The sequence below is a fragment of the Hemicordylus capensis genome, chromosome 7 (genome assembly GCF_027244095.1).
Source record: "Hemicordylus capensis ecotype Gifberg chromosome 7, rHemCap1.1.pri, whole genome shotgun sequence".
Taxonomy (NCBI): domain Eukaryota; kingdom Metazoa; phylum Chordata; class Lepidosauria; order Squamata; family Cordylidae; genus Hemicordylus; species Hemicordylus capensis.
This window is the reverse complement of record NC_069663.1, coordinates 22,730,435-22,831,383: the sequence shown is the minus strand read 5'-3', so window position 1 is coordinate 22,831,383 and position 100,949 is coordinate 22,730,435. Positions and strand designations below refer to the sequence as shown.

Below are 100,949 nucleotides of genomic sequence, written 5' to 3'. Positions count from 1 at the left end.
GGGTAAATCTGGCCGATATGTGAACGCCCCTCTGTTTTGGAGGAGACACGAGTTAAAGGGCTTTAAAAGATGCGTGTGTAAAACTTCCCAGGGCAGAGCAACTGTCTCTCTCCAGCAATAGCACAGCATCCCTCCAGTGGCTGTTGCTGGTGTCTTCAGATCATGAGCCTCTGTGGGTCGGGGCACAGGAAGCTGCCTTATACCGAGTCAGACCCTTGGTCCATCTAGTTCATTATTGTCCACACTGACTGGCAGCAGCTCTCTAAGGTTCCAGGCAGGAGTCTCTCCCAGCTGTATCTGCAGATGCTGCCATGCCGGGGTTGAACCTGGGACCTTCAGCATGTAAGCAGATGCTCTACCACTGAGCGATGGCCCCATCCTTACAATTAGCGTAGTAGTAGAAATAGTGCAGGGTGCCTTTCAGATCTCTTTCCTCCTCCCCAAATCCCGACAGCGGCTAAGGCTTGACCAGTATAATCTCAGCAAGAGAACAGCACTGTGAATCTGACTGTAGTCGGTCCTCTGTCTAAACAGCTCACTGGTAAAAGGGACGAGCAGAACGAATTTTATTCTCTGATCTGAAAGACCCTGTGGCTTGCCACAAGTGTGTGGGGATTGGCTGCACCCTCTTGCTTTGTTATCCCCCTGCTCCTTAAATGGGCGAGGATTCTTGGTGTCAAACCAATAGCACTCTGCACATGCCCAGAAACACTTTTGACTTTGCTGTGGATGTTTCAGGGCTCACTCCTGGCCCTGAAGAGAGCCTCTGGGACACCTGCCGATGGAAGAGCAGGTTTGGCTTCCTGCGTGATGGAGGTGGGCAGGGCGGGAGACCGACCATGCCAGATTCCTCAGTGCTGCATCATTTTGTTAGCAGCTGGAAGCTGACGGGGAGGCCAGCCCAACCGGCCTGTAGAAACTATTTGGATTCTCAGGCAAGTTTCGAGGATTCTAAATGACAAGGTGCCTGGAGTTCTTTTTCTTGGAATGAAAATGTCTCTGAGTTGCTGAGTCAAAAAAGGAGGACATCCTAGCATGAATGGAGGAGAGTTTTGCTGTTGGCTATGAATTGTGATGGTCATTTGGAACCTCCATGTCCAGAGGCAGTTCACCTCTGAATCCCAGCTGCAGAAAGAACATAAGAGTCCTGCTGAATCAGGCCCAAGGAAGCCCATCTAGTCCAGCATGCTGTTTCACACAGTAGCCCACCAGATGCCACTGGAAGCCAAAGGCAGAGGTGTATCTAGGGAAAATAGCGCCTAGGGCAAGCACTGAAATTGCACCCCCTGTCCAAACATCTGACACCCATCTTTCAGATAACTTCACCACAATATCAGCTGAAAAATACAAGTCTGAAGGTCACATGCAAGTCACATATCTGAATATGTGTACAGTGACTTATATTATTTTTTTAAAAAAAGATTTACCTGTAGCCCCTTGGGGGGGGGCTTCCTAAAGGCTGTGGGTGTGTGTGTGTCTGCAAAGGTTCCCCCTCCCCTCGCTGGCCTCTAGGGCCTTGCAGGGACCATTTGAGCATGTGCGGTGGCCATTTTTAAAAATATATATTTTTAAAAAATGGCTGCTGAAAACAAGATGGCTGCAGTGCATGCTCAAATGGCCTCTGTGAGGCCTGGCATGGCCTAGGGTCTCACAGAGGCCATTTGAGCATGTGTGGTGGCCATTTTTTGGTAGCCATTTAAAAATAATAATTTAAAAAAATGGCATCCCCCTTCAAGTGGCGCCCGGGGCATGTGCCCTGCCTGCCCTACCCTAGATACACCCTTGGCCACAGGCAGGAGTTGAGGGTACGCCCTCCCTCCTGTTGTTACTCCCCTGCAACTGGTACTCAGAGGCATCCTGCCTTTGAGGCTGGAGGTGGCCTGTAGCCCTCCAACGAGTAGCCGATGATAGACCTCTCCTCCATGAAGTTATCCAAACCCCTTTTAAAGTCATCCAGGTTGTTGGCTGTCACCACATCTTGTGGCAGAGGAATGGAGTACATTTCCAAATGGTCATTGCGGGGGTGGCCAAGCTGATGGTCTCCAGCTATGCTTGGACTACAACTCCCATCACCCCCTGCCACAATAAAAGGTGGCGGGGGGTGATGGGAGTTGTCGTCTAACCCCAGCGTGGGAGCCTTAGCTCCAGGAGCCCTGAGCTATTAGAATGCATTAGCCCAAGATTGATTAACTGCTTATTCATGACTGCTGCATTCAGAAACACGAAGGGAACCAGACAGCTGAGACTGCAGGCAGTTTAGCAGGTGCCCAAGTACTGCAATGCATCCCTTGGGTGAACTGGAAATGCTCCAGATTTTTATGCAAATGAAGATGTAAGTGACAGAAGTATTGGCATGTGGGGCAAAACCTGAAAAGGGAGGGATGCAAGAGGGGGAATCGTTGCAGCCTTCCGCAGCTCAGGGCCAAACCTGTGTGTCTGGGATTCATTGTGTGTGTGAGTAGAAGACACACAACAATATGTTCAAAGCCACATCTGGGTTGGTCCTCAGAGACTGCATTTGGGAGCAAGAGGCTGCATGTATTGGAAGCTGCCTCCTACTGAGTCAGGCCATTGCTCCATCTAGCTCAGAATTGTCTACACTGACTGGCAGTGGCTCTCCCAGGTTTCAGACAGGAGTCTCTCCCAGCCCTACCCAGAGATGCTGTCGGGGAGTGAATCTGAGGCCTTCTGTGTGCTTTTTCCCTGAGGGGAATATCTTACAGAGCCTACAGACAGCCTCCCAAAATTAAGGCTCGCTACCACCAGCCGCAGACTAGCACTTGCAATGAAGGCCTTGCAAAGGATATTTAGATGCCGTGACATGTCTACACCTTCAGAGATAAGAATCGTTCGGACTATGGTTTTTCCCGTGACACTCTATGAATGTGAAATCTGGACTTTGAAGACGCAAGATAGGAAAAGCATTGATGCTTTTGAACTTTGGTGCTGGAGAAGACTTTTGAGGATACCGTGGACAGCCAAGAAAACAAACAAATGGATCCTAGAACAAATCAATCCAGGATTGTCACCCGAGGCACAAATTACCAGGCTCAAACTATCAGACTTTGGACACATGATGCAAAGACCCAGCTCCCTTGAGAAGTCCATAACGCTGGGAAAAGTTGAAGGAAAGAAAAGAAGAGGATGACCAGCAGCAAAGTGGATGGACTCAGTTATGCCAGAAATGAATGCACCACTGATACAGACCATCCTGGAAGACAATCTATCTATGTGGTCGCTCGAATTTGACACCGACTTGACAGCACTTAATCAATCAATGAATCAACCACCTAATGGCACAATGGGGAAATGACTTGACTAGCAAGCCAGAGGTTGCCGGTTCGAATCCCTGCAGGTATGTTTCCCATATATTGGGCAGCAGCGATCTAGGAAGATGCTGAAAGGCATCATCTCATACTGAGCGGGAGATGACAATGGTCAACCCCTCCTGTATTCTACCAAAGACAACCACAGGGCTGTGTGGTCGCCAGGAGTTGACACCAACTTGACGGCACACTTTACCCAAGACCAGCTCTTCCTCCACAACCCTTTTGAAACTGTCCAGTGCAAGTTTGCACGTGGGACAGGTGGTGAGGAGAAGGGGAGGCCACCTCCCCTCCTGGTGTGCCTTGCAATGCTTAAACCCAAAGATCAGCTTTGAAGGCACCTACAGGGGATATTTTTTGCAGACCTGCTGTGCTGCTGTCCCAACAAGCTGCTACCTGAGGAGGTGACTGCCTCCCCTCGCCTCATGGAAGGGCTGTCCCTAAATATTGGAAAGCACTACAGCAGGGATTCCCAACCTGGGGGCTTCCAGATCTTGCTGAACTACAACTCTCATCCTCCCCAGCAACATTAAATTGCAATGGGGATGCTGGGAGTTGTAGTTTATTTATTTTTATTTACATTTATATGCCACTCGTTCTCCAAGGTGCCCAGAGTGATGTACATGGTTATTTTTATCCTCACAACAACCCTGTGAGGTAGGTTAGGCTGAGAGATACATGACTGGCCCAGAGTCACCCAGTGAGTTTCATGGCTGATTAGGGATTTGAACTCAGGTCTTCCCGGTCATAGTCCAACACTCTGACCACTACACTACACCAGGGACGTTGACTTCTCAGTTTCCCAAGGAGGGGTACGGGGCACACAGGAGAAGAATTGGTCTTGTGGTCGCAAGCATGAATTCTCCCCTTTGCTAAGCAGGGTCCACCCTGATTTGCATTTTGAATGGGAGACTGACTACATGTGAGCAATGCAAGATATTCCCTTTAGGGGATGGGTTCACTCTGGGAAGAGCACCTGCAGGCATAGAGCACCACTAGTTTTTCCTCCTTGTTATATTACTTCTAATCAGAGAACCATAGAGTGAAAGGGCCCCGAGAGGCAGCTGTACCTCCTAAGAACTTGCTGAGTTGCTATAAAGACAACCCAGGGCTGAGTGTGCTGTTCAACTCAGGGGTAGAGCCAAGATTGGGCAAAGGGGTTCAAAGAACCCGGGCCGCCACCAATCAGGGGCCGCGAGCGCAGCCCCAGACATGTCCCCCACTTCTCACGTGAGATGTGGAGGGGTGTGTGTGTTATTTTGGTCCCAAATGGGGTCGCGCAGCCCCGTTTGGAGCCGAAATGGGCCCGTGCCGCATTGGCAGCACGGCTGGAGTGACTTGAGAGATGCTGCTGGTCTTGCTGCCAAGCAGCGGGGCCGACCAATCTCCCTCCCGAATGGGGCTGTGCGGCCCCATTGAGGAGGGAGATCGGCCCGTGTGTGGCCCCATTTGGGAGGGATACCACGCCCCCACCCCTGATGTCAGATGTGAGGTTGTGGCTAGCCGGGCCCCTGCATCTGATGTCAGATCCAGGGGGCAGGGCCATGGGGCTGCACACGGTCTGCCCCCAACCTCCCTACGCTCCTGGTTCAACTGACTGATGAACTTGAGCCTGAGAGCTTGCTGTTTTCCCCCCGAGGGGGAGCATTGCCTACCCCAGGAAATCTAGAGGGGGGCTTGAGCCCCACTGCCCCCATGGAGTTTACACCCCTTGATTACACTGGCTCCTGTGTTAATCAACATTTCACTGACATCTGGAGGCCCCCGACTCGGGAACCACTGCATTACGGCACCACTCAACGAAGGTTTGTGCTTCTCGTGACGGGGATTTGTTTGTTGTCGGTATACCGAAAGGGAAACCCGACCCACCCTAGGCTAGTCTCCTGTTACACTCCTGCTTTTTTAGAAGCATGTGTGTGGACTGAATTTAGTGTGTAGAGACGCTTCTCCCCCTCCCCTCAACTGCACAACTTTCCCAGAAAGATCTGCCCCTGCCAGAGATTTCCCAAGGGAAACCAAAAGGCAGGTAAACAAGAGCAAAACCAGACGGGATTCGGCATGTTTCGATTCGTCGCCCTACGCAGGCAAGCTTGAGGCAAAACTGGTTTTTCTCGCAGACCAGAGTGTGAGATTATGCAATCCTTGTGAAATCCTCTTGGGGGTCTTATCCCAGAGCTGGGACCAGAACAGGGGTGGGCAAACCTGACCCTTCGGCTGTTGTTGAATTGCAACTCTCATCATTCCCAGGCACAATGATTGCAGCTAGGAATGCTGGGAGTTGTAGTCCAACGACACCCCTGGACTAGAACCTGAGAGGAGGGTGGGCCCCGTTGAAGTTTTAGAAGTTGCCCCAGGAAGTGGTCTGTGGGTATATGAAGGATGAAGCTTTGCTGAAGTGAAGCAGGTACTGACCTGATTTGCCCCCTGAATGGGAGGCCACTGGCAGCCCTGCGTTCAAGCAGAATTAAGTAACATTAATAAATACTTAATTCTGTATTCTGGGCTGGGTGCAAAGCATCTGCCCCTCTAGTTCGCTGCCACTGCTCTCCACCCCCGCCACCGCTTTTTTGCCTGCCCGCCGGCCACCTTCTTTGCCCGTCCGCCCGCCCGCCTGCCGGCCGGCCGTCTTCTCCCCCCCCCCACCAGCTGGCTGCCTTCTTCCATTCGTTGTTTTCTTTGCCCGCTGACCGGCTACCGCCACCATTTTCTCCCCTGTCGCTACCCGGGCAGTTGTTTGCGAAATCTCGCGAGAGCTGCCACGCATGGGCTTAGTGACGGGTACACCTAATATATATATATATATATATATATATATATATATATATATATATATATATATATATGAGAGAGAGAGAGAATTTGATTTTAAAAACCCTTAAAACATGGCTTCTCAACCTTGGGTCCCCAGATGTTGTTGGACTACAATTCCCATCATCCCTCAACACAATGACCCTGCCTTAGAAGCTGCAAAGAATCCAGTCATATCCCATCTCAACCCACCTGGTGCCATGCCAGTTCTGTAGGGAGATAGGGAACATAGGTAGCTGCCTTCAACCGAGTCTGACCATTGGTCCATCTTGTTCAGTATTGCCTTCCCAGACTGGCAGCTGAGGGGAAGCTTTTATCCAGGCGCTGAGAAGAACAAGCAGGACTGCATTCCAGATACCTCCAGAGATCATCCTGCTTGGGCACCAGGGCACCTAGCAAGTTGGCATTGTAGCTAGGTAAGTCTCAGATTTGGTCAAAGGATAAGCAATGGAGGCTTTGGAAGAAAGTGGCACGCAATGGGTAGGGCTCTGGATGGCATGGTCAGGGCAAGGGTGAAAAAGGGAGAGACCTGTAGCTCAGTGGTTGGGCACCTGCTTTGCAGGCAGAAACGCCCAGATTCAATCCCTGGCAGTATCTCCAGATAGGGCTGAAACCTGCCTGAAAAATTGGAGTGCTGCTGCCAGTCAGAGTAGGCAATACTGAGCTAGATGGACCGGTGGCCTGACTCAGTATATAGCAGCTTCCTATGTCCCTAAGCCAGCTGTGCTTAAATATGCTGTGGGGGTTGGGGAAATTAAGAGATGTGTTTTAATTTCTTTGTTGTCGTTTATTTGTTTTGACTAATTTGTTTTAACTTTTTTGTTGTCATTTTTTTGGTTGAAAACCGCCCAGAGAGGTAAGGTTTGGGTGGTATAAAAATGTGTTAAAAACAAACAAATTCAGAACTGCACAAATAATATCCGGGTGTAATTGCATGTGCTGCTAAATGCTGGAGGAGGTGAGGAAAGCTGGTCTTGTGGTAGCGAGCATGAATGTCCATCTTTGCTGAGCAGGGTCCACCTTGGTTTGTATTTGGATGGGTGACTACATGTGAGTGCTGCAAGATATTGCCCTTAGGGGATGGGGCCATAGCTGGAGGAGAGATGGTCTTGTGGTAGCAAGCATGATTTGTCCTCTTTGCTAAGCAGGATCTGCCCTGGTTGTAACTGAATGGGAGACTACATATGAGCACTGTAAGATATCCCCCTTATGGGATGGAGCCACTCTGGGAAGAACGTTTGCATGCTTGCATGCAGAAGGTTCCAAGTTCCCTCCCTGGCATCTCCAAGAGAGGGCTGAGAGAGACTCCTGCCTGCAACCTTGGAGAAGCCACTGCCAGTCTGGGTAGACAATACTGAGCTAGCTGGACCAAGGGTCTTACTCAGTATATGGCAGCTTCCTATGTTCCTCAATAGAAGAACATCTTCATACTTGCATGGAGAAGGTCCCAGATTCAATTCCTGCCATCTCCAGGTAAGGTTGGGAGAGACTCTTGCCTATAACCTTGGAGAGCTGCTGTCAGTCTGTGTAGACAATACTGAGCTAGATGGACCAGTGGTCTGACCCAGTATATGGCAGCTTCCGATGTTCCTAACACACCTTAATGCATTTTCCTTGTCTGTGGACACATCGTCTTTCGTTGCCTGGGATCCCTTTCCATGTCATTTAGAAGTCTACACAGAATGGGAGAAAATCCCCAGAACTGGGAACTGGACAGCATGATTGCCCAGGAGTATTATATTTTGGGTGAAGTATCTTTGGGGAGCAGCAGTGGAATCTTCAGGATCCGTCTTTGGCCTGGGAAGGAGAAACGGGTGTGCGTGATCCAAAAGGGTTCTAGAGCAACCAGGACTGCTCACCCCAATTTCCTCATTGTCATCAGCCATTGTTTACATCAGGGGTTCTCAATCTTGACTCTCCAGAGTGGCCTGTGTGGCTGGGGATGATGGGAGTTGTAGTCCAACAACATCTGGGGATTGTGGACCCCTGGTTTCCAAAACCTAACATAAAATGATTTTTGCGTGACTGGGATGTTAGCACTGCAGAAATGTTCTTTTAGAGCTGCATATATGAAAGAGATATTTCTGGAATTGCATGTTTTGTGTCTGGCTACATTTCTTTTTTTTAAAGGAGTTCCGCCCTTGATTCCCCAATGAATGGACAATCATTTGGCAGAGAAAGATGGAGAACGTTTGCTTTCATGCCATCAGCTGTTGATGGGCTGGGACCAGGAAAATAGAAAAGGCAGGAAATAGGGAAGCCAAGATTTAAAAAAACAACCAGCACCACCCAGGGCTTTGGGGTGGATTGGAGGAGGCAGGAAGGAAGTTTCTTCACGTGGTTACCTGCTCGGCCTTTTTCATGCCAGTTTCTGGACCTCTGGGTGATTCACTTCAAATGCTGGACTTTCCGGCCCAATACAGCACAGCTTTGATGGTCTTATCTATTGATTTGATTTAGATACTGCCCTTCCCAAAATGGCTCAGGGCTGTCTATGCGTGCTGCAAAACATGAAGGACTCTGTGACTATTTGAATCCCTGGTGGGCATGTGTCACCTGACAATTCCATCTTTGTAGAGCCCTTCTGGGACTGCCGACACAGCACGATTCATGGGTGGCGATACGACGCATCGTTGTGACAGAGAGAGGTGTGGTGGTTGCTGCCTTTTTGAAGCAGGGCGGGTATTATTTCGGAGTCGGAGTCAGACAGGGTGGGGTGCTCTCTTGAGCTCTCGTCAGCCACGTCCCACAGGCCGTCCGCCTGCTGCGACACCGGAATAGCTGCCTGTGTGGCAATGTGGTCGTGTCCGGTGAAAGTGGAGGGACGTCCAGGGCTTGTCTGGGCATAGAGCCACCGGATCAGTGTCCAATCAGGGAACTTTATGGTTTCGCTGGAGGCCATAATGATGGTACAAAGAGAATTCAATGTGAAATATAACAGGTGAAAACTCTGATATTGTGGGGTCATAGCACAGTGGTGGAACATCTGCTTGGCATGCAGGAGGTCCCAGGTTCAATCCCTGGCAGCATCTCCAGGGAAGGCTGCGAAAGACTATATTGCCTGCTCTGACCGGCAGCCGTTCTCCAAGGTTTCATGTTGGAATGACTCTGGTCACGCCGCTGCTGCCAGACAGTGCAGACAATACTGAGCTGGCGGGACGAAGGGTCTGACTCGGTATAAGGCAGCTTCCTGTGTTTCTATGGCCCTATGCCTCAAAATTTGCATAGCTATCCAACAACATGAGTTTGGAAAAGGACTGAAAGCTTTGAGCGAGAGACCCACAAGGGACACCCACATGCAGTTCCTTGAAAGGTTTTGTACTATTTGGCCCTCGCAGACACTTGATGTAGAAAACATGCTTGCGGCTATGGGGATGCTCAGCTGCTCACATTAGATTTGTGAGAATAGCAATACTCTTCAGATCTCCTCTAATCACTCAGCGATCTATTACTAAGAACTCACTGGAAAAGCCCAGTCTATAAAACTGAGGTTGCACTAGTAAACTCAGCCCAACTTATATGAGCACGGTCTTGAGTTTCTAGTCTGTGTGAGCTAAGGACTACTCAGGCCCAATCACTCACCCAGGCCTTTGCTGCAAAACGCGGAACCAGTTTCTCCAGTTCTCCCACATGGCCTTTCTCATCTTGAGGCCTTCTGGGCTTCGCTCATAAAAAGACATACACAACAGCAGCTCATACCCTCCAACATTTTACAGATGAAAACAGGGACATGCTTAGTAACCCCCCACTTCACATAATTGCCCACCAACCCAGCCTCACTATATGCGGTTTCAGGCTCTTCTGTGTTCACTCTTTGCTATAATTCATTTACTCTGCAGTTGACCTGTCCTCCATTGATTTCAAAGCCAAGCAGGAGTTTGGTCTTTGGGTTAAAAATATGCAAGGCAAAAACCAAAAAGTTTCTGCAGTCTTTTATCAGCAGCTTAAAATGAGACTCCTCTGTTTGTGCCATGCAGACTGCTCTGCTTCTTAATGCAGATTACGATCTGGAGGTTATATGCATAATCTTATGCAGATCATGTTCTCAGTGTTCATGCATGTATATTAACATGCATGTGCAATTAGAAACAAGATGCATTTGTCATAACACTTGGAGATTTGGCTTCCAAGGTGTGTGTGTGTGTATCTGTGTGTCTGTGGTCAAACACTTTAAGAATAAAAATGCTAGCAAATCATGTTAAAAGAATTTAACCACATGCAGAAAAGAAAGAGAAAAAGGAGACTGCAGCTGATCAGGGGCAAAGAGAAAATATGGACCATTCCTCACAACTCTGTAGCAACTGGAGTGTGTCAGATGCTGTCTTTCTCTCCTTCTCTGGCAGGAGTGGATGGTAGTGATTCCACTTCTGGGGCTGAAGTGGAATCACCAAGTGGAATCACTGGCAAAATGTTCCTCCAGGGTGCTTTCTAGATTACCCGCTACCACCACGATAAAATGCTTTGGCCTGGCAGCATCGTATTCACAACAATCCCCAGAATCAAAATATCCTACAACGGGAAAACACAGCAATCTTTTTGCGATGCACATACAAAGTTATAGCACTAAATCGCAGCGATGACATCCGAAACAAGGCATCTGAAATGTGAACGGCACCCTGCTGACAGTGTAGGGACGTGTCACAACAGGAAATACGGAAGCACTCTTAGCAGAAACGTCGTAGGGTCTAAGTTGGAAAGCGCCCAGGCCTTGAATCAGCTTCCTGGTCCCATTTATAAAATGGGGGAAACTGAGGCACACTGAGATAGAATGGGACAGAATCTAAAAATGAATGGGACGGCATCTAGAAAGGGACAGAATCTTCAACAGTGGGATGACAGGTTGTGTGCCCTCTAAGGTGTGTGCACATGCCTGCACTCACAATTTTTTAAAAAGATCCGCTCAGTTGATTTTAGATCCTGCTCAGCTTGAATCAGGAAGGCCCCATTCTGAATGCATGTGTGCACACACTGCCTTAATACTCCTGCCCAGAACAAAACTCATTCAGCACACAGATGAATTTTTTTTTTAGAGAGAACACTAATCACACAAAGTGCGTTCCTCTTTTTATGCACAGGCATGGGATCTTGCACTGAAGTGATTGGAGAAAGTGTCCTAGGTGGGGGGAAATCTACAATGTGGGTTGGAGCTCCCTGTTCCTGGAAAAGACTGTTGGGTCAGGGCCATGATGCCAATCACAGCTTTCCATGGTGCCATTGCAGATGCGTTGCAGCCTGGTTCTCTTTGCATTGCAGGCGGAGAGCTGGCCTTGTGGTAGCAAGCACGGATTGCCCTCTTTGCTAAGCAGAGTTCACCTTGGTTTGCATTTGGATGGGTGACAACATATGAGCGCTGTCTGCTGTAAGATATTCCCCTTGAGGGGTGGGGCTTTAACTCAGTGGTAGAGCATCTGCTTGGCATGCAGAAGGTCCCAGGTTCAATCCCAGGAAGCATCTCTCGGTAGGGCTGGGAGAGGCTCCTACTTGGGAGAGCCACTGCCAGTCAGTGTAGACAATACTAAGCTAGAAGGACCAATGGACAGACTTGGTATATGGCAGCTTCCTATGTTCCGAAGAGTTTGGGGAACCAGCCAAGGAAGAGAGTTGGTTTTGTGGTAGCAAGCACGACTTGTCCCCTTAGCTAAGCAGGGTCTGCCCTGGCTTGCATTTGAATGGGAGACCACATGTGAGTAAGATATTCCCTTTAGGGGATGGTGCCACTCTGGGAAGAGCATCTAGATTCCAAGTTCCCTCCCTGGTGGCATCTCCAAGATCCGGCTGAGAGAGATTCCTGCCTGCAACCTGAGAAGCCGCTGCCAGTCTGTGTAGACAATACTGAGCCAGATGGACCAATGGTCTGACTCAGTATATGGCAGCTTCCTATGTTCCAGCCAGCAGCAGCCTGTTCTAACCACTAGTCCTCTCTCCCTCTTGCAGCCGGGGCCATAATCCAGGAATCCAAGCAGCTTCCCCTTCTCTCCCTCACGCCCCTGATCTCCCCCACCACCGAGACCCTTTCCTGGTGCCAAGCCTCGGAACAAATATTATTGCAGTCTATTTCGCTTCTGGCAGAAAAAAGTTACATAACAAACGGACGAAAAGAAAAACAAAATCCCCTTTCAGGAAACCGACAGACATTTATAGCTTTTGAGGTTTAACAGTTCCATTTCCCCTGCTCCCAGGCATCGGCCGGGAGATAACAAACCCCCTCTCTTTGGGCTAATTCATATTATCAGTAGGATCTAATGATTGAAGCTGCGTTTCCTGTGCTGCACCATTATCAGGGGGCAGCTGCAGTGGGTTGCAGACCCCCTGCCCAATTTAAAAAGAAAAGAAACACCCTTCTCTGTACACAGAAAACGAACATGTCAGAGATCAGGCGACATCTTTGTTTCCCATATAGAATGACATTTTCTGCCCAGTCCAGGGGCTGATGATTCAGACCAAGTGCAGAGTGAGGGGAGGGTGGGCTCATGTGCTCCCCGCAGTGGCCGCTCACGTGTGCCAGCCACGCCCCTGAATGTGATGTCACATACAAGGGGCGTGGCCAGAACCTGGAAGGGCCCCATGTGGCCCTCTGGAGCCCGTTTCCCAGCTGGCTTCATTGTCAGCCGCAAGTTTTCTTCAGTCTCTTTCTCATTCCGAACGAGCAAGAGAACACACAGTGAACCACGAAGCCGGCTGGGAATGAGGCCGGCGTTCCTGGGATGTGGGTGGCTTGTGTTCTTTGAACACATCTTCCCAATTATAGCTCCCTCCCAACCCTGATTCAGACATGATATCCTCCCTCACCACCTGCAGTTCGAACTGCCGTAGTCATTTTATCCCTTTGGAAATTAAATTAATTTTAGTAGAGGAGTAGGTGGAGGAGGAAAGGCTGCTCCCTGAGTTTTGATTACCTCTATCTCTATCTCTACCTCTACCTCTACCTCTACCTCATCTATTGTCAGTGCTGCATACTGATTAGAGTGTTGATCTAAGATCGGCGAGACCCGGGTTCAAATCCCTGTTCAGCCATGAAACTCACTGGCTGACTCTGGGCCAGACACTTCTCTCTTCCCGCCCAGCCCTACCTGGTTAGAGTGCTGGACTAGGACCGGGGAGACCCGAGTTCCAATCCCCATTCAGCCATAAAACTAGCTGGGTGACTCTGGGCCAGTCACTTCTCTCTCAGCCTAACCTACTTCACAGGGTTGTTGTGAAAGAGAAACTCAAGTATGTAGTACACTGCTCTGGGCTCCTTGGAGGAAGAGCGGGATATAAATGTAATAATAATAATAATAATAATAATAATAATAATTATAATTAATAATAACTATAGCCACGTGCACCGCTCTCTGAGCTCCTTGGAGGAAGGGTGAGATCTACCTGTAGCAAATAAATAAATCCAATCTGAAGTGGTCTTATACCAAGTCAGACTCTTTGTTCATCGAATCCACCCTGCCTGTTGAGACAGGGTTCCAGGGTTCTGGGCAAAGTTCTTCCTCGGGTCTGATAAAGAACTGGAGAGGCCACGGAACTGAACTTGGACCCTGCTCTGCCACGGACGTCAGCCCCCTCCCGGCAGTAAACATGACCTGCTGGATTTCTGCCTGTGTTGCCAGGAAGTTCTGAAAGGAGCCCAGCCATTCAAAACAGTCCTAGAACGGGAGGGGGGCAGCTTCAACCTCCATGTGTAGGGCACACCGACCCTCTCCTTGGGGAGGCTCCCCACCCCCCGCTCTGCTTTCTCTGCCTTCCTAGTTTCACTCTTCCAGTGGCTGTGTCTGCCCTCATTCCCTTTGGTGCTGGTTTCCCCCCTTCGGCTCTGATGTCACAGGGTTGGTGTGTGTGTGTGTGTGTGTGTGTGTGTGTGTGTGTTTTTTTTTCCAAAGCGGCAGCAGCAGCAGGCTTGTAAAACTTGTTTGAACACCAGGAAAGCAGGAGAGAACCGCTGCGGGAGGACATTGTGAACCAAGGCAGTGGGAGAAGAAAAGCTAGCAGGATCAGAGGTGGTGGGAGATCCGATTGGGGAGCTTCAGGAAAGGCCGTGCAGGCAGGTGAGTGGCAGAAGCTGCCAGGCACAGATTATGAGATCCAAAAGGGCAAGTGGGGAGGCGGTGATGGAGAACAGCAGCTAGTGGCGAGCACAGCCTCTAACCCTACCCAGGGGCGGCGGGGAGGAGTGAAGGGCGGACACCCAGAAACTAGGAAGGACATCCTGAGAAGGCATCCCCTAGCTGGCATCTCAAAGGAGAAGAGGTCCACCTGCCTGGAGTAGGGGATCCTAATCCTGATCTCCTATTTTTCTCCAAATCTTGGACTGGCTACAACCCTTCCCCAGAGCGCCACACACACACACACACACACACACACCCCACGAAACTGGGAGACTGCTTTTCGACAGCCACCTGTGAGAAGGGAGACAGGCCCGGAGTCCACCAGAGAGTGAGTGTCAGAGGGGGTGACCTTGGGGTGGGAAGGTCATGGGTTCTTGGGTTTTTATCCCCAGAGCGGGGAGGAGGAAGGGGGTAGTGTGTTAATAGCTCTTTTGAGCAGGGTTCACCCCACCCCCAAGTGTGGGGCGCCTTGTCTGCCCTCCTCCAGAGCCACCTTGGGGTGGAGTGGCACAGGAAAGATGCCGATTTTGCCTAGAATCTTGAAACGGTTGTTAGGATGGCTCTCAGTGAGGATCCAAACCCCTGGCCGTGGATGACAGGGAGACGCAAAGATGTTCCCAGAGGAGCCGAACTTTTCCATCCGCAAAAGGATCAAGTGCTCGCTTATGGCTTTGGCATGAGGTCTGGAAACAGCGTGGGGTGATTCCAGAGGCATTTCTGGAGCTCGGTCCGGTGCGCCTCGAGGGATAGCTGTATGGATTGCAGAAAGGGAATTTTCGACAGCGTTTTGATAACAGCAGTGCATTTCCTGGAAATGTTTGGCTGTGGTGTGTGGTGTGTGTGTGTGTCTATGTGTTGTGTGTGTGTATACCTGTGAGAGGTAAAAGGCAATGATGGTGCCAGAAGGGGGTGGGGTCAGCTCCCCCCCCCGCCCTGGACAAATAGCTCCCCTCTTTGCTGGATCACTGCTGAATCACAGGGGTAAAGATTCCCCCTAACCCTTTGAGCAACCCCCCATTTTACTTAAACCCTCCCCACTAAACCTTAACCCATACCTCAATCCAGACCCATAGCCAGAGGAAGGGGTTTGTGAGAGTGCACCCACCCACCCCTCAATTTTCCCCTGTCCCAAGTTTTTACAAACAATTTTTAAACCTGTAATGTAATGGAGAGCAACTAAAGTGATAAAATCTGCCCCCCTCATTTTCTAGCACTCCCCCTCCAACTGGCTATGGGTCTGCTTCAACCCCCAAGCCATATTTCTCTCCCCTTCCCCAAATGCCTTTCCTCTCCCTCCAAAAAATGTGAGGCATTCCTCCTCAGACTTCATTTCTATCTGCAGGGATGGCTGGATCACAATCTTGACATTAAACTCTAAGGCTGCGGCCCTAAACAGGTTAACCTGCAAGCTAGCTCCGTCAGAGCCGACATTCCAGCAAAAGTGTGTAAGATGGGGGGCGTTTGTGTCTTTCCTTCCCCCAAACAGACTGCTTGGACAAAGCTCGTCTGCTTGCAGAAATGCATGGGGGGGGGCGCCTTCGGTGGCTCCCGCTCCAAAGTTGTGTTCATGGGTTTCTGGTGCTGCCAGCGGGAAAGGAAGTTGCTTGGAAGGGTGAAAGGGCATAGACAGGTGGCAGGTAGTGGAGAGGAGAATGCAGGAGTGGCACCAGGAGGAAGTGAGACTGGATCCATGCCAGTGCAAAGCCTGTCCTGCCTGCCTGTGCCAGGTCACAGTGGCCACCGCCTCCCTCCCTCCCTCCCTCTCTCTCTCTCAACCGGGTTGGATCAATGTTTGGAAAACAGCCGAGCACAATAGCTTCCTCTGTTGGTTTGGTTATTGCCCCTGGTTATCGCCCCTGTCATGTCACTTGTGTCATTACTGGTTTGGCAGAGACCCAGCATAAGAGATTCACAGGGCCTTTTGAGTCCTGCAAGCATGAATCGTCCCCTTTGCTAAGCAGGGTCTGCCCTGGTTTGCATTTGAATGGGAGACTACCTGTGTGAGCACTGTAAGATTTCCCCCTTAGGGGATGGGGCCGCTCTAGGAAGAGCATCTGCATGCTTGCGTGCAGAAGGTTCCCAGTTCCCTGCCTAGCATCTCCAAGAGAGGGCTGAGAGAGACTCCGGCCTGCAACCTGGGAGAAGCCGCTGCCAGTCTGGGTGGACAATACTGAGCTTGATGGACCATTGGCCTGACTCAGTATATGGCAGCTTCCTATGTTCCTGTGGCTGAGGGGTGGATTGAAGTACACTCTTATCTCAGCTTCTCTCAACAGCCTTGCCATGTTAACTAAGACAGGACGGAGTGATTTGCCGAAGCTCCCTAGCCCAGTGAGCTGGTGTGTGTGTGCTGTTGTTGATGTGTGTGTGTGTGTCTCTCATCAGGGGATTTGAAATCGTGTCTCCTGCAGGCAAACCAGATACTTAATCCGTGTTCATGGGGAAAAAAAGAAGCTGGGGGATGGGGGACGAGGTCCATAATACCGGGTCAATTAATTGCTTTGATACATGGTTTAAAATATTTGAATGTGTTCAAAAGGCATTCTCAGTCAGACCGCAGATGTTACACAGTTGTCCCTTGTCAACCGCAGGGTGTTGTGGTGAGAGTGCTCGACTAGGACCAGGGAGATCCGAGTTCAAATCCTCCTTCAGCCATGAGACTTGCTGGGTGACTCTGGGCCAGTCACTTCTCTCTCTGCCTAACCTACTTCACAGGGTGGTGGGAGGAGAAACTTAAGTGTGTGCAGTACACCGCTCTGGGCTCCTTGGAGGAAGAGCGGGATATAAATGTAACTAGAAGTGGGGCTTCCAAAGGCCTTTGGGTCCAGGCTCCAAAATTACCTTGGTGCACCTCTGTTCTGGAGAGCTTTGTTTTTGTTGTTTGTTGTTGTTATTTATTGGTTTGGAAGGTGTAGAATGAATCCTTTCCCATGTTGGTTGCCTACAGCTGTTAGCTAGGAACCCAGGGCATACTTTGCGGGCACTTGATACACCCCCCCCCCCTGCAGTGGCTAAGCAGGTCTGGTCAGTGCCTGCACGGATAACTCCTGGAAATCCCCATGTATGTCTCTGAATTATGTGATGGAAGAAAGACAGAAATAAACAAACATTTTCACTTCCCTTGTCCCCACTTGATCTACGGCTCTCAACCATTGGTCCCTAGTTGTTGTTGGACTACAACTCCTGTCATCCTGTGTCAGAGGCCACTGTGGCAATGGATGATGGGAGCTGTAGTCCAGAAACATCTGGGGAGCCACAGTTGATAACCGCTGATCTAAGACATTAACAGGAGCACACTTCTCTTCATTCTGTGAAATCTTGCCTACGGATTTCTCCAATTCGTGCTGCTATGAAAGGGTATAGAAGTAGGCCACGCTGGGTTTTGGGGGTTCAGTTGGCAACCCTAGCCATGTTGCTGAATGGGCTGCTTTCGTTATTATTTTATTACATAGTTTGGTTGTTCTGTATGATGCTTTTATTGTTGTAATTGCCCTGAGAGCTCTCTGTCCAGTTAGATGGGGCATGTATGGAAACAAATCAGAAAGAATAATAAATATCTCACCAGTGTGCCAAAGTTATGAACACAAGTTAGTCATGCCTAACGTCACACACACCTGTTTTCTTAAGCAAAGGTATTTATTCCTGTGTCATATGTACACAGGGCAAAGACCCATCTACTAGTTTGTTTACAGAGAAAGATTCTCAGTGTGTAGAACTGGTGAGGTGACCACTTATAGAGATGCTCTTGAGGTCATGTGGTCTGACCTACTGAAAATTGACATATAGGCAGTGCCCTCCCCATATGGTACCCTGCAGAACTATTTTATTTTATTTTATTTTATTTTTACACTTATATCCCGCTTTTCCTCCGAGGAACTCAGAACAGTGTACATGGTTATGTTTTTATCCTCACAACAACCCTGTGAGGTAGGTTAGGCTGAGAGATACATGACTGGTCTAGTGTCACCCAGAGAGTTCCATGGTTGAATGGGGATTCGAACTCAGGTCTTCCTGGTCCTAGTCACTAGCCACTACACTATGCTGGCTTATGTGAGACCTGGGTAACTAAAGAAGTAATATCCCTCCCCAAAAGAGTACCCCCCACCAAAAGTGAGGTTTTTCAGTTAATTTTCAATGGGAAAGTTTTCTAGAAGCTCTTCTGAATCAAGTTTATGAATCTGATGAACCCATCTCAATAAACAGAGTGATGCTATAGCTTATCTAGACATTCTCCCGATGCATTTAGCATGTATTTAATATAACTTTAAAAGTGCACCTGTTAATTTATGCTACAAAGTCAAATTCCTCAAAAGTAGCGAGCTGAAATCTGATTCAATGAAAAACAATCCATCAGATGCCCTTCATGTGGCTTAAAGGTTGTTTTCAGACACAACCCAAACTTCCTTTGGGAATTATTTTTACTGGAATAACTGAAAGTAGAGTGGAAAAGAGGGAGAAATTCAAAACTGTTAGCATACTAATTAGGGGTGTGCACAGAACTGGCCGGTCTGGTTCGGTTCAAGTCTGAACTGGACCCAGACTGGACCAGTTCAGTCTGGCATTCCCTCGAAAACAACCACCCCCTGGTCGGTCTGGTTGGGTTTTTCCCCCCTGAGTTTTATTTATTTAGTTTTATTTATTTATTTATTTATTTATTCTCAAAGTGCATTTTCACATTTTTTGAAGTACATTTTCACCCAGTGCACAATTAATCTATGGAATTCTGTGCCATGGGATGTGGTGATGGCCACTATTCTGGATGGCTTTAAAAGGGGTTTAGACAAATTCACAAGGACAGGCCCATCAATGGCTACTAGTCTGGTGGCTGTTGGCCGCCTCCCGGCTCAGAGGCAGGATGCCTCTCAGTCCCAGTTGCAGGGGAGCAACAGCGAGAGAGAGGGCATGCCTTCATCTCCTGCCTGTGGGCTTCTCAGAGGCATCTGGTGGGCCATTGTGTGAAACAGGATGCTGGACTAGATAGGCCTTGGGCCTGATCCAGCAGGGCTGCTCTTATGTTCTTATCACTCCTACTTCATTGATTGTCTTCACACAATTGAAAATCAGGTGAACACAGCTCTTGAAACCGGTTGGGATGTTTGCCCCATTAACGGTCATGTGAACTGCCCTTGTAGTTCCTATTTAATTTGTTTTACGAAACAGCGTATTTTTAGATGCAGGACATTTCCCACAGACAACTATAGCAGCAGAACAGTTTTCCACCATGGAAAACTTTGTTGGCCCAAACATCTGGGGACCTCTGCCTTAAAACTGGTGATGGACTTTCTTTTCCACCCTGTCACGCAGAGAAACTTTTGTGGGCAGAGAGATTTTGAGGTAAGCATCTTCAAAGGGTACCCTAATAGTTCCCGAATTGCGTTGACATGGCAGGATTAAGCGCGGTGGATGACTGGTCCTGTCTGTAGCAAAACACGGCATCAGGGGCCCCTGGATGAAGGAAGGGAGTAGAGTCTCGTGGCTTAGCCAGGGATCCTCAACGTTGGGCCCCCAGATGTTCTTGGACTTCAACTCCCAGCATCCTCAGCTGCAGTGGCCTTTGGCTGAGGATTCTGGGAGTTGAAGTCCAAGAACATCTGGGGGACCAATGTTGAGGATCCCTGGTTAGACTGTGGGAACCACGACTCCCACCTTCCAACTTTTCACACGGTATCTGTGGAGTCCCATCTTCCTTCTTTCTGTTTGCGCTGATTAACTCCCTCTGGGGAAACAAGACTTAATAATGTGGGTCCCACCTACTTCTGGGCGAGGTGCTGAGTGAAAGAGCTGACAGGAAAGCTTACACAAAACCATTTACCTGTTTGAAGAGTGTAAAAACAGGGATGTAGACGTGTATGGGAAGGCGGGGTAAATCAAAGGATTGGTTCGCAACTTTGGGTATTCGTACAATAGTGGGAGGGAGCACAAAATATCTTTTGAGTGGAGAAAGCTATTTTCATAGGAACATAGGAAGCTGCCTTCTACTGAGTCAGGCCATCGGTCCATCTAACTCAGTGTTGTCTACCCAGACTGGCAGTGGCTTCTCCAGGTTGCACTTGCTGGCAGGAATCTCTCGCAGCCCTATCTTGGAGATGCTGCCAGGGAGGGAACTTGAAACCTAGATGCTTTTCCCAGAGTGGCTCCATCTCCTAAGGAGAATATCTTACAGTGCTCACACATCAAGTCTCCCCATTCATATGCGACCAGGGTGGACCCTGCTTAACAAAGGAAATAATTCATGCTTGCTACCACAAGACTAGCTCCCTTCTCTTTCAAGTGTCCTGGATGAATATTAAAAGTGGGGAGGAGAGCTGGTCTTGTGGTAGCAAGCATGACTTGTCCCGTTAGTTAAGTAGGGTACACACTGGTTGCATTTGAATAGGAGACTACATGTGTGAGTACTGTCATATATTCTCCTTAGGGGATGGAGCCGCTCTGGGAAGAGCATCTGAGGTTCCAAGTTCCCTCCCTGGCAGCATCTCCAAGATAGGGCTGAGAGAGATTCCTGCCTGCAACCTTGGAGAAGCTGCTGCCAGTCTGTGAAGACAGTACTGAGCTAGATGGACCAATGGTCTGACTCAGTATATGGCAGCTTCCTATGTTCCCATGTAACCTCACAACATAGGGATGTGGAGACATTTCTCCAAACAGGAAATCCCATCTGAATTTCAGGATTTCTCCCAAGAAGAATGGAAATTCTCGCAGAATGTAAAGTCGGGCTGTCCAACTTCAGCCTTCCTGCAGATGTTGGCCAACAACTCCCACAATCCCTGGCTACTGGCTACTGTGCCTGGAGATTATGGGAGTTGTAGTCCAAAAACTGCAGTGGGGCCTAAGTTGAGCAGGCCTGAGTAAGGTTTTCCCCCAAGGAGAAATGCCGGAGAATTTTCTCAGATGGCTTGTCCACATCTGGAGTCTGAAGGCATGATGTTTTGAACTCCTCTACATGTACGTTCTGCCTCTTTCCAAGCTTATGTGCTGCCTCAGCAGATCCCCGGCTCTTCAGAGTTTTTTGGCTGGCATTTTCCTGAGTTGTGTGGAAAAATTTGACCTTGTGGTTATTTCTGTCCAATGTGAAAGCATCTCAAGTGGAGAGAGACAAGCCCGGAGAGATAACAAGGGACTAGCACATGGTCTGCTGAGGTGAAAGATTGCCGTTCCCATTTAAAGAGACACTGATGACATCGACAAGTTTTCAGTTTAAAATTTCCATGCTCTCCAATCATCACCCCAGGGAGCCGTGTTCCCTGTAAGAGGGATTCCCAGATGTTGGTGACCACAACTCCCAGCATCCCCAGCTGCAATGGCCTTTTTCTGGGGATTATGGGAGTTGTAGTCAACAGCATCTGGGAATCCCTCTTACTGCCAGGGAGGGGAGCTGGTCTTGTGGTAGCAAGCATGAATTGTCCCCTTTGCAAAGCAGGATTTGCCCTGGTTTGCATTTGAATGGGAGACTACATCTGGGAGCACTGTAATATATTCCAGATCTTTTGGAATGAGGCTGCTCTGGGAAGAGCACCTGCCGGATTTAAGTTCTCTCTGGCAGCATCTCCAAGGTAGGGCTGAGAGAGACTCCTGCCTGCCACCTTGGAGAAGCTGCTGCCAGTCTGTGAAGACAATACTGAGCTAGATGGACCCATGGTCTGACTCGGTAGAAGTCAGTTTCCTATGTCCCTATGTTGACTGTGCAGTATTGTCTAGATGGTAATTTCTCTTTTGGCTAAAGATGTGCCCAAAATCAAGCCTCCTGACAGAATCAGGTCACCTTAAGTGGCGCAGTGGGGAAATGCTTGAAGGTTGCCGGTTTGAATCCCTGCTGCTACTATATCGGGCAGCAGCGATATAGGAAGATGCTGAAAGGCAAAATCTCATGCTGCGCGGGAGGAGGCAAATAAATATACCCATTTTATATTCTGACATTCTTGTGAGTTCAGTTGCTGTTTGTGCCCTCAGGAACCCATGTGTTAAAAAATACTGTGTGTGTGTGTGTGTGTAAGGGGATGATGCTTGACTTGCAGTGGGGGCAGGGCGGGGCGGGGGGCTCCAAAGGCCCTAAGGTCCAGGCTTCAAAATTACCGAAGTGCACCTCTGTAGCCACTGTTTGAAAGCTGCAAGAGAACAAGAGCATCAAGCAGACTGTTCCATTGTTAATCAGCTTTTCAAGGTGCTGTCAACAATTGAAAATATACCTGTGTGGGAATCAGCAGGCTGTGCATTGCCTTGGTGCGCTAGGGTTTGTGCACATGCATTTGTCTGCATTTATTTATTTATCTGAGATACTCTGATCCTGCTTGTCAACTGGGGGGAAAGAAAATGCCCTCGGCCATTTGATATGCCGGAGTCAGCATCCCTCATGTTAATCTGTGGCACTACCTGCTGCTGTTAATCTTTTAAAGCTGATGTACACGTGAGGAACTGGTTCTATCATTCTTGGAGTCGGGTCTCCTGGATCAAAATGCTCTTTGAACACCGAGACATCTTGGGTGGGTGGCGTGGGAGGGGGGAATCCCTCTAAGCCTCAAATTAGGCTAATAAATGCAGGATGAATCCCTCTGGCTTTGGGCGTAAGCTCAAGCCGGCAGCTACAAAGGGCTGGGTGGCGGTATGGAGGAGCCGCCCTGATGTGGGCGAGACCTGCCTATGTCGGCTTCCTAGCTTGGTTAAGCCGACCCACACTCCTGGCGTGCCTGTTTTCTTTGCTGCGCCCACAGAAAGTGGTGAGCAGGATGGAACACCCAGTGGAATTCCAGGGGCCTGAAACTCAGTCAGGACCATCCTCGGGCTTTTTGGTGCCCCGGGCGAAGTTTGACTTTGGTCCCCCCAACATGCCGCCCTGCCCCGCTCAGGCTGGGAAATGCAGAGCCCCCGGCTTTCACTCGAGTGGCACAGGCTGCTCATACGCGAGGTCAAACGGCCAGCTTGCATGGAAGGCCAGCAAATCACGAGCCTGAATTCGCTGAGGACATCGTGGGAGAGAGTTCCCAGTCTCTTATGGGGGCAAACCTCTAACACTTCGGAGAGGAAAAGAGGCTGCCATCAATGTGGAAATCCAGTCAGAGCCCATTTCTGTTCCGAAAGGGAGGCTGAGCAGGTTTCACTCTAAAAGGGATTCCCAGATGTTGTGGACTACAACTCCCAGAATCCCCAGGCAAAAGCCATTGCAGCTGGGGATTCTGGGAGCTGTTTCAACAACATCTGAGAATCCCTGTTAGAGGGGACACGGATGCTGAGGCAGGCCTTTCAATTTCAGGACAGGGAGTGCCGCTTATGAGACTAGCTGTTTCTTTTGGGGTGCAATCAGAGAGAGAGAATAATTGGAAATGCTATATTCCAGGGGTGGGGAACCTTGGCACTCCAGCTGTTGTTGAACTACAACTCCCATCATCCCCAGCCACAATAATTGTGGCTGGGGATGATGGGAGTTGTAGTTCAACAACAGCTGGAGTGCCAAGGTTCCCCACCCCTGCAATTCCATCACTGTTTATGCCCCACCCGCAGTGTTCCCTCTAACGGAATTCCCAGACGTTGTTGACTACTTTTCCCAGAATCCCCAGCCAAAGGCCATTGCAGCTGGGGATGCTGGGAGTTGTAGTGAACGACATCTGGGAACTCCTGTTAGAGGGAACACTGCCCCCCACCCCAACAATTGGTGTCCTAGGCAACTGCGCTTTAGTTCACCTAGTGAACAGGCTGGCCCTGAACTTAATGTAAGTTTCAAGCCAAGGAGTGGAGTCTAAGGCCTTTCATGGAAATCTAAGGACACCCATTGCCTCAGGGCCAGCCATTACCTTTACAGCAGGGCTTTCTAAAAGGAAAATTTAGACCGGTAGAAGGATATGTTGAGAATGGAATTCATGCATGTAATGGGCCTGTTTTGATGGCCAAACGCTGGGTAAGAGGAGCATTCAGCCAGGATTTCAGACCCTGCCCTGTGTGCTCCCAAGAACCTGGGAAGAGAGCTGGTCTTGTGGTAGCAAGCGTGCATTTTCCCCTTTGCTAAGCAGGGTCCACCCTGGTTTGCATTTGAATGGGAGCCTACATGTGTGAGCACTGTAAGACATTCCCTTTAGGGGATGGGGGCTGCTCTGGGAGGAGCAGAAGGTTCCAAGTTCCCTCCCTGGCATCGCCAGAAAGGGCGGAGAGAAAGTCCTGTCTGTAACCTTGGTGAAGCTGCTGCCAGTCTGTGCAGACAATACTGAGTTAGATGGACCAGTGGTCTGACTCAGTAGAAGGCAGGTTCCTCGGGGCCAGAAGCAACTAGTCTCCTTACTCTTCTCTAAGCCGGTAGTTGCCACCCACTCTGTAGTCGCTCCCACACTGTCTGTCTATCTATCTATCTATCTATCTATCTATCTATCTATCTATCTATCTATCTATCTATCACATTGATATACTTCTTTTCAGGTGAACCTCTCAAAGCGGTTTGCATAAGCGTATCAGTGAAGAACCATGCCACACCTTTACATCCTTATATGTTGTGCTCTTTGGGCGTTACCACCTCTCTGCTCCCTTCAGAGCGAGATGGTCCTTGGTCGCTCTGTGGCGTTCTCTTGCACAAGCCCCATTTAAATGAGCAAGAGCTCTTCTAAATCAGGACTGCTCAACTTTGCCACACCGCCCCCCAGCTGTTTTGGACTATAACTCCCATAATCCCCTAATCTTAGCCATAGCCATGAGAGTGTAACGAAACCTCAGTATGCCTCTGAATAATCGTTGCCAGAAGTCAAATAATAAAGCGGTGGCTTATGGCCGCCTTCTCCCGCTTGTGTGATGGTGTACAGTTTTGTTCGCTGTATCTGAGGATACAAGAGGATACTGTAGAGCTAGAAAAGACGCAGAAGAAGGCAACCAAGATGGCCAGGGCGCTAAAGCACCTTCCATAGAAGATTTTTTTTTTTTGGGTGGGATACCAATGACTCTTTGCTACCACTAGGAGTCACCCCAGATGAGATGGATCTTTGGTTTGATCTAGCAAGACTATATCCTTATATAACAATAATAACAACGTTCTTACAATATTCACAGTATGAACATAGCAATATGAATATTCATATATTTTATGAATATTCATATATAAATAATAATAAACAATATTATTTTCATAATATATATGAAAATAAAAATATATTTTCATAATATATATTAATATTCTAATATTCTATTGTGAAAATAATAGAATATTTTTATATTCTCTTCATATATTGGGTCTCCCAACACTTTCTTTTTTCTAGGTCTCCCCTTGCTATATTCTATATATTCTATATTCTATAATGAAAATATATATTTGCACAATATATATGAATATTCTTATATGAATATTCATATATCTTATGAATAGTCATATATTTCAACATTCATAACAATAATAACAATATTCTTACGTAATAATAAATCCACGTTTAATTTTTGCAGCTACCATGTGCCCCTGAGGCACGATACTCCAAAACGCAGAGGCCATGGGGGTGCTGAGCCAGTCGGAGTTGTGCCCTTGTCCTCCCTTGGAGAAGGACCGCCTGGAAGATGTGGCCAAGTGCCATCCATCGCCAGAGAAAGAGAGATCCCAAAGCCTGCATTGCACGGAAGGCGATTCCCTCTTGTCCGAGGGTGGCTCGAGTCCAGGAAGCAACTCTAGTGATGGCACGGAGGAGGATGAAGCCAGCAGCACAGAGAGCACCCAGAATGGGGTGAGTCCAGCAGAAGCTCTTAACAGGGCCTTGGCACCTTTGAAGCATAAATAGTTGTTGGGTTTTGTTGTGCTTTTTAAAAGCATGCAAATTAGGAAGGCATTTGTAATGCAGATGAGCATTCTGGTGCTGAATCGGGTTTCAGCACACCCCTAGTCCCAGGAGCAATCCCTGGAAGCATCTCCAAGTAGGGCTGGGAGAGACTCCTGCCTGAAACCGAAGATCACGGCTGCCAGTCAGTGTAGACGAGTCTGAGCTAGATGGACAGGGGTGGAGCCACCGTTGAGAGGATGGGTTCAAAGAACCCGGGCCGCTGCCCCTCAGGGGCCACGCCTGGCAACCCAGACATGGCCCTATATCTGACGTCAGACGCGGGGGCATGATTTAGCTCAAAAATGGGGCCATGAGGCCCCGTTTTTGAGCTAAAAACCGGCCACACTGTGAACGCTATGCTGGCCGATCTAACTTCCAAATGGGGTCACGGGGCCCCATTTGGGAGTTAAACCACACCCTTGCGTCTGACGTCCGACGCAGGGTCAGACGTAGGGGGTGGGGCTAAGGGGGCTGTGGTGGCGGTGGAATATTTTTACAGGGACACAGGGGAGGTGGGTTAATTCTCCTCCCTGGGTCCTCCTAAGGCCCTCACCTCTGTGGCTGCTTCTTGAACGGAAAGAGGCATGGCATGTCCTAAGCACCCTATGCAAAGAGGCGATTGCAGTTTGGTGAATCCAGCCTGTCTGTAAGGTGCCGCTCCTAATTGTTTGACGCTCCGTCCCCAGCATGAGAGTCCTTGTACGGGGAGGAGCAGGCGCCCCGTGCGAGTGGAGGAGCCACAAAAGCATCAGGTGCTGAACAAAATTTCGGCTCTCGAAAACCGGATCAAAGAGCTGCATCACCGGAAGAAGGAGCTGAATATAGAGGTATGCCTAGGCCTGTTCAGTCCCCTCCCTGCATGGCGGGGAAAGGGGTGCCCACTGGACAACAATCGGCACCTGTCGAACCGGTATTGTGGCAGCACCACACCCAGGCAGGCGGGGAAGGATTGGGTCTCCACACAGATACACCGAAAGCTGGATCTGCCGGCTTTCCAGAACAGAGGAATCCCTCCTTGCAGCAGCACGTCCCTGGGGTGCTCTCCACAGCACAGGGAGTGTGTCCTAGTAGTCAGAGCAAGGGAAACTGGCAACGCAGATTTCTGTCCTTTCCCCCCACGCTTTTGATCGGCGCCTCCGCCCCCTAGTGGCCGTGTTGAGGCTTGTTGGATGTCACTTCCATCCGGATGGGCTTTGGGCACGGTGGTTCTTCTGACATGGCTCTCCTCCCGGCTAGATGGACCTGGAAGGGGCCTTGCTGGAGGGAGAACTGAAGGAAGAGAGGCAGGCCTTGAGATGGGAAGAGGAGCGGCTGCTGGAGCTGCAGAGGAGGCTTGGTGAGACGGAGCGCAGGTGCCACGCCGAAAAGGAGAAGGTGAGGAGGCCCTCTCTCGCACACTTCTCCCGTGTGGACCTGTTGGCCGCACCTTCTGCTGGTTGCCTCCAGATGCAGCTGATTCATGCCGTGCACACCTATCCCTTCTTTTTCTTTCGGCTTTTGCCATTGTGCAATGAACAGGTGCATTTCATAAACCGAGCTCAGATGAAACCGGGGGGGGGGGGGGTGCAGAATGGCGCCAGATTTGCTGGGCTCCCCCAAATAACGACAGAATGAGATCAGCAGCAGGGGGCAGAGAGGGGTTGGAACTGGCAGCCGTCGCTGGAGATGGGGCTGTAGCTCAGGGCATCTGCTTTGCATGCAGAAGGTCCTGGGTTCAGTCCCTGGCAGCATCTCCAGAGAGGGCCGGGAAAGACTCCTGCCTGCAACCTTGGAGAAGCCGCTGCCAGTCAGTGTGGACAACACTGAGCTAGATGGACCAATGGTCTGACTCGGTATATGGCAGCTTCCTATGTTCCAGAAACTTAAGGCCCCAGAGACACCCAAACTTTGGGCAGATGGAGGCTGTAACCTACCTGCTATTCACCCCTCTGTTCTGATGGCTGTGGTTAGTCCACTGATTCTCAAAGGAGGTGCTTTATGCAGAAACCAGGGACCTGCAGCCAAAGACATGATGGGTTATTTCAAATAACATTGCAGACTCCAGTTTTCCTTACTTTGGGTGCTGCTAGCCATGTGCAACTCCGTTCACTCTGTTTTCTTCCCCTCTCTGACTCCTCCCTCCGGCCTTCCCCTCATACATAGCCAGCTGTCCCTATTTGTCCAAAGCAGCCCATAGTCTGGTTCACACAATTATTTGAATCTAGGTTTAATGTGGGTTACCGATATAAGCGTGATTGTGTGAACCCACGCCAAGGTGGTTTATCACCCAAGGTGAATTTGAGATTCCTGCCTTGGTGTGGGTTCCTACAGTCACGCTAATGTCAGTAAGCCACATTAAACCTAGATTCAGATGATTCCATGGACAAGCCTTATCTCTTCTAGTCCCTGAGTGGTTTGGAAACCGTCCTATCAGGAATGGTCGAAGGAGTTGGGGATGTTTAGCCTGGGCGTGTTCCAGATTACCCGCTACAATTGTGGTAAAATGCTTCGGCTTGGCAGGATCGAATTGAAAACAATCCCCAGAATCTACAACGGAAAATACAGCTGCTTTTTTGCAACGGACATACGACGTTGTAGCACTAAGTTGCAGTGATAAAATCCGAAACGAGGCAGCCAAAATGTGAACGGCACCCAGCTGACAGTGTAGGGACTGCAGTGTCACAACACAGGAAGTGTGGAAGCACACTTTGCAGATCTGTAGTGACACTGTGGTAAGGGTTAATCTGGAAAGCGCCCTGGAGAAAGGAAAACTAAGAAGAGATTTGATAGCCAAATATCTGAGGGGCTCCCATACAGAAGAAGGGAGAGACTCCGCTGCTCCTGAGGGCAAGTTGAAACAGAACAGGTTGAAATTTCAAGGAAGCAGACTTAGGGTGGAAATTAGGAACAGCCTGCCTCATGTTAGGACTTGAAGGCATGATGTCCTAACTGTAAGAGCTGCTTGACAGTGGGAGGCTCTCTTTTGCTGGAGGTTTTCATACGGAGACTGAATGGCCATCTGTCAGATGCGGTAGCAGTTTCCAGCACTGAGCCGGAGTTTGGATCTGAACAGGGGTACCCCCTCCTTTAATCAATTATTCGAATAATAAAGTACAGGATCATGCAAGGCACATTTGTTTTGCTTGGAACAATTTAAGATGAATTAGATACAGCATGATATGTCTCACATGCAAGTATATGTGGATGTATCTGAATATAGTACATAGCTGAGTACTTGGGACAGGTATATGTGTAAATATCTCTCTGTGTGTATCATATATGCATATACATATACATATATACACACACCTCGGGAGGAAAAAACAAAGCCAGAACTGCATGTTTGCTCTTAAGTTGTATGTTTTTTTCTTCTTTGGGAAGTTATTGCTTTTTGTAATTTTCAGTTGGCATTGCTTCTCTGCCGATATTTACTTAATTTGTGTCGTTTTGCTTTTTGGTAATGTAATTTTGATAATGAAAACGTTTATTTAATTTCTAAAAGATTTTTTTTAAAAAAAGAACAGGGATTCACAACCTGTGGTATTCCAGAGACGTTGCTGAACTACAACTCCCATAACCCCCAGCTACAATGTGGCTGGGGATGATGGGAGTTGTAGTTCAGCAACGTCTCTGGAATACCACAGGTTGGGGAACCACTGGGGTAGAGGAGACTTACTACTACTACTGTTACAAATATTTATATTCCACTTGGTAACAACAGTTCCCTAAGCGGTTTACATAGGAAAATAAAACAAACAAACAAGAACAAATATTTATATACCGCTTTACAACAAGTTTCCAAAGCAGTTTACAGTTTCAAAGCAGTTTACAGAGAGAAATAATGAATGAATAAATAAATAAGATGGCTCCCTGTCCCGAAAGGACTCACAATCTAAAAAGAAACGTAAGATAGGCACCAGCAACAGTCACTGGAGGGACGCTGTGCTTGGGTTGGATAGGGCCAGTTCCTCTCACCCTGCAAACAACAAACAAACAAACAAACAAACAAACAAACAAACAAAGATGGCTCTCTGTACCCAAAGGGCTCACAATTAGTGTTTTCTCTATTTTTTTTCCATCTGTGTGTGGGATGAATTTTGTTCCGAGCGGCAGTATCAAGACAGTGTGGGCTCACGTGCGTTCAGCATGGGGCCTTCCTGACTGAACCTGAGCGGGATCTAAAATTAACTGAGTGGACATCAAAAAGCTTGTGAGCGCGTGCACATATGCATGCTTTAGAGGGAACACTGCTCACAATCGAAGCAGAAACCACAGCCCCTGGAGGGATGCTGTGCTGGGGTCGGATCGGGCCAGTTGCTCTCCCTTTGCTCCATCCAGAAAACCACCACTTTAAAAAAGTACCTCTTGGCACAGTTCGCAGGGACTTCCAGGATCCCTCCCAACTCTAGCATTCTGTGAGCTCACCCGCGATGGGATCACTTCTCAAGAAAAAGAGTTGTTGCAGGCCAGCCTCCTCGTGCCCACGCCAAGTTCTCCTGAGTCAGAGCATTCCATCGCGTGTGTGTTCTCAGTCTGGTCTGGAGTGGTACAGCCCAGATGAAGAATTACCACCCGAGAGTGAGAACTTGACCCTGAGGGCATTTGCTATCAAGGCGGCTGATCATCCCTTCGTGGGAAAGGAGGGCCGGGTTGTTCAGCCAGGCTGCTGAAGAGAAAGAGGCTTGATCTTTGTTTCCCATGACAGTGGAGTGATGCCCTGGTTTGGTGTGTGTTTTTTTTTTTGACAGGAGAAGGTGCGGCTGCAGAAGGAGCGTCGCAGGGTAGAGGAGCTACAGCGGCAGCATGCCGAGTCCCAGATCCACCTGGACAACCAGCCGGAGTCCTTGCGGGAGCGGATGCAAAGCCAGTTGCAAGAGGTGAGTGTGGAGCAGGGGCCTGCCAGCCGTTAGGACATCGGGACAGGACCTGGGAAGCGGCCTCCTACTGAGTCAGACCTTTGGTCTCTCTAGCTCAGTATCGTCTGCACAGACTGGCAGCAGCTTCTCCAAGGTTTCAGGCAGGAGTCTTTCCCAGATGCTCCCAGGGAGGGAACTTGGGGCCTTCTGCTGCTGCATGCAAGCGGGCAGATGCTCTTCCCAGAGCGGAAACTGCAGATGGGACCCAGAAGCCTGCACTGACTCCAAGTCTCTTCCCAGACCTCTGAGATGCTGGATGGAGCCCTGAGGAGTTACGAGGATCTGGAGTTTCAGCATCTGGAGCGGGAGAGTCGTTTGGAGGAGGAGAAGGAGGCTGCCTGCCAGGCCCTGACCCAGGAGATCACGCAGCTGCAGAACAATATCAATAAGAGGAAGGTGAGAAGCAGCCCTGCTGCCCAGAGATCCAGTTCCAGGCTTTATCCGGCTGTGTGCCCACTCTAGTACTTTCATTTTGCCCTGATCCTCCGGGATCCAGTTCCAGGCTTTATTCGGCTGTGTGCCCACTCTAGTACTTTCATTTTGCCCTGATCCCCCAGGATCCAGTTCCAGGTTTTATCCGGCTGTGTGCCCACTCTAGTACTTTCATTTTGCCCTGATCCCCCAGGATCCAGTTCCAGGTTTTATTAGGCTGTGTGCCCACTCTAGTACTTTCGGTTTGCCCTGATCCCCCAGAGATCCAGTTCCAGGCTTTATTCGGCTGTGTGCCCACTCTAGTACTTTCATTTTGCCCTGATCCTCCGGGATCCAGTTCCAGGTTTTATTAGGCTGTGTGCCCACTCTAGTACTTTCGGTTTGCCCTGATCCCCCAGAGATCCAGTTCCAGGTTTTATTAGGCTGTGTTCCACTCTTATACTTTTAGTTCCAGGATCAGCTATTTGCCCATTGCCTTCCTGTGCTACCCTTTAGAGATGTGCAGTGTAAACATGTAAAAAGCAGCACTGCATTACTGGCACATAGCACTGGCACACAGCAGGTGCCTCCGCCTGCTATGCCAGGAGGATGACCTATAGATCTGGTTCCTTCCCTTCCTCCTTCCCTGCAAGAAGTGGCTCATTGATTAATCAGCTGAAAAGCAGGTCGGCGAAATATGGTTTTATTGGCTGAGACCTTTGGTGTGCGTTTGCTAACTACACCTGACTGTCATTTGAGAGGGTCCCACAGTATGTCTGGAATGCAAATGCACGGTGGAAGAGCTCTGTCTTGCCCTGTGGCCTGGAGATTTCTCACCGCATTCTCTCTCCATGCATCCAGAGGACGGTGCAGAAGCTGGAAGGGCAGGCCCGTCTGACGCAGGAGCAGATGGTGGGCGAGTGCCAGCGATTTGCACAGGAGAAGGGCGAGGCTGTCAGGAATCTCAACGTGGTAAGGAATTCCCATCCTCCTGCCAAGAGCCAGGAAAGGCACTGGAGAACCACCTACTTTCCCAGGCTTTCTCTTCCAACCCACTTTCCCACACTCTCCAACAATACATTTTATTATGTATGTATGTATGTATTTGATTTCTATACCTCCCTTCCAAAAGTGGCTCGGGGTGGGGGGTGGGGCTACATTATATAAATTAAATATATTTAAGGCAGTGATTCTCAATCTTGGCTCCCAGTTGGCATGTGTGTGTGTTTATTTATCTATTTATTTTTACCTTTATATTCCGCTCTTCCTCCAAGGAGCCCAGAGCAGAGTACATAGTTATGTTTCTCCTCACAACAACCCTGTGAGGTAGGTTATAGTTGTGTTGGGCTACAACTGCCATCATCCTCAGCCACAATGGTCCTTGGCCTGGGGATGATGGGAGTTGTAGTCCTATGCCAGCTGGGGATCCACCTTTGAGAACGCCTGTTTTACGGTATTGATGGAATGGCCGTCAAAGGTGGTTTACAAACAATGAACTCACACATAGATGTGTGCCCAGCTGAACGCTCCTGGCCCTCTGGCTGATGGGGTGGAAAGCTGGTCTTGCAGTAGTGAGCATGAATTGTCTTCTTTGCTAAGCAGGCTCTGCCCTGGTTTGCATTTAGATGGGTGACCACCAGTGTTCCTTCAAACAGAAAACCCCTTGACTACGATTCCCAGCATCCTCAGCCAAAGCCCATTGCTGCTAGGGGTTCTGGGAGTTGTAGTCAACAACTTCTGGGATGCCCTCTTACAGGGAATACTGGTGACTATGTGTGAGCACTGTCTGCTGTAAGATATTCCCCTCAGGGGATGGGGCTGTAGGTTGAGCTCTGCCTTGCATGCAGAAGGTCCTAGGTTCACTCTCCGGCAGCATCTCCTGGTAGGGCTGGGAATGACTCTTGCCTGAAGCCTGGAGAGCTGCTGCCAATCAGTGTAGATAAGTCTAAGCTAGATGGACCAAGGGTCTGTCTCAGTGTACAGCAGCTTCCTATGTTCCTATGATAGGAGAGGCAGGAGGCTTCTTCCCTTGGCTTCTGCTGGTACAAAGGTGACCAGGTCTGTCTGAAAGCATTTTTTCCTGGACTGGTAGCCCTCACCTCTAGGGAACGGTAGATGTGGCAGCGGGAGGGGGTCAGGTCTGCCAGGTAGCTACACATGGGGGTGAGCCAATCAGATTCTAGGCTGTTTGCCTTTCCTCGAGGACATTCCTGGTTTTCATGGAATTTAGGACATATCCAGGGGGAAATGAGAACATATGGTTTTATATTTTTAATGTTGGTTTTAAATGATTTTAATTGTTTAATTGATTTTAATTGTTTAATTGATTTAGTTTGGATTTTAATTGTTTTGTTTTTTATTTTGATGTAAACTGCCTTGAGCCATTTTTTGGAAGGGCGGTATATCAATCAATCAATCAATCAATCAATCAAATAAATAACTATAGTCATCCAGGAGGATCAGTCATAGTCCAAACAGGCCAGGGGAGTGATCCTTGCTGTCTCACTTTTTAACTCTGATCCAGCCAGGTAGAATTTTTATTTATTTATTTATCTATCTATCCCATTTTTTATACCGCCCAAAACGCAAGTTCTCTGGGCGGCAATACAAGACAATAAAAACCAATAAAAAGATTAACACATTAAAATTTAAAATGTTAAAACTATTTTAACATCTCAATTGAACTCATCTGAAATTTAGGAAAGGGGTTGTCTGTTTGGGAAGGTGACTTATTATCTGCCTGTGTGTCTAGGAGAAAAATCGCCTAATGGACATGGGCCAGGAATATCTGGAGGAGAATGGGGTGGGCTCCTCAGGAGATAAGCAGGGCGTCACTCAGGTAAGCAACCCCTCTGCCTTGCTACTGTGCCCCCCCCCAAACTGGTCTTTCTGTCCATCCAGGTATCTCAGTAAGCACGACAATATTGTGCCTGCCAAGAACTTCCCTCCAGAAAAACGTTCCCTTTCCTCATAGGGGAAAGTGACAACGTAAGTGGCCTCATGCGGCCACAAAGTGGCAGCATAAGGCTGCAGTTGGGTTGGGATGTGGTGGGGAGTCCCAGGGAGCCAGATGCAACCTCCAGGTCTTAAAGTATCTGCTCTTGTTTTAGCCGCATTTCCCAATAAAAGCTCTTCTCCTTCACCTATTCCCTGCTGCTCCTTTTTGTGGAACCAACACCTCTAACAACACCCTACATGAAAAACCCAACCCTTTCAAGCTCCCATGAAGACAGACAGAACATTGTTTGAGCTGGGTAGGGACAGTCTGAGAAAACAGTTCTGGAACTTTGCAGCCTGGTCACTTTGAATGAAAGAAAAACAGCCTGTGGAGTATACCTATTGGCTAGCATCTGTTACGTCACCAACCTGTTATATCACCAACCAGTTATTCCCTCCCCCTCAAATCCTCAGAGCAATTTTATAAATATTTCATATACCCTTTTGATTTTGATTTTTTTTTGGCAAGATGAAGGAGGGCTGTATACATGAATAAAAACACAAGTATGCCAGCCTGATCATTGATCTGGCATTTAACTTGCTGGAATGTCTCTCTAGTATGCAAGTTGTGAGGCTGGGCTCCTAAATTCTTCTCTCGGTCCTTACCCTTGGCTAGTTCTAGCGGTTAAGTTGATTGAGTATTTCAGGTTTGGATGACCTGGTCCTCCTTTCAGACGTCCCTGTGTCTCCCCACAGCTCACTTTTACCCAAAAGACGGATCGGAAGGTCATTATGTTGGGTGCCGACCAGTCCGACTCGTCCTCCTGTGTCTTCTCCGTCCGCAGCTCTGTCAAGGTCTGCCTTGTCCTGTTGGTCTGTCTGGTTTTTAAATGTTTCTTCCTTTTACATGTGCAGGTGTGATTCTGCTCTTTCACATCTGTATTACCCTCTTTGACTCTGCAAACAGGTGGTGGTGATGGGAAAAGGTCAGCCGGGGAGCAATTCCGGGGTGCCTCTCACTACCCCCCTCGAACCCCCAGTTTCAAAGAACGTGTGGCCCGATCCTGCTGGGCTCTTCTTATGCTCTTTACATAATATGGTAACTAGATTATCTCTGCCAAGGTGCATCAGGCAGAAATTCATCAGGGGCATCTCTACAAAGCACGGGGAGGCTGCACCTGTTGAAGTTCTGCCTGGATGCATCCTTTCCTAGCTCAGTGTCCAGCTGAAAGACCAAGGCAAAGTTTGGGTGCATGGAGCCTCATTTCTAAAGCCAGCATCATATACCAGACTGTACAGTACAAAGTCTTTACAGCTTATATGGCGCAGAGGTTAAGATGAGCATCTTAACTTGGCATTTCCATGCTTTTTAGAGCACAGGTAAAAATGTAAAGCATCATAATTATCATCTTAAACCAAAGGTTTTGGGATGACTGAATAATATACTGGCATGTGACCTGTGCTGAAATTCTCTCTCTCTCTCTCTCTCTCTCTCTCTCTCTCTCTCTCTCTCTCTCTCTCTCTCATATTCATCCTTGCGGTTCTCAACCTTGGGTCCCCAGATGTTGTTGGACTACAACTCCCATCATCCCCTTCAGCCATTGTGGCCAGGGATGATAGGAGTTGTTGTCCAACAGCATCTGGGGACCCAGGATTGAGAACCCCTGTTTCACTGGATGTAATTCTCATAAAGTTGTACAAAAGCAACGAAAGGGCTTAAGAGTTCTCTTTTCAGAGATGGCTTGAGCACACGACCTGACTCACCTCTTGCTTTCTCTGTTCCAGGGCTCCATTGGGCTGCAGAGAACGGCAAGTCTACCCCGTCGGCGCGGGGATCGACTCCCATCCAGGACTGCCCAGCGCCCCATCTCGCTGCATGGTACGGAGGAGCTGGGCCGGGGACAGGAAGAGAGTGGATAAAGGAGGAATTCAAGATCCTAGGGGCTGAGTCGGGGGGGGAGTGGGGGGCATGTCTCGGTCTCTTGCCTCTGGGCTTCGTGGAGGCATCTGGTGGGACACTGCGGGCAACAGGATGCTGGGCTAGATGGGCCTTCGGCCTGATCCAGCAGGGCTCTTCTTATATTATGTACTTGGATGGCATTTGGGTTATGGAAGCCACATCTCTGGAGGTTTCCAGCAGTTAGAGGGCTGTGGGTTCTCTGTGCTGAATGTCGCATCTGGGCCGTAAGGGAGTTGCTTTCGGGTGGCAGCCCTTGACGGTACTGACCCAACCTCTTGCCGTGGCTCTCCTTCAGGAGCTCTGGACCCCAGTGTGCTGGCAGCGCAGCTCTCTGGCGGGAATAATGGGCACTACCTGGGCAGTCCAAACCTGCACTTCTCCCGTCTCAACAACCCTCTTTACCAGCTGCTGGGCGGCCAGGGAGCAGTGGGGCAGCTAGGGGGGTCTGCCCAAGGAGCCTACAGGTGAGTATTTGCACACCCCTTCCTCACAGCCTGCCTCGCCAAATCCCATGGGGATGGGGCTGCAGCTCAGACAGCATCTCCAGGTAGGGCTGGGAAAGATGCCTGCCTGAATCAGTGTAGACAGTGCTGAGCTAGGTGGATCATAGTGCCAAGCTAGGTGGATCACGGTGCTGAGCTAGATGGATCACAGGTCTGACTCAGTGTAAGGCAGCTTCCTATGTTCCTGTGTTAACATCCTGCTCATCACATGCTGGGCAAATACACTCCTACGGCTCCAGCCTTCCTCTGTTATATTTTGATGTGCACCAACCCTGCAGCCATGTTTCCATCCTTGAACATTCAGGGGACCCCAGGGAAGGGGCTGGTTCTGGATCATCCCCCTTACTCCCATCTCCTGTTGTATCTCTGACCTGCTGAAGTCCTGGCATGGCTCCAAAGTCTGGGAATGAACCTGGGAATGTCTGCAGGCCCATCAGATGCCTTTCCATTGCATTATGGCCCTTCCCCAGTGGAACTCCCACATGACATCTTCATTGGCCCACAGGTGCCCTTCTTCTTATACCATAAGCCTTCTTCCACCAGCCCTGGCACTAGCCCAGTGATCTTCACTGTTTTTCATGTGGGGCCACTTTGCCGAAAATGAAAACAAAATAAAATAACCCTTTCAGTGTGGGAGCCATTTCCCCCTGTGCTGACCTCTGTGAGTGGTGCATCTCCCCCAGCATCAGGCAGCGGGTGGACTTTAAGAAAAACAGAGCCCTGTCAAGCCCCAGTGTGCATGGACTGCTGGGAAGTGTAGTCTTTCCCAGGGGGCTTTCCCCATAGAGCTCTATTGGGAAAGTCCTAGGCAGGACTACATTTCCCAGGCATTCCTTCCAAGATGGTACTGGGGCTCCAGAGAGCTCTGTTTTCCTTGAAGGAGCCCCACCAGTGGAGCGAATATGTGGTGGGTATAGTTGTCTCTCTGCACGGTGGCAGGGGAGCTGTGGGGAGGAGGGTTTGGCTTTGACTGAAGTTTTGCACTGGCCTAACAAACAACGAGTCAGGGAGCCACTTTCAGGGTTGGTGGGAGCCTTTTCTGGCTCCCACACTGGGCTAACTGGATATGTCTTCCAACAGCCTGGGGAACTGCGTCACCCAGCTGGCAGAGATGGAGAAAAGGGTGCGGGAGGCCATGGCGGAACGAGAGCGGCTGCTTCAAGAACGGGTGAGAAGGCATGTTTACCACCTCCAGTCCCGGATTGTAGTCCGGACTGTGAACACAAACGGAGGGGTCACTTTTGCAGAGGTAATTTTGGAGCCTGGACCGAAAGGCCTTTCAGGGGGCCCCGTCACCAATTAAGCTACAATGTGCTATTTTTAACACCAGAATGTGCTCAGGGAAAGCTGGGAACTCTTCTTAGTTCTATTTTTAGAAGAGTTTCTGAAGAAGATACTCCTCACTGACTTGCAGAGAGATACCACATTTTGCATGCTCTGCATGTGGAGGCCCCCCAGGTCTACGGGGGACTGGACCTCGATCCAGAAGTCCAGTCCAAAGAGTGCCACTGCACTTTTGTGTGGGGAAGCGGGGTACACGTGCTTAACCCTTGTGCCACCCATTTTTCCATCCCCCCCTCCACTCTCTCCGCCAAGCTGCTCTTCCCCTGTGAGGTGCCAAAAACATGGAACTCTGCAAGGGGGAAACCAGTAGATACATGGCAGGTGGTTGAAAGGTGGAACAACCTCTCTGTCATTGCTTTTCCATGTAGAAATGCCACCTTCCAATGCAGCTCCTGTCTCCAAAATGCCTCCCAGAGCTCAGCAACTCTCCTCTCCTCTCCTCTCCTCTCTCCTCTCCACTCTCTCCTCTCTCTTCTCCCCTCCCCTCCCCTCTCCTCTCCTCCAATTCCTGTGCCTCAGAAGTGACTTCCCCCCATGTCTATATTCATAGTATGCCCATTCACATATTATGTTGAGGTAGGATTTAGTGATTGTGATCTTACAATTGTCATGCCTCCATCAATTTTTTTAATCTCCTCTGTACTAAAATTATCCCAGGCTAATGGGGGTTGTTTACATTTTCATTTCTGGTGAAACAGTTTTCAATGCATGTCTTTTTAAATGAATGCTATGTATCCAGAACAACTATCGGGATTGGGCAGGCTAATTCCTTTCATATGGAGGATGGTTCTATCTGTCTATTCATTTTAGTTGTCTCTGTAAGCAATAGGCCCTTCTCCTTACAACCAAAAGACAATAATGGAACCCAGGAAAATCCAAGTCCCTCCCAACTCCAGCCACCCCCGGATAAAAATAGTACCCAGATATCCAACACTGCTATTATTATTAGACATCTGCTTCCCTGAGACAGAACATCATGGCATCATGTGGCAATGAGTTCCGGAGGCCTGCATGAAGAAGTATACCCAATGGCTTCCAGCCCCCACTTCTTTAACCCAGAGTAACCCTCTTCCTCAGCTGCCTCTCACATGGCTTCTAGAAGAAGGAAGTTGCAGATTTCACATTGTCAGCTTTTTGCCTCTCTTGCATTCATGTGAAGGACTCTTAAATTGGTCACAGAGAGTAGGAGGGAGGGTGGGAATTTTATTTTATTTTTTTAAGTATGTCTGCGGCTGCTGGGATTTTGCTGTTTACCACCCCCCTCTTTGGGGTATGTCTGGAGTTGCTGGCTCTTGGCATTCGGTCGTCCCCCTTTGCCACAGCAGATTTTGCTCAGCCCTCTTTCCCTGCAGGAAGCCAAGAGAGCAGCTGAAGAGGCAAGACGTATGGAGTTGCCCTCATCCACGAAGGTAAGGTGACTCCTTAACCCAGTAAGAACCTTGGGAGGCAAAATGAGAGTGGAATCCTGGGCTTACTGGTGGTGGTGGTAGCCGCACCAGTCTTCCTGGCAGCTGCCATTTTATCCCCATAGTGCCCTGGGAAAGATGCTGTAGATGATGTAGAGGAGACCTCTGCTGCTGCCACTTTGAAACGGGCAGCAGCAGCTGTGAAAGGAGGAGAAAGAAAGTGACTTTGTCAGAATTGTCCCCTTGCTAAGCAGGATCTACCCTCGTTTTCAATTGAATGGGAGACGACATGTAAGATATTCCCCTTAAGGGATGGGGCCATTGTTCAGTGGAAGCACATCTGCCTGCTTGCATGCAGAAGGTTCCAGGTTCCCTCCCTGGAGCATCGCCAAGATAGGGCTGAGAGATTCCTGCCTGCAACCTTAGAGAAGCCGCTGCCAGTCTTTGCAGACAAAACTGAATTAGATGGACCAAGGCTCTTACTCGGTATAAGGCAACTCCCTATATTCCTACGTTCCTACATATGCAAACCCTTGGGCCAAAGTACATAAGAACATAAGAGCAGCCTTGCTGGGTTGGACTTGCCTATCTAGTCCAGGATCCTGTTTTGCACAGTGGCCCAACAGATGCCTCTCTGGCTGAAACCCGGAATCCCGGGGGGGGCGGTGGTGGTGGTGGCAACTCTCTCCTCCGTACTTCTAAATTTCAGCCTGGTGATGTTGCTTCCCTACAGAATTCCAGCCCCGTGGAGATCCAGGAGCCCAAGCCGGCTGTGTCGGACCTGCGCAAGCACCTGGAGGCATCAGGGCACAGCGTGGACACCTGCTCCCAGGTGCGGGTGACCAGCAAGTCTTGTAAGGGCTACTTGGTCAAGATGGGCGGCAGGATCAAGACCTGGAAGAAGCGCTGGTTCACCTTTGACCGCCAGAAACGAGTCCTGGCGTACTACGCAGGTGATATTTCTATACCACCAAAACTCACGTCTCTGGGCAGTTTGCAACAAGCAAACAAACAAAAAGTTAAAACACTCGTTAAAATAAACGGCAACAGAAAACTTAAAACAGTAATTAAAACCAAATAAATGATATAAGTAAAAGTTAAAATGTTACAACAATTACAATTTTAAAACAACATTTTAAAAAACGATGTTAAAACGGTTAAAACAATATTTAATGAAAAGCCTGGATGAATAGGTGTGTCTTGAAAGACCTTTTTAAAAGTTGTCAGGGATGGGGAGGCGCTTATTTAGCTTGAAAAATATGTAAGGAGATGCTTACTTTGATGTTGTTTTTATTGTCTGCTGCAAACTGTATTATGATTGTCTATGTGGTTGATGGCCGTAATCAAGGAATCTAATCTACTCCCAGGGAGGGAGTATAGGATTGCTGGCCTTGCCATCCCCCTACCCTGGAAAAAGACCTGCAGATGCTCACGACCCAAAGACACTTCCTTATGGGGGGGAGATGCAGCCAAAGCTCAGAGGTAGAGCATCTGCCTGCATGAACATCCCTGGTTCAGTCCTTGGCACCTCCAGGTCGGGCTGGGAGAGAATCCTGCCTGAAACCTTGGGAAGTGGCTGCCCTCTGAATCCAGTGCCCACACTACTGTCGAGAGGCAGCAGGCGAATGGCAGTAGTTGTGTCATGGACGTCAGGACATCCTCGATGGCGCAGGCCCTGAGGCTGATTTTCAGGGGTGTTTGTGTATGTGTGTGCGTTGCCGGGAATCAGAGCTATCCACCTTGGAAGGCACTTTTCTGAGTAGCAAATCTCTTTATATTTAGCAAGGGGAAAGCGACTGGCCTTATCCGTCCCCAGCACAGCATCCCTCTGGTGGCTGTTGCTGGTATCTGCCTGGTGTTTCTTTTTCGATTGTGAGCCCTGTGGCGACAGGGACACATCTTATTAGTGTATTGTTTAATACACTATTTAATCAGTGTATTATGTAAAACTGCTTTGCGAACGGTTGAAAAGCAGTCTATAAATATCGGCCGTGCCTCATGCAGTCCTTCTGCCTCTTGTCCTAGACAAAGAAGAGACCAAACTCAAGGGTGTGATTTACTTCCAGGCGATCGAGGAGGTTTACTACGACCATCTCCGCAGCGCCTTCAAGGTACGGAGGGAAGGGACTCCTAAAAGCAATGCTCACAAGGGAATTCTCTAGAGCAGGGATAGTGGCAAACCTGAGGCTCTCCAGCTGTTTACAACTCCCATCATCCCCTGCTGCAGTAGCAGGGCAGGGCCAGGCTGTGGGGTACGTTCAGGAACTACATACCCCAAACAGCTCAGCAGGGGGAAACAACACCTTTCAGATGTTGTGGTCTGGTGACAGTTCCCATGCTAGGTGACTGAACTCTGTTTTCAGTTTTGCTGCCAAAGGCATCTATTGTTTTACTTTGGTGGTCTGTTTTTCCATCAAGGCATTCAGAGTGGCGTTTTCAGCCTTGCAACAGCCCTGTGAAGTGCGTTGAATCTTTGGCCATTGTGTCTGGGGATGATGGGAATTGTAGTTTAACAATATCTGGGGACCCATGTTTGAGAACCTCTGCTTTTGTTTCCTGAGATGATGGGAGGAATTGTTCATCAAAATATGGGGACCCAGATTTGAGAACCCCTGATTTTGTGACTGGAGGTGGGAGTTTTAGTCCAACAAGAGCTGGGGACCAAGCTTTGAGATAAGGGTGTGCTCAAAATTTGCTTGGATCTATTCAGATTAGAATAGAATTCGAATCTGTTCAGGTCCAAAACCCTTGGATAGGTTGGAGATTCTCTCGAATCATTTCAAATTTGCCCAAAGTCATATTGATGTCGGTCAAATTAGACCAAATTCAATTAGACTTTGGACAAATTCGAATCGATTTGAGCCAATCTCCACTCTATTCAATGGATTCGAACGCCAATCGATTCAATCCGAAGCAATTTGAGCCAATTTTGTGCACATCCCTAGTTTGAGAACTCCTGATGTAATCGATGTTTCTGTATGTCATCATTATTTCCTCTTTGCTCCTTCTCACCAGAGCCCGAGCCCTAAGCTGACCTTCTGTGTGAAGACATATGACCGTCTCTTCTGTATGGTGGCACCCAGCCCCGAAGCTATGCGCATCTGGATGGATGCCATTGTCACGGCCGCAGAGGAGAACGCCCGCTACTGAGAGACATCATTGAATGTGGACTTGACCCTGACCGTAGCCCTCTTCCCCAAGGAACCTCCCTGGGAAGGAGCTAGGCAGCAATGTAGCCAATGGGAGAGCCTGAACGATTTATGTCTTTCAGAAGGATGTTGTTTATCAAGTCTCCAGATTAACAGGGTGGTGGCATAAGTATCCAATGGACCTCCAGTTTGTTTATACCAATTTCCTGAAGAATGCTTCTTTAAAAGAAATCTGGGCCAATTTGAGAGGGGTTTCTGATGACCTCTCTCAGCAACAATCTGGGATTACGTCTAGACTGAATGAAACTCTTGGTGTATGGATTCCAGCTAGTTTTATACCGTGTGACTTAAAATCCAAAGGAAACGGACATCTCTGGAACCTGCACCGGTTGGACATCTGACTGACAAAGCAAGCCATTTGGAGAGAAGAGACTTTGTATGCCGTTTAACTCACGAGTCGGCCAGGATTTCCCTGAATCACAGGAGAAACGCACTGCCTGCTGGGAATAGACTCTTGCAGTGGGGAGAAGATGTGGCTTATAGTAGTTGAAGTCACATGAAAATTGACCCCGGCGGTTATGCTACTTCAAAGCAGACTTGATTCCCACAATGCCCTGATGTAGACTTCAGCAGCCATACCAAGCTTTTCCCACAATGCTTTGCCACAGTGCCTTGACAGAGGCTTATCTGAATTATGGAAGAGGTTCTTCATGGGTGGGGGATGACTTCTTGAGAATCAGTGGCCCCCTAAGCAGAAGGGTGAGATACTGGCCTGCGTTGTATAGATCTCCTTATATTTATTGGCTGCTTTGGGGCCCTTTGAACACCTGGCACACTATTTAAAGGGGGAGCCTTGCGGAACCACTGGGCTATTTATTGTATAAATCCTGTAAGAGGAAACACAGCGGAGTGTTGCTTGATTTTTTAGGAGGACACAGAATTCCTTGGCAGCATTCCACGCATCTGCTGCTCATGCTTCTGTAGCTGCCCATAGCACTACCAGCAGTAGCCAAAGCTGGCCTCAATTTTCAAGAGGTCCTCATTAAGGGCAGCCCTCCCATGAGGCATAGGGAGGCGGGCATCTCAGGCACCAATGCAGGAAAAGGCCCAGCGGGGTGGCAAATACCATCCACTGCCATCGCCCTTCCTCCTCCTCCTCCTCCTGCAACTACAACTACTACAAATATTGATATACTGCTTTTCAACAAAAGCTCTTAGAGTGGTTTACATTAAAAAATAAAATGATAAACAAACAAGATTGCTCCCAATCTAAAGAGAAACACAAGATAGACACCAGCAACAGCCACGGCAGGGATGCTGTGCTGGGGACAGATAGGGCCAGCTGCTCTCCCCCGCTAAACAGAAGAGACTCACCACTTTCAAATCTGCCTCTTTGCTTGGTTAGCAGGGTAACTTTTGTCCCTCCCCCGCCGAGGGACACTGTCCATGCTCTCTCCCCCACCACCCAACGACTTGAGCGAGGCATGCCTCCACCACCACTGCTTGGGAAGGTGAGCCGGTCTTGTGGCTGTGAGCATTAATTGTCCCATTTGCTAAGCAAAGTCCACCTTGGCTTGTATTTGGATGGGTGACTACATGCAAGCACGGTAAGATATTCCCCTTAGGGGATGGGGCCATTGCTCAGGGGAAGAGAATCTAGGTCCCAGGTTCAATCCCTGGCAGCATCTCCAGATAGAGACGGGAGAGACTCCTGCCTGTCACCTTGGAGAACTGCTGCCAGTCAGTGCAGACATTTCTGAGCTAGATGGGCCAAGGGTCTGACTCAATATAAGGCAGCTTTCCAAGTTCCTATGCCTGGTTTGGTGGCTTAGTGAGCGAGTCGGTCTTCCCTCTAACAGGGATTCCCAGAGGTTGTTGACTACAATTCCCATAGTCCCTAAGCAAAAGCCATTGCAGCTGGGGATTCTGGGAGTTGTAGTCAACAATGCCTGGGAATCCCTGTTAGAGGGAACACTGGAGAGAGTGCTTGTGTATCACCACCACTGCCTTCGCAGCATGGCCTGAGCATTCCGAGGACCCACCTGCATAGGGCGGGGAGGCACCCAATTGCCGTCTCAGGCAGCAACATCTCTGGGACCCTCCTTTGGTCCTCATCAGACCACCTTCCGCGGGCTGCCTCCTACCTGGCTGGTCCCTGAAAGAATCACTCTGTCACTGCCACACAAAGGCTATCCGGCAGTGGCACAGGGATGGTCTCTGAGATCAGCAGAAGGGGTTCTTCAGAGGGCCTTGGACCCATACCAGCTCCCTAGTTATCCCAGCCCTGCTGGTAGCCTCCAGTCCTTCACCCCCAAATCTGTACTTCCGTTCCCCTGCACAGCCCCTCATTTCTTCCCGAGGAGTCCACTTCTTCAGCACATCTGCTTGCAACTGCATCAGATACCATCTGGAGATCGTCGTGGTGCCTGCCAAATTAGGTTTCCAGCTCTCCCGATGTTTTTTATCTCACCCTAATATGCACAGCCCTCCATAAAATGTCATGCCTTAATCAAATTATTCGCCGAAAGTTTGATGGTGCTTGTCGCGGCTTCTGTACAATACGCGGCAACAGAGCCCCTTCTGCTTTGGAAAGCATCCTTCAAGACGGGCCCTTGGCTGGCTGCCTTCACCGCCATGCCTAGCTGTTTTGCACTGGTGCGGCATGCCCACTGGGAGGGGCTGGCTGAGTGGATGCCGGTGAGAGCGGCCCTCCTGACTTAAAGGGGCTGCCGGTTCTCACTGGGATCCGAGCAGCTCTGTCTCAAAACTGCTGTGGTGGCGCCGCTGGGTCACAGCCAGCATTCCCGGTAAATGGGATCCTCAGATGCTGTTGACTACAACTCCCATAATCCCCAGCTGCAATGGCCTTTGGCTATTGTAGTCAACGGCACCTGGGAATCCTCGTGTCAGATTCTCTGTATATTATTTATTTACATTTTATATCCCGCTCTTCCTCCAAGGAGCCCAGAGCGGTGTATTACATACTTAAGTTTCTCCTCACAACACCCCTGTGAAGTAGGCTAGGCTGAGAGAGAAGTGACTGGCCCAGAGTCACCCAGCAAGTCTCATGGCTGAATGACAATCACCACCCGGGCCCCCTACCTTATTTTTTTACTGGCACATGGGCAGGAAATGGGAGTGCCCAGAGCTCCCGAGCTTGGATAGGACGCTCCTCCTGCCCTATTTACCATCATATGAACAAGCCTAATGTGTGAATACACAGATCAGGTTGTACATGCATGGACTGTAATGCAGAGTGGCACAACCAGAGTGGCCCTTCTGCAGATGTTGGGTTGCCGCTCCCAGCACCCCTGACTATTGGCCACTGTGGCTGGGGATCATGGGAGTCGAAAGGGCAGTTGCAGAGCAGGGTTTTGCAATCCATCCACTCGCCATGGGAGGGAGGGCATCAAAGGCATTGAGGCTTGGCAGCTGAAGAGCTCCAAAATAAAGAACGTGTGGCAAGTAAGACCTTAATAAAATGACCCATTACATGTGTCCAAATAGTACTTTATTAGAATACTAGCTGACTTGGAACACAGCATCTGTTCCCCTAGTTCTCCCTCTCTCCCCCCTTCTGCCCCAGTTCGTTCTCCCTCCCCCCACCAGCTCGTTCTCCCTCCATGGCAGGCTGGCCTAGCCGCTGCTTCTCCTTGGCGGTCTCTGCCTCCTTCTTCCGCCCACCTGCCTGTCCCCACCTCCTTCCACTCTCCTGTTGCCGTTTTCTCCACCGGCCAGCCTCCCCTACTGTTTCCCCCTCCCAGCTGGCCAGCCTGTGCTGCCATTTTCTTCCCTCCCACCCATAACTATCTGTCAGCAATCTGAACTCTCGCGAGAGCTGCCACGCATGGGATTAGCCCTGGTTATGTCTTAAGAATTATATATAAAGAAGATACTGTACTGTAGGCATTTCCAATCCTTCCTTCCTTCCTTCCTTGTCACATATCTTCAGCTGAGGTACCTCACAGAGATTTTTAACTGTGTGTGTGTTTGTGTATGCTGATTTCCGGTGCTAACTTACTGAAGCCGGTCCGTCAGGAGGAGAGGAGGGGTACGCTGAGCTTCAGCATGCAGCCAGCCAATCAGGGGCAGGGGAGGGTGTATTTGCCCTTTCCCCTCCCTTCTGTAGAACCCAGGAATGGATTAACCCCAAACATCACTCCCTCCTGCAGCAGACACATCGCTGAAGATACGTGAGCTTCTAGCCAGTGATCCTCAGATGGGAAGCAAAGCATGGCTACAGCGCGAGGAGGCAGGAAGGCAATGAGTACCCACGGGAGCCTTCAAGTACCCCTAGGGGTACTAGTATCCCCTGTTGGGAACCCCTACGGTAATGGATTGCATTTGTTATTTAATATATTTATATACTGCCTTTCTAAGCAAGTTATTTCTAGAATTCATGGGTCACATCCAGACGTCGTTAGTCAGAACGAAGTACCATGGAAACTAATAGGACTTAAGTTAGTCATGATGAGTAACTTGCCTCAGTAGTTTCAATGGTGGCTCTCATGAGCAACTCAGTTTGAATTCCACCCCCTAATAAACAAAAATAGCAATTTTGAAATGCAGCCAGAGGCACTCTTACTCCTGGACTTCAGGGCAAAGTCCAGGGCCTCCACAGTCCCTGGGCCCCGCCAAATCCTCTTCAGTCTGTCCTGGGTGGTATGGTCACCCAGGGGACCATGATGAAGCTTGATTTTCAGGGGAGGGGGGAGGCCTCCAAATGGCTTTAGGTCCAGGCTCCAAAACAACCTAGGTGCACCTCTGAATGCAGCATTAGATGCTGTGTGACAGTAACACCCCCTTGTTTCTAACTACCCCCCTTGTTTCTTACTGAGCAAAGAAGTACCTTGTAAAAGTGTTGATTTTCTTATCTCTAGCAGGGGGAGAGCAACTGGCCCTATCCAGCCCCTGCACGGCATCCCTCCAGTGGCTGTTGCCGGTGCCTATCTTAGGTTTCTTTTTTAGATTGTGAGCCCTTTGGGGAGAAGGAGCCATTTTATTTATTTATTTATATCTATGTAAACCGCTTTGGGAACTTTTGTCGAAAAGCGGTATATAAATATTTGCCGTATTTGTACAACAAGCAGCCAAAAGCTGTTCTAAATGGGGGAGGGAGGGAGAGAGATAGAGATAGAGAGAGTCCTTCTTGGGACGAGCCACCGTTTGGAGGCCTGGATGCTCTTCTCTACAAGGCTTAGCCTTCTGCCCACTGCCTGCAGAGGCAAAAGCATTGGGTCCAAAGCTCCATGGGAGTTGTAGTTCCTACCACAATGCAGTCTGCTATCTGGCCCACAGGGTTGAATACCAGGGATGTGCACAAATCGATTTTTGTGATTCAATTTGTACCTGAATCGAATAGCCCCCAATTTGTTTGGGTTCCAAACAAGGCCAACTAGCACAGGGGCGATTTGTTTTGTCCACAAATCTCCCGAAACAGGTACATTCGGGTACAAATTGTTTTGTATCCAAATTGATTCACACATCCCTATTGAAGACTGCTTTCTAGAGGCCTGCACATGTGAAGCTGCCCTCCCACCGGGTGTGTGTTCTCTGCTTCAGTCCGTGGCCCGGGCCCAGCCCTAAGGCCAAAGGAGCAAACTGCATTCAAAAGGGAACACTATAATTTAACCCTAAAGAAGTAACAGTTCATTGAAACAGGGAGCAGATCTAAAGGCAATGCTCACCCAGGGCACTGTCTCTGAGATCTTGTCTAGTCTGGCCTTCATTAAGGGCAGTTGGCTCCTGTTTGGTCTGGAAAAACTGGATGAATTACTCATTTCAATCTCCAGGAAATGTTGAGAAAGGCACACCTTAATCCTCAGGAGAGGTGCGGCTCAGGAGAGGTGCGGCAATTTAAAAACCTTGGGATTAGGAGGCCTAGGATGACTCTAATGTTTTAAATTCTTCTTCTTCTTCTTCTTCTTCTTCTTCTTCTTCTTCTTCTTCAATATACATTTCAATGGAAAATCCCTACTTGAGAGCGACAGTCACTTAAATCTATGTAGGCTCATGGTGTGCATGACTAGGTACATAGGAAGCTGCCATATACTGAGTCAGATCCTTAGTCTATCTAGCTCAGTATTGTCTTCACAGACTGGCAGCAGCTTCTCCAAGGTTGCAGGAGAAGAAGAGACAGCCACTGTTAAACAAGTGAGATTCTTTTCTTTGTCAAAGGAAAGAGTGCATTGAGGGAGGGGCAGCATTAAGACCACCCATTTCAGACAGGTGTTTATTCCTCAGGAGCATTGGTTTCTCTGGTCATAAGAACATCAGAACAGCCCTACTGGATCAGGCCCAAGGCCCATCTAGTCCAGCATCCAGTTTCCTACAGTGGCCCAACAGATGCCTCTGGGAAGACCACGGGCAAGAGATGAAGGCATGCCCTCTCTCCTGCTGTTGCTCCCCTGCAACTGGTATTCAGAGGCATCTTGCCTCTGAGCCTGGAGATAGCCTATATCCATGGATAGAGCTGTCCTTCATGAATTTGTCTAAGCCCCTTTTAAAACCAGCCAAGCTGGTGGCCTTCACCACACACCCCCTGGTTGATTATGCACTGTGTGAAAAAGTGCTTCTTTTTGTTGGTCCTAAATTTTCTGGCCATCAGTTTCAACTTGCTTCTAGTGTTACGAGAGAGGGAGGAAAACTTCAACCTATCCACTCTCTCCCCTCGGTTCCCCTTTTTTCTAAACTAAAAAGCCCCAGAGAAGTTGTAGCAAGGGCCTCATAAGGAAGGTGCTAGCTCATAGATTCTATGCACAGAATGACTCCTTTAAACAACCAGATGGGCCTATGCACTGTCCAAAGGCACACATCTCTGACATGAAATAAAAACCAGGATGTGTGTGCACATGGCTGATCTGCAGAGATAACACCATTATGATGATGCCTTCAAAGTAGCAATCATGTTTGTCTAATGCATTGCTTTGTTGTGTAATTTAATATAGACTAGATCCGGCCCATCCACTAGGCAGAACTAAGTGATCGCCTAGGATTCCATTTCCTGGGGGGCACTACATGTCTCCCTTAAGCAACCACTGACATGTCTGACTTGCTGGAAGTGCCCAGCACAAATGAGTTGTGTACCGTTAATCTTCCTTTGCAAGAGTAAACTAGATTTGCAACTCAGAATGAGAATGATGAAATGCTACTCCCTGGTCTCTTCTGTATGGATGTGAGTCCTGGACCCTCAAGAAAGAAGCACATAAAAAACTTGAAGCCTCAGAAGAATCCCCAAGATTAAATGGATCAGCAGAACAACAAATGAAGAAGGACTTTGAAAAGCAAAAACACATAAACAAATAAAACAGACAATCAAGAGATGCAAACTGGAGTATTGTGGAGACATCCTCAGAGGAGTAAAATATCAGATACCACAACTAACGCTAGAAGGAAAGCTAGCAGGAAAAAGAGCTAGAGGAAGGAGGAGGAAGGGATGGATGGATGACCTGAAAGAATGGCTAGAAATGGACACAGAAGATATCATCCACGATTCTAGGGACCACAATCTATGGCTTTTGTTGGCTGCCAACCTCCTAATCGGAGAAGGCACATGAAGAGAGAGAGAGACCCCTGACCCAGAGTCAGCCCTGGATCTGAGCTTGGACCCCTAGACCTTGCCCCCACCACCAGAGGCATAACTATAACTGAACAAGGGGAGGGATGTTCCTGGGCCCATGAGGGAGGGCTGCCGCTAGCTGGCTGAGAGCTTGCTCTTAGCTCTCTCCATGATGCCTCTCTGAAGAAGGGATGAAGGGCAGAGGTCCATCTTCACTTTTTGTCCCAGGGCCAACTCCAACCTTGCTATGACCCCACCTCCTACTGAAATCTGAAATTGTGGAATTTCTGGGGAGCAAAGAGGGGGTACTCTTTGCTTATCTTGCTTATCCACCTCAGCTATAGTTTTTTAGACGAGGAAGGCAATGGGGCAATTCGGGGTATTTTCTTTCATTCATTTGTTCATTCATTCATTCAGGATATTTATTTGCCACCCTTCAGCCAAAGCTCTCGGAGCAGCTTACAAAAGAATAAAACAATGACAATACCACAAAGATACACATAACAATACAAGACATAACTAGAATTGAACAAGGGGAGGGCTGCTTAGAATAAAGCAGGGATGGAATTCTGGCATGAAACCAACTCCAGGGGGTTGAGTTGGTGGTTTCCATTCAGAGTCCCTTACTTTTTCTCTTGGGGATGGTGGTGGGACAACATCTTACAGAATTCACAGCAGGACCCAAGAAATGTTTACATCCTGAACTCTTTGCTCCAATACAGCTGTTATCAGTGGTTTAAAAATGTCCAGGAAGCATCACTGTGTACCACATAGTCAAGACTTCATTAGATTTTGGGGAGGGAAACAGCCAGTCCAGAATCCCATGCGTAAAGAATATGATAGATAAATGTCTTTGTAGCATGCAACTACTTTGCATGGGTCTGCCCAGTCAGCAGGCCTCTGGGACTTGGAGTTTTTTCAGATGATGGAACAGTCACCGTGGAGTGGTTAAGGTCATCCATGGAAGAAGCAGCTTCCTTCTTGTGTTTGGTAGGCCTTCGCAATGAGTAGGCCGAGTCTTCGAGCAAAGTTTTCCTGAAGGCCGCAGCCAAACTGAAACGGCCTAGTTTTTTGCGGAAGTCCAACCCCATGAAGAAGTAAAGGATGGGGTTGACACAGCTGTTGAGGTAGGCCAGACAGGAGGTGAGGGGGCTGCCCACAGAAATCACTTTACTCTTTACTCCCGTCAATTTGAGGAGGAGAAAGAGATGGTAGGGTGCCCAGCAGATGAAGAAGGTGACCACGATAGCCAAGATGACCTTGAAGGGTTTTTTGGAGCGGAAGATGGTCTGCCGTCGCCTCAGTGTCACTGCGATGATCCCGTAGCAGACCACAATGATGGCAAAGGGAACCAGGAACCCACATACCAACCTCAGCAAATATAAGGTCAGCATGGTAGACCCCCTACCATCCATGCTAAGGGTGCACTTGGTCTTGTTGTTCTTCACAATTAACACACGGCAAAAATAGAAAGGGAGGCTTGTGGTAATGGCCACGAACCAGGCGCCAATGGCAGCCAACCACGCCAAGCGGGGACCCCGGCGGTTTTTGGCCCACACCGGGTAGGACACGGAAGTGACACGGTCTAAGCTGATAACAGCCAAGAGAAAGACGCTGCCAAACATGTTCAGGTACTTGATGAAGCCGGTGGTTTGGCAGAGGAAGTAGCCAAAGGGCCATTCATCGTAGAAAGCGTTCTTCAGCAGTGGCAGTATCCGACTCACGGAGAACAGGAAGTCGGCCAAGGCTAGGTTGAAGAACCAAACACAGTTGACCTTGCTGGTGGTCTGACGGGCCGTGATCCAGATCACAACCCCGTTGCCAAGGGAGCCAAGAAGGAAGATCACACTGTAGAAGAAGACTTGGACCATGTCCATTACGCTGTCCACATCTGCTTTGCCCTTAGAGGAGGACAGCAAAGAGGCCTCAGTAGACCGTAGGCTAGTGAGGTTGGCCTCCATGGTGGAACCTTGCAAAGAAAGCAAAATAAGAACTCAGTGGCCCCTTTTGGGAAACTTAAAAAAGAAGACCCATTCCTCATTTTCCAGCCTGGGTATCATTCTACCTGCCAGTTTTCTGGAACGTTGTGCTGGTCGAATGACTGTAACAATAAAGATTTGATTTGATTTGTTTTCTGGAGCTGGAAAAAGGCTGGCCTTATTCTCTTAGAAAGGTCAGATTAATACTATTCTCCAACTTCCTAGGCACCAGACCACGACACATCAGGGAAGCAAGCAACAGCCATTCAATAGCTTCGTGGACATATATGGGATCCTCATTGATCCAGATGACTCAAGAAAGTGGGGCAAGTTATCAGACCCATGGCTCGAGTGGGTGGGTTTAGGATGGGCCTGTCCCCCCATTTTTAAAATACTTTTCAAATAACTGAATGTTACATGCACTTAGGATTCAGGAGGGCCAGATAAGCTAGCCCCCCTACATTTTTTCTTGCCCCTAAACTTTTAGCCTTTTAGGATTACGAACGATAACAATGAATGCACCACTGAGAGACCTTAAAGGCCATGTTGAAGACCGATCATCCTGGAGAGAATCTATCTATGTGGTCGCTATGAGTCAACACTGACTTGACGGCACTTAATCAATCAATCAATGGATCAATCAAGCAATCAATTAATCAAGCTTTTAGGCAGGCCACAGGCTTGTAAGTTATTCCTCTAAAAGGGGAAGGTGGAGAAAAGGGGAGAAGCAGAAAATAACAACCAGTTCCTCTATCCCAGCAGTGAACTTTAAGTGATATGAGTCAGACAGTTGGCCCATTTGCTTCAGCGCAGGCTATTCGAACAATTCCCAATCTGGCACCCTTGAAAGAGCTGCGAGTGTGCATGACCAACCCGTGAATGAAATCATGTACGGCTCCTGCGAGCCCAAAATAGCCACCCACCAGCGAGGCTGCTCTCTAAACACCAAGACCATTTGCTTTTCTGACCTCGCCTCCTTCCTATCAGCGGCTGCGGGGGACATGTGATTCAGCTCTGTCTCTACATCAGGTGCAATTGGAGACAGGAGGAGGCTGTCTCTTGTTTCTCTGCATGAGTCCCAGTCAAAAGACACACTGGGAACAGGGACTCACCCAGAAACTCAGCGGATGGGCTCTTCTAAAGTAAAAGTGTGCCATCAAGCCGATTTCGACTTCTGGTGCCCACAGAGCTCTGTGGTTGTCTTTGTAAGATAGATAGAGGACGATGCTGAAAGGCATCATCTCATCCTGTGTGGGAGGAAGCAATGGTCAACCCCTCCTGTATTCTACCAATGACAACCACAGGGCACTGTGGTCGCCAGGAGTCGACACCGACTCGACAGCACACTTTACTTAACCGCAAGAAAAACTTTGGGTGACTCTGGGAAGAGCACCTGCTTGCTTGCACGGAGAAGGTTCCAAGTTCCCTCCCTGGCATCTCCAGCACAGGGCTGAGAGAGAGACTGCAGCCTGCAGCCTTGGAGAAGCTGCTACCAGTTTGTGAAGACAATACTGAGCTAGATGGACCAATGGTCTGACTCAGTAGAAGGCAGCTGCCTGTGTTCCTATGTGCCCCTCTCTTCCCTCAGATCCTTTTCTGGCACACAGGCAGAGGGCTTAGGAGGGAAGGGGGTCTTCTGTCATTTGCACTGGGAGATGGAGATGGTAAGAAACAAGGGAGCCTTCTCCTCCTGCCCAGAAAGGCTCCCTGCTCTTTCTTACCTTCTCAAAAATGGCAGTGGAAATGAGACCCTTGGGGAAGAGATCTGTATGGTGCTGGGTATCTTGCTCGCCAGAGGTGTGAGGTCATTCACCACTAGTGAGCTGGCGAGTAGAACACAGAAGCATAGGAAGCTGCCTTATACTGAGTCAGACCCTTGGTCCATCTAATTTAGTATTGTCTACCCAGACTGGCAGCAGCTTCTCCAAGGTTGCAGGCAGGAGTCTTTCTCAGCCCTGTCTTGGAGATGCCAAGGAGGGAACTTGGAACCTTCTGCCTATCTTACAGCAGCCCCGGTCTCCCATTCAAATGCAAACCAGACTGGACCCAGCTTAGCAAAGAGGACAATTCATGCTTGCTACTACAGGACCAGCTCTTCTCCCATAGACCAGCTCTTCTGAATTTGAATATGCCTGGTCAATTTGTACATTTACCAGTTATGAGACTCTCAGAAAATGCTGGTTGATTTTGACTGGTTGGGATCTCTGGAAGTCCGCTGTGATATATGAGGTTTGTTTCAGCTAGAGATTCAAGGGGCAGGACCTGGGACCTTTGCTCTAGCAAGCATGGGCTGGGCCACTAAGCTGAGACCTCTCCCCGCAAAGGAACAAAGAGCAGAAGACACAGACCAGGAAACCTAGAACTCCTCATATCTGTGTGCAGCACACTGCTAATGCCACACCTCACCTCTGATTCACAGCGACATGCCACACATGCGAACCCAAACACCACAATGACACATGTTAGAATCGGGACAGCAGCTCAGACCACGAACGAGACAAAAATCTACGCAGAGCCAAAAGGGAGAATCGAGCTCACAAGATGGACAAAAACACATTTCAGATAGGCTGGTTACAAAGCCCGAAGGGAGCTGGAGGGCCACAGACGAGCCCTAACAGACAGAAGAAGCCATGAAATATCTTTTGGCCAGATCTGGTTACCTGTCAGCGGCTGCCGGAGCCTGATCTTCTCTTGTCTTGCGCTGGTGTCTGTTTGCATGGAAGTGGAGGTTTCGTGGTCGCTTCCTTCCCCGCCTGGCTGAGGGCTTGGGCCGGGGCCAAACAGAAGATTAGCTCTGGATGAAAAAGAGGAACTCGGCTGAGATGCTGACTTTTGTTTTGTGTTGCCGAGCGGCATGTGAAGACCAGCATGGGTTAAGGAGCTTTTGCCGATGGGACAGGATGCAGCCACTTGAGGCAGTGGAAGAGGCGGGAGGTCATTGAACCAAAAATATCAAAGAAGCGGGGAGAGAGCCATTAATAAAAAGATCACTCTCCTAGAGCAGGGTGTGATGATTCATGGGCCACAGAACATTGCAGCGCCCAGATAGATATCTTCAAGAGGAATTCTTTGTCTTGGGGGAATGAGCTGTTCTTGCGGTACCAGGGAGACAGACAGAGACGCTCTTACCCCTGGATTTGGGGGCCAAAGTCCTAGGCCTCCACAGTCCCTGCCCCCCATCAAATCCTCTCTAGTCTGTCCCAGATGGTGTGATGATGCTTAATTTGCAGAGGAGGGGCCCCCCTCCAAAGACCTTTAGGTCCAGGCTCCAAAATTACCTAGGTGCACCTCCGTAAACAGACACTTGTTAGGCTCAGCATGGGCAGGGCTGGGTGTGTGCACTCTCTACTAAAAGGCATCCCAGTTCTGCAGTTAAGAAGAGCTGGATTCTACAACCCGACACTCCATTCTGAAAACCCAATCTGCCCAATATCTTTTATTTTGCAAAAAATCATGTATCCAGCATTTCTGCTCTTTACGGGACAGGCTAATGAGGCGAATCTTCACTGTCTGCTTGTACTACAACTGCCCCTTTTCACAATTCTGGTAAATTCCTGGCAGATCGCTGCCTCTGTTTTTGCCTTTTGTGGTGGGTACCATGTTGAAATTTCTCACCGACATGCTGTGCAACACTCTCTGTGCCTTTTAACGGAACATGTGTACTTAGCGCAAGAGCACTCTTGTGCATGTACAAAGTTGCACAGTGAATGGCCATGGTTTCCAGTGGCCGTCCATTGCTCATCTCCGTTTGTTTAATTTTGTGTTTGTGCAAGAATGCATTTCTACAATTGCACGCACATTTCATCAAAACGTACATGGGTCGTTGCACGGTATGTTGGCCTTTGTTAGTGTGACCTGCAGAAAGTATTATCCTTCAGGGCTCAGAGTCTCTTAAAAGATAAATCTGTTTAAAATTTTCATTTCGCCAAAACAGCAAGCAAAGAAACCACCAGATCAGACATCACGGGCACAAGCAAGGTCAACTGAGAATGGATATAGGGTGGGGAAAAGCAGGGAGATGGAGGGGTGTGAGACAGAAATGACAACTAATCTAATTAGTTAACAATTAGTTAGGCTGATAACAAGGTGGTTTCATGCTATGCAATCAGATCCATGTACATCTTTCGGGTCTTGTGGAATGTGCCTAGACTTTGATGTCTCAGAAAAAGGGTCCGGACAAACACAGAGAGCATAGTCTTTGCTATATGGAGGTCATGCCCCAGGACCTCCATGGCTGCAAGATTAGGAAACTTGTATCAAGTTTGTATTGAGTCAGAGCACTGGTCCATCTCGCTCAGTACTATCTACATCAGGGATTCTCAACATGTGGGTCCCCAGATGTAACTGGACTTCAACTCCCATAATCCCCAACCAAAGGCCACTGGGAATGAGGATTATGGGAGTTGAAGTCCAATAACATCTGGGGACCCAACGTTGAGAACCCCCCGTCTACACTGACTAGCAGCAGTTCTCCAAGGTCCCAAGCAAGAGCCTAGAGATGCCAACGAGTGAACCTGGAACCTTCTGCATGCAAACATACAGACACTCTAGCACTGAGCTATGGACCCATTCCCTAAGGGGAATATCTTACAACGTTCACATGTAATCACCCATGCAAATGGAAACCAAGGCAGACCCTACTCAACAAAGGGAACAATTCACGCACGCTACCACAAGACTAGCTTTCCTTCCTGAGTATTTTCTTGGCCACCAGCAAGGGTCTAGACAGTCCTTAAATTCTCCATCAGAGAGGCAATGTTTAGGACTGTTGACAAACGACTGTAGGACAATTTGGCTTGTTGTAATATTTCTACTAAAAATGTGAAAGACCTTCGGTTTAAGATCAGAGTGGAGGTGCTTTCACTTGTGCCCTAAAAGCACTGAACCTTCAAGTTAAGACATCCATTGACGTTATAAAGACTTTGTACAGTCTCGTTCGTATATTATGCTAGCTCTATCTATCTATCTATCTGTCTGTCTGTCTGTCTGTCTGTCTATCTATCTATCTAATTTGTACACTGCCCCAAACTTTTGACTCTGGGCAGTTACAAGTTAGGCTTCATGCACCCCTGCTTTGCCTTGGTCTTTCAGCTTGACAGTGGGCTAGGGAGGGAAGCATCCAGTCAGAAATTCAATAGGTGCAGCTTCCTCAATCACTTGCTAGAGATGTCCCTGATGAATTTTTGGTTGATGCATCTCTACACTACCCAAAATGCCACCTCCTATAGTAAATGTCCACAAGCCACTTAATGGCGCAGCAGGGAAATGACTAGCAAGCCTGAGGTTGCCGGTTCGAATCTCCGCTGGTATGTCTCCCAGACTATGGGAAACACCTATATTGGGCAGCAGTGATATAGGAAGATGCTGAAAGGCATCGTCTCATACTGTGCGGGAGGAGGCAATGGTAAACCCCTCCTGTATTCTACCAAAGAAAACCACAGGGCTCTGTGGGCGCCAGGAGTTTACACCGACTCGACAACCACTTTACCTACAGTAAATGTACAGGTGGAAATTCAGCAAATGCAGCAGCTTCACTTAGCACTCCTGCAGCAAAGCTGTCTTCTTTGTTCAGTGTGATGGCAACTCAAGAATATTTCCTTGGAAAAGGCATTTCACCCTAATCAGACAGCTTTCCAGAAAGCATCTCTAGAATCCAGTGCAGGTCATTTGAGGGCAAGTTGGATGCTGTGAGCATATAACCCTTCTGCAAAGTGCTGATGACATATTCTCTTAGCTAGGGGATGGTGTGGACGATGTCACATTGCAGCAGGCAGAAATTAATCCAGCATACAGTATCTTTTGAGGATACCATGGACAGCCAGGAAAACAAACAAATGGATCATAGAACAAATCAATGCAGAATTGTCACTCGAGGCACAAATGAGCAGGCTCAAACTATCATACTTTGAACACATTATGTGAAGACCCAGCTCCCCTGAGAAGTCCATAATGCTGAGAAAGGTTGAAGGAAAGAGAAGAAGAGGATGGCCACCAGCAAGCTGGATAGACTTGATGACGACAGCAATGAATGTACCACTGAGAGACCTCAAAGGCCAAATTGAAGACAGATCATCTTGGAGGGAATCTATCTATGTGGTGGCTAAGAGTCGACACCGACTTGACGGCACTTAATCAATCAATCAATCAAAACAGAATCTGTAAGAAGTGATAGTGGATGAAATTCAGACCTGCCGAATTTCAGCACCTGCCGAATTTCTACCTGGAATGAAATTCGGACCTGCCGAATTTCTACCTGGACATTTATTATAGTAAGTGGCATTTTGTGGAAGCACTGTGTCTTGCAGAGATGCATGAGGCAGAAAGAGACTGGAGAAATGGCTCCTTTTGAATTGTTCTGAATGCATCTGTTGGACACTTTGCCCATGCTCAAAAGCATTGTCATTTCACATATCCCAGGGTCGCTCCAGCCTAAATGCAGGGCTTGACTCAAATTAAACTCTAGGATGTCGCAGTACTCATCCGAAGACTGGCTATCTCTTTGAATGGTTGTTTCCACAAAGCCAACATAGCTACTTTGCCTCCATTCAAGCCTACCTATTCGCCTACCGACCTGGCAGAACCGCTTGGAGGAATGACCACAATGCACAGCTGCTCCGGTATGCCTGCTTTGCCATCGTGCATTGCTCCAGCACAGCTCATGGGCAGAAGAACCAGAACACGATACTCTTGACCAGTGTTCCCTCTACCAGGGATTCCCAGATGTTGTTGACTATGACTCCCAGAATCCCCAGCTGCAATGGCTTTTGCATGAGGATTCTGGGAGTCGTAGTCAACATCAACATCTGGGAATCCCTGTTAGAGGAAACATGCTCCTGACCCTTCGGAAACCACCCAAAGTACCGTACCTTGGTGTCTGGTTCTACAAACCTTTCAGGAATCAGAAAGAGAAGTCTGGTTGCTCCATCTGGCCCCGTGAAACTTTCGCAGACCAGGAAGCGGCACACAGTTCCCACTTCCCCTTTCAGGTCGTGAGATGAGTGGTCCTTCCTTATCAGACACAGAGATCACCGACGGATGTGGGGACTCACCACCATCCTGGCCTTCCACCCCTGAAATAGCAAGGAGAGGGTTGAGGTATTTCTACTAATAAGATCACCGATGAGAAGCAGCTGTGGTGAAGCGTAGGCTGGGCTATTTGATTTTTATTTTATTTGTTTATTGAGCACATTTTTAGACGGCCTCATACAGAAGTCCCTGGGGCGGTTCACACACTGACTGATTTTGACAGTGCGTGGCGCCAGTATCCATCTCCAGCGCCAGAACTCTCTTCTGTGGTATGTCTAATGAAGACCTGACCCCCATCCCAATGGATTCACCTATCTATGGCAGGGATTCTCAAATGTGGGTCTCCAGATGTTGTTGGATTTCGATTCCTATCATCCCCAGCCACAATGGTCTTTGGCCATTGTGGCTGGGGATTATGGGGGTTTTAGTCCACCTGCATCTGGAAGCCCATGTTTGAGAATCCCTGACCTCTGCAAATAATCAGGTCTTCCTTCCTTCCTTCCTTCTCTTTTTCTCTCTTTCTTTCTTCTCTCTCCCTCCCTCCTTCTCTCTCCCCTCTCCTATCTCTCCCCCTCCCCTCTCCCTGCTCCCCTCTCCTTCCTTCCTTCCTTCCTTCCTTAAGACTGCAACCTACATTAGAAACTGCCATAGGGAGTGACTGAGATGGATCTTAACCTCTTTCTCTCAGGCAGCTTTTCAGTTCCACATTTGGCCCTTTCCCTGGTTGCATTTGACCCAGTTGGGCAAAAGATTCTGGTACCAGTTTCTTTCATACTGGGGACCTTAAATTAGCTTGGGTGGGAGGGTATTTGCAGATGGAAAACTGGTGGAGAGGAAAGAGTTAAGATTCCCTCTGCACATGGGCATGCACACTATAATCTCTCACTGAAGACTGCAGCCTGGACGACTGCTTTGGATTTTATGTATTTTTTAAAAAAATGTTATTTGTGTCATGTGTAGCTAGAGCCTGAGTGACAACAACCAGCCCACAAACAACCCTATAAATAGGACTAACAAGAAACAATTTTGGCCAAGCAATGCAGATGTTGTTAATTTTCATAAACCTTTGTTCTGCTCCGCCTCACCTTTTAGCTTCCTTCCTCCTTTCTTTCTCCCCTCCCTCTTTTTTTGCTTCTGGGAACTGCAGGAGTCAGCAGAACAGAACCACACCGATGGCCTCCTGCAAGTGACCTATTTCCCATCATGAACAAGGAGGGAAATCTGCAGCTTTTAGGGCAGATTGCCTCCCAAACAGTTGTATGAATCAACTCGTACAGGTTGTGCCAGGCGGCATTATTTTCGCCTGAAGCCCACTTTTAAGATGGGGGCAGGGCTGGAATCATGCATGGCCCTGTTGTTAGGCAGACGCAACGGCAAGCAATCGCAGGCCATCCTTTTTATGTATTGGTTTAATCCTTCATTCTTTGGATGTATTTTTCCTTCCATGCAAAAAGAGCCCTGTTAGATCAGAGCATTTGCTTTGCATGTAGAAGAGCCCAGATTCACTCGCTGGCATCTCCAGGTAGGGCAGGGAGAGACTCCTGCCTGAAACCTTGGAGAGCTGCTTCCAGCCAGTGTAGACAATTCTGAGCTAGACAGACCGATGGTCTGACTCAGTAGATGGCAGCTTCCTGAATACAATGTTGTTTTCCTAATGGATGGGGCTTGAAGTCCATTTCTGAGATTGGCGATGGGAGTGGAGTGGTAGAGAGCCTCTGTTTTGCATGCAGAAGGTCCCAGGTTCTAATCCTGACATCTCCAAGGAGATCTGGGAAAGACCTCTGTCCAAAACCTTCGAGAGTTGCTACCAGTCAGAGTAGAGGATTCTGAGCTAGATCTAAGGGTAGCCCAAGGGATTGTGGCACCTCAGGCAAGGTGTCAAATGCTGCCTTGCCCCATGGTCCTGGCGAGGGCCAGCCTCCTTTCAAAGCCAGTCCTTGAAAGCTTTGAAAGTGGCACAGGGGGTGAGGAAGAGGGGAGGTTGCCAGCAGCCTCTTCTCATGCTTCTTACAGGCTTTGCAAGGGGTATGAGAAGAAATGGGTAGTCTTTTCTCTTCTCCCTATGCCCCTTGCAAAGCTTGCAAGGATCAGATCAGTCCCAATGGCAATACTCTGCTGCCACCCCAGCCGCCTGCCGCCTGAGGTTACTGCTTTACATTGCCTTATGAAAGAATCGCCCTTGGCAGTGGTAGAGCCAGCTGAATGGCAGCCCATGTCCCGCCCTGCCAGGGGCCCCACCAATGGCGCCCCATGTGTGTGACATCACATGTACGGATGTGTGGCCCAGGCTTGGGATATCCCGCCTCAGACCTCCCATTTTCATTTCCAGCCAGGTTTGCTGGCTGGAATGAAATCGGGAGGGATGGGGTGGGCCCTCTGGAGATCTGGCCACGCCCTCTTTGCACATGACATCGTTCTCAAGGAGGACACCGGCGGCCCTTTTCGTTGGTGGCCTGGGTTCTTAGAACCCTGCTTCGCAATGGTGGTTCTGCCCCTAACCCCTGGCTAGATAGACCAATAGTCTGACGCAGTATTTAAAAAGCTGCCTATATTCCTTTAGTTTGCCTGAATCTATTAATCAATTTTATTAGTTTATCTTTCTGGTGTTGTGAGGGAGGGAGAAACAATTTCTCTTGCTCTTTTTCTCGGCACTGATTATGATTTTATTAATCTCTCTCATATCTACCCTTAGCTGTCGTTTCCCAAACTGAACAAGCTCCAGTTGTTCCCCTTCTAGGGAAGGAGCTTCAACCCTCTGATTATTTTGATTTCTGGACCTTTCCCAGCTCTGTGATATCCTTTCGGAGATGGTGGTGAACAGAATTGTATGCAGTATTCCAAATATGGCCGCACCATCCTACTCAGGATATGCTCAAACACATCATGAGATGATTATTCATGGAACAAGTCTGATTTATGTGACATTCATGGGAATCTGGGGGAGCAGACACTGCTCCCAAGGTCCGAATAACTCTAAAAGGGAACTTGAAACCGTCTTTTACAGATATTGGATTGAATGCCTGTCAAGTTGTCTAATGAGCATTTTTGACACTCTCTTTTGCTAATTTTTTAGGTTTTTTAAAAAAATTATTTTAGTACTTTTCCTATTTCAATGTCTTGAAGTGCTCTGGAAGTCCTGTTTGAAACCTAGCCCCTGCTGACTGTCCCCTGCTAACTGAGCAAAGAGACACCTTTCAAAGTGGTGATTCTCTTAAATTTAGCAGGAGGAGAGCAATTAGACTTATCCCAACCCAAAGTGTTTGGTAAGTGAGTCCACATCCTCATGGGCACGTTCTGTTGGGGGTTGCAATTTTTACTCCTGATTAATTAGCAGAGCACTAAAGAAGCTACCCACTCCAGTTACAGAGTAGAATGTAGAGTTTAGTTGCTGCAGCTATTTAGAGAGGACACATGGAGATTCCTGTAGAACTAAATACTAAGTATTTCTAATGGTGCAGTGGGGAAATGGCTTGACTACCAAGCCAGAGGTTGCTGGTTCGAATCCCCACTGGTATGTTTCTCAGACTATGGGAAACACCTATATTGGGCAGCAGAGATATAGGAAGCTGCTGAAAGGCATCATCTCAGACTGTGTGGGAGAAGGCAAGGGTTAACTCTTCCTGTATTCTACCAAAGACAACCACAGGGCTCTGTGGGCGCCACGAGTCGACACCGACTCGACGGCACACTATACCTTACACCTTGGATAGGAAAGACCTAATCCTAATCTATAGGTAGGGAGAGAGAGAGATGTTTCCAGCTGCTCTCTAAGAGGAAAGGAAGGGAATCTGACTCAGCACAGGAAATATCCGAGGAGTCCAATCAGTGGTCATAGAGTAGAGACAGGTAGAGCAGCTAGGGAGACCCTTACTCACTATCTCTTCTCCCAATGCTCCTGGTGGTCATTAGGATAGTTAGTGCAAAAGGTCGATGCACTGGAACTCCATCTCCAACACGTAGTTCGCGGCGCAGTATCTAAGCCGCGGAGTCCGTTGCTAGCTCCTCTGTTTGAAGTCCCTACAGAATCCCTTGGAGCCAAAACAGCCTGATGGGAAAGGAGAAGCCCGCTTCTCATAATCACTCTCTTTACCGTCACCTTGTTATAAAGTATGCCTGAAGGTTTATGGTCTCAAATCCAGTACTGTTCCTTTTCTTGAAAACAATAGTCATTTGTTAGGAGCCAGAGAAAATCTTGTCTAGGCTTGAAATGCGTTAGGGAAGTGGTTTGTTTGAACAGTCATCTGTCTATTCGGCACATTTAAAAATTAAAAAACAACTAGAGAAATGGCTTGTGTGTGGAATCTAGGTGAGTTTTCAGTGGCGGATCCCATGTTCTCTCTCTCTCTCTCTCTCTCTCTCTCTCTCTCTCTCTCTCTCTCTCTCTCTCTCTCTCTCTCTCTCTCTCTCTCTCTCTCTCACACACACACACACACACACACACACACACACCAGCATATCAGCAGCTCTTTTTCTTCTCTCCCCCCACCCGATGAATTTTTTTTCATCTGTGCATTTTTCCCCCATTTGTGCACAGAATGAGTTTTGTTCTGGGCAGCAGTATCAAGGCAGTGTGTGCACATGTGCATTCAGAATGGAGCCTTCCTTCCTGATTCAACCTGAGTGGGATCTCAAAATAACTGAGCGGACCTCAAAAAACTTGTGTGCACACCTCAGAAGGAACACTGTTCCTGACCCCCTTCTCCTCTGTGTCTCCTCCGCCTGCCTTGCTGTGGGGTGCCCCTCTGCCCTCCCTCCTTGTGATTATGAATGCTGCTCCCTCCTCCTTTTCATAATCAGCCCAGTGGTGCAGTAGGGAAGGTGTAGAGGAGGGCACTTTGAGATGCTTGGTGGAGTCCTTGGAGCTGAGTGAGTTGTGCACATGCATGGAATCAAGTAGCAACGATTGCCTCTGCCACTTGGAAAACAAAAAGTGAAAGAGGGAAATGGAGTGTGCATGGGTGGGCACATCTGGCAGCCACCCAGAGACGTATGTTTTGGGCAGAACAGAAATATGTTGAATAAATAAATCCTGTTTCTGGCACACAGTGGGCTTGAGCCTTCACTGGGGATGGTGAGCTGTGTATAATGTAATTACAAACCTAAATCTGAGTGACTGTGGATCTGGGATTCTGACATAACCCTCTAAACCTCTAATTTAATCCTCTAATTTAAGAAAACATCTTCTTCATTATGAGCCCCACCGCCCATTGAAGTCGTCTGGAGAGGTCCGTCTCCAGTTGTCGCCAGCTTGGCTGGTGGCCACATCAGGGCGGGCCTTCTTGGTTGCTGCCCCAAGATTGTGAAATGTGCTCCCTACTGAAATACGATCCTCCCCATCTCTGGCAATTTTTAAAAGGCATTTGAAAACCCACTTCTTCACCCAAGCTTTTTCAGCGTTTTAAATTTTTAGGTTTTAATCTGTTTTCGATTTCAAATTGTCTGAATTGTGTTAAGTTGGCCCCTCCCCCTTCTCTCTCCCCTCCCCCCCTCTTTCTTTTTGTATGTTTTAAACTTTTTAAAAATGTCATTATTAATTGCCCAGAGATGAAAGTTTGGGTGTTTTGGGTTTTTTTTTTTACAAATTTGATAAAAAAAATAAAAATAAATAAACCTGGCCAGCAGAGCTATAGAAAGAGCCAGGCCAAGGCAACCAATTTGTGGTCCCATTTTACAGATGAGGAGCACCGAGGCTGAGAAATAAGTAGTTCACCAAAGGCCAGCCAGAGCAGAGAACTGATAATAGTATTCTGAAAATGACAAGAGGTCAAAAAGAGAGAGACGCAGACAGAGACTTTCTTTAGCCAAGTTGCAATCCATTTATTTGCTGCTACACCTCTCCACCCAGGCGTCCCTGATGTTTCATCATCTTGGCAAGAACTGGTCCTTGAAATTATTTACAAAAGTGAGTCAGCGGTAGCTACATTTGAAACTGACTGCAGAAACGGTTCTGGATCTCCCATGGACCTGCTTCAGAGCCCTAAAGCAAGTGGAGGACATCAGATTTTGCACAGTGAGGGAGATAAGAAGGGTTCAGTCAGTATGCACTGGGTCAGTCCAAGGAGAACCTTGGCCGGCCATCACCCTTGTAGTTGATAGTACCTTTTTTGATAGTACTTTTTTTTAAAAAAAGGAGTATACTTTAAGAGCACAGGTCATAATTCTTGAACATCATTGTTGCACTTGGAAATTAATGTCCTTCTTTGAAGGGGTAGGAGGCTGATGAAGCAAAGGTTAAAAATGCTGGATGAAAGTGCATTTAAGGTCCTAAGGATTTAATGGGGAGCCTGTGACTTTCCCAGAATTGCTCTCCTGACAATAGAAAATGCAGCAATGAGAGAGTTCTTGTGAACTGGTCAGCAAGGCCACATCAAGCCTCAAAGGCAGGATGTCTCTGAGTACCAGTTGCAGGGGAGTAACAGCAGGAGGGAGGGCATGCCCTCAACTCCTGCCTGTGGCTTCCAGTGGCATCTGGTGGGCCACTGTGCGAAACAGGATGCTGGACTAGATGGGCCTTGGGCCTGATCCAGCAGGGCTGTTCTTATGTTCTTATGTTCTAATGCCAAGAATGACCCAAGGAAAACTCCCATATGAAAGATGGTTACGAAATGGCTGCCGTTGGGTTGGCACCCAAAGCAGTGATGTTTGAAAATGGGCCACAGGAAAGCACGTCTACAAAAGAAAATGGACTTTGCTTCATAAGAGCAGAATTGACTTTTGCTGCATGGAAATACAATACAACTTAGCCATGTTGGACAGCAACAGCTCTTAGCCACTTCTCGGCCAATGTGTGCTGCAAAATGACTGCCACTGAGACAGGGCCAGAAGAACTGCGCATATAAGAACAGGAAAAACGCTTCCAACAGGCAAAACACTTTGTGCCAGTCATTTACCACATCAGAGGTTTCGAAACATGGGGCCTACAACATATAGGCCGAAGCCTAATTGGAGCGGGGAAAGCCATGTCAAAATGTGGTGGCAAAAAATGTGTTTGGATGGGCCTGAAGCGAGGGAGAAGGAAAGAGGTTGAATATCATCCCACCTCCTTGATTTTCCCTTAGAGAAGCAACCCAACAAGCAGCAGGACCAGGATGATGGACGCACTCAAGGCTGTTGAGCTGCCGCTTGGCTTCTGAGAGATTTGGTTTTGTCGCTCTTCAACTTTCACAGTTGTGATGTGGCTCCCATTTTTCTCCAAGGTGATTTCTTGATCGTCGTGATCATGGTAATCGTCATGGTCACCATGGCCATGATGGTGGGCATGGTCACCATCATGGCTGGGCCATGATGGGGTCGCAGTGACAGAACGGGTGGTCTTGCTGGTGGTGGAAGGGGCTGGCATGCTGGAGTGAGTGTACCCAGAAGCCGTTGTGGCAGGAGTGTTGTTCTTGGTGCCTGGCGCCGCTGTCAGGAGTACCAGTGGTGGAATGCGGGCAGCAAAGTGTGTTTTGTTGGAGAGGTCAGCATTGCAGAGGCTTCCTGAGCAACAGGAGCCTAGAAGGTTGATGGCTGTGCTTCCTTTTGTGGCCTTGGTGCATTCCTCATCCTGGATGCAGCCCTTGATAGGCCTGGTCAGGGAGAAGTTGCCTGGGAAAAGATGAAAGGTGAGGTGAAGATGGGGTGCAGTGTTTGTAGAGCTGTGCGGCCTGTTAACACCTCAAATAAAGGCATAGAAGCTTCTATAGAGCAAGGAAACTTTCTGCACTTTCTGAGGGCATATTTCTCATGCATAGGCCACATTCTAACTGTTTAATTAAAGGCATGCCGAGAAAGCTGGAGAGGATCGTAGAACTCCTGGTCACTGTCCTCCACTGTTATTTAGTTCCAGTCCTGCTGGCCATGTCTCTCTTCAGCAGTGAATTCCCACGCTTCCCACCCCGAAAATTAGCCACTGAAGAAAGGATGGAGACAGGCAGTCAGTTGTCTCTGTGGTCCACTACAGCTTTCTCTGCCAGTAGCTGGGGGTGTATTTTTAGAGTTCTCAACAGGCAGAGCCTGCCTCACATTTAAACACTTTCCACATGATGAATGTGCAGGGGTTTGAAGCCTGGGTCCATGGACTCTACTAGGAGGTCCCTGAGGTATGGCCAGGTGGTCTAGAGAAAACTAAATATATGATTAAAGGTGGAACCCTGCAAACATCATTTATAATCAAATGTGCTGTACTGGGGTCCACCGCCCAGAGCTTTTGGATGAGGCGGTCTATAAATGTAAATAACAACAACAACAATATTGATAATAAAATTCAGCCATCCCAGGTCCTTGGGAAAGACTCGATGTCTGGGTAAAACATACCAGTCAATAACACCTGTCTGACTGTGTAAACAAGAAATAATAATAAATATACAAGTTGAATATGATAAGTCAAAATAATCGACATAGCAATACCAGGTGACAGCAGAATAGAAGAAAAAGAAATTTTTTTAAAAATAAAAAATATATAAAAACCTTCAAATCAAAATTGAAAGGTTGTGGCAGAAGAAGACCAAAATAATCCCAGTAGTAATTGGTGCCCTAGGTGCAATTCCAAAACACCTTGAAGAGCACCTCAGTACCACAGGAGCCACAGAAATTACCATCAGTCAATTACAAAAAGCAACTTTACTGGGAACAGCTTACATTTTGTGACAATATTTATAACAACAACAACAACAACAATATTGACAATTCAATTCAGGCATCCCAGGTCCTTGGGAAGGACTCGATGTCTGCATAAAACAATAACATCTGTCTGACTGTGTGAATAAAGAATAAATACTCCTTCAGGATCTTGGAGGGCGGGGGAGCGTCTGTAGGTGCAAAGAAAGTATCCTTGGTGTAAACTGTAGCCAGATGCTCACACTGTGGCTGAAGACCCCCCTGATAACTTAACACCTCCATGTAAACCATCCAGAGATGTAAGTTTTGGGAACTATAAACATATGTTAAATAAATAAAAATAAAAATAAATAAAATAACTTTGGTTTAAATATGATGTTTGTCTTGACCTGGGCGTTTTCACACGGGGCTTTTACAGCCCTTTAGCTCTCATCTCCTCCGGAATGGAGGGGTTGTGTTCACATATCGGCCAGATTTACCCCAAAGTCCCTGCAAGCTATCAGAGAGCACCACACACACAATTCGGGTTTTTCACTGCCCCTTAGAATGTAGCCCGATTTATATCTGGGTTAAAAAAAATCCACTTTTCATGTCGGTTTTTTGGGACAACCTTGAGTTTGCAGTAAAGCCATGGGAAAGCCTGCGGTGTGAAGAACGCCCTGTGGCTCTTTCATGGACCACCAGTAACACACTAACCTGCCAGAATATACGAGGAAGGCTGACACCACCCAGTGGCATGGACTGGTACTATTTTTTTTTTTTTTTTTTAAATAAATTAAAAAAATAAATTCGCAAACTGGTGCGGGGGTTCGGTTCCGGTCCAGATGGAACGGGGGTGGTGGTGTTCGGTTTGACCCCGAATCCCCGAACCAAACCTCTGAATCCCTGAACCAGTTCACACATCCCTAAACTGAACATACAAGATTGCCTAATACTAAGACCACCTAGCTCAGTATGATATTAATTACTGTAAATGGTAACAGCTCTCCAGAGGGCGCTCTGGAAACTACAGATTCTAGGGCTCCTTATGCCTGGGATGCTGGCTTTTCTGAGATGCCTTTTCCCCATTTCTCCCTGGAATCTGAGATGCTCCAGATTCCAGGGAGGAATCTCTGTGGGGGCCTTAGAGAATAGCATCTCCATCGTTGTCATCACTCCTGCTGCCACGTCTGGAAGGCGGTAGGGGAAAGGGCTGAGTGGTGGTGGAGCAGTGATGACTCTGAGGCAAACTCATCATGTTGAAATCTGGTGGTGTTTGGATTGAAATGTAAAATTTTGGGAGAGGGGAAATATAAATAAATTGAATGTTGTTATATGGCACACACACGCACAGCCATTCGGATGACCTCCTTTTCACGGGCCAAAATCAGCCTGAATCCACATTCCATTTCAATTTAACCATGAGAATAGGTCCATTCACATGTTATGTTCAATACACGTATGGTGAGTGTAGAGTGTACACAGGTACAGATCTGTACGCAGGTACAATCATTCATAGGTTATGTTGAATGCAGGTACTGAAGTACACTTCCAAGGTTTTGAAGGGCCTGTATCCAGGTTCACTTTTTAAGTGAACACAGGTACAGACATTCACACAAACGTGTGCACTCATGCAGCATAATGTCTGAACTGGGCTAATATGTGTTTCTACTCCAGTTTCCTCTGCTCCTACAAACAAGGGGTAACAAGGGTAGCATTCTTCCCCATTCCAATATACCCCTTGAAAACATCCAGTGGAAAGTAGCCTCAATATGGTCGTTCTAATAGGCAGCAAACCCAACGATTTCCCCTGCTAAATAATCTTCACCGGGCCCATATAGAGATTTGGACCTAAGCCAGCCAAAGGGAAGGACGGCGGACATCTTAGATGCCCTCTGGAGCTCTTACTCACCTGCTTTCATAGTGACGTTGCCATGGAAACAACCCTTGTAAGTGTCGTAGCACTTGACAATGCTCGCATTATTGGTCTCGCACTCGCTGCCGCTGCAGGTGTAACATTCCACGTTGTTCGGCACTCTCGTGCTCTCATTCCCTGGTAACCAAACACCGGCTGTTAGTATGGAGAAAGAGCAGGCCTATATACACTACCAACCGTAACCTGTTCTCAGGTCATGGCTTCCTCCCCCCAAAGAATACGGGGAAAGTCAAACTAGGGTTGCCTTGGAGGACCAAGGTGTCTTGCAAGATTTCCTACGCCCACCCTAGGGGCACTGGGAGGTAGATCCCCCATGCTCGCCCAAAGAAGAGCATTCATTTTCTGCCTCTGGCCCCAATCCTTACCGCTGGGCTGCAGCTCATATTGCTTGATGTCCAGGTTATTGTTGCAGTGGCTGCTGTTGCATTGGCGCAGCTGGGAGAAAGCAAGGATGCCATGCAGCTCTACAGCTTTGTCGTTGGTGCCCACCTCGCCCAACCCGCAGCCCTTCTCGACAATGGAGAACTTCCCGTGACCTGCGGATGTGAACAAGAAAGAGGTTACTCCTGGAAATAAGGAAGAAGCACTTTGCGCGGACTGGTAACTCCATCGTGGAATGATTGCTGTCTACTCACTCCATTGCACTGCGGCTACGGTTTCTACGCAGACATGGGTGGACGCTGGACATGTCACTGTCTTCATCTTGTCTGGGCTGCAGCCACCATCGCCCAGGTCCACACAGCTGTGGCAGTCCAGGGCCAAGGCACCTGGAGAAAAGGGTGGATCTCAGAATTTTGTTTGACAAAGGAACGGAAGTATGTCCTATAACCGGAGCAAATAGCTCTTAAATGCTCTTGAATTACGCCTTCCAGCCTTCAGTAAAACTAATTACAGGTTTCTTACATCCATGGGATTTATTTATTTATTTTATTTTATTTAACGTATTTCTATTCTGCCCAAAACTTGCGACTCTGGGTGGTTTACAACCAGATAAAAACATTAGTTAAAAACAGAAACAAAGAATTTAAAAACACAACAATTAAAAATAAAATAAAATTCTAAAACATTAAAAATAATCAAAAAATATTAATTAAAAACCTGGGTGAACAGATGCGTCTTTAAGGACACATAAATGCGCCATTTATATCCTGTTCTTCCTCCAGGAAGCCTAGAGCAGTGTACATGGTTATGCTTATCTTCACAACAACCCTGTGAGGTAGGTTAGGCTGAAAGATAAGTGACTGGCCCAGAGTCACCCAGTGAGTTTCATGGCTGAATGGGGATTTGAACTCAGGTCTCCCCAGTCCTAGTCCAACGCTCTAACCACTACACCAAGCTGGTGTATGATATGACCTCTTCAGATAAGACATCTGAACCATGATTTTTTCATTTATCCTGTTGTTCCTCAAACAATAGTGTTGGGCATTAGAAGTGTGAATGTGGGCAGCGGGGGTGGGGGGCGAATTTCATTTCCTCATTTTCATTATTAAAATGTTCATTGGTTCAGTTTTGGCATATTCTGCAAATGACGAAGATAACTGAGGCCGACATACAGACTAAATTGCTCCTGAGTAGTTTTTTTAAAATCAAGCAGCCCTTTAAAGTAAATCCTGAGTAGTACTATTGAGTAACTTAGTTTGGGTGTCAGCCTGAAATGGTAAAACTGAGAGAGGGGAGGAAAGGGAGGAAAGCAAAACCAACTTTTAGCATACAATGGTGACTTTTTAAAAAGAGTTAAAGTGAAAAACGTTCAAATTGTGTTCATTACAATGTAATTCGGTTTATGACTCATTCGTTAATGTCTGATTTTCATAATTCCCATTTGTTTTCATTTCCCAGTCTTTCAATGGGAGGCCAGACTACTGAGACATGAGGGTCCCTTGCAGAAGGTCAGATTTTGCCTTCTAATAGCCAGTTTTCAGGGTGCAGGGAGTTTATAATTTCCATAGACTTGAACAGACTACACTTGAGTCTATGGGCAACATTTGCATCCTTTACCCTGGAAAACAGCTGCTTGGGGTCATGGTATAGCCCTCACAGGGGAGGGATATAACATGTTATACCATTCCTCTCAGGGGAGGGACCCACCTTCTCCCCACAAGTGTCCATTAGGGGTTGGCATTTGTTCCCCAGTTCCTAGGTGAACACTAGGTGAAGGCGCTGATAATTCTGTATTAGAGATTCCTACCTCCTCTCACAGAACTTCAATTCCCAGCATTCTCTGGGAGGAGAAAACAACAAATAAGCTGTTTGTTTACATGTGTAGCTATGCCCTGGGACTCCCATGCAAGGCTCAACATAATGGGTATCACAGGGGAGGAATCTCCCAAGCAAAGAATGTGTACCTGAGTGAATGGGAACCATTTATGGCTTTGTACACCGTGAGTGGCACCAGACATTGTCTGGGTGAGCAGATGTCCTGATGTTCTGTCTGCCAAAGAATCCTTTGCATGCACAAGTCTCCACATTCCAATCAGGAGTTTCTAAATCTCTTCCCACTTTGCCTAAATGCAGACCTCATGTTTTTCTGCAATGCAAATCCCGTCTTCTCCTGCTGCTCTCCACCCTGCAAATCTCTGTATTTATCTAATTGAATCGGCAAATCTCCCCTGTTTCCATGACAACCCCCATCTTGCCTCACCCGAAATCCCCACCTGGCCTTTGCGTAGCTACTGTTCATTGTCCCTAGCTCCCCACCCCTGCCATACTTTTCCTGCAGGGCAGCGTCTGCTCTGGTTCTGAGATGACCCCACCCTAGGGTGAGGCCCATCTTTTTGTAACAAAGATGCTCTCAGCTGTGAGAGCAGCTCAGTGTGTGCAGCTTTTTGTCTCAGCTAGATGTAACCTCCTAGTACCCCCCCCTTCCACAGTTGCCCCTCTGAAATCGGGGGGGGGGGACGGACGGACGCAAAAGTACTGCAGCATCAGGCACCAAATGATGCCTTGCCTGGTGCCACTGGAGGGAGCCCAGAAGATTCCTCTTCCCTCCTTGTGCTTCTAGCAAGCTACACAAGGAGTGTGAGGAGAGGTGCTCTTTGCAAAGCTTGCAAAGGCCAGATTGGTCCTGGAAAGCTCTGATGGTGATGGTGGTGGGCCCCTTATCGCCCTGCTGGTGTCCAATAATCTACCGCCTAAGGCCACTGCTTCACCTTGCCTCATGTAAGGGCTACCCCTGTCCAAAATTTAGATTATGGGCTGAAGGTAAGTTCCTTTTTTTAAAAAAAGGAGTACATTCCAGAAAAATGAAAGTATGCAGCTGCCTTACTGAGTCAGACCCTTTGTCCATCAAGTATTAGTATTGTCCCTACTGAGTGGTAGAGACAGCTCTCTCCAGGGCTTTAGGTGGAGGTATTTCCCATCTGTGACTGAACCTGGGATGTCCTGCATGCAAAGCAAATGTTCTTACACTGAGTTACAACCTTCCTCCTGAGACCTATTGGCCCGTATTGGGTCAACCAGCATGAGCCAATATTTATTTTATTTTTATTTTTTACATTTCTATTCCACTCTTCCTTCAAGGAGGCCAGAGCGGTGTACATGGTTATTGTTATCCCCACAAAAGCCCCATGAGGTAGGTTTGACTGAGAGATATGTGACTGGCTCAGAGTCACCCAGTGAGTTTCATGGCTGAATGGGGATTTGAACTCAGGTCTCCCTGGTCCTAGTCCAACACTCTAACCATTACACCACATTGGCTCACTGGCTGACCCAGTAAAGGCACTCCTATACTGCTGATTCAGTATGAGTTTCCCTCATTAATAATTCATTTTATTTAGGGAGTTTCTACCCTTTCCACTCTGCCTACTTTCACAACAGCTAACAATCAGTAAGAATATGAAACATTGGCCGACATGATGAAGAGAATTCCTCAAAGTAGCCCCACTGACATTAAAAGGACAAGTTAGGCAATGCCGAACACTTTTAATGATTTTCCTCATCATGTCGGACGAGCTTTTTGTTAAGTACACAGCCACACTAAAATGGCTGACTAGCCTATGGATAATACTCAGCAGCTTCACATTCAAGATTTTAAAGGCTCAAACAAATAAATAGGTATTTGCCTGGCACCCGTCATTAAATCTGATGCCAGATGAGATTACCCGAGGAGAGCATTCAAAAATCGGGGTGCCACCACCGAAGAGGCCCTTTCCCCAGTCACCAAATGCCTAATTCTGGGAAGTGGAACACCTGGAGAAGTACCTCAGGTGATTATATTTACCAGTGCACAGGCTCATGGGGTAGTATGTGGCCCTTCGGGTACCTGGGCCCCAAGCTGCACAGCTAGATATAATCTCCATGGACATGTGATGCTAGCAACCCATATTCTCTGAAATAATAGCGAATGTACTATGCAACCCTTGAGGGAAAAGTTCGGCACAAAATGGCTGACCTCCTGAGGCAAATTACTTGAAGCAGCCCCACAGAAATTAAAAGGGCAAGTTAAGAATCTGTTAACTTTCCCTTTCAATTTCACTGGGACTGCTTTCATTAAATTTCCTCCAGAGGCCAGCCAGAATGCTTCTATAAATACCGAAACGTTCAAAGGGTGGTATACAAACCTGTCAATTCAAAGGCTAAATAAATTAATACCTATCCAGCAAACACCTTTCCCTGCCCGCTTTGGGACCCTTTTGGGCCCTCGCCACTTTACATTCTGAAACGTGGCTTGGGAAGAAAACTGGTTTAAAACTGCTCTGGGGCTTTTTTTGGTGGGGGGAGGAAGGAAGGATCACTGAGCACCCACTGATTCTGTTCTGCAGGTCTCCCCCATAAGCTTTGCATTAGTACTATGAGAGAAACACAAAGGAGAGAAACAGTATTTCCCTCATATGGTCTAGTCTGGCCCTAATCTGCACAGCTAGTTTTAAAGCAGCTTGGGGGAAAATTAAATCATCATGGCTCCCATCCACCCCATCAAAGAACCATGAGATGGGAGATAATGGGAATTATTTGTGAGGGGGCCCTACATTCTACAGAACTACATTCCCTCATGTTGCAGGACATGGCATGCATCTATCTATCTATCTATCTATCTATCTATCTATCTATCTATCTATCTATCATATTTATACACCTCCTGATATAGGGTTGCCAACCCTCCAGGCATCAATTTCCCAAGTGACTACTGAAAGCAGTTCTGGAGATGTGAATGATGCGATCTTGTGAAAAATATTGGGGTGATGGTGGGGAGACTGGTGAAAATCTCCACAAATAGTTTCAGTCAGAGTTGGCAATCCAGTGCTTAAATAGCTTTGAGAGGGGTTTATGTTAGACAATTTAAAACCCACTTTGGTATTTTATAGGGGTGTGCATTTCGTTTCGGATACAAAACGTTTTGTTTTGGCTGTTTTGGAACTCCATTTTGCAATCGCAAAAAGTCTTTCTCCTTCAGTCTCCATTTTGAGTTTTGACATCTGTTTGAATTTCCGGCCCTTCTAGCCTGCAGATTGGCCAGCAAAAGCATGGCTGCCTCCTTATTCCTTTTAAGGAAAATTGAGGATAAAATTTGCCCTCATTGGTCAGTGGGGCAGTGTTCACACTGCATGGGGCAGTGTGCATTTCATTGTTGTTGTTTCACACTGTTGTGTGTAGATCAATTGCATTTCTGGTGGGGATGTAGATGTGCATGACCTTTGGAAATCTGCCTGGTTCTTTGCAAAGCTCTGCTGTTGATGATGATGTGTGATGTTTTGTTGATGCTATTTGGGGTGGATTTGGGGCAGAAAGGGGGCTTTGGGGGCAGAAGAGTGGGTCAGGTGGTAGTGCCCCAATGGGTGCCTGCTACCACCCAGATTCCAAAGGAATTGGGGAAAGGGCTGATTTCTTAGGAATTGTTGAAGTGTATGCGTCTTTAAGGTTCCCCCCCTAGGGAATAATGGAAGTTTCAGCAGCCCCATAACTCCACCGGGAGTGGGGCACTGGGGTGGCTGGGAGTGAGTGGTGGTGTAGTGCACATAGGGTGCCAACCACCCCCATGGGTTGCTAATCCATGGGGTGCTGGGTTCTGTTGTTTCTGAGGTGTTCTGAGTGTAGATTCTCTGGTATCATATGGGATTTTCAACAACAGACCATGAATCTACTCTCATTTGAGCAGCGTGGGCCAGAACAACTTTCCCTGGAGAGCCATTCCGGCCACGCTGCCAATACAGCGCAGGCCAATCTCTCTCCTAAACGGGGCAGCGTGGCCCCATTTGGGAGGGAGATCGATCAGCCCCACTGCTTTGGCAGTGAGACCAGGAGTGGCTCTCTCTGCCTTTAAGGCAGAGGCCAATTTCGGCTCCAAATGGGGCCATGCAGCCCCATTTGGGACTGAAATACCCTGCATTTGACATCAGACGTGGGGGGCGTGTCTGGGGCCCTGCTCACAGCCCCTTATTGGGCACGGCCCGGGTTCTTTGAACCTGTTCGCCCAATGGTGGCTCCGTCCCTGAGTCTGTGTCAACATTCACTGGCACCGAGTGTGAGAAGAAGCAAATGATGAGTCATTCTTATTTGCAAATTGAACAGAAGCAATACTAAAGAAGCAAACTGAGGCGATTGCTCAAGAAAACAAAGCTACCTAGACTTTCTTTCTACCCAAGGCAAAGCTGATTAATTCATTATAATCATCTTCCTATGGGCACCTTGAGAAAGAGCTGGGAGCCTCTGGGAGGCAAAGAGCCATACCTAATTTTTTAACTAATGCATTGTGGCATAAACGCATCATCACAATAAAATTGGTGGGTCTTTAAGGTACTTCAGCGGACTAATAGGGCCTACTGCTCTGGCACTTGATCCCATTGTCTAGCTGGCAAAGCAAATCCACTAGTTCTTATGCTGGTCCAGCTAACACCCAACAGAATGACTGTCTTCCTTCCTCTGACGCAGCCTTCAAACTGAGGTGAGGTTACTTTCGTACACAAAACTCTGGGCTCCTTGCTGCTGATAGGCTGGTAATCCCATGTTGACACCTTCACTTTTTGCAGCTGGAAAGCACCTGCATGCATTGAAAAGCGATACCATCCCACTTACAATCCTATTTCAGTTTCCTTAACACTGAATCTATTTTAAACAGCACTCTTTTTGAGTTCACAGCTACTTTTTCATAGGAGCCAGTGACGTGTGAGCACAAATAGCCTCGGGAACCGTCATTTTTGTGTGGAGGTGAGTTGGGGTACATGTGCTTAACCCTTGTGCCACCCACCAATTTCTCATCTCCCCCCCCCCAACACTCCACCAAGCTGCTCTTCCCCTGTGAGGTTCCAAAAACATTGGAACTCTGCAAGGGGGGAAACCAGTAATGAAACCAGTTACTAGAAACCAGCTGGACTCGAACTTTCCTTTCCTTTGCTTTGAATTAAAACATTTAATGGTAGCTGACACAAATCTAATTAAAATCGTGATCATCACCAACATCAGAAAAACACAGTTCCTAAAGATAAAAAACATGGGAAGACAAAAAACCATCCAAAATCTACACAGTCAAAATAAAGCCTCCAAACAGCAACATCAAACTTATGCCTCATTAAAAGCCTGAGCAAACAAAAAGGTCTTTGCCTAGCCCCTAAAACTCATCAGAGTTTTGGGACCCTGGTGTACTTTCCCAACCCTTGGGGAAATATGCCACAGTTAGACATGTTTGTGCATTACATGCCGCATGAGCTGGCAAGTCATAGGTCTAGATCAAGGCTCCATTTCCTTCCATTCTGGTCTTGACAGAAGTTTGACAGTAGAACAGAAGATGGGATGTTGGGTTTGGTGACCGTCTCATAGCTGCAATGCCAACTCTAACTGAAGCTATTCCTGGAGAATATTTTTTGGGAGGAAATACACCCCAATATTTCCCCCAATATCAAGCCATTAACATTTCCAAGATTGCTTTCAATACCCTCATGTAGATCTCTGGAAATTCCAGGCCAGTTCTGGAGACCTGGGAACCCCAACATTGCAATGCAGGGAGATTCTTTCTGTAGTATTTGTCACTTGTCCATGTGGCAAGGGAGGATTTTGCTATATCCCTGGCTCCTTTGATTTCCGATCAGCTGCAGATGTGTGGTAAAAATCCTTCTCAGCATATGGACAGACACTGCCGATAGCCAACTACCCACGTGGTTATGTGTCCATCATGATAAGCTATCAACATTGCTTGTCTCTATTCACTTCGCATCTCTGCTTTCTCAAAGCTATTGTGAAGATGAAAAGATCAGCGGATATATTTGTAACCAGCCCTCGAACCTTTGGAACAGGTTGGGTAAGAAATCTAGGCTCCTGCTCTGTCTTCCCTCCTGTTTATTTATATTACAAATGTGTATATGTTTTTCAACAAATAAGTTCTCTTTTATAGAGCAAAAGATACAAGAAACAGTTCTCAAAGAGTACACAATCTGAACACCAGCAACAGCCACTGGAGGGCTGCAGTGCTGGTCTGAACAGAGACAATTGCTCTCTTTTGCTACATCGAAGAGACCTACTAAAAACGTGCCTGTTTGCCCAGGTAAGGTATATAAGAACATAAGACCAGCCCAGGCCCAAGGCCCATCTAGTCCAGCATCCTGTTTCACACAGTGGCCCACCAGATGCTACTGGAAGCCCACAGGCAGGAGTTGAGGGCACGCCGTCTCTCCTGCTGTTGCTCCCCTGCAACTGGTACTCAGAGGCATCCCGCCTTTGAGGCTGGAGGTGGCCTGTAGCCCTCCGACTAGTAGCCGTTGTTAGCGCTCTCCTCCATGAAGTTATCCAGGCCCCTCTTAAAGCCATCCAGGTTGTTGGCTGTCACCACATCTTGTGGCAGAGAATTCCACAAGTGGATTATGTGATTTAATGAAAAAAACTTTTGTTTGCTGGTCCTAAATTTCCTGGTAATCAATTTCATGGGATGACCTCTGGTTCTAGTGTTATGTGAGAGGGAGAAGAATCTCTCTCTCTCCACTTTCTCCACTCCATGCATGATTTTATAGACTTCTATCATGTCTCCCCACAGTCGTCTTTTTTCTAAACTAAATCGCCCCAGGTGTTGTAGCCTTGCCTCAAAAGAAAGTGTGCCATCGAGTCGGTGTCAACTCCTGGCACCCACAGAGCCCTCTGGTTGTCTTTGGTAGAATCCAGGAGTGGTTTACCATTGCCATCTCCCATGCAAGCTGAGATGATGCCTTTCGGCATCTTCCTATATCGCTGCTGCCCGATAGAGGTGTTTCTGGGAAACATACCAGCAGGGATTCGAACCGGCAACCTCTGGCTTGCTAGTTAAGTCATTTCCCCACTGCGCTATAATGTCTGCCTTTATTCTACAGCATGCTTAGCCTTGGAGTCAATCCAGCCCATTTCCAGCTCTGTTGGTTATGTACCAATCCTGTGCCTCTGCGCAGATGCAGCTCATTATCCCAAGGCTGAGCTTTGTCACCTGCCATCATGGTTACAATCCTGCCATCTCCTACCTTTGGCGAAGAGTGCCAGGGCCACCCAAAGGAGGGACGCCCCAGCCTGGAACCGGAGGTAAGTGCCCATTGCTGTGCCCGATAAGTCCTTGGATTGCCTTCTTCTCTCTTGGGTGCGTCCTGCTACTGTCAGTGTCAGCATCCGAAAGATGAAGCGAAGTCACTAAATATGAGCAGACAGCTGGGGCGGGGTGTTGCTGCCTCCTCCACGGGCCACACCTCCCTAGGCTTTGTTGCTCAGCACCTTGCTGCCAGCCCGGAGGGCCGGCTTCATGCTTCCTCTCCAGCCCAGGGCCCATCACTTCCCTTCCTCAGCACTTTTGAGGATGGTTATTGGGGCAACGCCTCTGTCAGGAACTAGAACAGCCAGTTGGGGGATACTTTACAAGGCTGCTCACCCAGGGCTTCAAGGCGGGGGAAGATAATTACAGGCGAGTCTGGGCAGCGAGTGGGGCTTGGAAAACCTGGCCTCTTGCAAAGGTTAAGGAAGACACTGTAGACATGCTTGGGAAAAGCAGCTCTGAGTTTTCTGGAACAATACAGGGCATGCTAGCTTCCTGCTCCAGGTTTGGATAGTGACTCAGGTTCTGGTATTCAGCTGCAAACATTCTCCATTCACTGGTGGCTTCTCTGAGTCCCCTGCTAACTGAGCAAAGAGGCACCTTTTAAAAGTGTCGATTCTCTTTATTGAGCAGGGGGAGAGGAACTGGCCATATCCATCCCCAGCACAGCATCCCTCCAGTGGCTGTGGCTGAGGTCTATCTGATGTTTCTTTAAAAAAAAAAAAAAAAAAGATTGTGAGCTCATTGGGGACAAGGAGCCATTTTATTTATTTATTTATATCTCTGTAAACCGCTGTGGGAACTTTGGTTGAAAAGCGGTATATCAATATTTGTCATATTCGTGTTCATATAGACTCTGTGCCCTTGAAGCAGGAAGATAAATGCCATCCCCTATGAACACCCCGTCTCCCTCTTGCCTTTTTTTAAAAGTGGGGGGCAAGAGGGCATCTTGCTACCTCACTGGCACCCCAGTAATCTGCTGCCTGAGGTAACCGCCTCACCTCGCCTCACGGAAGGGCCGCTCCTGCTCCATTTCTACTCAGTAAAAGGCACCACAAAACAGCAATCTGGGGAGTTGGATATGATGGAAACCAGCAGGCCATGTTAGGCTTGATTTTCAAGCAACATGCTTCAGGGCTTTGGAATGACAACGATAAGATTCTGTGTTTCTTTCTGGAAACCTCAAAAAGCCAGACTATATAGAGTTATCTCGGGTTATGTGTAGCTTCACTGGAATGTTCTCTTCTTCAGAATAGAAAGAAAGAAAGAAAAGCAGCTGTGGGGAATCACAATCAGGAGCAGAAAAAGCTATCTCAGAATTATGAAAAGCAGTCTAAAAGTGATGAGGGGAAGGTAGAAACCCATAAACCCCACTCCCTGTATCTCCCCAGTTTTAGGCAAATCAAAAAGAAGGTGTGTGAGGGGGAAGGTACCTAATCCATTCTGCTCAGGCTGTTTCCCCACTCAAAATGGCCTCCCCCCAACTGTCTTTCTCCCTGCAGGAGAAAAGATGCAGGGATATGTATCTTATGGGGGGAAAGGAGTTGGGGGCTATTTGAGGAGGAAAAGGGTTCAGCACCACTTCCTCTGCTCCTGAATGTGGTTTCCAGTGGCTATTTTGATTGGTTTTTTTTTTTAAGAAATATCAAAGGGAAGCTACACAGAATGTTGTGTAATGTGCAGTTAGGCCCTTAGTAACTCTTCCAGTTGGGCAAAAATCAGCATGGTCTCACTCTGACAATTCCAAGTGGCTTCTTTTCCTGGACCAATTGCTCACTGATCTCCGCTGTCCCCTATTAGCTACAAGGCCATTCCGAAGCCTAAAGGAAGAGCAACATTGCATAACAAAGTAGCATGGCTCACGCATGACCTCATCCATCCTCCAGACAAGCCTTTACACTGAAAACAAGCCATGGGTTCCAATTAATGGGGTGGGAGCACATTTTTTGCTTGTTTCTCTCTCTCTTCCACCCTTCCGCCATGGAGATCAGGGTGTAGGGCATGTTTCTTTCCTCCTTGCATCCTATCATTTATTTTCCAACAACAACCCTGAGAGGTAGGTTAAGCAGATGGCTGGTGACTGGGCCAAGATTGCCCAGCAAGCTTCAGGGTGGAGTGGGAGGATTTGAACCTGGGTCCCTGCAATCTTGGTCCAGCATCCCAACTATCAACACCACACTGGTTCTCCTGCATTGAGCTGACTGGGAAGTGGGGAAAATAACAGCTGCTGACCCCATGTTGATGGGGCTTGGGGTGAAATGTGGGGTTCCCAAGTAGGAATAACTTGCTTCATAATGTGAGGTGTGTGTCATTACCACATGACTTCATTATTTTCTTTTCAAGTATCAGGTAGATGGGGTGGCCCAAGGTGTACTGCAGCAGCTGAGGGGAGGTACCAAATGCCGGGTCAGGCCCATTTCAAAAACTGACCCTTGCAAGCTCTGGAAGTGGTGCAGGGGGCAGGGAGGAGGGGAGGTTGCCACCAGCTTCCTCTTCTCTCCTTGTGCTTCTTGCAAGTTTTGCAAGGAGTGTGAGGAAGGGCTCCTTGCAAAGCTTGCAAAAGTCAGATTGGCCCCAAAGACCTACTTTTGCCACCCTGCTGGTGTCCCATAATTTGCCGACTAAGACGGCTGCCTCTCCTTGCCTCATGAAATTGCCACCCCTGCAGACAGAGTAACTGCCAGTATCTCAGAATTCCCGCCCACTACGGCTGCTGCTTTTCTCTCCAAGAGAGAAAAGACACAGGGACTTGAATTTTTTCCCCTTGGGGAGAAAAGCAGCTGGGTGGGGGCATTTTGAGCAGCGGTGAAGCCCTCTTTTCTCCCTCTCCCTGCTCGCTGCTCAATCTGAAGCCATCTGCAACTGCTTTACCTGATCAATGGGAGCTGTCCAGGAAAAGAATCATGGGAACTGCACCCAACATACGGTTCTGCCCTTAGGGTTGCCAGCTGACCAGAAAAATCTGCCCTGACCAGCTCTTATGCATTTTAGAGCACAAGAACAGCAGAGACCAACAGGTGATGCTTTCTGTGACATAGAGTTTAACATGATCTCCTGCTGCCTACGTAGGAAACTGCTGTTCAAGGCACAGCTACAGAGATGAGCTGAAATACTGGCAACCCTACAATGATTCAGAGGTAGGAGTGCGATAAAATTACTTCCGACCCACCCTTGTTTCCAGATTAATATATGAATGATTCTGTTTTGTGGGACAATGGGGCTGGGTGTGAGTGACTCAGCATCTCCCCACCAGCACTGACGCAGCACGTAACCTGATTCACTGCCTGCACCTGTGAACTGGGAAAGGCAGGAGACATGCACCAAACATGTCAGAACATGCATGATCAGGCATGCAAGCAGAAAGGCTCATATCACTCCCTCACATGGCTGGATGATCATGTGTGACGTTCATGATCTAATCGGCAGGTAAGATAATGGAACAAGTGAGTAGAAGGGAGGGGGGGTAGAGGCTGTGAGTCAGGACTCCTGGGTTCCTTTCGCAGCTCTAGAAGGTGACTGCTGGCACTAATGCCTAAAGGCTTCCACCTTTCCCCTAGCAAAGCTCATCTGCTCTTAGCTGTTCCACAATGGGCAGAAACTCAAACAGGCAGTGTTCCCCACCCAGCGACTGCAATTCCATACTAGGGAAAGTTGCAGCTGTGGAATTTTGGCTTCTTGTGTGGCTGTTTACAAAGCCCAGAGGTCCTGCCAAATAAACACACAAATAAAAAGGAAGCAACATCTTCCCAACAGCTCCAGTATGGGAAATGTGGGATGAGATTGGACATCATCGCCATCACTTTATTTCAGTCATCGACCAGACAAAGATCGGACAAAAATCTGCATCCCTGTTGCTTCAACAGAAAGTGATGTAATTATAAACTGTAATTATAAAGTGATAAATTATCAATTATCAGTATTCAGTTTATGAGGAATGGGTGGAAGGGCTTGTTATTGCTACAAGCCCTTCTCCAGTTGCCTGGACAGAAGTCCTATGCATTCTGGTTTCTCCTGCTTTATTGGTGGACGGGGTTGTTTGTGGGTGCATGAAATGCAGCTGGTTGAGGGGCTGCAATCCTATTTAGCAGAGGTTTCCAAGCTCAGGAACATAGGAAGTTGCCTTTTACTGAGTCAGACCATTGGTCCATCTAGCTCAGTATTGTCTACACAGACTGGCAGCGGCTTCAGCTAAAACACAGTATATCCAAATGGTTTGGTCCAGATGCTATTAGTGCTTTGGAAGCTCTGGATATTATCAATTTTTTTTGCCGTCATACTGAGGAATCTAATCAGGCTCATAATATGCTTTACAATTGTATTCAAACCCATGTAGCAACTCCACTTGATTCTGAAAGAATTGAATGGAGCTTAGAACTGAATGTATCGATCTCACAACATCAGTGGGATGTGATATTGGCTGAAACTGCCAAAGTATCTTATGATTTGAGGCTTAGGTTTGTCCAACAAAAAATAGCTTTTTTGTCCTTATTGGACTCTGATTAGACTCTGTGAATGTGGGTTGTGGACCATATGCAACCAGGGTGGACCCTGCTTAGCTAAGGGGACAAGTCATGCTTGCTACCACAAGACCAGCTCTCCTCTCCTAATTCCTGGAAATCTGTCAAGCTAAAGGAGTCACATGAACAATGACCCTTTGCCAACTACAGTTCTTCATCAGTCAAAGGCTTAAGTGTTCAGGACAGTAGGGCAACCTGTTGAACAAGTTCTGCAGCACTAAGGACATTGGGGTACAACTCAGCAGAGACTCACAAGTCCGGACATGCCAGCTGCTCTGGAATCCTTCCCTGTTTTGCATCTAGACTCTTTCCAAAACTCCAGTGTCCTCCCTTCCTGACAAAAAGGGAACCACTCTTATTAGGTACCTCAATTGCAGCAAACAGTTTTTGGATTCGGACTGGGAGAATCTACAGAGACTGTAATGTTTATTAACATGTGGATGTGTCTTTACATGGTCACTTTGATGGCTCCTTCTTTTACATTCCAGACAGGCACCCAAAGTGGCAAACAAAGAGAAGTCAAGAGAGAGTGCCAAAGTATTATGGTACGTAGGGCAAGACGCGTGTATACTAAGGGACCTTTGCAGTGAGGGCTAACCTGTGTGCGGATATGGGGCTGATGTAAACGAGGAAAAGAAGCTTCTAATGCAAAATATATAAAATTTATTGAATAGCAATCAAAATAAACAATCTCATTTGGGAAATCAATAAGATAGGTCTCTAATTATAATGCACGGTCGTGCAAATGGCCTCTGCGCATGCATGGAGGCCATTTTAGTGGCCTCCATGCCTGCACAGAGGCCCAAACTGGGCCTGAACTGGCCCGGGCTACTTGGGGGAGGCCAGTGGGGTGGGTGGAGCTGCCTCCCCTGTGGCCGCCACAGCCGGCAGCAACACTTTTAAAGTACTTTCCCTCCCCCCGCTGTACTTTTAGGGAAGCCCCCCTGACCCCCACTTTACTAGTAAAGGTGGATCGTCACTGGATTCCCCCTTATCAGTGGAGTTCTGAGACAGCTCATTTCAACCGGGTCAAGTTCGGTTCAAACCCGGACTGGCCGAGGTCGGTCCGGTTCGATCCCGAGCCTTTCGAGCTGAGCCGGATCACACAACTCTAGTAGCCAGGCAACTCCAAACTTGTAGGGTTGGGCTGAATGAACCAAACTCCATCCCTTTCAGCTTTGCAGCGTCTTCCAAATATGGGGCATGTGGACAATGTCTTCCAAATATGGGGCATGCAGCTTAACAGCTCAGATATCATCTGGTGGAGCTATTCGGAGCCTGAAATCCAAACTTGGGCCAAGTCCAGTGAAGTAGAGAGAAGCTGTTAGTAGGTCAGGCTGAGTTGTGGGATGGGCCTGGCAAGTATGGCCTGTCTAACCTGACTGGATCCCGCCCTCTCAATGTTCACTGCAGCAAGCGCTGGCTCTCCTCTTATTAGCTCTGCTAACACCTAGGCTTCGAGGATACTTGTGGGCCTTTTCACAGTGATGTGGCAGAGCCCAGTTTGTCAAGTGACTGTCACTCGACGGGCATTCAGGTTAGGGAGGACAGGTGCCAATGGATATAGGGATCCTGCATTTTAAAGTTGTGTCCAAGGGGGGATTTTAGCAGGTGCAGCTCATCCTGCAGGGGCCATTTGGATGCAAGCAAGTCACACCCATCAACAAAAATTTCGGAGTCTGGGAACGCTCCTGGATCCCAAACTCTCCCTGGTTTCTCAGGTTGAGGCTGTGGCCAGGAGTGCTTTTTATCCGCTTCGGCAGATATGCCAGATACGTCCATTTCTGGAGACAAATGACCTTAAAACGGTGGTACATATGCTGGTAACCTCTAGGCTTGACTACCGTAATGCACTCTATGCAGGGCTGCCTTTGAACGTAGTTCGAAAACTACAATTGGTACAGAATATGGCAGCCAGACTGGTCTCTGGGTTTACCCGAAAGGACCATATAACACTGATTCTCAAAGAACTCCACTGGCTGCCAATAGGTTGCCGAACGAAATACAAAGTGCTAATTATTACCTATAGGGCCCTTAACGGCTTAGGTCCAGGGTATTTAAGAGAGTGCCTTCTCTGTCGTGAACCCTGTCGCCTATTAAGATAATCTGGAGAGGTCCGATTACGGGTGCCGCAAACTTGTTTGGTGGCAACTTGGGACCGGGCCTTTTCTGTGGCTGCCCCAGGGCTTTGGAATGTGCTCCCTGCTAAAATAAGAGCCTCTCCTTCTCTGTTTGCTTTTAGGAGGACCCTGAAGACGTACCTGTTTTCCCAGACCTTCAACTGAGATTCGATTTTTAAATTTTAATGTATTTTTAATGTGTTTTTATCTGTAATTTTAAAAATCTTTTATGAATTTTAAATGTGTTATATTTTATGTTTTAATTCTGTACACCACCTAGAGATTTTTTATACTAGGCAGGATATAAATTCAATAAATTCAAATTCCGTTCCAAAATCCGAACATTCCTGCATTTCATGGGTGGAAGAGAAATGTGTTTGCAACACTCCAGCTCTTTGAACTTGTTATAATCATAAGCACACAGGAAGCTGCCTTATACCGAGTCAGACCATTGGTCCATCGAATTCAGTATTGTCTACATTGATTGGCAGCGGCTCTCTGTGCCAACATACTTGTTGGCTACCTCCCCCTCAAACACACACGGGCCTCCTTGCACTCAGCACGTCTTCATAGAGAAGAACTTCCAGTCCCTTCTCACGGGCTTCGTTTCGACTTTTGGCGGGTCGTGTGAAGACACCCATTCTGTGCTTCTTCTGTCAAGTTCACCTCCTTTTGCAGCTCCTCCAAAGGAGAAAGCAGTTGCAGTTAAGAAACCTTTTATTCTCCTTTAGTGGAGCTACAAAAGAATGCCATCCTTGAGAAAGAGCTGAAGTCATTTTTTTATTATGCCTGTGGATATTTTCCTCTTATTTCCACCATGAAAAAAGCTATACTTGCTGAAATCCCTTTTCTAATGACTGTTATTAAGAGGCCCAACATCCCATCATCCTTTGCACCACTTCTCTGGAATTTTCCTCATGTGCCTTTGACAGGTTTAGAAGGAAACTCGGTTTGAACTAGGACTGGCCTCATTTCTATGGCGCTGGTCCTATTCAAACTTGGACCAGTCGAACCAGGTCAGTTTGATGCCAAGCCCGGTTCAACTCGAGTCCACTCGCACATCCCTACCTCTTGTCCCAGACTCACCTCAGAGCTCTGGTACTTCAAGAAGCTGCACAGCTCACATTGTGTCCCAGACAGAAATGCCTGTGAGAAAGGCCCAGGTATGGGTTGAGTCGCCTGTGTGCCCAGAAGCTGAGGTCAGGAGAAGAAAAGCTTCAGCTGTTTTCTCCCATGGAGTCAGTAGCTGTTGTGAAACTGACCCAGCCAAGAGCTAGAGGGGAAAACATTATTTTTTCCTGACGAGTGCATGATTTGTAGGAGAGATTGTCATGTTTGGGAAAGTTGGGGAGCAGAAACATCTGGTAAAGAACAGAAATGAAGCTAAAATTGGATCACATTTGAAATTCAGTGGTAAGAGAGACAAAAGCCCTATTCACATGTTGTGTTTAACACTTGTACCATGTAGCCCAATTCAGACATCAGTACTGATGTTTGTGTGAATGACTGTACCTGTGTTCATTTAAAAGTGAACCTGGACACAGGGGCTTCAAATGCATGGTACTGATAGGAAGTGTACTTTTGTGTTCAGCATAACATCTGAATGACTGTTCCTGTGTACAGATCTGTAGCTGTGTACACCGTACGAGTGTTGAACATATTGTGTGAATGGGCTTTCCCTGTACAGTGTTCACAGGCTGAATCACACTAATGTTGGTGTAATGGTGGAGTCTCCAGGAATCCACATCAATCTCCAGGTGACTTTTGAACACAGTCCTGGAGCTCTCTAGTGGCTTGATGTTGTGAGAAATATTGAGGGACAGATCTCCAGGAAGAGCATCAGTCAAGGTTGTCAACGAAAAAACACCAAAGCATTAATTTTCTGAGATGTTCATAGACGAAAATAGAAGCTTCAGCTTGTAATATCCCAAATCTTGTGCAAAGAATCATTGGCCAAGGGGTCCCGTTCCACTATTACACATAGCTAAAGGCCTTTCCACATTCTTTCATTTCTTCCTCAATAGTTTTGCCTTCCACTGATGTAAAAACTCAGAGGCATTGTTCTTCTGATTTAAGATAGGTTAGCAAAACATAATTGCCCTACGATATTCCTTCCAGGTGGCAATGGTAGCTCCACACCAAATTCCAGCAAATGTCCAAAATGGAATGCATGCAATGAACTCTGCATACAAATGAAAGGTCTCTTGTGAAAGGGCCATTGTGTAATGTGTGCAGCTTGAAATCTTAACCAGCCTGGGCTGTTTTAATCCAATTAAAAGTAATTGCTTTAGCTCATCACTTCAGTTATGGAGCTGAGAATTCTGCAGACGGGGCTTGGGCAATGCAGGATAAACCCGACAAAGCAGCATAAACAACCTCATACGTAGCATTTGTCTTTTCCATCCACCATCTTTGAACACAGTTCTATGTCTGTCAAAAGCTTGCTTCTTTAATTTAAAACCCCAGTTGGTAAATCACATTTTGCTTCACTGGTGAGCTTGCCAACTTTTCAACAGCCCCCCACTGCTTTGTCTTCTAACATCAGTATGCTTTGCAGAAATAAAAAGGTGTTGTGTGTTCTGGACGTTGGTCTCCATGGTGTGAAATACTTTATCGGCAAATCCTTGTGTTAAAAGCACAGCAGTGGGGACCAGTGGAAAACCAGTGGCAATCCCCTGGGAGCAAGGCTAAATGTATTCCCGATCAGATTTTTACTATGGAAAGATCGTTGACCAGCCTATAAGGAAACCGCTTTCATGGGTTACTTTTGACCTCTAGTGGTAAGAAGTACCACTACATCTTCTCTTGATTATAAGTTTTCTGACCAAATGCCCTTACATTTTCAGGTGTTCTGCATCTCCTTCAAGGCATCCGAGCTGCCAGATTTCAGAGAAATTAGATAAAGGGTGAGAAGCAATGTAAAAAGACACAATTCTCATTAGCTTCCCAGTGAGAGACCTAGATGCTATTCTTCCAAGCCTGACTTTGGTGTTTTTCATCCTATTGGTATGGAAATCCCAGACTTTCTGCAGACTGCAACCCCTTCAAAGGATCATACCTGCCAAAGTTCAGAAAGATGGGACAGGTGAGCTCCATTTCATATGCAATTAAAAGAGCAATTTGATTTTTAAGTGATCTCTTTCTCCCTCTTAGTAGGGGGGGGGCATCTCAGACACCCCCTCTCAGCTCCCCTTCTGTAATAGAACATGTGGACTGGCCCACTCCACAGAGCTGTTTTGAGGATGAAAAAGAAGTTGTATGGCCTTTTACAAATGATTTCTAGTGTGCTACATCAGTAGCAACGGCTTGATCCAGTACTGCAGTGTATATGCTGTGATTTAGGGGCTTCTCCTGAATCAACTGTTGAGAAGGCGGGGACAGGATAAGCCCCTCTCCACTTTCCCTGGTTCTTGTTGATGATCTAATGGGGACCATATCAGCAGCCCAGGATGCTGTCTGCCTAGACAACTGGATCAGAGCGCCTACTCCTCTCCTTCTAAAAACGGCCTGCCAGTTCTTCTTAACTGGCAGTTCTCTGCATGCACTTCCAGGAAAGATAAACAGGATGATGCACACACTTGTTTTCTGGGAAAGATATTTTACTTATTAGAGAATGCTCCCCCCCATGCGTGTGTGTGTGCGCGCACACACACACACATGCACCACAGCAATTGCTCAGACAGAGAAGAATGAAACCAGCCAGTTGAATTTCTCTCAAGAATGACTTTGTATTTTTCAAAAAGCAACAGGAGCAACCCTCATTCCAGTTGTAAGGCTTCAGTCCCTTGGAGTTCTGTGGGCTTCCCTGCAGTGGCAAGGGGGCTTGGACTTCTTTACTGTTTTTCTGTTTACACCACTACCTCAGAAAGCAATGGCGCTCTTCGCAGTGACTGCCGAGTGCCATGCCTTCCCTCACAGTGCCCCACTGTAACATCACAAACCACATTTTGGGGCTGCCATGCCCACTCCACAGGGCCCAGCAACAGGGGCGTAGCACGGTTGGCGTGGCCCCAGAGACAAGAAATGCCCCCCCGCCCACTGAAGCTCAGCTCATGAAGTAAAGAAATCTTAAATGAGGCTGAATAGTGGTAACAAAAAGCACCAACTAGTGGTAAGCAAAAAGTAAAATTATGTATGTGTATGTCTATGTCTGTGTGTGTGTGTGTGTGTGTGTGTGTGTGTGTGTGTGTGCACGCAGGCACCACAATAGAACACCATCCTATATTATTTTTTAAAAGGTTTTGTAAATTGTGGACGATGCAAGTCCTTTAATGGTACTAGAGAAAGACATGCTGTTCTGGTAGCTCCAGGTCTTCACACTCACATCAATTTCGGAGGATGAACACAACTGAAGGAAGGCCGGGTGGGTGTGCGGCTGGGGGAGTCAGTCATGTGACTTGCCTCGGGGGGGGGAGGCAGTGGGGCCCCAGACAACTGTCTCCCCTTGCCCTATTATAGTTACACACCTGCCCAGGAATGGTGCTGGGTCAAGGGAATGGTGGGGAAAATGGTGGCTGGTCCTTGCCCTTCCCGGGGGACCTGAAAGCATATGGCGGCAGTCAACATGGGCCATAGGAAGCCAGACAGCTACCTGGTGGTGCTGCAGGGTGAGGCCGGGCCTAAACATGAGAAGTGGTCAAGGTGTGTGTGGTGGGGTGTGTATGTGTGTGTGGGGGTGAGCCTTGACTCCCTGCTCTTCCAAATACAGCCCTTCCAAAAATGAACACATCGCCTAGGACTCAAAGGGGCTCCCAATCCTCTTGCTTCCTATGATATCTCAAGGACGGTTCTTCCGAGGGCTAGCAACAGCAGCCAGTACTGAAGGTTTGGCAACCTGGACCCACTGGCCATTACCCAATGCCCTTCTATTGGCTTCCAAGGGGGCAGAAATATTTCCTTCCCAATATCTTCATAATCAACGGCCTCAGGTGGAAGCAGACGGGTTGTGTTGGAGTCGGTGACCCCGCTGTCGCCAGGCACCATAGGGCTGATTCCAGCGCCACCTTCCGAATCGGATTTGGTGGAATCAGGGCTGCGAATGTTGTCGTTGCTGCAACATTGACTGAGGATCTCGGGGGCCGTTGTGTTCCCATTGCAATTGCTGCCAAGGCAACAGGAGCCCCACAGCTGGATCCTGATGGCGCCAAAGGACAGGTTCTGAGGCACAGCACAGACTGGCCTCTGGCAAGTCTTGATGAAGAGGCGTGACGATAAGCTTACTTGGGGGCCTGGAAGAAAGAGAGGCAGGGAATGTTAGGAGGCAGGAACGGAAGCCCACTTCCCCCAGAATGCAATGGGATGCCATAGAGGGAACAATGTTGTAGAAGGGTCTATGGCAGGCCTGCTCAACTTGGGCCCCACCAGCTGTTTTTGGCCTATAACTCCCACAGTCCCTAAACACAGTGGCCAATGGCCAGGGATTATGGGAGTTGTAGGCCATCTGCAGGAGGGTTGAAGTTGGTCTACGGGCAAATGGTGAAGAGCACGTGACCTGAGGGGGAAGACAGCCACGCACGACTGAAGCCCAGACTGCCTGCTAGATCGAGATTGTCCAACCTCGGATCCCCAGATAATGTGGGACAACAGTCATCTCCTCCCAGTCGGATGAGTGCTGGTCTTCTTGTAGCAAGCATGAGTTGGTTGCAATGGTGATAGCGAGCATGAATAGTACACTTTGCTAAGCATGGGCTGCCTTGGTTTGCATTTGAATGGGAGACTACACACAAGTGCTGTAAGGTATTTCCCTTAGGGATGGAGCCATAGCTTAGGGGAAGACCATGAAGAAGGTCCCAGGTTCACTCCCTGGCATCTCCAGGTAAGGTTAGGAGAAGACTCCTGCCTGAAACCTCGGAAAGCCGCTGCCACTCACTGTGGATCCAGGTCTGCTCAACTTAGGCTCCCCAGCTGCTTTTGAACTACAACTCCCATAATCCCCAGCCACAGCGGCCAATAGCCAGGGATTAGAGGAATTGTAGGCCAACATCTGCAGGAGGGCTGAAGTCGAGCAGCCCTGTAGACAATACTGAACTAGATGGACCAAGGCTCCAGGGCAGCTTCCTATGTTCCTGTGATCCCAAAGATCTGTGACTGGGGGTGATGGGAGTTGTAGTCCAACAACTCAGATCCTAAGGGTGGGAACCTAAAAACATAAGAACAGCCCTGCTGGATCAGGCCCAAAGCCCATCTAGTCCAGCATCCTGTTTCACACAGTGGCCCACCAGATGTCGTTGGAAGGCTACAGGCAGGCGTTGAGGGCATGCCCTCTCTCCTGCTGTGCCTCCCCTGCAACTGGTACTCAGAGGCATCCTGCCTTTGAGGCTGGAGGTGGCCTATAGCCCTCCGACTAGTAGCCATTGATAGACCTCTCCTCCATTAGGTTATCCAACCCCCTCTTAAAGCCATCCAGGCTGTTGGCTGTCATCTCATCTTGTGGAAGAGAATTCCACAAGTTGATTATGCGTTGTGTGAAAAAATACTTCTGTTTGCTGGTCCTAAATTTCCCGGCAATCAGTTTCATGGGATGACCCCTGGTTCTAGTGTTATGTGAGAGGGAGAAGAATTTCTCTCTATCCACTTTCTCCACTTCATGTGTGTTATCACATGTGTGTTACCATCTAACCTGTGTGTTAGATGCTAGACTACCATCAGAGCCAGCATAACGTAGTGGTTAGAATGTTGGACTAGGGCCGGGATGACCTGAGTTCTAATCCACATTCAACCATGAAACTCACTGGGTGACTCTGGGCCAGTCATGTATCTCTCAGCCTAACCTACCTCACGGGGCTATTGTGAGGATAAAAGTAACTATGTACACTGCTCTGAGCTCCTTGGAGGAAGAGCGGGATATAAGTGTAAAAATAAACAAACAAACAAATAAATCACAGCCCTATTAGGTGCTAGACTATTGACTTCCCTGTCCCAGGAGCTTTGGCAAGCTACATCACTTTGGACATGTCGGTGGCAGGATGAAATGCCCTTGATTAGATGCAGATCCCCTAGTCTCCTCTCTGCTACATACTTTTCTTTGCCACTGATTTTTTTTTTAAAACTGCTGTGAGTTTCCTATCTGGTGCTAAAGCCATAATGAGACTTGTGGTGTTTTTGAGACTGAAAAAATGCTTTCCTAATTTGCTAGTGCCTGAAGGATTATCTTCAGTTGGCAGCTGTGTATTTACATGGGTACACAGAGCAGAGGTGCACAACTGTGGCCGTTCTGCTGCTGGTTGGATTACATCTCCCATAATCCATGGCTATTGGCTACTAGCTGGGGGGGGGGGGGATGATGGAAATTAACATAAGAACCTCAGAACAGCCCTGCTGCATGAGGCCTTAAAGGGACCACCTGTTCTCATGGCAATGGGACAGTTCAACCATGCTGGTTTGGTAATGTCGAGGAGCAGAGGGGGGACAAAGGAGGTGGCATGCAGCCTCTGGGCACCCGTGGGTCCTGGATACTCACCCCTTGGATACCCGCCCCCTCGTCTTCATGGTAGCTACATCACTGTTACACACGCAGCAGCAAGCTTCCGTCCTACTTTCTATTGAAAGTTGAGCAGGGACCTTGCGCAATTTTTGCAGCACCACCTGCTGGCCAGATCTTGCATTCCAAAGACCACCCACCCTTTTCCATTCCTCCTTTTGTAGTGACTGGGCCAAAGGTTCCTCACCGCATCCTGCCCTCAAAAATGTCCACGGTTGCTTGCAATCTGCTCACAACGGCATTAGCAAAAGTGTGAGGATGGAAGACTGGTTCTGAAGCTTTGCCACTTGTTTTTGGTCTCTTGACTCACCTATGGAAATGTAGCCTCCGCCATCATAGCACTGACTGTAACCCTTTCTGCATGTCACTCTCTCCCGGAAGACGTTGCTGGAGGTAGAGGCGAGGCCAGAATAGCACTGGTTGGACCCGCTTGCTTCAGATGCTTAAATAATAAACCCAAACATATCGTGAAAAACCTGCGTTTCTTGTCCCATGTGCCACTATTCTAGGGTTAAAACAGAAAAGTGCTTCCCTTTTGTAGAATCCTCAGCATTTTTCTGCCAAGGCCTTTGACAGCTGTGTGGCAGGCCAAAATTCAACGGGTACCATAACTGCATCACCATGCCGGGAAGAGCTGCACCTGTTGAATTTCGGCTTGTCACACAGCCATTGAAGGCACAAGAGTCCCACTGGGGAAAAACAACTTGACAACCTATTCCACCAAGGCAGAAGGAAAAAGGAAATAATTCATTAATCAATCCACCTACCCCACCTGATTTTCCTTTCTGACCTTTTGATGCTTCATTGTTCTTCTCTCCCCTCTTTTCTTTCTCAGCCAATTCCATTCCCATTCTCCCCAGAAGTGAAAACCATGTCTTCTCTACCTTTCCCTGTGGATGGCTTTCTTACCTTTGTCCTGTCCAGGGGTCTCAGGGAGATCTCCGAGGACTGTAATTTCCTTATTGCAAAGGTCCTCGGAACAATAACTCGCATTGGACTGAATGATGAAGTGCTGATCATCAAAGCTGGCGGCTCCAGTGTCATTAAGGTCTTGTCCAGCGCAGCCTCGGTAGATTGCGAGTATAACATTTCTGTCTGGTGAAGAAGATATTCCAAGAATGGATCAGTTAGGTGGCAGGGTGTTCCACAGACCTTAACCTTCATTATTGACTGACAATCCCTGCTTCCAGTTTTTCCAGTCCCAGGCAAGTGGCAACATCAGGAGCATGTGGATGGGTGTCTTCAACTTTTTACAAGTATAATTTCATGATTCTTCACTCCCAATTGCAGTCCAGAAATGTCAGGAACATTTCCTTTGAATAGTGTTTTGCAAGGATTCCCAACCTTAGGCTACCAGATGCTGTTGGACTACAACTCCCCTTATCCCCAGCCATGGTAGCCTTTGGCCAGTGTGGCTGGGAATGCTGGGCATTGTAGTCCAGAAACATCTGGGGATCAAAGGTTGGGAATCCCCAGTTTATTGAGCACTGGAATCTGGCATCACTTTAGATCTTTGCATACCTGTTCTGAGCATAACCGTTTCCTCCATGCACACATTCTGGGAACAGTTGCTAAACTCTTGAAACATAGACACATTCATGCTGAGCTGACCCTTGGAGCCATATTTCAAGACGGTCCTGGAATCATGGCACTTCACAGCAGAAGTCCCTGAAGAGAAAGATAAACAAAGAAAAAATAAGAACCTGCAATTGCTAGAGGGAATAACGGTAACAGAGCATGGCTAGTCTGCCCCTCATAAAGGCCCTACGTACTCCACACAGCCCTGCGATTATGAGGAATTCACAGCTATTTCTCATAAACGTGCATGCTATTTCTGTAGTCCAGAGGGACTAGAAACTTGCATTTATCTTTACAACGAAAGAATTGAGCAGCCAGTACTAAAAGCTATCCATACATGCCTGGCATGATCCCAGAAGCAATGTCTATTCTAACTTCTTTACTGAGTATTTCCTATTGTTTGTTTATTATTTATTTACATATTATTTATTATTTCTTGTTGGTATGTAAACTAGGAATGTGTGGATCGATTTGTGGCCAAATCGATTCAACCCGATTCTTGTCAATTCAAGTGATTTGACCTTGAATCGAATCACCCTTGGGGGTACTGACCAGATTCGAGGTCAAATTGAATCGAATGGTGATTTGAGTCTCCATTTCCCCCCCACAATGCCAGCCCTCTGAGCTTCTCTGCCACTCACTTTGGTTCCTTTGAACTATCTCACGATTGCGTGATGATCTTCCTTGCTTCTTGGTGTGGATTCACTGTTTGAAACAACTTCTTTATAGGTATTCCCTATGAAGAAGTTCTTTCACAACCAAGAAACCACAGCACATCAAAATTCCTAAGAATTCACCCATTTGCCCAATTCCTTTGGGGGGTTGGGGGGTAGTTGGTACCCATGGGGCCCTACCACCCAACCAACTTTGGTGCCCCCCACCTTAAAAATTAGGCGGAACCGATTTGATTTCAAATCAAATTCAAATAGAATCAACCCCAGATTCACGGCCAGCAGATTTGAGCTTGAATTGAATCAGGCTCATTCGATTTGAACTCAAATAACAAAAATTGATTCATGCACATCCCTAATGTAAACTGCTTTTAGAACTTTTGTTGAAAAGTGGCATATAAAAATTTGTAGTAATATTTGTAATAACCATTGTTTCCTACTGCCCAAAAGATTAATGCAGTCCACCTGAATCCAGGAGCATTCCCTACTCCAGAATTTTCTAACGGAAAGAAAAGAAGAAAGATGGAAGGGAAGTGAGAATAATAGAAGCTGAAAGAGGCAAGGGGGATGTTAACAAGGGAAGGAGGAAAGGAAAGAAGAAATGAGAAAGGCAGAGACAGATAAGTATTGCATGAAAATTGGAGGTGCCCTGCAGATAATGAGATACAGCAAAGAAAGGCTCTAATATACATTTTGTGTAAGGTTATGAAAAATGAAGGGCAACAGTATTCATCTTTATTTTCTGTTTCTTGTTCTCCCCCCCATACGCAATTGCTTTTAAAAAAACAACTGCTCCCTTATTTTATTGATCTATTTTAAATATTTCTATACCGCCCAAAACTTGCGTCTCTATTAGATTATTAAACTCCATAATCCCAACTTCATAAAAACTTAGTTTCTATTGCCTAGATTTCTTTGCTTTTTACAAAATGTGTCCAGCCACACTTTAGACTAGACCTTGCCCAGGAATGCACATAGTGCAAGTGTGATCCGGCATCTTCTTGATTACAGCCCATTCCTGATCCTTCTTTCTTCCCAGAGGAGAGCAACAGAAGTCACCATGCTTTGTTTCGTCCAGTTACCATCTGGAGGAACTTATAGTATGGTAAGCTATGCCTTATGAATTCTAAAGTTTGCATTCTAAAACAAACAAAATAACAACCACTAAAAATAGATTAAAATTAACTAAATATTCGGAGGGGGCGGCGGCTGTATAGCTCAGAGATAAAGCATATGTGTTGCATGCAGATTGTGGAAGACAGAGTCTCAGGTTGAATCCCCGGTATCTCCAGGTAGGGCTGAGAAAGACGCTTGCCTGGAGATCCACTGCTAATCAGTGTAGACAACACTGAGCTAGATTAATCAATGATTTGACTTTGTATAAGGCAACCTCCTATGTAGTCTATGTGAGGATGTCCCCAGACTTACCTGGAGATATTGGAGATTAATATCTGAGATCCTCTGCATGCAACGCGTGTGCTCCACCGCCCTGGGAACTGCCATCTACTGAGTCAGAACATGGGTCCATCTTGCTCAGTACTATCAACGCTGACTGGTAGTGGATCTCCCAGGTTACAGAGGAAGATCTTTCCCAGCCTTGCTTGGAGATACCTGAGAGTGAACCTGGAGCCTTCTGCATCCAAAGCAGATCCTTCTCCTTTGAGCTACAGTGCTTCCCCATAGCCTGAAAAGTCCTTGCTTGTCAGGGTAGACTAGAATTCCCAACCTTGGGTCTCCAAATGTTGTTGGATTACAAATACCATGGTCCCCAGCCGCAATGGCCAAAGAGATAATGAGAGCGGTAGTCCAACAACATCTGGGGACCCAAGAGTGACTCAAGGCTGGGAACCCCGGTGTAGACAATATTGTGCTACATGGACCCATGGTCTGGCTTGATAGGGGGAAGCTTCATGTGTTGATAGACCCAAAGGAGAAACCATTAGTACCTGAGATGAACAAGATCATTGCCAGGAATCCTAGCACCACAGCTGTGCGGCTGCTCCATCTCGATGTGGTCCTCTCCATGGCCTGAACCTAACTAAGTCCACAAGTCAATCAACCAGCATTTTGAGCAGCAGAAGAGGGAAAGTTAGCAAGGACTTGGCGGGCGATCATATTGTTGGGCAAATACATTATTGCCACACACACGTACATGCTAGGAAAGATATGGCAAACAGCTGATTTCCTGAAAAAGGGAAAGAAAATGTCCCAGTAGGTCTATTGACATACTATAATCATTAACAGCACAGAGTTAGGGCAGCATTAAGCACATGCTACACTAGGAAGAAGGGCCAAGGGAACACATTGTTGGAGGTGACAAAAAATATATAGGCCAATAGAGATGACACTGTCTCTGTCCATATGATTTGGAAGGGGATATGCTGGGAGCACACAGCCATCATGATGTCATCCATGGATGTCATGAGGTCAGGATGGCCCAAGATCCTGCAGAGCCTGAGGCCAGGCATCAAATGGTCCACAGCCCTGCCCTGGTGGAGGCCAGACCCCTCTCAAAGCTGAGGTTTGAAAGTGGCACGTGCGGTGTGGAGAAAAGGAGGTTGCCGGCAGCCTCCTCTCCTCTCCTCTCTTCCTTGTTTCTTGAAAGCTGGCCCAGCGGGTGAGGAGGAGCTCTCCGTGCAGAGCTTGCAAGAGTCAAACTGGCCCCAAGGAGCTGCTCAGAATGCTGCACCATGTTAGGGGTCCCTGCAAGGTGTGTGTGTGCACCGGGTACTTCCAGGGGTACTTGTGGTCCGCTGTGCACCGAGGCAGCAAGAAGGTATACTGCCACCCCATGGGACTGTTTTTAACACAGCAACGGAGGGGGAAATGTGGCTGTGGGGTGGGGGTGGGGGTGGAGAGCATCCTCCCTAGTCCTTAAAGCTCTCCCCACACCTTTGAACCGGCAGTTGCCGGGTCTGTGCACATCCCTATTGCTGTTTCCCTTATAATTGGTCACTGCTGGTGCCCTAATAATCGGCCACCCAAAGCAACCACCTCTTCTCGCCTCATGAAAGGGCCACAGTATTTAGTCTGTGGGAAGATCCACCCTCCATCCCCAGCCAGTGCACATGCGTTGCTTTTGTGAGTACTGCAGGCACCTATTGGCTAGTGCCTGTGCTGTCGTTAAGAGACAAGTCCATCTTCTTACACCATTTTGTATTGTTTGTTGATGACCCCGAAATAATGTTGTTTTTAAACTCACCTTTAGAGCCTGTGTATTCACAGCATGTAACCTTCAGCCTAAGTAGGGAACATAAGTAAGGTGAGCAACACAGAGGGCAGGCTCCTGAATACAGCTTACTGTTTAACTTATGCGAAAGAGGAAGTTTCCCAACAGGGAGATGTTCTAACAGTTACATTCCAGGATGTACTTGTGCCCCTTCCCCCTCGTCATGTGACTTCACCCCCAGCTGAGAAGCATCCATTTGCAGAACTGGAGAGCTTTCAGGGGACTGGATTACTCAGCTAGAAAATTAGCCACTCTCAATCTATCCATGGCTGCAGATTCCATTCCAAAGAGGATGCCATTAAGATCTGGCAGTCGTCCTACTCATGAAGCCCACAACAGAACTCTTTCTAATGGGGGCCCAGCCTTATAATGGCTCCTTAGAGCGAAACAGACATGGAAGTAACAAGCCAGGATTGTTTCAATGGGCAGAACGTGGTTGGATGAAAATTGCAGTTTAGTCCAATTTAAATATATAATAGGTTGCATTTTGAATTGCAGCCATTAGGTCAATTAGTAACTCGTGTGTGGTTTTTGTGTGTTTGTGTGTGGGTTGTTTTTTTTTAAAGGGAGAACAGTCATTATTGTTTGTTTTCCCCCAGCAGCCCTCTGTGTAAGGTAAAGGTAAAGTGTGCCATCAAGTCGATTTTGACTCCTGGCGCCTACAGAGCCCTGTGGTTTTCTTTGGCAGAATACAGGAGGGGTTTACCATGGCCTCCTCCCAAGCAGTTTGAGATGATGCTTTTCAGCATCTTCCTATATCGCTGCTGCCCGATGTAGCACCAGTGGGGATTCGAACCGGCAACCTTCTGCTTGTTAGTCAAGCATTTCCCTGCTGCTCTGTGTACCTGAAATTGATTTCCCCCTGTTAACTGGGCAAAGGGGCACCAGGGAGAAAGCAAGTGTCTCTCTGTAACCCAGCAGAGCATGCTTGAAGTGCCTGTTACTGGTGTCTTCCTTGTGTTTTCTTTTTAGATTGTGAGTCCCATTGAGAAAAGGAACCATCTTCTCATTCCAGTGGTGTAGGGAGGCCAGAGCCAGCTAATGGTGCAGCGGGGAAATGACTTGATTAGCAAGCCAGAGGTTGCTGGTTTGAATCCCCGCTGGTATGTTTCCCAGACTATGGGAAACACCTATATTGGGCAGCAGCGATCTAGGAAGATGCTGATAGGCATCATTTTAGACTGCATGGCAGGAGGCAATGGTCGACACCCCCCCCCCCATTTTAAAAGAAAAACCTTTTAAAGCAAAGAGCACCGCTTCTGGCTGTGCTGCGAATGCTGCTGTGGCTGGATTTTGCTCGCAAATGGGGCGGATAGCCATGTGGGTGCCATGCCATGCCGCTGTGGCCTGCGCTGCACCAGGGAGATAAGCGTGACCTTGGCTTTAGAGACAGACGGGAGAGTGGGAAAAGAAATATGTGGGATGGGGACAAGTCAAGTTGTGTATTGAATTGTTTCTGCTCATGCATATTTGCATAAACATACTCGTTTTCTATTCTTACATTCTTGTGAATTCAGCTGCTGCCGGTGCCCTCAAGAACCCACGTGTGCCCTCAAGAACACACAATACTGTGTGTGACTGTGTGTGTGTAGGAGGATAATGCTTGCAGCGGGGCTGTGCCGGTGGGGGGGGGGAGCCTCCAAACGCCTAGGTCCAGGCTCCAAAATCACCTAGGTGCACCTCTGGCCGTACCCAGTTCTTCCCAGGGGCTGGGAAGAACTGGGTCCAGTAGGCAGCTAAATCGCTGCCTGAGGTGTTATGTGGTGAGGCTGGTCCCGAATGTGAGAGCTGGTCATGGTGGTGGGGGTCAGATAGGACCCTTAACTCTTTTCCTCCTTCCTTGATTTCCAACACAGCCCTTCCAAAAGTGAACACAGACCCAATTGGAAAAACTAGTCTTGGATTCAGGTGAATACAGTAATTTTTCTCCTCCCACCCCTCAACAGTATTCAAAAGTGAGCCCCTCCTAACTGAGCAAAGAGACACATTTTAAAGTCGTGATTCTCTTATATTTAGCAGGGGAGAGAGCAACTGGCCCTATCCATCCCCAGCACAGCATCCCTCCAGTGGTTGTTTGCTGGTGTCTGCCTTGTGTTTCTTTTTAGATTGTAATTGTGAGCCCCCTTTGGGGACAAGGGGCCATCTTATTTATGTATTATTTATGTTTGTATGTAAGCCGCTTTATGCACTTTGGATGAAG

The 100,949-nt window shown here is 47.9% G+C and overlaps 4 protein-coding genes and 1 long non-coding RNA gene across 11 annotated transcripts; 2 read left to right on the top strand and 3 right to left on the bottom strand.

Moving 5' to 3' along the window:
- The first annotated feature begins 6,395 nt into the window (after nucleotides 1–6,395).
- On the top strand, nucleotides 6,396–43,508 carry PHLDB3 (pleckstrin homology like domain family B member 3). 6 transcript variants are annotated; one of them, XM_053266778.1, is made up of 16 exons: nucleotides 6,396–6,550; nucleotides 25,637–25,908; nucleotides 26,688–26,828; nucleotides 27,238–27,375; nucleotides 30,729–30,857; nucleotides 31,137–31,292; nucleotides 32,169–32,279; nucleotides 34,060–34,146; nucleotides 35,001–35,099; nucleotides 36,030–36,123; nucleotides 36,500–36,668; nucleotides 37,788–37,875; nucleotides 39,404–39,460; nucleotides 40,167–40,410; nucleotides 41,483–41,568; nucleotides 42,473–43,508. In XM_053266778.1, exons 2-16 carry the CDS (start codon nucleotides 25,681–25,683, stop codon nucleotides 42,605–42,607), a joined length of 1,962 nt encoding a protein of 653 aa, XP_053122753.1. In that variant the 5' UTR covers nucleotides 6,396–6,550; nucleotides 25,637–25,680; the 3' UTR covers nucleotides 42,608–43,508. The 6 variants fall into 6 exon arrangements, with proteins under 6 accessions (XP_053122753.1, XP_053122752.1, XP_053122755.1 ...); XM_053266777.1 differs by lacking the exon at nucleotides 6,396–6,550 and adding an exon at nucleotides 14,034–14,170; XM_053266780.1 differs by lacking the exon at nucleotides 6,396–6,550 and adding an exon at nucleotides 14,183–14,558 and having other exon boundaries at nucleotides 40,191–40,410.
- A 3,052-nt stretch (nucleotides 43,509–46,560) lies between these two features.
- LOC128332413 (uncharacterized) lies at nucleotides 46,561–86,180 on the top strand. Its single transcript, XR_008310647.1, has 6 exons — nucleotides 46,561–46,936; nucleotides 78,003–78,152; nucleotides 78,949–79,150; nucleotides 82,224–82,291; nucleotides 84,160–84,216; nucleotides 85,914–86,180. It is a non-coding gene; the product is annotated as an uncharacterized LOC128332413 (long non-coding RNA).
- LOC128332411 (N-formyl peptide receptor 2-like) lies at nucleotides 50,221–54,965 on the bottom strand. The gene is made up of 2 exons (XM_053266648.1): nucleotides 54,804–54,965; nucleotides 50,221–52,133 (listed from the first exon to the last, which is right to left on the bottom strand). The coding sequence occupies exons 1-2, from the start codon at nucleotides 54,859–54,861 to the stop codon at nucleotides 51,031–51,033; spliced, it is 1,161 nt and encodes a 386-aa protein (XP_053122623.1). The 5' UTR covers nucleotides 54,862–54,965; the 3' UTR covers nucleotides 50,221–51,030.
- LYPD3 (LY6/PLAUR domain containing 3) lies at nucleotides 64,972–79,185 on the bottom strand. 2 transcript variants are annotated; one of them, XM_053266650.1, is made up of 5 exons: nucleotides 79,093–79,185; nucleotides 70,315–70,446; nucleotides 70,045–70,215; nucleotides 69,656–69,796; nucleotides 64,972–66,753 (listed from the first exon to the last, which is right to left on the bottom strand). In XM_053266650.1, the coding sequence occupies exons 1-5, from the start codon at nucleotides 79,160–79,162 to the stop codon at nucleotides 66,224–66,226; spliced, it is 1,044 nt and encodes a 347-aa protein (XP_053122625.1). In that variant the 5' UTR covers nucleotides 79,163–79,185; the 3' UTR covers nucleotides 64,972–66,223. The 2 variants fall into 2 exon arrangements, with proteins under 2 accessions (XP_053122625.1, XP_053122626.1); XM_053266651.1 differs by lacking the exon at nucleotides 79,093–79,185 and adding an exon at nucleotides 72,025–73,220.
- Nucleotides 86,181–89,499: 3,319 nt separating the features above from the next.
- On the bottom strand, nucleotides 89,500–97,621 carry CD177 (CD177 molecule). Its single transcript, XM_053268844.1, has 5 exons — nucleotides 97,467–97,621; nucleotides 94,793–94,939; nucleotides 94,181–94,366; nucleotides 93,582–93,713; nucleotides 89,500–91,019 (listed from the first exon to the last, which is right to left on the bottom strand). Exons 1-5 carry the CDS (start codon nucleotides 97,543–97,545, stop codon nucleotides 90,559–90,561), a joined length of 1,005 nt encoding a protein of 334 aa, XP_053124819.1. The 5' UTR covers nucleotides 97,546–97,621; the 3' UTR covers nucleotides 89,500–90,558.
- Between the last annotated feature and the right edge of the window lie 3,328 nt (nucleotides 97,622–100,949).

What these genes read in the sequence shown, in the direction of transcription:
- PHLDB3 (XM_053266778.1), top strand. Translation starts at nt 25,681, where the DNA reads ATGGGGGTGCTGAGCCAGTCGGAGTTGTGCCCTTGTCCTCCCTTGGAG. An exon ending in TGCAAAGCCAGTTGCAAGAG is followed by an intron (nt 30,858 to 31,136) that starts GTGAGTGTGGAG and finishes GTCTCTTCCCAG; the next exon opens with ACCTCTGAGATGCTGGATGG. An exon ending in CTGTCAGGAATCTCAACGTG is followed by an intron (nt 32,280 to 34,059) that starts GTAAGGAATTCC and finishes CTGTGTGTCTAG; the next exon opens with GAGAAAAATCGCCTAATGGA.
- LOC128332411 (XM_053266648.1), bottom strand. Translation starts at nt 54,861, where the DNA reads ATGCAAACAGACACCAGCGCAAGACAAGAGAAGATCAGGCTCCGGCAG. An exon ending in GCTCCGGCAGCCGCTGACAG is followed by an intron (nt 52,134 to 54,803) that starts GTAACCAGATCT and finishes TTTCTTTGCAAG; the next exon opens with GTTCCACCATGGAGGCCAAC.
- LYPD3 (XM_053266650.1), bottom strand. Translation starts at nt 79,162, where the DNA reads ATGGGCACTTACCTCCGGTTCCAGGCTGGGGCGTCCCTCCTTTGGGTG. An exon ending in CCTGGCACTCTTCGCCAAAG is followed by an intron (nt 70,447 to 79,092) that starts GTAGGAGATGGC and finishes CCTTTTCTCCAG; the next exon opens with GTGCCTTGGCCCTGGACTGC. An exon ending in ATATGAGCTGCAGCCCAGCG is followed by an intron (nt 69,797 to 70,044) that starts GTAAGGATTGGG and finishes TTTGGTTACCAG; the next exon opens with GGAATGAGAGCACGAGAGTG.
- CD177 (XM_053268844.1), bottom strand. Translation starts at nt 97,545, where the DNA reads ATGGAGAGGACCACATCGAGATGGAGCAGCCGCACAGCTGTGGTGCTA. An exon ending in AACGGTTATGCTCAGAACAG is followed by an intron (nt 94,367 to 94,792) that starts GTATGCAAAGAT and finishes CTTCTTCACCAG; the next exon opens with ACAGAAATGTTATACTCGCA. An exon ending in GACCCCTGGACAGGACAAAG is followed by an intron (nt 93,714 to 94,180) that starts GTAAGAAAGCCA and finishes TTATTATTTAAG; the next exon opens with CATCTGAAGCAAGCGGGTCC.